The 140817-nt window shown below is 47.2% G+C and overlaps 10 protein-coding genes across 20 annotated transcripts in view; 6 read left to right on the top strand and 4 right to left on the bottom strand.

The window, feature by feature from the left end:
• The first annotated feature begins 6970 nt into the window (after positions 1-6970).
• On the top strand, positions 6971-22803 carry kcnv1 (potassium voltage-gated channel modifier subfamily V member 1). Its single transcript, XM_085472528.1, has 4 exons — positions 6971-7129; positions 12132-12458; positions 14949-15616; positions 21868-22803. Exons 2-4 carry the CDS (start codon positions 12145-12147, stop codon positions 22377-22379), a joined length of 1494 nt encoding a protein of 497 aa, XP_085328654.1. The 5' UTR covers positions 6971-7129; positions 12132-12144; the 3' UTR covers positions 22380-22803.
• Positions 22804-43247: 20444 nt separating this feature from the next.
• Positions 43248-44086, bottom strand: gbp (glycogen synthase kinase binding protein). Its single transcript, XM_085472527.1, has one exon. The coding sequence runs from the start codon at positions 43712-43714 to the stop codon at positions 43262-43264; it is 453 nt and encodes a 150-aa protein (XP_085328653.1). The 5' UTR covers positions 43715-44086; the 3' UTR covers positions 43248-43261.
• A 10982-nt stretch (positions 44087-55068) lies between these two features.
• Positions 55069-59410, bottom strand: LOC146699544 (uncharacterized). Its single transcript, XM_085472526.1, has 5 exons — positions 59346-59410; positions 59145-59262; positions 58465-58639; positions 58285-58344; positions 55069-55631 (listed from the first exon to the last, which is right to left on the bottom strand). The coding sequence occupies exons 1-5, from the start codon at positions 59408-59410 to the stop codon at positions 55384-55386; spliced, it is 666 nt and encodes a 221-aa protein (XP_085328652.1). The 3' UTR covers positions 55069-55383.
• A 34-nt stretch (positions 59411-59444) lies between these two features.
• LOC146699543 (SMAD family member 4-like) lies at positions 59445-81030 on the top strand. Of its 2 annotated transcripts, XM_085472522.1 has the most exons (12): positions 59445-59505; positions 62537-62732; positions 63338-63586; positions 67349-67523; positions 77706-77834; positions 77911-78126; positions 78208-78336; positions 78434-78487; positions 78802-78985; positions 79067-79235; positions 79881-80019; positions 80302-81030. In XM_085472522.1, exons 2-12 carry the CDS (start codon positions 62637-62639, stop codon positions 80505-80507), a joined length of 1746 nt encoding a protein of 581 aa, XP_085328648.1. In that variant the 5' UTR covers positions 59445-59505; positions 62537-62636; the 3' UTR covers positions 80508-81030. The 2 variants fall into 2 exon arrangements, with proteins under 2 accessions (XP_085328648.1, XP_085328649.1); XM_085472523.1 differs by lacking the exon at positions 63338-63586.
• Positions 81031-83263: 2233 nt separating this feature from the next.
• LOC146699542 (acidic leucine-rich nuclear phosphoprotein 32 family member D-like) lies at positions 83264-89903 on the top strand. Of its 2 annotated transcripts, none has more exons than XM_085472525.1 (7): positions 83264-83478; positions 86621-86770; positions 87344-87466; positions 87623-87782; positions 87997-88115; positions 88235-88301; positions 88711-89903. In XM_085472525.1, the coding sequence occupies exons 1-7, from the start codon at positions 83425-83427 to the stop codon at positions 88788-88790; spliced, it is 753 nt and encodes a 250-aa protein (XP_085328651.1). In that variant the 5' UTR covers positions 83264-83424; the 3' UTR covers positions 88791-89903. The 2 variants fall into 2 exon arrangements, with proteins under 2 accessions (XP_085328651.1, XP_085328650.1); XM_085472524.1 differs by lacking the exon at positions 83264-83478 and adding an exon at positions 86265-86523.
• Positions 89904-92436: 2533 nt separating this feature from the next.
• LOC146699541 (pleckstrin homology domain-containing family O member 1-like) lies at positions 92437-109376 on the bottom strand. Its single transcript, XM_085472516.1, has 6 exons — positions 107674-109376; positions 106865-107011; positions 99454-99594; positions 96317-96421; positions 95188-95286; positions 92437-94671 (listed from the first exon to the last, which is right to left on the bottom strand). The coding sequence occupies exons 1-6, from the start codon at positions 107698-107700 to the stop codon at positions 94018-94020; spliced, it is 1173 nt and encodes a 390-aa protein (XP_085328642.1). The 5' UTR covers positions 107701-109376; the 3' UTR covers positions 92437-94017.
• Positions 109377-109893: 517 nt separating this feature from the next.
• Positions 109894-125334, bottom strand: creb3l4 (cAMP responsive element binding protein 3-like 4). Of its 5 annotated transcripts, XM_085472511.1 has the most exons (12): positions 125061-125334; positions 117794-117831; positions 117199-117693; positions 115963-116106; positions 115569-115833; positions 114726-114835; positions 114550-114639; positions 114361-114467; positions 112125-112193; positions 111631-111715; positions 111155-111245; positions 109894-110830 (listed from the first exon to the last, which is right to left on the bottom strand). In XM_085472511.1, the coding sequence occupies exons 4-12, from the start codon at positions 116101-116103 to the stop codon at positions 110520-110522; spliced, it is 1269 nt and encodes a 422-aa protein (XP_085328637.1). In that variant the 5' UTR covers positions 116104-116106; positions 117199-117693; positions 117794-117831; positions 125061-125334; the 3' UTR covers positions 109894-110519. The 5 variants fall into 5 exon arrangements, with proteins under 5 accessions (XP_085328637.1, XP_085328638.1, XP_085328639.1 ...); XM_085472512.1 differs by lacking the exon at positions 125061-125334 and having other exon boundaries at positions 117194-117693; positions 117794-117815; XM_085472513.1 differs by lacking the exon at positions 125061-125334 and having other exon boundaries at positions 117461-117693; positions 117794-117815.
• On the top strand, positions 119042-122548 carry LOC146699540 (histidine N-acetyltransferase-like). The gene is made up of 4 exons (XM_085472521.1): positions 119042-119332; positions 120088-120207; positions 120304-120528; positions 121261-122548. Exons 1-4 carry the CDS (start codon positions 119267-119269, stop codon positions 121813-121815), a joined length of 966 nt encoding a protein of 321 aa, XP_085328647.1. The 5' UTR covers positions 119042-119266; the 3' UTR covers positions 121816-122548.
• Positions 124299-130034, top strand: slc39a3 (solute carrier family 39 member 3). 3 transcript variants are annotated; one of them, XM_085472517.1, is made up of 4 exons: positions 124299-124574; positions 126374-126627; positions 127755-127885; positions 129299-130034. In XM_085472517.1, the coding sequence occupies exons 2-4, from the start codon at positions 126426-126428 to the stop codon at positions 129962-129964; spliced, it is 999 nt and encodes a 332-aa protein (XP_085328643.1). In that variant the 5' UTR covers positions 124299-124574; positions 126374-126425; the 3' UTR covers positions 129965-130034. The 3 variants fall into 3 exon arrangements, with proteins under 3 accessions (XP_085328643.1, XP_085328645.1, XP_085328644.1); XM_085472519.1 differs by lacking the exon at positions 124299-124574 and adding an exon at positions 125458-126239; XM_085472518.1 differs by lacking the exon at positions 124299-124574 and adding an exon at positions 126227-126272.
• A 4501-nt stretch (positions 130035-134535) lies between these two features.
• LOC146699537 (CREB-regulated transcription coactivator 2) overlaps positions 134536-140817 on the top strand; it is a 27641-nt gene continuing 21359 nt past the window's right edge. For all 3 annotated transcript variants that reach the window (XM_085472510.1, XM_085472509.1, XM_085472508.1), the window contains exon 1: positions 134536-134759. In XM_085472510.1, the coding sequence (XP_085328636.1) occupies positions 134592-134759 (168 nt within the window). In that variant the 5' untranslated portion in view covers positions 134536-134591. The remainder of the gene's footprint in view (positions 134760-140817) is intronic.

Here is a 140817-nt window from a genome sequence, read left to right as displayed (position 1 = left end):
GCAGGCAGATTTGTTACTGACGGAAGCCTCGTGGTGTCAGAGTGAAGCACACCGAGAATGATTAAGAAATAAAACTTTATGTAAATGCCACTTTGACTTATAAAGCCAGCAAACGCGTGTGAGCCCAGCCGAGTGTTTTACACCTGAAACGGTGAGTACACATTCTTTATGCTTCGTGTTCGAGGTAGACTGTTTTTACCTATAATAATTATTTTAACACTGAATATATGAGCTGAATGCGCGAATCTAGTCTATAAACAACAAAGAGTTTCAGGGCCAAATTAAGAAAAACATAATAATGAGTCAGTGCAACAAACCGATCAGCCGTCCTGCGATACAACACCCTCTTACTGCTCCAGGCCCTCGATGACCTCACAGCTGTTCAAATCCACTGTTCCACGATTTCCTGTGTGAGCAACTTCTGCAGTGTCTGTGCAGCGTTCTCACGCTGATCACCATCCTGCGTCTTTGAGCTGAAACACAAATCACGTTCTTCCTTTAACCATCCTGAAGTACGACCTCACAGTTTGTCCTGAAACAACAGCTGTAATCTGCACAGATCATTTGTTTTCTTCATGTTTCCATGATACTCAGTCCTGATACTCAGTCCTGATACTCAGCCATGATACTCAATCCTGATACTCAGTCCTGATACTCAGCGACGATACTCAGTCCTGATACTCGGCCATGATACTCAGCCACGATACTCAGTCCTGATACTCAGCCATGATACTCAGCCATGATATTCAGGCATGATACTCTATCCTGATACTCAGTCCTTATACTCAGCCACGATACTCAGTCCTGATACTCAGCCATGATACTCAGCCACGATACTCAGCCATGATACTCAGTCCTGATACTCAGCCATGATACTCAGCCACGATACTCAGCCATGATACTCAGCCATGATACTCAGCCACGATACTCAGCCATGATACTCAGTCCTGATACTCAGTCCTGATACTCAGCCACGATACTCAGTCCTGATACTCAGCCATGATACTCAGCCACGATACTCAGCCATGATACTCAGTCCTGATACTCAGCCACGATACTCAGCCATGATACTCAATCCTGATACTCAGTCCTGATACTCAGCCATGATACTCAGTCCTGATACTCAGCCATGATACTCAGCCACGATACTCAGCCATGATACTCAGTCCTGATACTCAGTCCTGATACTCAGCCACGATACTCATCCATGATACTCAGTCCTGATACTCAGCCATGATACTCAGCCATGATACTCAATCCTGATACTTAGTCCTGATACTCAGCCACGATACTCAGTCCTGATACTCAGCCATGATACTCAGCCACGATACTCAGCCATGATACTCAGTCCTGATACTCAGTCCTGATACTCAGCCATGATATTCAGGCATGATACTCAGTCCTGATACTCAGTCCTGATACTCAGCCACGATACTCAGTCCTGATACTCAGCCATGATACTCAGCCACGATACTCAGCCATGATACTCAGTCCTGATACTCAGTCCTGATACTCAGCCATGATATTCAGGCATGATACTCTATCCTGATACTCAGTCCTTATACTCAGCCACGATACTCAGTCCTGATACTCAGCCATGATACTCAGCCACGATACTCAGCCATGATACTCAGTCCTGATACTCAGCCACGATACTCAGCCATGATACTCAATCCTGATACTCAGTCCTGATACTCAGCCACGATACTCAGTCCTGATACTCAGCCATGATACTCAGCGACGATACTCAGCCATGATACTCAGTCCTGATACTCAGTCCTGATACTCAGCCATGATACTCAGTCCTGATACTCAGTCCTGATACTCAGCCACGATACTCAGTCCTGATACTCAGTCCTTATACTCAGCCACGATACTCATCCATGATACTCAGTCCTGATACTCAGTCCTGATACTCAGCCATGATACTCAGCCATGATACTCAGTCCTGATACTCAGTCATGATACTCAGCCATGATACTCATCCATGATACTCAGCCATGATACTCATCCATGATACTCAGCCACGATATTCAGCCATGATACTCAGTCCTGATATTCAGCCATGATACTCAGTCCTGATACTCAGTCCTGATACTCAGCGACGATACTCAGTCCTGATACTCAGTCCTGATACTCAGCCACGATACTCAGTCCTGATACTCAGCCACGATATTCAGCCATGATACTCAGTCCTGATATTCAGCCATGATACTCAGTCCTGATACTCAGTCCTGATACTCAGCCACGATACTCAGTCCTGATACTCAGTCCTTATACTCAGCCACGATACTCATCCATGATACTCAGTCCTGATACTCAGTCCTGATACTCAGCCATGATACTCAGCCATGATACTCAGTCCTGATACTCAGTCATGATACTCATCCATGATACTCAGCCATGATACTCATCCATGATACTCAGCCATGATACTCAGCCATGATATTCAGCCATGATACTCAGTCCTGATACTCAGTCCTGATACTCAGCCATGATACTCAGCCATGATACTCAGTCCTGATACTCAGTCATGATACTCAGCCATGATACTCAGTCCTGATACTCAGTCCTGATACTCGGCCATGATACTCAGCCATGATACTCAGTCCTGATATTCAGCCATGATACTCAGTCCTGATACTCAGTCCTGATACTCAGCCACGATACTCAGTCCTGATACTCAGTCCTTATACTCAGCCACGATACTCATCCATGATACTCAGTCCTGATACTCAGTCCTGATACTCAGCCATGATACTCAGCCATGATACTCAGTCCTGATACTCAGTCATGATACTCATCCATGATACTCAGCCATGATACTCATCCATGATACTCAGCCATGATACTCAGCCATGATATTCAGCCATGATACTCAGTCCTGATACTCAGTCCTGATACTCAGCCATGATACTCAGCCATGATACTCAGTCCTGATACTCAGTCATGATACTCAGCCATGATACTCATCCATGATACTCAGTCCTGATACTCAGTCCTGATACTCGGCCATGATACTCAGCCATGATACTCAGTCCTGATACTCAGCCATGATACTCAATCCTGATACTCAGTCCTGATACTCAGCCACGATACTCAGTCCTGATACTCAGCCATGATACTCAGCCACGATACTCAGCCATGATACTCAGTCCTGATACTCAGTCCTGATACTCAGCCATGATATTCAGGCATGATACTCAGTCCTGATACTCAGTCCTGATACTCAGCCACGATACTCAGTCCTGATACTCAGCCATGATACTCAGCCACGATACTCAGCCATGATACTCAGTCCTGATACTCAGTCCTGATACTCAGCCATGATATTCAGGCATGATACTCTATCCTGATACTCAGTCCTTATACTCAGCCACGATACTCAGTCCTGATACTCAGCCATGATACTCAGCCACGATACTCAGCCATGATACTCAGTCCTGATACTCAGCCACGATACTCAGCCATGATACTCAATCCTGATACTCAGTCCTGATACTCAGCCACGATACTCAGTCCTGATACTCAGCCATGATACTCAGCGACGATACTCAGCCATGATACTCAGTCCTGATACTCAGTCCTGATACTCAGCCATGATACTCAGTCCTGATACTCAGTCCTGATACTCAGCCACGATACTCAGTCCTGATACTCAGTCCTTATACTCAGCCACGATACTCATCCATGATACTCAGTCCTGATACTCAGTCCTGATACTCAGCCATGATACTCAGCCATGATACTCAGTCCTGATACTCAGTCATGATACTCAGCCATGATACTCATCCATGATACTCAGCCATGATACTCATCCATGATACTCAGCCACGATATTCAGCCATGATACTCAGTCCTGATATTCAGCCATGATACTCAGTCCTGATACTCAGTCCTGATACTCAGCGACGATACTCAGTCCTGATACTCAGTCCTGATACTCAGCCACGATACTCAGTCCTGATACTCAGCCACGATATTCAGCCATGATACTCAGTCCTGATATTCAGCCATGATACTCAGTCCTGATACTCAGTCCTGATACTCAGCCACGATACTCAGTCCTGATACTCAGTCCTTATACTCAGCCACGATACTCATCCATGATACTCAGTCCTGATACTCAGTCCTGATACTCAGCCATGATACTCAGCCATGATACTCAGTCCTGATACTCAGTCATGATACTCATCCATGATACTCAGCCATGATACTCATCCATGATACTCAGCCATGATACTCAGCCATGATATTCAGCCATGATACTCAGTCCTGATACTCAGTCCTGATACTCAGCCATGATACTCAGCCATGATACTCAGTCCTGATACTCAGTCATGATACTCAGCCATGATACTCATCCATGATACTCAGTCCTGATACTCAGTCCTGATACTCGGCCATGATACTCAGCCATGATACTCAGTCCTGATACTCAGCCATGATACTCAATCCTGATACTCAGTCCTGATACTCAGCCACGATACTCAGTCCTGATACTCATCCATGATACTCAGTCCTGATACTCATCCATGATACTCATCCATGATACTCAGTCCTGATACTCAGCCATGATACTCATCCATGATACTCAGTCCTGATACTCAGTCCTGATACTCGGCCATGATACTCAGCCATGATACTCAATCCTGATACTCAGTCCTGATACTCAGCCACGATACTCAGTCCTGATACTCATCCATGATACTCAGCCACGATATTCAGCCATGATACTCAGTCCTGATACTCAGTCCTTATACTCAGCCACGATACTCAGTCCTGATACTCAGCCATGATACTCAGCCACGATACTCAGCCATGATACTCAGTCCTGATACTCAGCCACGATACTCAGCCATGATACTCAGTCCTGATACTCAGCCACGATACTCAGCCACGATACTCAGCCATGATACTCAGTCCTGATACTCAGCCACGATACTCAGCCATGATACTCAATCCTGATACTTAGTCCTGATACTCAGCCACGATACTCAGTCCTGATACTCAGTCATGATACTCAGCCACGATACTCAGCCATGATACTCAGTCCTGATACTCAGCCACGATACTCAGCCATGATACTCAGTCCTGATACTCAGTCCTGATACTCAGCCATGATACTCAGCCACGATACTCAGCCATGATACTCAGTCCTGATACTCAGCCATGATACTCAGCCATGATACTCAATCCTGATACTTAGTCCTGATACTCAGCCACGATACTCAGTCCTGATACTCAGTCATGATACTCAGCCATGATACTCATCCATGATACTCAGTCCTGATACTCAGTCCTGATACTCGGCCATGATACTCAGCCATGATACTCAGTCCTGATACTCAGCCATGATACTCAATCCTGATACTCAGTCCTGATACTCAGCCATGATACTCAGCCATGATACTCAGTCCTGATACTCAGCCATGATACTCAGCCACGATACTCAGCCATGATACTCAGTCCTGATACTCAGTCCTGATACTCAGCCATGATACTCAGCCACGATACTCAGCCATGATACTCAGTCCTGATACTCAGTCCTGATACTCAGCCATGATACTCAGCCATGATATTCAGCCATGATACTCAGCCATGATATTCAGCCACGATACTCAGCCATGATACTCAGTCCTGATACTCAGTCCTGATACTCAGCCATGATACTCAGTCCTGATACTCAGCCACGATACTCAGTCCTGATACTCAGTCCTGATACTCAGCCATGATACTCAGCCATGATACTCAGTCCTGATACTCAGCCATGATACTCAGCCATGATACTCAGCCATGATATTCAGCCATGATACTCAGCCATGATACTCAGCCATGATATTCAGCCATGATACTCAGTCCTGATACTCAGTCATGATACTCGGCCATGATACTCATCCATGATACTCAGTCCTGATACTCAGTCCTGATACTCAGCCATGATACTCAGCCATGATACTCAGTCCTGATACTCAGTCATGATACTCAGCCATGATACTCAGCCATGATACTCAGTCATGATACTCGGCCACGATACTCAGCCATGATACTCAGTCCTGATACTCAGTCCTGATACTCAGCCATGATACTCAGCCATGATATTCAGCCATGATACTCAGCCATGATATTCAGCCACGATACTCAGCCATGATACTCAGTCCTGATACTCAGTCCTGATACTCAGCCATGATACTCAGTCCTGATACTCAGCCACGATACTCAGTCCTGATACTCAGTCCTGATACTCAGTCCTGATACTCGGCCATGATACTCAGCCATGATACTCAGTCCTGATACTCAGTCCTGATACTCAGCCATGATACTCAGCCATGATACTCAGTCCTGATACTCAGCCATGATACTCAGCCATGATATTCAGCCATGATACTCAGCCATGATACTCAGCCATGATATTCAGCCATGATACTCAGTCCTGATACTCAGCCATGATACTCAGCCATGATATTCAGCCATGATACTCAGCCATGATACTCAGCCATGATATTCAGCCATGATACTCAGTCCTGATACTCAGTCATGATACTCGGCCATGATACTCATCCATGATACTCAGTCCTGATACTCAGTCCTGATACTCAGCCATGATACTCAGTCCTGATATTCAACCATGATACTCAGTCCTGATACATAGTCCTGATACTCAGCCATGATACTCAGTCCTGATACTCAGTCCTGATACTCAGCCATGATACTCAGCCATGATACTCAGTCCTGATACTCAGCCATGATACTCAGTCCTGATACTCACAGCTGTGATGACCAACATCACTTTAACACTGATGCTGAAGATGTGATATCAGTCATGACTGGAATATCAGTACTTGCTTTATTCATCTTCATGCACGCTCACACGTCTGCACCGCTGCTCTCAGGGTGCTGCTTGTTTGCCACCTCATACTGCAGTGTGTCACTAAGCGGCCTCCATACCTACAGCCTCAGTTTTAAAAGCACACCGCGAATCAGAGAGAGCAGAGAGCTGGAGGGAGCGCCAGGTCCTCCTGCTACAGACCTCCTCTCTGAACACCTCCTCGTCTCTGACACCAGCTGGACTTTCTCTCTGCTGTCAGCATGTGAGGACGTGGAGCTATCGCCTCTTCATTTGGAGCAGGTGAGTCCGTCAGCTGAGGTGTTTTCACTGAAGCAGCTCTCAGGTGGTCTGAAAACTGTGACCTGTCATTTCTGTGCATGTGTTTTAGGACACGTCTGTAATCTGCAGCTGATGCAAAGACTCTCTCCAAACGGAGTCATCGACTCTTTGCTTAAACGAAGATTTTAAGCTTTTAATAAAAGACCCAAACTGTCACTTTAACCTGGGGGGTGGGGGTGGGGGGTGTAAACTGAGGTGTGTTTGTGTTCTCCTCAAGTCCTGGAGGGAAATGTTTCATGTTCTGCTGCTGGTTTGATCATCTTCATCATCACCGTCATCGTCTTCCTGTAAACAGGTCAGGGGCGATTCAAGCATTAGAGCTTTGGGGGTGAGAGCTGCCCAGCCAGGCAAGATAAATCATAAGATTCTTAAATTCATCAAGTCCCTCTGTGCCTGGGTCCTCGTCACAAAACATGACATCACTGTTTTGTACATTTGAACACAATTTAATCCCACATCTGTGAAAGAAAAGCAAAACACTTTTTTGAAAAGTCTGTAACAAAACCATCAAATCTGATAAAGGTTATTTAAATGCTGCTAAAGAAGAATGGATTGGAATAGAAAACATACATATGCTAACCTTAATTACTGGGGGAGAATAATGAATGATGCTCATAGTAAAAAGTAAACTGACTGCGTTTTTTGGACAGAGATTCACTTTTAATGTGTGTGTGTAATATAATACAGATACATAAAAAACGCTCCCAAAACAGAATAAATTATTACAAATAAAAATCTTTACTGCAGATACTAATTTTACTAATTTAATAAGACTAATTTTGTGTTGTAAGAATTATGACTTTCATGCTTTCATGGTGGTGCTTGGGAGAGCTTGACCTTTTCTCAGGTGGTCCACACTGTAACAAGTGTGAGAAACACTGATAAGTGTGTGTGTGCTTTTGGAAAACATTTAAAGCTGCTGTACAGAATCTTTGAAACAAGCTTAAAACACTTTTAGAAACAGAGCATCTGCTTCTCTTTACAGCTGCTCGCTCCACCAGGGCTGTTTGGCTCTTTCTGATAGTGAACACATGTGATGCACGTACTGCAGCAGTCATACAGACAACTGGACGGTCCAAAGGTTGGCCGACCTGTTACTGGCTGAGGTTTTAGCAGAGCTGTGGCTGAACCACATACAAATATATCATGAATTTCAATCTCCCCGATCAATGATAATGTTATGTTGGAATGTTGTTAAAGAGGCTCAAAGTGTTTCAGCCCAGTTTGTTTAGCAGATTCTGTTTAGCAGCTTTAATACAGGGAGGACACAACTTCCAGACTGTGAGCAAAATCAGGTTTTTTCTCTTTGTCAGTTTCACAGTTTCTGCCTGTCACTGCTCCCTGTCTGTTTGCTTACCTGGTTCTTCCTGACCTTGTACTTTCTCCTCACGTTCCCTCTTTCCTCTCTCCCTCTTTGGACTGACAATCGAACACAAATAGATTCAACTAGATGAAAAATTACATTAATATGAAAAAATACTAAAAATACTCCTCTCTCAGTTTAGTTTCAACCAAAAGGAAAATAACCAAACCACATGAACATCTAATAAAAGATATAAATATTGAAACTGATCCAACATTATTCTTGATTGAGGGATCATTTGATTTTACACTTTTACCTGAATGTGGCTCTTTTTTTTGAAAAACAACTTCCTTATATCCATTATGAACCTGGCTGTCTGCACAAAAACAATGGTAAATGGCCTGTATTTGTATAGCGCTTTAGTAGTCATCCACACATTCATACACTGATGCTGGCAAGCTACATTGTAGCCACAGCCACCCTGGGGCGCACTGACATGTGTGCGCCCCAGGGTGGCCCCAAAACACACACACACACACACACACACACACACACACACACACACACACACACACACACACAACAGGAGTTATAAGGTTAATGGGCATCCAGTCAGTTAGTACCCATTTCAAACAGGACAGTGGTAACAACAGCAGGCTGCAGACAATTTTAAGTTTTAGGTTTTAAACAGGCTGTATACATTTCAATGGGAGCAACAGGGCGGTCGAATGTCGCTGATTTTACTACAGAGCAGGTCGGATTGTAGGGCAGCAAACATTGTAAGAAAACATGTTTCCAACACTGCAGGTTACCTGTTTTTCAGCTAAAAAGAAACATGTTCTGACTCCTACCAACTATATAAAGAGCAACTGAAGGTTAAATGCAGCTAATATGTCCTGTTTTAACCCTTGGATGCACAACCTACCAGTACTCTACCTCTGTGGGTGGGAAACTCCCACTAGGTTTATATCTGGGACTCTCCACCATTTGACCTTAGAACTGAAGAAGCTTCTCGGATGAGAGGTGAAACGTCTTCAAGCAACTTAAAGAAGTCCAGACGCTTTTCTTTGCAAGCTCCTTTGACCACGATGACCTGGATGACTGAGAACCTTCACAGACATCCTACCAGTACCTACACTCTTCCACGAGTGGGGTCAAAAATGACCCCAAATAGAAACAATGCATTTTGCTATAAACGCAGTTGTTATTCTTCCAAATCTTTAAAACAAAGAGTTGTAATATTTTCATATTTGAGGTGTTCCTCATAAAACATGTTTGTGACATGAGGCACTTTGCATTTTTATTTATTTTTTCATTAATTTTAAGAAATTGCAGTTTTTGTATCACTTGTACCACTTTTGTATGCTTGCTCTGCATATACTGCAGGAGCTCGGTCTTCCCTCTGAAAGGCACAAGTTGTTCATCCACTGTAACACAGTCACTGAGGATGAATTTCTGCCTGCAGTTGACCAGGAACAGGCCCCATATGTAGCTGAAAGCTGCCACGTGGTTTGTTTTCAGTCGGTAGGCTCTGGTCCTCTTGTCATCAAAGTGCAAGACGGGCGAATATCTTTAAATCTTTGAATTGACATAGTGGCCTTGTACAATGGGTTATGCAGAGGACTCCCAAAAAGCACACCGACTGGTACATCCCAGTTCGTCTCACTTCCTGCAAGGATGGTCAATCAAATGAAGGCCAGGAGCTTATGTTTGATTACATTTTTCCACTCTTTTCCCCTGTCTGTGGCGACTCTTCGTGCCTCCATGTTTGTGCATGTCAGCACCTCTTCTATTATATTATCAGACATGAACATCTTCCATGCATTTACTGGGGAGACAGTAGTAGACCCAGGTGCAAGCCCTGGCTGACTAATTCAGAATATTGTGGCTAGAGCAGTAAGAGGGGCTCATTCTGTGTCTGACTGGCTTGTTCAGTGGGGAAGGGGGGGGGGGGGGGGACAATACTCTGGGTCCTCTATATCTTAGATGTCAGATTCTGAGTCAATGCCTCTGACGGGCTCTTCATCCCATCCGTCCTGGATCATTTGTAGGGCCACAGGGATCCTAGCTGGCCTCATAGCGGCCGTGTTACTTTAGATATTAAAAAAAAAACATCAGAAAGGACAATGTTTGAAATGCACAGGAAACTATAAACAGGGCTGCACATAAATGGTCCACAGGTGCACATTCGCTGTCAAAATAAAAGACACGCACCAGATAAGAAATTGGGATGCTCGTTTGCGTACATTAGATGTTCTGGAGGAGGACAGACATTTGTTCAGAACTCTTAAAGATGTCGAAGAAGCAAGCTCCGTAAGCAATTACTTTGGTGTTCCTCCACCGCAAAAGAAGCGCGTATTCTCTGAATACTTTTATTTTGACAGCGAATGTGCACCTGCAGACCACTTATGTGCAGCCCTGACTATAAATCATGTATGTTACTGTGTAAAAATTAATTCTTGATCCATCAGAAGTGTAAGTGGGTCAGTCAGAGATGCTAGGAATGAAAGTTTCATAGAAGATTCCAGAGGAACTGCTTGGGGTCATTTCTGACCCCACTTGTGGAAGAGTGGGGTAGTGATACAAAAACTGCATTTTTTATAAATTAATGAAAAAAAAATGCAAATGGCCTCATGTTACACACATATTTTATGAGGAATACCTGGAATATGGATATATTACAACTTTACATTTTAAAGATTTCGAAGAAAAACAACCTGTGGGGTCATTTTTGACCCCACATGTGCATCTAAGGGTTGAGGCAGGCACTAACACCTCTGCTCCGCTGCGTCTCAGCCACCATCGCTCTGGCAGCAACGGTGCTGGAGCCAGAGCAGGGGAGAGCTGGAACAAACCATTTTAGGAGGGGGGGGGGGGTTATCTATACATTTGTTGTTAAAATGTGTCGACACTCGACCCCCTGCTGTTCTCAGGCTTCACAGCCAATACTGTCAAACAGGAAGTGAGTTTACGTCCACACATCAGAGAGTCCACTGGGACGCTTCATTAGTGATTCACACGTCTGAGCCAACCACACCCAGCAGCGCTTTCAGGTGGTGGACAGCACCTCGCTCTCTCCTCGTGGAACATTCAGAGTAAGAATGACAAATTTGGACAGAGACACCACAGAAAAAGGAATGAATGGTGACAGGAAGAGATTCATCAGATTACTTAGGACTGCTCGCTGCGATATTTCCATACAGCGCAGATCTGCTTCATGCTTTCAGCCTGATTCTCTTCTCTCTGATTCGTCCATGCTGCCGGCGCACGTACTTAGCATCCTCCCCTCAACACATAACAGAGTCTCATCTGCATACAGCGACACGTCTCGTTCCTTTCTTCCAGCTCCTGCTCTCCGTTCTTAGTAACAAAAGAGTAATCGGGTGTTTACGGGTACAGAGAAAGGTTTTTGGGGACTGACTCGCTGCTTTCTTTAACAATCACATCCTCTCTCGATGCTCCAGCAGCAGGATTAAAGTCGCTCATGTTTATTCAGCAGTTTCTACTCATAAACACGTCAATGCTTCCTGACAGGAGCCGATTCCACCAGTCAGCAGTGTTGTTGAGGATTTAAGCGTAAACAACAACCAGGCCGCTGTATGCATGTCAGTGTGCCCCCTGTTGGCCAAATGCTGTCTTCTCACCCCTGTGCTCCTCCAGCTCCTCCTCCACCATGAGCGTCTTCTCCAGTTCGATGGCTGGTCTGGGGTCGGAGGTGTGTGGCGACACCGCCTCCCTGGTCTCTTTGGAGTCAAGCGTTTTCCTCAGCGAGCGGACGGCGTCCTGCGTCAGCGACACACTCAACTTCTTCATCATCAACGTTGGCGGGAGTCGCTACATGCTGTCGCAGGATCTGCTGGCGTCCTACCCGGAGACCCGGCTGGGGAAACTGGCCTGCTGCAGCCGAGACTCGGCGCTGGAGCTCTGCGACGATGCCGACTTCCTGGAGAACGAATTCTTCTTTGACAGGAACTCCCAGGCTTTCCAGTAGGTGGCGCTCTTTCTCCTTGCAGAGACAACGAGTTTAAAGTTAAAGTTTAAAGTTAATGTGCTTGTGCTGGCCTGCCTGTAGCTGCTGTAGACACGGCGCTGATGACTCGTAAAATTAAAAACTAAATGTAAGAGCACTCAGAGCTGCAGACTTTATAGGTTTCTATTTTTTATTAGTTTTTATTTAAATAAATTATTTGAGGGTTTTTTAGCTTCCAGAGTTGGTTTGAGTTCAGCGTTTTTGTTTTCATCATGTGGCCGGGATTTCAGATTACCATGACAACACCATCAACACACAGGCAGATTTTTAGGTGTTGTTGTCTGTTTTTATATTTTTATGACATCTGATTTAAAATTCGATCGCATTTCTTCCCTTTTATCTTTGCCATTGCTCAGAGGAAGCTTCACTTCACACCTGGCGGTCTATGTTCAGGTGACCTCTGTTCAGATTAGTAAGGGTGAAGAAGTGAAAAGTGAGCATGCTCAGTCGGCTCAGTTTTCTGCAGTAAAATAGCAGGGTCACGTCTGGCACGCTGACGGCAAGCATCGTGCCTTGATCGGGCGCGCTCAGACGGTGACGGGCTCTGAACACGGGAAAATAAAGTTTCCTTCTGTCTTTTCTTCTTCTTGTTTCATGACATCTGATTTAAAGTAGAGATGGCACGATACCACTTTTTTATGTCCGATACCGATACCGATATCATAAATTTGGATATCGGCTGATACCGATATGAATCCGATATAGTGTTTTTAATCAATAAAACTGTTTTTTTAATATCTTACTGCATTTTGTATAAGTTCATACTCAAGTTTAAATAAACAAAACACTAAAGCTATTCTGTTATACTGTATGCAAAAAATACACTGCACCCAAAATATTTCACAGTTCAGCAAAACTGATCAATCTAATAAACTTAAACCTGCTCCATCCTCCCTGTTTGATGCAGGGTGGAAAAAAATGCACAGAAATCAATTCTTTTTCAAGAATAATTAAATAGATTCAACATCTTTCTTCAACAAAACTGCAGACTGCACAGATGGTTCCCAAAGGAAAAAGTACTACAGCTTACTAGGGTATATTAGACTTAATAGTTACTATATACAGTAATGGACTTCTATATATTTTACATCAGATTCAAACTTTGGTTGTAAGATTCAGATAATTATTTATTAAAAGCCGACATTTTAAATGAGAATAAGAAAGAAAAGTATGTCTTTGTGCCCCCTTTTCCCTGTTCATGCCCTATCGGCCCCCCTGGCTAAACTTTGCTAGATCCGCCCCTGCACAGTTACAGCCGTCAGCTGCGTAGAAAAGGATCCTGGTGTAGAAAGTAATATTAAATAAATTCTAACAACAGCTGATCAAGCTTAAACGTGCTGCTGTTGTTCAGCTGCTGGTTTCCTCTTTCTGGTGCAAAGTGGGCCAAAAACAAACAAGAGAGATGATCAGCTGATCATTGATCATGATTGAAGCAGCAACAGGAGAGGGAGGGGGAGGCAGTCGCTCCATATATATCAGTTGTTAAGCTTAACGCTGGAATGCTTTACAAACATTCAGAGATGAACTTACTTCTCTCGGGGATGAAATGCTGGTTTGGTAGCGAGGCTACAAATACACAAAGCCGCTCGATCACGTGACCACACTGCTCCCACGTGCTACGGTTATGAGCTGAGTTACGCTGTATTGCAAGTTTTGTGAGGTGCTTTTCTGATATTTAATGGATCGAATTACATTTTTTATTTCTCTCCGTTATCCGATCCAGTAATTTAGGTCAGTATCGGACCGATACTGATAGGTAATATCGGATCAGTCCATCTCTAATTTAAACCAAATAAATTTGAAGGTTTATGAACATATACTGTGATATCCAGCAGGGGGCGGCTCCTCTGATTGGACAGAAGTCTCTGACGAGGTGTTCCTCCTGCTCAGCTGATCTCTGAGCTCAGTCCTTCCGTCCTGATGGGTTTCTGGTCTCAGTCTGACTGAAGTCCCTTTAGCGGGACTTCCTGTCTACTTCTGCGGTCGCTACCACATGACTCTGTCCTGGTTTTTAGTTTAATCCACCTTTCGTTCATCACGCCAATATGGTGAGATTTCACTAACATAAGAGACATGGCGGCGGTCGTGTTCACCTTATAAATTTTATTTTGGCTCCATGAACAGGTGACGATTAGAGGACTTTGGTTTATCTCAGATGAAGGACGCCAAGGCTCTTTCAAGCCACAAGGACGGACGTCACTGAGCCCAGAGATCGGCTAAGCAGGGGGATCACCTCCTCGTAGACTTCTGTCCAATCAGGCTTCAGAGGAGTCGCCCCCTGCTGGACTTTAGAAGGATGCAGGAGAACAGCACTGAAGCCTGGCAGGTCTCTGCTTGGACCGTCACCCTGAACTGCTCTGATCCAGACTCTGGATGTTTGTTTGGACTGTTTCTTCAGTCAGAGTCGTGCAGACTGAGCTCACCTGTGTCTTTGTGTTTGTCCACAGGTACGTGATGAACTACTACCAGACGGGTCACCTGCACGTCATGGAGGAGCTGTGTGAGATCTCCTTCCTGCAGGAGATCGAGTACTGGGGCATCGACGAGCTCTGCATCAACCCCTGCTGCCGTGAGCGCTACTACCGCCGCAAGGAGCAGAAGGAAAGCCTCGAGGTACAACGGGAGCTCGATGCCGACGATGGGGATGAGGACTTTGCGGGCATCGCCTGCCCAGGCACTCGCCGCCGCCTCTGGGACGTCCTTGAGAAACCCGAGTCATCGCGCGCTGCTCGGACCTTTGGCTCGCTCTCGATGTTCTTCGTGGTGTTGTCGGTCATCAACATGGTGCTCATCTCGCTGGACTTAGGTGAGGACTTTGGAGTGGGCGGCCTCGGCATCGGCGCTCCGCTGCTCTTCGACACCCTGGAATACGTGTGTGTCGTGTGGTTCACGATCGAGCTGGTGCTTCGGTTCCTCTGCGTTAGGGACAAGTGCCGATTCAGTCGGAGCATTCCCAACGTGATCGATCTGCTCGCCATCCTCCCGTTCTACGTGACACTGGCGGTGGAGAACCTCCACGGAGGATCCACTGAGCTGGAGAACATGGGCCGTGTGGTGCAGGTGCTCCGCCTCCTGAGGTCGCTCCGCATGCTGAAGCTGGGCCGGCACTTGACAGGTAAAAACTCCTCATACCTGTTATTAACCTCTGTCTCTCTTCCACAGCATGTCTTTATCCTGTCTTCCTTCTCTCACCCCAACCAATCACAGCAGATGGCCCCGCCCCTCCCTGAGCCTGGTTCTGCTGGAGGTTTCTTCCTGTTAAAAGGGAGTTTTTCCTTCCCACTGTCGCCAAAGTGCTGCTCAATCAGGGTCATATAATTGCTGGGTTTTCTTCAGACACCTTTCAGATTCAAATACTCTAAGAAAGGATCAGTCTCACTGACTCTTATCACATTTCCAGCTGCTCTGTCTTTTCTTTAAACTCAAATATCTTAACAAAGGAGAAATGAAACGTGTTGGATGTATTCCAGCCGGTCAATGATAATTGTTAATGAGTTACTTTAAAGGCTTTCCTGCTCTGCATGTGCATCGCAGCAGCACTAGTTATCTTTAGGTTTTAGCACAAAATACCACATCAGCACCTGAAAGCCTTCATTTGCACTGTTTATGAGACAGTGGTGAGGGTGCGTATGAGTGACAGCTGGGATAAAGGTGGAGGTGGGAGTACATCAGGGATCTGCTCTGAGGCCCTTCCTGTTTGCAGATGATGTCAGGCAGGAGTCTTTATGATCTCCAGTGAGAGCTTAGAGCAGGTGGAGGTCTGCTCTGCAGAGGTGGAGGTGAGCCTGGAGAGAAAAGGAATGAAAGTTGTAGAAGATGAAACAATCCATGTGTGCGAATGAGAGAGAGGCAGGTGAACATGCTGGAGCAGAGGATGAGTTTAAATACCTGGGCTCAACCGTCTACAGAGAGGTGACGAAGAGAGTGCAGGCAGGTGGAGCGGGTGGAGGCAAGTGTGACAGAAGGACACCGTGAAAAGGGAAGGTCAAAGGATGGAGGTGAGACCTGCTGTGATGGGTGGAGCCGAGCTGAAGGTGTTCAGGTGTTCAGTGAGCAGGCTGGACGTGAGGGACGGCTCAGAGTCAGAGAGGCTGAGATGGTCTGAGCTGCAGGCAGGTGGAGGTTCATGGATGTAGTGAAGGAGGATGTGCAGAGGGTTGGAGTGTGAAATCAGTTCCTGTAAAAGTAGGTGTGAGATCAGACTCGCCTGAAATGGCAGTTTTATTAGAGCGCTGCATGTGACGGATTTAAGGCATGATGCAAAGATCCGGGGAGAGAAGAAGAAATGGAAATCCTGTCAGAGCGAAGCCGCTGCTGTGAGATTACAGCCGGGAGGTTCTCCGAGGACAACAAAGACCAGAATATATATAGATTCTCATCCTGGCGAATGAGCGAGGAAGTATGATTACGTGAGCCCGAGTGTGTCAGGCTGACGTACGAGCGCTTTGATCTGAGTGATTTGGGGAAGGCTGATCATCCCTGGACTCAGCTCATGAATAATAAAAGGAAAAGGCAGAGGGAGGAACTTTAATCATCTTAAACTATTGAAATAAATAATACAGAGAAAAGGCAAAGACTGAAGTCGGGCTGTAAAACTGAGAGAAAAATAGGTTACAAGTGTAATCTGCAGGTATAACAGCTGAGGGTGACTAACGGTCTGCTGCACAAACACACTCACTGAGCACATCACACGCCAGAGTCCTGAAGAGGCTTCATCTCCTGTGACCTAAAAACGATCGGGAACCACCGAGGGAACTAAAGATCAGGACTGAAGATCCAACAATATCACCAGGATCTCCAAACCCTGACGTTGTGAAATGAACATTCCAGAAAGCTTTTTATATATATATATATTTTTACCATATATGTGTATATATACATATATATGGTAAAAATATATATACATACATATATATATATATATTTTTTTACCATATATATATATATATATATATATATATATAGGTATGTATACGTAAATATATATATATATATATATATATATAAACACCCAGCACGCCCCTGCGGGCGGTTTATCCTTCAAGCTCGGGTCCTCTACCAGAGGCCTGGGAGCTTGAGGGTCCTGCGCAGTATCTTAGCTGTTCCCAGGACTGCGCTCTTCTGGACAGAGATCTCCGATGTTGTTCCCGGGATCTGCTGGAGCCACTCGCCTATCTTGGGAGTCACCGCACCTAGTGCTCCGATTACCACGGGGACCACTGTTACCTTCACCCTCCACATCCTCTCGAGCTCTTCTCTGAGCCCTTGGTATTTCTCCAGCTTCTCGTGTTCCTTCTTCCTGATATTGCTGTCATTCGGAACCGCTACATCGATCACTACGGCCATCTTCTTCTGTTTGTCTACCACCACTATGTCCGGTTGGTTAGTCACCACCATTTTGTCCGTCTGTATCTGGAAGTCCCACAGGATCTTAGCTCGGTCATTCTCCACCACCCTTGGGGGCATCTCCCATTTTGACCTCGGGACTTCCAGGTTATACTCCGCACAGATGTTCCTGTACACTATGCCGGCCACTTGGTTATGGCGTTCCATGTATGCCTTGCCTGCTAGCATCTTGCACCCTGCTGTTATGTGCTGGATTGTCTCTGGGGCATCTTTACACAGCCTGCACCTGGGGTCTTGCCTGGTGTGATAGACCCCAGCCTCTATGGATCTTGTACTCAGAGCTTGTTCTTGTGCTGCCATGATTAGTGCCTCTGTGCTGTCTTTCAGTCCAGCTTTGTCCAGCCACTGGTAGGATTTCTGGATATCAGCCACCTCCTCTATCTGCCGGTGGTACATACCGTGCAGGGGCCTGTCCTTCCATGATGGTTCCTCGTCTCCCTCCTCTTTCTTGGGTTTCTGCTGCCTGAGGTATTCACTGAGCACTCGGTCAGTTGGGGCCATCTTCCCAATGTATTCTTGGATGTTCGTTGTCTCATCCTGGACTGTGGTGCTGACACTCACCAGTCCCCGGCCCCCTTCCTTCCGCTTAGCGTACAGCCTCAGGGTGCTGGACTTGGGGTGAAACCCTCCATGCATGGTAAGGAGCTTTCTTGTCTTTATGTCAGTGGCTTCTATCTCCTCCTTTGGCCAGCCTATTACCCCAGCAGGGTACCTGATCACGGGCAGGGCGTACGTGTTGATGGCCCGGATCTTGTTCTTACCATTCAGCTGACTCCTCAGGACTTGCCTGACCCTCTGCAGGTACTTGGTGGTTGCAGCTTTTCTTGCGGCCTCTTCATGGTTCCCATTCGCCTGCGGGATCCCCAAGTACTTGTAACTGTCCTCTATGTCTGCAATGTTGCCTTCTGGTAGTTCAATCCCCTCAGTTCTGACTACCTTCCCTCTCTTTGTTACCATCCGACTACACTTCTCCAGTCCGAACGACATTCCAATGTCATTGCTGTATAGCCTGGTAGTGTGGATCAGTGAATCGATGTCTCGTTCACTCTTGGCATACAGCTTGATGTCATCCATGTACAGGAGGTGGCTGACAACTGCTCCGTTCCGTAGTCGGTATCCGTAGCCAGTCTTGTTAATGATCTCACTGAGGGGGTTCAGGCCTATGCAGAACAGCAGTGGGGACAGAGCATCTCCTTGGTAGATCCCGCACTTGATGGTGACTTGTGCTATGGGCTTGGAGTTGGCCTCTAGTGTTGTACGCCACATCCCCATTGAGTTCCTGATGAAGGCTCTTAGGGTCCCATTGATCTTGTACAATTCTAGGCATTCCAGTATCCAGCTGTGGGGCATTGAGTCATAGGCCTTCTTGTAATCAATCCAGGCAGTGCACAGGTTGGTCAGTCTGGTCTTGCAGTCTCGGCTGATTGTTCTGTCTACCAGTAGCTGGTGTTTTGCGCCTCTGGTATTCTTGCCAATTCCTTTCTGTGTCCCGCTCATGTATTGACCCATGTGCCTGTTCATCTTAGCCGATATGATGCCTGACAGGAGCTTCCATGTAGTACTGAGGCAGGTTATTGGTCGGTAGTTGGAGGGGACCGGTCCCTTCTTTGGGTCCTTGGGGATCAGGACCGTCCGGCCTTCAGTTAGCCATTCCGGGTGTCTCTCGTTAACTAGCAGCTGGTTCATTTGTGCTGCCAGACGCTCGTGGAGTGCAGTTAGCTTCTTCAGCCAGTAGGCGTGAACCATGTCGGGCCCTGGTGCTGTCCAACTCTTCATACTGGAGACCCTTTCTTGGATATCTGCCACTGTGATGGTTACTGGACCCTGTTCAGGGAGGTCGCTGTGGTCTGCCCTCAGATCCTCTAGCCACTGAGCATTGCCGTTATGGGTTGCATCCTTCTCCCATATGCTCTTCCAGTATTGCTCCGTCTCCAGCCTTGGTGGTGCTGTTCTCTTATTGTTCCCTTGCCACTGAGAGTACACCTTTGCTGGTTCTGTGGAGAACAGCTGGTTTATTCTCCTGCCTTCTATCTCTCTGGTGTACCTCCTCAAGCGGCTGGCCAAGGCTGTGAGTCTTTGCTTGGCAGTTTCCAAGGCCTCAGGTATGGACAGCTTGCTGTATTTCTTAGGCACCTTATTCGTCGCACCTTTCTGCAACTCCGTTAGTTGGCTAACCTCTCTCCGTGCTACTTTGATCTTGCCCTCTAGCCTCCTTCTCCATGGAGGGTACTGCCCCTTGTGGCTGTTCAACTTGTAGCCAAGCATCTCACTGATCACTGCTGCCGTATTGTAGATCAGCTTGTTAGTGTCGGTAATCGTGGTTGTAGGTATTGCCCGTAGTGCTATATATATATATATATATATATATATATATATATATATATATATATATATATATATATATGGTATGTATACGTAAATATATATATATATACACGAACGAACGAACATCCAAGAATACATTGGGAAGATGGCCCCAACTGACCGAGTGCTCAGTGAATACCTCAGGCAGCAGAAACCCAAGAAAGAGGAGGGAAACGAGGAACCATCATGGAAGGACAGGCCCCTGCACGGTATGTACCACCGGCAGATAGAGGAGGCTGATATCCAGAAATCCTACCAGTGGCTGGACAAAGCTGGACTGAAAGACAGCACAGAGGCACTAATCATGGCAGCACAAGAACAAGCTCTGAGCACAAGATCCATAGAGGCTGGGGTCTATCACACCAGGCAAGACCCCAGGTGCAGGCTGTGTAAAGATGCCCCAGAGACAATCCAGCACATAACAGCAGGGTGCAAGATGCTAGCAGGCAAGGCATACATGGAACGCCATAACCAAGTGGCCGGCATAGTGTACAGGAACATCTGTGCCGAGTATAACCTGGAAGTCCCGAGGTCAAAATGGGAGATGCCCCCAAGGGTGGTGGAGAATGACCGAGCTAAGATCCTGTGGGACTTCCAGATACAGACGGACAAAATGGTGGTGGCTAACCAACCGGACATAGTGGTGGTAGACAAACAGAAGAAGACGGCCGTAGTGATCGATGTAGCGGTTCCAAATGACAGCAATATCAGGAAGAAGGAACACGAGAAGCTGGAGAAATACCAAGGGCTCAGAGAAGAGCTCGAGAGGATGTGGAGGGTGAAGGTAACGGTGGTCCCCGTGGTAATCGGAGCACTAGGTGCGGTGACTCCCAAGCTAGGCGAGTGGCTCCAGCAGATCCCGGGAACAACATCGGAGATCTCTGTCCAGAAGAGCGCAGTCCTGGGAACAGCTAAGATACTGCGCAGGACCCTCAAGCTCCCAGGCCTCTGGTAGAGGACCCGAGCTTGAAGGATAAACCGCCCGCAGGGGCGTGCTGGGTGTTTTTTTTATACCTATATATATATATATATATGTATATATACATACATATATATATATAGGAGGAGTTTGCACATTCTTCCCGTGTTTGCGTGGGTTCTCCAGTTTCGTCCCACAGTCCAAAGACATGCTCTTTGTGGGGACAGGTGAATTGAAAAATCTAAATTGCCCATAGGTGTGAATGTGGGAGTGAATGGTTGTCTGTCACTGTGACAGACTGGCGACCTGTCCAGGGTGGACCCCGCCTCTCACCCTATGACAGCTGGGATAGGCTCCAGCACCCCCCGCGACCCTGAAAAGGATAAGCGGGAGCGAATGGATGGATGAATTGTCACATTACATATATATTCAAAGAACCATAACAACTTGCCTTGAGGATCTTTATATTGTGAGGTAGGCCCTCCAATAATCCAGAGAATCAGACTTTGGCGACAGCGGGAAGGAAAAACTCGCTTGGAACAGGAAGAAACGTGCAGCAGAACCAAGCTCAGGAAGGGAGCTGTTGGGTTAGGGGGAGGAAGTCGTGAGAAAACAGGATCAATAATAGTAAGAGGTGTATAAACGCCGTCTGTGACCTCCGTCTCTCTTCCTTCCAGGTTTGAAGTCTCTCGGTATGACCATCGCGCAGTGCTACGAGGAGGTCGGCCTTCTGCTCCTCTTCCTCGGTGTGGGCATCTCCATCTTCGCGACCGCAGTCTTCGCCCTGGAACACGACCTTCCTGCCACCACCTTCACCAGCGTTCCCACCGCCTGGTGGTGGGCGACCACGTCTATGACCACGGTGGGCTACGGGGACGTGCGGCCCGACACGGCGGTGGGTAAGGTGCTCGCCTTCCTCTGCATCCTGTCTGGGATCCTAATCCTGGCGCTCCCCATCGCCATCATCAACGACCGCTTCTCTGCCTGCTACTTCACCCTGAAGGTGAAGGAGGCGGCGATACGACACGGCGAGATGCTGAAGCGGCTGGCCCGTGGCTCGGTGGGGGAGGCGGGGCCGGGCGTGAACCTGAGGGACGCCTATGCCCGGAGTGTGCTGGAGATGATGAGGCTGCACGGGCGGGAGAGGGCGAGCACTAGAAGCAGCGGGGGTGACGAGCTATGGTGGTAGCAAGAACAGCCCCGCCCCTATGACCTCTGACCCCTCTGAGAAACGCACACACGATGACCCCAGCAGCAGCACGCTGTACATTCGGTGTGTCACGTATGTGTCCAGCAGCAGCGTGTTCCCGTTTAACTCATGAATTTATTTACAAAACACATTTTCTCTCTGAACATTAGTCCCGCCCCCAAAATAAAGCAGGTGGCGCAGATGTCTTCCTGATGCGCAGTGGGTGTAACTCTGCAAGTCTGAACAATACTCAGATGAGCGCACTCAGGCTTGTTCTGATTGGCTGTTGGGTTTGTCTTACACGTCTCAGATGTCTAACATTAAATCTGTGCTTTGATCTTAAGCTACATTCACACGTTTCCCTCAGAGGCAATGAACCTTGTGTTCAATCATCATCGTCACGATCAATAAAGCTTTATTCAAGGATGGTTTGTGATTCATTTCTGTCATGGTGTCGATGTGGAAGGTAAATAAAATACAGACTCGGGGGGAGGAGATTAACTGAAAGCTAGCCATCATTATAAAATTACTCATTACTAACGAACATTAGTATATCATCATCATCATCATTATTATTATGTCATCAGCTGTTATTATAATGTTATTACACTAATATTATTATGTCATTCAATTCAGCCATCTTCAGCAAACACTTCTGCTTCTACACCTCTTTTCAGCTCATCTTTTTGCTTCTTTACCTCTTTTCAGAAGAAATTCTTCTGATTCACCTCTTTTCTGCCAAATGTTTAGCCTTTTCACCTCTTATCAGCACAATTCTCAGCCTCTTCTGCTCATTTGCCATCACCAGTGTGTGAATGTGTGTGTGAATGGGTGGATGACTGGATATGTAAAGCGCTTTGGGGTCCTTAGGGACTAGTAAAGCGCTATATAAATACAGGCCATTTACCAGGGAGATGAGAACCTGCCTTGCGTACCAGAAGGGCCGGGTTCGAATCCTGCTCAGGGCAACATTTTTTTGCTTTTTTTTTTTCAACTTTTTCAGCTTTTTTCAGCCCTTAAGGCATCCACACAGCATTTTCGCAGGAAATGCAAATTTTTCTAGTTGTGTGGATGCCTTAATAGGCATCCACACTATTGAGTTCCTGTTTCTCTTTATTCTTTATTATTCCGGGTGTTTCCGTACACTTTTCGCCGTGGATCTACTTCCACAATTTTTGTGCTATTTTCACCATTCAAACTCTAAACTGTTCTGCTCTTTCTGCTAATGCCGGCTATGACTTTTGGTGTTTATTACTATTATACTTTTTAAAATATTACACTTTTTTCCTTTAATTTGTCCCATTGAAATGAATGGGAAACTTCCACAATTCTGCTAAAACTTTCTTGTCTTTGAAACTTAACTACTGCCTCATACTTTCACCTAGAAACTCCATTCAAACTTTAAAACGTTCTCAAATTATTGGGCTATTCCTGTGTGATTCAGCTTTTTCAGATCTTCTACCGTTTTCATCTTATCTCTCTTTAAGTCTTTAGTGGCAAAATTGTGATTTTTCAGAAAATACATGCGTTGCTATGGTTGCTATGCAATTAACTCAGAGGGGACAGTGAAACTGTTTGAATTTTCTCTTCATGTCCAAACAACTTCTTGCTACTCGCTCAATTTCCACTCAAGCCCCACAAATTATACATCAAAACGTAGGTATTTTTGCTGGCTTTCAGAAAATGCCCCTATCATTGTTGTGGGACTCATAGATATTTTGCAAATCTCCTCAGAGTAACACAAAGTGTGAAAACTCTCCATATAAACTCAATGGAGAGTTTGTTCAAAATCACCGCTGGATTTCTGTAATGAGAGGCATTTTCAAATTGTCATATCTCCTTAACGAAGCGAAGTTAAGACATAAGGCTTGTCCCTGTATATCTTCAGACACTCCTGATGCTCACAATTCAAGAATTATTTTCTCACCTATTACCGTTCTGAGATGAGTTAGACTTGATTGAGGGGTGGAAATTTGTCCCTCGCTCAGATTTCATCAGATTTCAAATTCTGGAAATGAGGCACTTTTTTCTCTCATCATATCTTTTCGATGGATTTCCACAGAGCCCTGAAAATTTCCATGACTGTTCACCAAAGCCTGCTGTTTCTTACGGTGAAAGAATGATTTTGATGCTCCATATAGATTTAGAGTTACCAAAGGTTGTTTGAGAGCAAGTCAAGGCAGTTTTTGCTTCGCCTCTACACAGTTACAGTGTATTACAAGTCATATATCTTTAATAATTTATATTTTATCTCTGAATTAAGAAGACCTGAAGATTCCCCCATCTCTTCTGAACAAAACGATGTCTGAATGACCGTTCTAGCCTCTACGGTTAGGAAATTATGGCCATTTGTTCGAGGGGAATCCTGAATGTCAGAAATACACTGAAGAAAACTCACACCTCTCTCTGTGTCTGTGTGTGTAAGGGCTGACTACAGCAGGTGCAGCTAATTTAACTGACCTACATATACCAAGCCCAGACTCAACAGCTCCTGTTCCCTTTACTGTCTGTGTATGTGTGTCTGTGTATCAGTATTTCTCCTATGTTTAAGTATTACTCCTCAATCATAGTATTTCTGCTAAAGCAAAGTACTTCTACTACATCTTAGTACTTGTGCCAAATCATAGTATTTGTACTAAATCATAGTACTTGTGCCAAATCACAGCATTTGTGCCAAATCATGGTATTTGTGCAAAAACATAGTATGTCTGCAAAACCATAGTATATCTCTTATGTTATAGTATTACTACTAAGGCATAGTATTTATGCCAAATCATAGTATTTATGCCAAATTACAGTATTTATGCTAAAACGCAGAAATACTACCTTTTAGCAGGAATTTCTACCAAAAGATAGTACTTCTGCTAAATCAGAGTATTTCTGCCAAATCATAGTATTTGTACTAAATCATAGTACTTGTGCCAAATCATAGTATTTGTTGCACATCATAGTATTGGAACCAAAACATAGTATTTGTCCCAAAGCATCGCATTTGTATGGAGTCATAGTATTTCTTCTAAATCATAGTATTTCAATCAAATCTCAGTAGTTGTGTTAAAATGCAGTATTATTGCCAAATCATAGTATTTGTACCCAATCATAGTATTTTTGCCATGTCATCATATTTGTGCTGAATCATGGCATTTTTGCCAAATCGTGGTATTTGTGCCCAAATAATAATTCTGTTATGTTATAGTATTACTACTAAGTTGTAGAATATCTGTTATGTTATAGTGTATCTGCGGAATATAGTATGTGTGCCAAATCATAGTATTTATACCAAATCACAGTATTTGTGCTAAAACATAGTATTTCTGCCATATTGTGGTATTTGTGCAAGAACATTGAACTGTTATGTTATAGTATTACTACTCAGTCATAGTATTTCTGCGTTGTTATAGTATTTGTGCTAAAACGTAGTATCTCTGCCAATTCATAGAATTACTGCAATTTCATAGTTTTTTTAGGAAATCTGTTATGTTATAGTATTACTACTAAGTCATAGTATTTCTGCCAAATCATAGTATTTGTGTGAATTTGTATACTGTAATATCACTGTATTATGTAGTGGCTAAGTAGGGGCTGTTTACTAAGTGCATCAGTGCAAATAGGTCATCTCTTGTGTTGGAGTGCCCTCTTGTGGTGCCTTTTGGGTAGTGCCTTAGTAAATGGGAACCCTGTAAAAAGTGGCATCAGACTGATTTGTAGTGGAGGAATTTGTTGCCAGTTTTCTTAATCTTTAATCTGTATGCATGTTGTAATGCATACCCTGTTCTTAATCATAGAAACCACACCATATCACCTCTCCACATCCTCCTACTGTATGCCATACCTCCCTGTACCATCCATCTGACCGCAATAAACTCCACCTGTGGTAATCTAATCCCTGGATGTCAGCCTCTCCTTCTGACCGAGGATAGTTATAGTATTTGAGCCAAATCATAGTATTTGTGCTAAAACATAGTATTTCTTCCAAATCATAGTATTTGTGCCAAAGTATAGTATTTCTTCCAAATCATAGTATAACTGCACAATAAAGATTCTTGAGCCACATCAGTGTTTGTGCCAAATCTTAGTATTTCTTCTAAATCCTAGTAATTCTGCTCAATGATAGAATTTCTGCTATGCTGTAGTACTTTTTTCCTAGATTGTAGTACTTCTGCTAAGTCAAAGTATTTCATGTAAATCATAGTATTTCTACCAAGTCCCAGTGTTTCTGCTAAATCATAAATAAGGTTTTAGTACAAATTGTATGATTTGGCAGAACTTCCTGTGTTCCAGCACAAATGCTATGATTTGGCAGGAAAAAAATATTATTTAGTAAAAATACTAAGTTTTAGCAGAAATACTATGTTTAAACTTTAAAAAATTCTGCTATTTCTGCTGATGTGTGTTATGACTTTTGACCATTGAAATGAATGGAACACATTATCAATGTGGTCACTGATTTTGCATGATGGGCTGAGCTGTGTTTTAGCTCAGTGAGATAAGCATCCGTTCTCAGACTGGGAGGCCTGGGTTCAAATCCAGCTTATGGCAACATTTCTTTCACTTAACAGTTAAACTTTTTTTAAACTTTTTTCAACACAAATTTCATCTTTTTCACCCCTTTTCAGCAAAAATTTCAGTTTTTTTAACCCCTTTTCAGCACAAATCCAAACTTTTTCAGCTCTTTTTCAGCAAAAACCTCTTTTCAGCAAAATTCTGCTCATTCAACTCTTTTCAGCAAAATTTTCAGTTTTTTCTGCTGTTTTCAGAAAAAAACTCTTTTCAGCAGAATTCTGCTCATTCACCTCTTTTCAGCAGAAATTCTGCTGATTGAACTCTTTTCAGCAGAATTTTCACCTCTTTTATTGCCCAAATTCTGCTTATTCAGCTCTTCTGAAACATTTTCAGCCTTTCCACCTCTTATCAGCACAATTCTCAGCAGCTTCTGCTCATTTCAGCACAATTGTCAATCTCTCCACCTTTTCTTTGTGAGAAAGTGTTTGGCTCAGTGAGCTAAATAGCTGCCCTTTGACCAGGAGGGCCAGGTTCGAATCCTGCTCAGAGCAGCTTTTTTTTTTTTTTTTTTCCAACTTTTTCAGCTTTTTTCAGCAGACATCTTCAGCGTTAAGGCATCCACACTGCATTTTCGCAGGAAATGCAAATTTTTCTAGTTATTATTCCTGTCGCTTCCGTACGTTTTTTGAGTCGCAACTACTCCCACAGTTTTTGCGCTATTTATACCGTTCAAACTTTAAAAAAATTCTGCTATTTCTGCTAATGACGGCTATATCTTTTGGTGCTCATAACTTCTATACTTTTTGAGATATTGAATTTTTTTTTGCAATATTTTTTGCCCATTTCTGCCATATTATCAGTGGCCTCACTGATTTTCCTTGCCGGGTTGACCTGTGTTTTAGCTCAGTGAGATAAAAATCCGTTCTCAGACTGGGAGGCCGGGGTTCAAATCCCGCTTATGGCAAAATTTATTTCAGTTAACAGTAAAACTTTTTTTTTAACTCTCTTCAACACAAATTTCATCTTTTTCACCCCTTTTCAGCAGAATTTTCAGTTTTTTCACCACTTTTCAGTACAAATCCAAGCTTTTTCAGCTTTTTTCAGCAAAAACCTCTTTTCAGCAGAATTCTGCTCATTGAACTCTTTTCAGCACAAATACCAGCTTTTCAGCTCTTTTCAGCAAAAACCTCTTTTCAGCAGAAATTCTGCTAATTGAACTCTTTTCAGCAGAAATTCTGCTGATTCACCTCTTTTCTGTAAACTTTTTAGCCTTTTCACCTCTTATCAGCACAATTCTCAGCAACTTCTGCTCATTTCAGCAAATTGTCAGTCTCTCCACCTCTTCTTTGTGAGAGTGACATTGGAGCAGTGAGATCAGTAGCTGCCTTGAGACCAGAAGGGCCAGGTTCGAATCCTGCTCAGGGCACCCTTTTTTTTCGACTTTCAACCTTTTCAGCTTTTTTCAGCAGAAATCTTCAGCGTAAGGCATCCACACAGCATTTTCGCAGGAAATGCAAATTTTTCTAGTTTACATTGTTGTATTTTGCACAACTCTGTTGCTTGTGAAGCTCGCACACAAGAATTTCACTCACATGTGCTGTACCAATGTACCTGCACATGTGATGTGACAATAAAAGTGATTTGATTTGATTTGAAATCCCCACAACAGTCACCTCGGGGCACTTTGTATTGTAAGGTAAACCCCAAAGAGAAAACCCCAACAATCACATGACCCCCTATGAGCAGCACTTTGGCAACAGCAGGAAGGAAAAACTCCCTTTTAACAGGAAGAAACCTCCAACAGAACCAGGCTCAGGGAGCCTAATCTTAAAAGTAGAGATAGTGTCTGTCTCACACTCAGGATAAACTTAACGTGTCTGGACTATCGTCTGCTGGAGGTCAGAGGTGAGGGTGGACTTTCTCCTCGTGCGCTTCCTCCAGCTGAGAACGTGTTTCATGATTGTTGACAGGAAGCCTAACAGGAGCACTCGGGTGATGCTGTTAATTTGGACACATGATCTGAGTTGTGTCAGCTGACAGTTGTTCATCATGGAAATGTTTCCTGGGATGGTCTGCAGATGAGGAGACGTCCAGGAACACGTGAGCTCAGCTCTCATTGGACAGATTTATTGTTTGTTTGAATTAACGAGCTCTCAGCAGTTTTCTGCTGAAGAATAAAAACTTTCCTGTTCACAGGTGGGACTCATTGACTGAGCCAGGTTTCTTCCTGTTAAAAGGAAGTTTTTCCTTCCCACTGTCACCAAGGTGCTGCTCATAGAGGGTTGTCAGATTGTCGGGGTTTCCCTCTATTATTGTAGGATCTTTACCTTACGATTTAAAGCACCTTGAGGTGACTGTTGTTGTGATCTGGTGCTGTATAAATACAATAGAAATGAACTGAGATGATTGGTGGAGGCTGTGAGGTCAGCACGGTGAAGGTCTGAGTGAGACGTGAGATGTTCACGCACCTCCGTGATGGCTCTGACCTTCCTGTGGCATCATCTCACAGTGGACGCACGCCTCAGCGGCTGCAGCAGGAGGACCCCCGCGGTGTTTCTGGTATCCTGCTGCTTCCTGTTTCCAGGCCACCGCTCTGCTGAGGTCACAGAGGTCGCCTCAAATACCACGGTAACGCCTGAAGTCGTGAATCCAACCGCTGGGTGTTTAAAGCAGCTCTCATTTCTCTGATCTCTGCAGATGGTCAGCATCCTCTGTCAGTGTGACCCACCATCATCATCTCCTTCACCGCCATCAGCCCGCCCTCACTGTCTGTTAGATCAGGGTAAGTCTCTACATTTTTCTTACCTGACTTTATTTTCCCACCTAAAAACCTCCAAACAGTCTCTCAGTGTGACCCAAGTCTGTGCCACAGATGCATGCTTCGCTCCCAGTGTCTCTAATTTGATCTAATTTCATTCCAACTCGCCTGAAGCTGCAGGAAGCCTGCTGTGACTGGTTGAATGCATGCCGTAGGCCGAGAACACCGCAGCATGAGCGTTCAGAAAGCTCGCCACGTGGAAGGTAAACATGACAGTCTGAACACGTGAACATGTCTGTGTGCAGGTGTCTCAGAGGACATGTGAAGCTGCTGCGTTGTTGAGGACACGCTGATGCTGACGGAGGGTTGTTTCTGCAGCACAGGTACAGATCACATGACCTCCTGCTGGCTGCATTCATGGCTGACCTGGATTCTCGGTTTGATGCCAGCAGCAGTGCAGTGACACAGAAACTGGAACATCACATTTGCATTTCAGGCATTTAAGGAGGAAGATCGCAGACATCCACAGAGAGCGGGAGAGACTGCAAAGGGAGAGCAGAGAGACACGGGGTCCAGGAGGGCAGAGGTCACAGCGTTGGGGTTCATCTGAAAGTCTGAGAATTCAGAATTCAGAGAAGAAAATATCCACCCTGCCCTGATCTCGCTGTGACTTAAAAGTTCATCAGTAGCTGAAGTCACGTGGGAAACGAACGAGTGGTAATGAGGCTAAAAGCAGACAAGACCTGACCTGCAGCTCACAAAGGAATCTCTGCTGATGTGATCTGACTCCATGAAGCACCTGAACACCTTCTCCGTGTCATCACAGCACCCCGGGTACTCTGCCTGGAAATGTCCAAGGCTAACCAGGCTCAGGGAGGGGCGGGCCATCTGCTGAGAAGGAAGACAGGACAAAGACATGCTGTGGAAGAGAGACAGAGATTAATAACAGATATGATTCAATGCAGAGAGGTCTGTGAACACATAGTGAGTGAAGAAGAAACACCCAGTGCATCATGGGAATCCCCCGGCAGCCTACACCTACTGCAGCATAATTAAGGGAGGATTCAGGGTCACCTGGTTCAGCCCTAACTATATGCTAAAGTTTGAAGCCTAATCTTAAAACAATCCACGCTGATGATGGTGGTGATGATGATGGTATTGTTATTGGTTACCGAAAGGCTCATTTTTGTTCCTTCATGCATTCAGCTCGCCTTCTCACACAAAACGTGTGAATAACGTGTCGGAGTCGGTTTAATCTGGTGTGATTAAAATCATGAGCATGGATAAAACCTCAGTGTTGTCTCTGAGTTCAGCTTCAGATCATGGCTGTTCTTCAGAAACTCTCCTGCTGACGGTTGGGGGAGGAGCCTGAAGCGAAGCACAGCAAAGCTGCTGAACCTCGGAGCCAGAGGAACGCTGACGCTGTGCAGCTGCACTCCAAACACTGAGGCCGCTGGATGAAAAACAGGAGCAGTTAAATCATTTCAGCCAACAGGATGAAGGTCCTCGCATCTGGAAACACTTTCAGGAAGTCGCAGGCTCTGTTGTCAGAGGCGCTCCGAGTGTTTCTTCGGCTCTCCTGATGATCGGAGTGTCACAGCGGTCGACCTTTGAGCTGTTTTATGTCCCACTGTAATGAAGCACAGACAGTCTTGCAGTGAGGACACGGAGGCCCATTTACAGGAACATGAAGTGTATTCGCCTAAAAACCACAACCAAACTCCAGAAGCTGAGAGCTGAGGGTGAATCTGATGCTGTGTTTGCTCTTCCTCTGCTCAGGTGCAGGCTAATTAAATGCACAGACTCCAGGACGTAGATGGTGACGGACAAGCTTCCCTTCAAAGAGCCGAACAGAATCAGAATCAGCATACTTATTAATCCCTAAGGAAAGGATGTGGGTTACAGTTGCTCCAGCACAGTAACAGAAGCAGACTAAACTATTTAACAGTACAGTATGTTACAGATTTACAGATTTAATAGCACAATATATACGAATCACTCAGTAATAAATATCAGAGACTGACGGCAACATTACTGAGTAGAACAGAGTGCGTGCAAACAGCGTTTACAGTGTGTTACATGGAGGAGTTATACAGGGAGCCACAGGCAGGAATCACTGCCTGTGTCGTTCAGTGGTGCATTATGGGTAATCTCAGTCTCTCACTGAGCGTGCTCCTGTGACTGCCCAGCATGCCATGAAGTGGGTGGGAGGTGTTATCCAGCATCGTCCTTATCTTGGACAACATCTGCCTCTCAGACACCACCCGAATAGGGTCCAGCTCCATCCCTACAGGCTTGTGATCAGTTTATTGAGTCTGTTGGCATCTGTGACCCTCAACCTGCTGTCCCAGCATGCAACAGCACAGAGGATCGCACTGACCACAACAGACTCACAGAAAATCCTGAGCGTTGTCCGACAGACGTTGAAGGACCTCAGAGACGACTCTGGCCCTTCCTGTAAAGCGCAGTGGTGTTTCTAACCCAGTCCAGTTTATAGTCTGTATGTACTCTGAGGTACTTATAGTCCTCCACAACGTCCATGTTGACCCCATGGATTGAAACAGGGGTCACAGGTTTTCCTGGTCTTCCAAAAATCCACAGTCAATTCCTTGGTCTTTGCCACGTTGAGCTGCAGATCATTCTGCTCGCGCCGCGTGACAAAGGAGTCGACCACAGCCCGGTACTCTGACTCATCACCCTCACTAATGCAGGCCACCACAGAGTCATCAGAGAAAAACACCATGCAGGCAACATCCTGGAGTCTTCAGGAGTACGTCCTGACCCTCTGCAGGTGAGGAAACACCTGAGCTGACCCAGAGCAGGCTGGAGCGACGCAGCAGACGCTGATGTCATGTTTCTTGGACCTGTGTTTGTTCCGCCTCACCATCAGCACGTTCACATGTACACGCTGTGACTGCTGGAAGCTTCTTCTGTATCTGACCTGCTGTAGTTCTGTTCCTTCGCTCAGTAATGGGTTTGTGTTGGTCCCACCGAGGATGTGGGACCACTCTGCGGTGTTTCAGGTGGTGTGAGCTGGATTCAGGTGTGTCCTGAAGGGTGATCCGGGCTGTTGGTCGGACCCTCCTCATCTGTCTGCTCTCTCTCTGCCCCCCGAATTAGCCCCGGAGCAACGAGTGAACAGGCCTCACACGGACATCCTTCCCACTGTCGTCAAAGTGCTGCTCATAGGGGTCATATGATTGTTGGGTTTTCTCTGTATGTATTATTGTAGGGTCGACCTTACAATAAAGTTTTAAAGTGTGTGTGTGTATCAGGATGATGTCACATCCTGTCAGAGGTGTTTATCGAACAGCAAAGGAAGCATTCGCTCGTATCTGAACTTTACTGAGGCATATTTTTTATTCTCACCGACATAAAATGAAAACCATCACTGACTCGCTGTCCTCTGATAACACCCTTCCACCTTATGGTCACTTCCTGAACCAAATCCAACATGGCGGCAGCAAGGACTGAAATTGACCTTTGTCTGTATGTTTATCAGTTCAATATACCTGTGTGTGCGTATATATATATATATATATATATATATACATATATATGGTGCAACGATACTCGTATGGATATTGAACCGTTCGATACAGTGCTTTCGGTTCGGTACGCATATGTATCGAACAATACAACATTTTTAATTTATTTTATCAACTTTCCTTCTGACGATGCTGTCTGTGTTGAGCGCTCAGTGGATCTGCGCTCGACAGTGCAGCCTAGGCGGAGTAGTCGAACGCAGATTCACTGAGCACAGCGCAAGCTAGCAGACAGAAGCTAAGCTCTCCTTGCAACATGGCAAACTGAACCTCCCCCACCCTCATTCAGATCTGGCGTTTGGAACTATTTTGGTTTTCATGTGACGTATGACCCTGAAGGTAAGCGCGTCATGGACTAAAGTAAAACAGTATGTTGGATGTGCCATGCAATGCTCAATTACATGGGTGGGAGCTAGTGTGTTAGCGCAGTTAGCTCGTTAACGTGTTGGCCGTCCAGCCCCACGCACGGGGCGATCTGCGGTAACTCGTTAACGGAGATTTGCCGTGTTGTGGCGTTAACGTCATTTCAACGAGATTAACCTGAAAGCACTAGTGGGAACACAACGAATATGACTGCACATTTACGCCGACATCATCCTCGTGCAAAGACAAAAACAACAAGCAGCATGCTACTAACTTTACCTGAGTCATTTAGACAGCCGTTAGCACAGGATTCTCCTTATGGGGACCTGATATGTTTAATATGCTGCTGAGAATATAGCCCAGAAGAAGCGTATAGTAGAGCTTTTATTTTGAAAGAGCCATTTCTCTGTAATAAACTCTCTTTTCCAAAGATGAGTGATTTCTCCATCAGATAGATTTATTTATTTTTATTATTTTGTTGTTTCAGCAACATTAAATTTAAAAACTGTACTTTTGAGTTAAAATATATATTTATAATTTTAATAAATGACAAATTAAAAAAGCATGCGACAGTACAGCCTAGGCTGCACTGTCGAGCGCAGATCCACTGAGCACTCAACACAGACAGCATCGTCAGAAGAAAAGTTGATCAAATAAATTAAAAATGTTGTATTGTTCGATACATATGCGTACCGAACCGAAAGCACTGTATCGAACGAGTATTGTTGCAACCCTAATAAATAAATATATATATATATATATATATATATATATATACACTGAACAAAAATATAAACGCAACACTTTTGTTTTTGCTCCCATTCCCCATGGGATGGACGTAGAGACCTAAAATTCATTCCGGATACACAATATAACCATCCCTCCCAAACAGTGGTCACAAATCAGTCCAAATGTGTGGTAGTGGGCACATCTGCTATATTGAGATAATCCATCCCACCTCACAGGTGTGCCACATCAGGATGCTGATCTGACTTCATGAGTAGTGCACAGGTGTACCTCAGACTGCCCACAACAAAAGGCCACCCTGGAATGTGCAGTTTTGTCTCACAGCAAAATGCCACAGATGCCACAAGCAATGAGGGAGCGTGCAATTGGCATGCTGACAGCAGGAATGTCAACCAGATCTGTCGCCCGTGCATTGAATGTTCATTTCTCAACCATAAGCCGTCTCCACAGGCGTTTCAGAGAATATGGCAGCACATCCAACCGGCCTCACAACCACAGACCTCGTGTAACCACACCAGCCCAGGACCTCCACATCCAGCAGGTTCACCTCCAAGATCGTCTGAGACCAGCCACCCAGACAGCTGCTGGAACAATTGGTTTGCACAACCAAACAATTTCTGCACAAACTGTCAGAAACCGTCTCAGGGACGCTCAACTGCATGCCCGTCGTCCTCATCGGGGTCTTGACCTGACTCCAGCTCGTCGCCGTAACAGACTTGTGTGGGCAAATGCTCACATTCGATGGCGTCTGGCACGTTGGAGAGGTGTGCGCTTCACGGATGAATCATGGTTCACATTGTTCAGGGCAGATGGCAGCTGAGAATGTCCCAGTTCTTGCATGGCCAGCATACTCACCGGACATGTCACCCATTGAGCATGTTCGGGATGTGCTTGACCGGCGTATACGACAGCGTGTACCAGTTCCCACGAATATCCAACAACCTCGCACAGCCATTGAAGTGGAGTGGACCAACATTCCACAGGCCACAATTGACAATCTGATAGACTCCATGCGACGATGTGTTGCACTGCATGAGGCAAATGGTGGTCACACCAGATACTGACCGGTTCTGGGTCCCCAGACCCCCAATAGCGCAAAAAACTGCACATTCCAGGGTGGCCTTTTGTTGTGGGCAGTCTGAGGTACACCTGTGCACTACTCATGATGTCAGATCAGCATCCTGATGTGGCACACCTGTGAGGTGGGATGGATTATCTCAATATGGCAGATGTGCCCACTACCACACATTTGGACTGATTTGTGACCACTGTTTGGGAGGGATGGTTATATTGTGTATCTGGAATGAATTTGAGGTCTCTACGTCCATCCCATGGGGAATGGGAGCAGAAACAAAGGTGTTGCGTTTATATTTTTGTTCAGTGTATATATAAACACAGGTTTAAAGCTCAGTGTTTAAACCTCACGATGTAACTCCAGCCCAGCAGCAGTATATTAATGACTAACCTCGTATTGTGGATGAATAATCTCAGCTGTTCTCCTGACTGAAGTTTGGTCCGTTTACAGCATCCTGCTATGCGATTGCATTTGTCCCGAACAATCAGGAACCCTCACGTTAAGTTTTATCGAGTGGGAAAAAGTTAGCGTTCATCCTCCAGCTTCACTGTGTTTGTAATGCTAACATAGCTGTGTCGCTAGCATTCGTATATCATTATATAGCAGCTAGCCCAACTTCAGTAACCCTACAAACGTCACTGCTGTTTAGTTTTCTGTCTTCATTTATGTTGGAAGTGACAGCAGAGCTGTACGCTTGAATGCTTCAGAAATCTCTCAGTCAGAACATGCTACATCATGTTTATGTGGAAGCTAGCGAGCTAACTTCCTGCTAACTTCTAACTCTGTTAAATGTAATAAATCCTGTTTTCATGGATGTTAAATGCAATTGTTACACCTGGTAAAGCAGCAACGCTGATCATTTTATTAAAGATGAAAGACTTTAGACAGTTTTTAACTCTCAGTGATGCTGCAGTGTTTGTTTGACTTTGGGATAGGGCAGGGATAGCTCAGTAGGTAGAGTGGTGGCCCCATGATCGGAAGGTCGGGGGTCCGACTCCACTGAACGGCTACCCTGAGGTACCCCTGAGCAAGGTACCGTCCCTACACACTGCTCCCCGGGCGCTGCATTGGTGGCTGCCCACTGCTTCACTGGGTGAATGGGTTAAATGCAGAGGAACTATTTCCCTATGGGGACTAACACGCACACTTTACACACTTTTCTTTACTTTACCTGAAGCAGAGTTTGGGCCCAGGCCCAGCTAATGATGTCAGACTTAGAGACCCTTTCTCAATATGCGTACTTGTGCGTACTTGCGTTCTCGTGTACTCGTGATATGTCATCAGTCGGAGACCAAGTACTGTTCCAATTCGAAGTACGCATCAAGCTGAGAATGCGAAAAAGTCCCGGATGTGTTCTCGCTCCACCCGTTTTATCGATCATGCATCGGTGGTGACTTGTGTGGACTTGGTACAACTAAATATCCCAGAATGCATTTCGTCCAAAACTCAAACGCGGCAATGGCAGACGAGCAGGGCTTTTAAATATTACTCTTTCTGGGTCACAAAATAAACTTTGAAGTTATTTTCAAGCGAGAATGTAGCTGTGTAAACTTCAAATATCTGCTCGATTTATCAAGATATCATATATTTCCAAAAGCGCTCCGACTTTTCGGAGAGGTTGAGGATCATTAGAGCCGGCGAGAACGGCGGACTCCCGGCACATCGTTTTCAACCACCCCCCCCACCACGGTCTTTTCGCTACTCAGGTTAAACAAACCCCAGCAGCTGTCTATTGTATTGAGTGTCCACTACAATAAAAATAAAAGCGTTCTAACATCTCACCTGCTTGTTTTTATTAAGGTATGTACACGTATGTACATGTACACTATTTTTATTAATAGAGATTTCACTACTGAGGTTAAACATGATATATAAGTCACTTAGATCACTTCTAAATGTTAATGTTTGTTTATTTCAGAGTTTAATTTGTTCCTGAGTAAACCGGTTTGGCTGTGATTAAAGTGAAGCTTCATAACATATTACTCACAGTTAAATTAAGAGGGGACGGCAGTAAAAACTCCAGACCTGTGACATCATCAAGTACACTGGCGTTCCAATTGTACAAATCACGAGTCCGTGCTCGCGTTCTCGGCAAGTCCGGTCTCGCCGAGAACGTGAGAAGGGCCAAAGACTGGATAGACTGCTGGGGGATTCCCATGATGCACTGGGTGTTTCCTTTCTCACTCACTATGTATTAACAGACCTCTCTGCATTGAATCATATCTGTTATTAACCTCTGTCTCTCTTCCACAGCATGTCTTTATCCTGTCTTCCTTCTCTCACCCCAACCAATCACAGCAGATGGCCCCGCCCCTCCCTGAGCCTGGTTCTGCTGGAGGTTTCTTCCTGTTAAAAGGGAGTTTTTCCTTCCCACTGTCGCCAAAGTGCTGCTCATAGGGGGTCATATGATTGTTGGGTTTTTCTCTGTATGTATTATTGTAGGGTCAACCTTACTATATCAAGCGCGCTGAGGCGACTGTTGTTGTGATTTGGCGCTGTATAGATAAATAAGGACATGCTGGTGGTGATTCAAGCTGTCAGCCTGATGACGGAGGTCGGGCCAGAGGTGTCCTGAAGCAGCAAACAGAAACAAAAACTTGGAGGCAGAACGAGGTCAGGAAGGTCACACACAGAGAGAGAGTCGTGATTGGCTTGTTCAGAGAGGCGAGCAGCAACCCTCTCTGAGGTAGGAGGCTTCACCGGTGAGACAAGCAGAGGATGGAGACGAGGACGAGGGCTCGTCACTTTGTGGGTCATCCTGCTGTTTGACGCTCTGATGAGCACTTTGGGAAGAAAAACAGTAATTCTTAAACTAAAGGATGGAACAGCGTTAATATTTCAGGGCTGAAAGCAGATCTGCTATCAGGGAATGTCACTCCCAGAATTCCCAGTGTTCCCAGAATTCCCAGAGTGGGATGCCTTATTAGCCCCGTTCTGTGAAAGGTGTAAAGCGTTCCGTGGAGCTGTGAGACAGCTGAAGCAGAAGTGTCTCAGACTGGACGGAAACATTCTGTTTCCTGTCCGCGTGGCGCTTTCAGGAGGTGGCCGTGACCACGCGCTCTGAGAACATCAGCTCTTTGTTTCTGCGTCCTGACGACACTCCGGAACTCTGATGACAGACGCCAGCATCTGAGCCGCTGCAGCAGGAAGTCCTGCGGTGTTTAATGTCAGCCTGTGGCAGGAATAAACATCCTGGAGTGCATCATCACAGAGTGAGCGCGGGGAGCAGCGAGCTCCGCCTCCGCCTTGCAGCTGGAGCTGATGGAGAGCCAACAGCAATGGAATCTGTTCACCGTCAGCCCGACAGACGCTGGTCTGCACGCGCTCACGGGTCGACGCGACACAGGATACCTGAACTGGTCCTGGACGCTGCACGGCAAGCAGGAGGCACCATGCTCCGCCCCCGGCTCCGCCCTCCTAGTGCAGGACACTGAAGGACTCAAAGATTTATACCTGGACACAAATCCACAGAGCGAAAAACACTAGAGGCAGTGAGGAGCTCCTGCAAGCCGTGAACTGAACATCCCTCTGATGCTGCTGCTTACATCACTTCCTGTCATCTCTAGTAAACGCCGCCTGTCAGCAGCTGCCGGCTTCACTGTGAGTGTCCAATCGGCACTGTGCCACACCTGAAGCAGCAGGTAAAGGCAGAGGGTCATGCTGGATGTCCTCAGCATCATCTGGAGCTCCGCCTCTTGGCCGACACGCAGACGCCATCGAAGTGGAACCAATCGCTTCTCTGCTGACAGCGATGCAATTAAAGTCCAGCACAGAGCTTCTGTTTGTGCAGCAGCGCCCACAAAGATGCCGACGTGTCAGAGCCGAGCCGTCGAGTGATGGCAAGGTGCCCCCCCCATCTTTGATATACAGGCTGTGGTTGAGACACAGCACGTTTTATATTTAAACGTGAGGGGTGGGCTAGGTCTGAGGTCAGAGCCGAAGCTGTTCTGTGCTCTGAATCATCCTCACTGCGATCGGGTCAGAGTGGCGGAGCATCGTCAGAGCTTCATCGGACGCTGACGGAGGCTTAGCGAGGCGCAGAAGAAGAAAGCTGTAAATATTTGATGGCGCTCGTCTCAGAGAGGAAACTGACTCCTCTCCTTCCTTCATCACAGCTTCTCCTCAGCAGAGCAGCTCAAAACCTTCGTCCTGGAAAGTTGTTAAATGTCCTTGATTTCCACTGAACATTAAAGGGCCCAGGCAGCAGGGTTGGCAGTTTGATTCTCAGCCTCTGCCTGAGATGAAGGGTGTTTGGGTAAGACGCTGGCAGGTTCAAGCTGCTGAAAGGTCTAATTTTCTGTACTTTGATATTTTTCAGAGGATCAGCATGTGTCAGAGACGCTGACGCCACATCAGAGGCACAAAGCACCGTTTCAAGCTCCCAGCATCCTTTGCATGATATTTGCATCGTCTGCTTCATGCTTACATTGTTAGAGTTCCCTGCTAGTGTACTTGTGCATACAAGTACATACATTAATATAGTGTACTGACGTCTTGCGGACTCTGTTTTCATTATTTCAAACATGCTGCTGATTCTTTTAACTCTTTAAAGCCAGCAGGCTTGAACAGGTGCAGCTTTTACTCTGAAGGTCTGTCTGCTTACATCCTGTCTGTTCAGGGGTCATGTCTCTCGTCACAGAGTAAACAGTGTTTCGTGTCCCAAACATTAAAGTAAACACGAGCCCAGCCGGCAGCCAAACTCTGAGTGACTCACGCCGCACATCAAAGTGAAATTAGTGCTGCTCATCCCTGCGGAGCTCTCTCTGCTTCAGTCCTAAAATATCTGCTGCGATACGCGCCGGCGCTCACAGGCAGAACTTCGTTTCATCATTCGCTGCATCCTGACGAGCACCGGCTGCTTCGACACCACGAAACAGAAGAAGAAAATCAACAACCAATAAAAGTAAGGGTTCAGCCTCCAGTCGTAGCGACATGCTTTCAGTGCCTGGCATTAATGCTGCTTCCAGCCATGTTCACCTTTGCAAACCTAAATCAGCTGGTTGGACGACCCACTGCTAAGAATGAGTCAGTCAATAATTTTCAACATAACTGATCTGTTTTTAATGATGGACGCTCGATCAAACCTGAGGCAGAGGATCGGTCATGCCGACCACGAGTTTACAAAGTAAGCGAAGAACAAGCCCTCTTTTCTCTGTCCACTCTCCAACAGAGAGGAACCTGTTCCTTCAGTGTGCTGGCGGCAGCAGGGCACAGCGTTGGTTCAGCACTCCTTCACAGTCAGTGACTACAGCAGTGTGTGCTCCGGCCCGGCTCTACTTTCTCATCATTTAACTGTTTCCATTCTAAAATACATCTTGATATTCTATCTCGTGTGTTCATGACTTGATTCTTGATGTCAGTCAGCTGATGACTCACCACCATCCGCCTCAGCTCTACTTCTGACCCTGCAGTGACCTTTAGCACAGTTTAATCATGTGACCTGTGCCTGCTCACCTGTAGCAGATCAGGTGTTCAGAGGCGTTAGGACAGAAGCTTCGTGGTGTCGTGCTGCCCTCTGGTGCGTGCATGCAGTCATTGCACTGCAGAGCCTCTACATTACATTTCATTGGTTGGATTCAGTCTGAACTCCATTAGAATAAAAACTCTGACCTCAGGTGATGAAGTCTTCGTCTGATGAACCATTATCATCATTTTTGTGCTTCATCAGCTGCTGGCAAACTTCACGTGGAGACAGCTGTGTACCACTGCAAAGCCTCCGGACCACCGGTCCCACAGCCCGTCAGCTCCTCATGCCCTCGGACTCATGTCCACACTCACCACATAAACATCCTGCATGTCTGCACGATCAGAGTCCACGGGTTTGGTACGGTGGGAGTCACAGCCAGAGGGTCAGAGCATCGAGCAGGACGCCTCCTGCACTCTCCACAGGCATGTGTTCTGGGAGGAGAGCTGTGCGGCCATCATCACCATGATGACCACAGAGTTACTGTAATGTGATCTGTGAATTGTGGAACGTCCTGAGATTTGATTTTCACCCAGGTGTCATCCACATGTCTGAACCAATGGCTTGGTGCTGTTCCAGGGTAGGACAGCAAAGCCCACTTTTCCACTTCTTCCGTGTACAAATTGGCCACGATGGGTGAAACTGGGGAGCCCACGGCACACCCATGTTTCTGCCTGTAGAACTGACCCTTATATGAAACAGGTGGAATGAGACACAGTTCAAACACACTAGGTCGATGCTGAGAGCGGTCCTGTTGCTGCGGTTGGGGTCATCATGCAAGTGAAAAGAGATGTAACATTGTACGAGATCATGGTTTCACCTGCCTGTTCATCTGTCTCTCACCTTCTCAACACAATCCAACATGTTCTGGATGTGGTGTTCAGAGCTGCCCACCAGCGGGTTGAGGTTGAGCCAGAAACTTGGAGATGTTGTAGGTGACCGAGTTGATCATACAGACAATCGGTCTTAGAGGTGCACCGTTTATGTAAACCATACACAGCATTGTTAGTCAGTCCGCTGGTTTCAGTCATTGTGCAGATGTCCTGTTTATAAGGTTGGAAACCTGCAGTCAGCTGAGACTGAAGAACTCACCTGAAGATGATGAACACGCTATGTCACATGCCCAGAATCAACTTTTTCATTCCCAGTTTACTCAGAGGATCATTTAACTTCTCACTCTGCTTTTTTACTTAAAGATTCTTTATCAAATTTTTTATTTTATTGTAATGTTTTGGGTTTTTTTCTAATATTTATTCTTTTCAGCCTTTAACATTTTACTGTGTATTATTGATCTTTATTTTATCTTTTATTCTAGTTAATTGGCCATTTTTTCTTTGTTTGACATCCTACTTTTATTATTTAAAGTTGGATTGCTCCTCCTGGCCTCTGTAAAACAGAAAATTTGTGATAAATAAAGTAACTTTCTTGAATTTCTTCTCCATGAGTCTGTTGGACCTGCTCCTATGAGGACTCCATGAAGTAACAGAGCAGGTACAACAGGGGGCGCCACAGCCCGCAGGACCCACAGCCCACCACAGGTAAACATGTTTTTCTGCAGGAGTCACCCTGCTGTGACACAGGGGTGGGGGTGGGGTGGGTATTTAAAGGCTGATAATGAGCGTGTGGCCTCTAAGACCACGTCGTCCACAGGAAGAGGAGGGGGGGGGGGCGTGTGTGCGTGCACGCAGGCTCATTACTGAGCTTTAAACCATCAGACTTGTGCAGTTAGAATCAAACCTCTCTATTGACTCATCTGGACAATGTGGCAGGTTAAACCAGCAGGTGTTTCCAGGTTATTTCCTGATGTGAGATCAGCTGATTTCACATCAGTAACACCTGTCTGAAGCTACCTATGCTAATCAGCTGATCGGTCTTATGGATCTGTCCAATCAGTGTATTCGTCCAGGTGTGATTCAGTAACAGCACTGCCGGTGCTCTGACAAAGACACTCTGCACAGGTGTGAAAAAAAAAAACAGGTGAGTTTATTAAGACAACAAAAGCCTGAATACTCAGGAATGGCAGGTACTCCGGTACGGAGCAGAGGCATTCTTCACACAACAAAAAGTACAACAACACAAGTCCTGCTGGGAGTTCCCACAGGTGAGAGCACCTGAGCCCACACAGGCCCAAGGGGCAGCCCGGCCCCCTACCTGTGCAGGTAAAACCCCACCATGAGACTGTAAACAAACCCAGCTGCTCATTTCCTCGTGAAGCAGAGAGCAGCCACATGTGTGCCTGGCAGCAACCTCACCTTTACCTGGCCTCAAGGTGAGCACCCCCCCCCCCCCAGTCAAACATAAACATCATTAGCATAGCTCAGCTAGCTGCCGGCCTCGCGACCAAACGGAGAAATTAGAAAAAGTCCGAGCGGAGTTTCCGGTGAGTGGCTCAGGTGTGAGTCCGTGCCCGGTGTCCGGTGTCCGGGCTCAGTCTCCGCAGTCCGCGGACAGCTGCAACCGCCTCACGGCCTCCTTGATCAGATTCCCGGAGAGCAGCAGCTCCTGTAGCAGCCGGTGCGGGTCGTCCTCCGTCCCGCCGAGCCGCTTTCGGTTCCAGGGGCGGATCCGGTCCCAGTCCGAGTCTCCGGAGCCGGGCACGCCGTACGGGCTCGGCCTGCCGCCGGCCCGCGGCCCGCGGCGGCTCCGGAGCCGCATGCAGCAGCCGGTCCGCGCCTGCGCTGGAGCCCCTGCACCGCCGGCCGCCGGTTTGGTCCCGGGGCCGCCGGCGAGGCCGTGCAGACGGCTCACCGACACCGGCGTTTGGGCGGAGCCGTGCAGCTGCAGCGCCTCTCCGATCCGCGTCACCAGTGCGTCCACCTCCGCTGAGTCCACGGTCACCGACTGCTCCAGCAGCAGGTAGTCATGCTTCCGGCACGGCATGGCGGCTGTCCTCCGTCTGGTCCTTCGTTGTGTTGGTGCGGGTCGGTGCTGTGTGGGTGCTCGGTGTCCTCGCTGCTCTCTCAGTTCATTTGTAAACAATGGCTGACGCGCTGCGGACTGTACCAAGTGCCCGAAGAGGCGGGGGAGCAGGGCGAACCCAAACACAGAGCCGATCCCGACAGCGCGGCACCGAGGCTCCGGTTTACTCTTAATCCACTCAGGCGCGCTCTTGCTGCTCCGGTGCCAGAGCTCCGGACGAGAGCACCGGAGCCCCGCGAATCGGGGCCTTCCCGTCCCGCCCCCCCGGCCCCGCGCGCATTGGGCCGCTCCGCCGTCGCGGACGTTACATAACGGCGCGTGTGCAGGCAAAACAAACAAAGGCCCGAGTCCGTGTGACACTCACAGAGGAGCATGCGCACACGCTACCCCCTGCTGTCTGCTAGCCCATGCGCGTTCACGAGTCCACTGAACTGTGGGAGCCTTCAGGTGAAGGTGGCACGCGCTTCTGCACCCGTATAAAATCATCCCGGAGTGTTTCCGGTTTGTCTTCCTGTCCCCCATTCAATAAACTTTATTAACATGGCAGGAAACTCAAATCACTGTTGTTATGGTGGAGGTCCCGTGTGTGTGTGCGCGCGCGCGCGGGAACACGGTGTACGTTTGTTTCTGAGAAGTAGCAGCCGGTCTGAACCTGATGCTCCGTCGCCAACGAGCCTCACCACCGTAAAAGGAGCTACTATCACTGCAGACACGTGGTGCAGCAGCCAATCAGAGCGCTCGGCTGAGGTTTCCTCCGTGTGTGTGTGTAAAAACAGTCACCACTTCCTGAAACAGCAGCACATTCTTTGGCTCTGAGTGTCTTTGGACCATGTTTAAATAAAGCGCGAGCTGTAAAGGAACCGTTTCAGGCTGTGAACAATAAAGTTTATTTGAAACGTGTAATCAGCAGAGCAATGATGAAGTCACTCTCAGTTCAGGTGAGCAGGTGAAACACGGGTACTCTTCACCTGTCTGCCGTCCTCTGATGAACGCGCTCAACTTATCACAATCCCGCTGTCCTCACTCACACCTGAGCTTGGCAGCGGGCGTCCATCTTGTAATATACACGTTCTAACATACATGTTCTAGAACATTCTCAAGGTTTCGTTCGGGCCAAGCAGCGATGACCTCACAGTGAGGCGTTGTGAATGATGTTTGAAGATTTTAGTCGTGTCCAAATTCATGGGCTGCATCCTCCTGAGGACCCGGCCTTCGCAGCCGTGCAGCTGCAGCGCCTCTCCGCGTCACCAGTGCGTCCACCTCCGCTGAGTCCACGGTCACCGACTGCTCCAGCAGCAGGTAGTCATGCTTCCGGCACGGCATGGCGGCTGTCCTCAGAAGGTCGGGTAGGCTGGAAGTAAACGGCTGTGAAATTGGACGGTCTAGCCTTCAGATCTGTGTCACCGCTGTCTCTGTGGAGTTTAATAAACTCGGCCGTCTGCTCCTTGCTATCTAAAATATAACAGGACACTGGAGTAAACTCTCGACCGTCTCACACTTCTGTTTAATCAGCTTTCTGTTTGACGTTTATTCAGCTGTGTGAAAATCACCCGATGGATTAATAACGTTTAATCTAATCTAATAACTTTAATCTCAGCCAAACTGATTTACTCACGAACAAATAAAACACTGAGAAAAGCCCAACAATAACATTTTTAGGTTGTCTAAGTGACTCATATATCACGTTTAACCTGAGAAGCGAAAGTCCGCGGTGATCTGAACATGATGTGCCGGGAGTTGTGCCGTTCTCTGCGGCTCCAGTGACCCTCGAGCTCCCGGCTAGCTATCGAGCTGGTGGGTAGAAGACGTCTCTGAAAACGTCGAAGCACTTTTGCAAATATGTGGTGTCTTGATACACCGAGCAGATAGTTGATGTTTACACTGCTACTTTCTCATCTGAAAATGTGTTAAAAGTTTATTTTGTGACCCAGAAAGAATAATAAGAGTAATTTTAAAACTTAGTAGCGGCCGCCATCGCCGGAAACTAGAGTATGGCTGGGCCGCGCTATGAGTTCTGGGATATGGTAGGCCACGAAGGACACACCCAACCCATCCTTCAAATTCGGGGAAAAGGAGGACGCATTTGTCGGCTGCATTCGGAGGAGTCTACGAATTCGGACAGCCCTCGGCGCGTCGCTGTGACGTAATCGGCCTACAAACCCGTCCTCAGGAGGATGCAGCCCATGAATTTAGACACCCCCTTTGACACAGCACACTCTGCCACCTGTTCCACCTGTGTCCCGTCCGATGATCTGATTGGTCAGGGTTAGGTTTTGACGTTGGAGTGGTTGGGTCCTGCTAGCACCACTGCACTACATCAGTCCCGATGCCTTCATGTTTTCATGCTTACTGCTGACCAATCATAGTTCTCCCACAGATATCCAAGCACCTCCTTCCTGTGCGTCACAGTCACCTGGGGACTGCCCCCAAACTCTGACGTGCTCAAACAATGACGTCACCAACGACAGACTGGCAGGATGAAACATGGACGCTCTGGAAACTGAAGGCAGTGCAGAAACATCTGAAGTCTTCATTCTTATGAGAGACCTGTCAATCACAAGGCCTCACCAGTGAGGTTTCACAGCCAGCTCCGCCCCTTGCTTATTACGTCCGATTTGTAAACACAGACACATGATACGTTACAAGCGTTGTTTGTAACGTGTCAGGTCAGACTGGCTGAAGCCAGATTTGTGTGTAACGCTGGATTTTCAGAGTAAAGGTCGAACCTTCAGAGTGAATCAGTTAGCTCAGCCTGCTGTCAGGTATAACATGTCTATTACATGTTTATAAAAACCAGGTCAGACTGAAAATGAGAGCTCGCTGTGATGAAAGCACGTCCTCGCAGGTGAAAGTTTCACATGGAGCCATGTTCATGCCGACAGCAGAACCTCACACTGTTAATGTGAACCGTGCAATAAAGCGGCGCACCGAGTGCTTCCTGTCTGCACGTCAACACCTGAGCGAGGCTGTTTCAGAGGTCGCCCCCTCTGCTGCAGCCAGCGAGGGTTTGGCTGTGCGCTCCTGTGTTTGTGTAGGATCAGCAGGGCCATCTCAGAGCCAGCTGACATCATTAAAACACCCAGAGACCAAAGCAGCGGCTGCTTCACATCATGAACATGCCAACGGTGACACGGGAGTCTGTGGGGACTGGCTCACTGCTGCATCTGCTGGGCACCAGAGGAACTGCGGGACTGGTGGTTTATTCCAGGCTGGTTTCCTGGAAACTAAAATAATCTTTGTTTTAGCCGTTGAGCTTGAGAAACATGCCAGAGCGCCCCCTAGGTGAACTGCAAGGTTACTGACAGGAAGCCCTGCGGTGTTAAACGCAGTGGTTTCTGGGTGCTGATTGGAGGATTCATTTCAGTGAATTTGTTTTTGAATCCCAGGTTTGGACTCAGTCAGCTCCTGGTTCACAGTGTGTGTTGTGTTTGGTTCCCTCCTGCTGGCTGTGGTCATCGGCTCCCCCCGCCCCCCTGTCCCCGCCCCCCTGTCCCCAGAGGATCAACTTTGATAGCAGTGGGAGCGCCGCCAGCAGCTCGGGTTCTCCGAGTTTGTTTCCTCATTCAGAGAGAGGGGGAAGCTCCCCCGCTCCACGAGGAATGTGAGGCGGCTGCACATGGCAGGAAGTGATATCACAGGATTTATGAGTCCCTGCAGTTGTAAACACAGAGAAGGCGAGGCGAGCAGAAAGCAAACAAGCCTCCTTCAGCTTTACTCGGCCGGCCAAAAGTCTATAGACACTCCTCTCTGTTTCAACGTGCACTGAGCCCCCAGATCAGCCGACTCCACCCCACTCGCACTCTGGGGCGGTGAGGTCAGAGCCCAGATGGAGACGGCAGATGATATCTGCTTCCTGTCAGTCAGACCGAAAACAAACATGTCACATGACTCCCATTAAATCCTCTCATTACAGCAGATTAGCAGCTCGCCCGCTCCTCGCTCTGAGCGACAAACATCGCATCATACACACAGAGACCTGCTAATCAGCACCATCCAATCAAAAGCCTCGAATTTCACTCATTAAAACCAGAGCTCAGCTTTCTCAGGCGCTCTGTTAATACAGTACCCTCACAGCAGCCGTGTCATTGGTCAGAGGAGGCTCCAGCAGCACAAACAGGGTCCAGACGGCTAACAGCTACAGCTGCCTGTCAGTCAAAGAGACCACGCCTCTAATAATGCACACAGGTGAGTTTTAGAAACCTCTTCCCCCGCACAGGTGTTATGAAGGTGGAAATCATCCAGAGAAAGGCGCAGCGTCTGCTTCAGACTGTAAACATGTTTATTGAACAATGTCTGTGGGGTCTGACTCACTGCTGCCTCTGCTGGACACCAGAGGAACTGCAGTGAGCTGCGGTCACGCTGAGGTGAAGCCTCTGAGTAAACTCTGTCATTGTGTACGGTGGACGTTTAATGACTGTCATTAAATCGCCGTCGGCCCCGCCCTCCTGCTGGTTCCGCCATGTTTGTACTGAAGTCAGCATTTCCATCAGGCTGAAGCTGAACCCTGTGCTCTGCCACAAGTAAAAACATGGATTACATAACAGTGCATGAAACCGCCACACACACCACGTGCTTTGTGTGTGAGCGTGGATGTACGTGAGCGGTGAGGGGTTCTCCTCAGCAGCCCCGGGGCATTGTGGGATTGATAAACAGAGCTGATATGACTGATGGGGCGACACCTCTACAGTTATATAACACACCCCGGGTATGTATGCATACGTGTGTGAACACACCCTGCACGTTGAGCTTTCCCAGTGACACACACGGTGTCAGATGGAGGGTCTGAGAGGGTGTTCCTCACCTGCTCTCAACGGTTTTTAAGGTGGACTTTAAGGTGGACTGCTCATTTTGTTGTCAAACCCTATCAGAGCAGCTTTGTATGAGTCACAGTTCACAATAATGCTTCTTTATTTGACACTGCTGCTCTATCCAGCCCCTCAGTTCCTGCTCTGTCTGAAACCAGAAACGTACCCGCAGGTTGAGCTGACGACGACTGTGATTGGACGCTTGCTCAGTGCATTTCCACCTGAGGAACGCAGCAGCTCTGAGGAAAGACGCTGGCTGCACGCCGCCACGCAACGCAGTGCCAACAGGTGACCTCACACCTGCACAGGTGGGAACAAGAACAGAGGAAGGAAGTAAAAACACATAATCTGGTCTTCAAAATAAAACAGGAAGTGAACTGAAGACAGAGGAAAAGAAAGACTCAAAGAAACACAAAGCCCTCAAAACAAATACACTGATGAGCACGCGGCGAGCAGCTGTGTTAAAGCGTCACGCTGCACACAAACTGAAGGCCGAGGCCAGCTGTTATCCGCCGGCCTGTTCCTCTGGACACCGACTCGCTTCAGTCTCAGTTTCTGAGAACACGCCACTGCCCCACCTCCCTCTCTTGCAGCCAAAACGGTTGAAGTTGTTTTTGTTATTGTTGAGACTGAGGCGGAGCACATGGGCCAGAGAGAGCGCTGCAGGACCAATCGTCTGCTCGCTGCCAAATAAGGAATCACAACTTTATACAGACAAGTGAAGCCCTGCTTTCAAAGGTCAGAGGGCAAGAAACCAGAGAGACGACAGACAAAAAGTCATCTCATCATAAAAACAAGAAGAACTCAAACTGTGTAATCAGGTTTTTACAGTCATGTTGATCAAACAGCTGCAGGAGCATCTCCCAGCCCGAATTGAACTAATTCATTTTAAGTTATCCAGAAACCAGCAGAAACCAGCAGAAACCAGCAGCACCTGCAGCTCCAGTTCCCACCAACCAACAGGCTAAAGACAGAAGCGCCACCTGCTGGCCACAGGGACACAGTGTAGGTCCAGCATCTGAGACTGCGAGAACAACAGTAACAGAATCATCATCATCATCATCATCAGTGTCGTGGTCACGATGATGATGAAGGCTTGGAGCAGCACACGGAGAGCAGCTGCACGAGTGGGCGTCGATTCCCCGAGTCCAGCCCACAGCACCAGCCACTGAAACATCTGCAGCAGCTGGAGTTCAAACAATCTTTAATTCACACCGTTTGATTCTGACCAACATTTCGTGTTGTTTAAACGTTTTCTCTCAGCTTCACCAACATGTCCCGAGAAGAACGTTTTGGCAGCGGTCTCGTTAGAGACCGCCTGTTTCTGGCTAGGGAACAGGAAGTTGAACTTCTGTAACCCCACCTCCTCAGCTCTGATTGGTCACCCATGCAGGTGCAGAGCAGCAGAGGAATCTGCAGCGTCATGCCGTGGATGTGCTCAGCGTCTAAATCCAGACACTCCAGCTGCCAGCTTCCTAGAAGGACTGCAGACAGCGTGCGGGACAGAAATAACCTGCTGCTGAGGCTCCTGATATCATGTGACCCACGCCGAGTGTTTCTAAACACATGTTGTTGTGTGTGAGCGATCAGATGTGTGAGTATCCTGACGTCAGGGATCAAGGAGGCGGAGCCGCTCTCAGGTCAGCTCTTGGTCCGAAAACGTCTTCTGAGCGTGAACTCAAACGTGAGCTGCCATCGTCACACCCATTTCATCACCTTCATCCATCACTTCATCTTTGCTTCCAGATCTTTCCTTCAGGTCAGAACAGACTCTACGTGTCTCCTGACAGGGAGCCCGCTGTCCTGCCTGGGAGCGTCTCGTGACCTCGCCGCTGCGCCCATCGTGTGCAGCGCTCGGTTCAAGGTTCAAGGTTCTTTATTTGTCACATGCATAGTTATACAAGTATAACACAGTGAAATGTAGTCTGACACGCTCCTCGACATGTGCAAAAATTGGGGGGGGGGGGGGGGTGTAGAGGAAGAAATATATATATATATATATATATACACACACACACACACACACACATATAGTATATACACTGGGTGAATGTGCAGTAGTAGCAGCAAGCAGGTGAATTCTGTACATTAATATGAATAGACATCTGACTATTTTACAGGATAGACAATATAAACATATTTAAAATTAAAGGAATTGAAATGTACATTGTGCCTTGGTTTAGTGTCTGGAAGAGTCCTGTCTCAGTCAGTTATAGATGATGTGAGAGGGCGGGTGTGTGTGTTTAGGGCACGGATGGCTTGGGGATAGAAGCTCCTCTTGAGTCTCTCTGTCCTTGCCCGGAAGATGCGGAACCTTCTACCAGATTGCAGAAGTTGGAACAGTTTGTTGCCTGGATGGGACGGGTCCTTCAGTATCTGCTCTAGTCCGGCATCTCCTGGTGTAGGTGTCCTGAAGCGGGGGGAGAGCAATCCTGCAGCAGCGTTCAGGCGCTCTTGGAGATACGAAAGAGTCCTGGATGGTTTCAGAGCACACAGGCACGCTTGGTGAAGGTGACGGGAGCGGGGATGGAGGCGTTTTTTGAATCCACGAAAAATAAAAGTAGCCGTGAGCGGATGACACGCAGAGGACGTCGTCGCTGCTCGAGTTTCAGTGCTGTCACATCCCGTGTGAGGCGGCAGTGGCGGGGGGGGGGGGGGGGGATCTGAGGCCAGCTGGCACCCGGAGACTGGGTCAGGTGTCAGAGTTGAGCGGGTTCGCCGCTCTGGTCGGGGTCAACCCAGGACACGTGATCCACTCCTCACACGGGGCCCACGGTTCTATTTTAATCCATTTAAATGTCACATTTGTTTTTAGCTCAAGGCCTTAAACAAACAAACGAGAAACCAGTCATGGTGACGATGATGATGATGGTGTTTAAAGTCCAGCCTGATTATTTTCTGCTGATAATTCTAATAAATAATAACTTTTTATTGATATCATTGGTTAAATATAAACATTTCTATTTCACGTCCACTGTGGAGCGACTCCAGCTGAACAGACGCCATCGTGCACATGGCTCTGAGCTTTACCGTTGATAAACGGCGCCCCCTTCAGTGAGGAGGTGACCTTTACCCTGATTACGGTTGCTTCGTTTTGAAGGTACGAGCTGTGACGATGCCTCTGTGCAAAGAAACAGCAACAAAACAAAACTGTCGCCATCCAACGACAGGCGAGTTCTGGAAACAGGTGATATTCTCCTGCCCGTCAGCTCAGACATGCTACACAAATACTGTAATACCTGAAGAGGTACCGCCTCTTCAGGCGAGTCATCAGTGATGTTTCTGTAATTCTTCTACATGAGGAAAAGATTAAGTGTTTCAGGAGGCAGATTAACCGTTTAGTGACAGAGTCACACCTGAAACACCCAACAGGTGGCCTCACCTGAAAAATTAAGTGAGAATCACGTGAAGGCTCAGCGTGTCAGGGTCTAGCAGGTAAGATCAGAGCCCGCCTACAGACACACACCAAACCGCCAACAGCTTCACTTCCTCCGATGTCCACAAACAAGCCATCTTTTATATACAGTCTGTGGTCTCCAGTTGCGCTGAGGTGAAGACGCAGCAAAGAATGTCCATAGACCCTCCCCCTGGTGTGGCGTTTAAGATGATGTCACAGGTAAAGTCCTGGCTGTGTGGGCGTGGCGTGAGGAATGAACGCGAGGGTCGGAGGAAATCTGTCCAATCCGATTAAAGCCGCCGTGTTTCCTCCTCGACGCTCGGTTACTTAAGTAGGTGAACTGAGCGTCACACCTGAGCTGCACTCAGCTCCGGTACCTGTTTCTCCCTCAGCGTCCGTCTCAAGCTCCTTCTCTGCTGTCCTGCAGGACGAGGTGAGGGCGGGAGGACAGAGAGCTGGTCAGTGCTCTTGTTTACAGATGTAGAACATCTGTCGCTGCAGGGTCAGGGGTCAGAGGTCAGAGCAGCACTCACAGTTTCAGTTCGGCGGTCCTTCGTGGTCAGAGCAAGGCTGGTACCCGAGCATCAAGTGACAGCGGCAGCATGTAATGATCACCGTGACGCAGACCGTACATTTGATCTGAGCTAAAAGTTTAAATCACCGTCAGTTTCAGTCTTTTATGTGGGAAGTAGATTCAGAGTTTGCTGACATTCCTTCATGCAGAGCTCTGCTGGCTGAGTGGGGATAAAAGTTCTCAATAGAGTTTTTGAGCTCAGCAAGGAAACCTGTCAGTTCATGGACATGTATGATGCAGTGAAGCTGTCACTAATGCACCAGTGCAGCCTGCCTCACTTTCCCTGTTGCCAAGTCATGTTGAACCAAGTCAGCGCACTTTGCTGAGCTGCACCTGTGCAGATTCAGATGCAGCTGCAGTGTAATGATGCACTCAGGGAAAGACACTGAATGGCCGCACAGTTTATTAGCTCCACTCCTGCAGCTCCGTCTGCATGCGGCTCCAACCTTGTGTTTGCTCTCATTTACTTTTCCTTAGGTTTTGGCAGCATGTCCTTATTTCTAACTTGCATAATTTTGACAGGATATATTTTTATGAAGAGCAAAATATTTAAAGATAAAGTTTATTTTTTTAAGTTTATTTAATCTGGAATAATATTCCTGTCTGTTTTATTCATATTTATGTTTAAAAAACAGTTTGTGTTCAGTGAATGTTTATCTTGTTTGGCCCGCGACCTGACGTGTGCCTTGAGTTTGACGCCCCTGCTCTAAACTGTGCGTGCACGTCAGCTGACTTGCCGCACACGTTGCTCCTTACAGGACATCAGTGTGTTTGAGTCTACTGGTCTCAACTGGAAATAACCAACACGTCTCTTGATACTGGCTCAGCTCCCAGCTTCTGTAGTTGAACCAACGTTTTGGAGAAAAACGATGTTCTGGACATTTTCCAGTCTGGTTCCCACAAACTGCACTGAAACAGCTTTACTTAAAGTGTGTGGTGACATGTTGATGGCAGCAGACTCTGGAGAGTACACCGTACTGGTTATACTGGATCAAAGGCCTGTTCGGGATTACTGGTGTTTTAAATATCGTATCTATCAGAGACATCTTTTACCGTCTGTGTGAATCAAGTGTTGTCATCAGCTCTGCCACCTCAAGGATGTGGCGAGGTCCAGTTCTGCCTCCAGGACAAATGATGAGACCACAGCATCTCCTGTCATCTCTGTGCTGATGGCATCAGGTGTTCTGCTCTTTCAAAGCTTCTGAGTTCTATAAATTGTCTTGTTTGAATAATTGTCAGAAATCAAACAGTGGTTGAACCACAGCTTCCTCCAGCTAAATACAGATAAGACAGGAACTTTTGCTCCTGATCACATGATCTCAGCTTTTAAGGCTCTTCTGTTCAATCGCGTGTCAGAAATGTGTGCGTCCTATCTGACGCTTCAGTCTGAGAATCTGCGCACGGCTCGTTCGAGCTGCTTCTTTCAGCTGCACACTTTCTATCTGCTCATGTAAAGCTAAACAGTTTCATTATGGGTCAATGTGGCTACACTGTTTATCTGTACATGACAAGAAAACCTCATCTGTGTCAAACGAGACAGTTTAGCTCCTCCCACTAACCAGCAGGAAGGTGAAGACCTTTGAAAACGTCCTGCCTGACATCATGCACATGCAGGAGAAGCCTGAGCTCATCATCAGAAACCCTGTTTAACACGAACGTCCAGCACCAGAGGAGTCACATGACAGGAGTCACATGACAGGAAGGGTAAAACGGTCTCGAGGGTTCAGTCTCCTGAGGCTACGTCCACACTGGCCCGGATAGATTTGAAAATGGCGTTTCCGCCTGAAAACGCCGTTTTCAAATCTATCAATGTGGAGGAAAAGCAGCGAGTTTGTTAAATGGACTCAGTGAGGTGGAGTCGTTGCTGCGAGTAACACAAAAGTACAAAGTTGCAAAAGCGAGTGAGAGTTAAAGAATTTGAGGAAAAGCTTTTTGGAGCGCGTGCAGACTGATGTTCATCTTTAACAGGGCTGTCAAACAGAACAGCTGCTGTGTAACGCCCTCCGCTACCTTTGTTTAATTGGCCACATGACTGCATCACATGACTAACATGCGTCATCGTTTTAGAAAGTTTGCGTTTTTGCTGTCCACACTGCGACGCGAAGCACTGTTTTCAAATCTTTTTGTTTTCGACAGCGTTTTGAAAACGCCGCCTCAGTGTGGACGGGACGCCAAAACGGAGAGAAAATGTTTTCAAAAAACGAAAACGCATTACTGTGGACGTAGCCTGGAAGTCGGTGATGCATCTGTAGCGACCTCGCCTCCTTCAGCCCATTTAAATGCGAAGCACTTCAAACCTACCAGCAGGGGCGACTCCTCATCAGCTGACCTGAGCTCAGTGAGGAGTGGCGCCCAGCTCGCGGCCTCGTCGACGCCGCTTCTGCATTTTGGTTTTTGGAGCTCAAAGTGGATTTGTAACCTGAAGTGCACACGTGCAGCTCGTGACCGAACGGTCGCCGATGCCTCGTCTCTGGAGAGATGATGATTGGCCGAGAGGACAGACACATCGATGAACTGCTCTGAGGACTCGGCGAAGGCGTACAGACAAGAGCGAACAAACGTCTTTTATTCTTTTAAATGTTGGGAACAAAAACTTCAGAATTACAAACGACCCATTAAAAATTCCAACACACAGAGGGTCAGTGAAGGACACACAACCACTTCAGGAACACATACAAACCAACAGAAAACTGAACGCTCTGGTTTGAAAACAAAGAAATGCTTAATGCACCTGAGAGCAGGAGCCAATCAGCAGCCTGAGAGCTGCGGCCTTCAGTCACCAAATAAAACTCGTGTACACTTGGAGAGGCGGTTCCAAAGTAAGGACAAACCTTTGGTCCCGCCCGTCACAGTTTCAGTCCCACAGCGGCTGCGGCTGTCCCGCCATCGACATGTACTCGTCCAGCTCGGCGTCCAATCGGCTCCGGGAGGTGGACATGTAGTCGTCCAGCTGTTTGTCCAGTCGGCTCCGGGACATGGACATGTAGTCGTCCAGCTCAGCGTCCAGCTGCTTCTTCGTTGGCACCACCTTTCTGCTGCCACCACGCCCCTTTGAAATGGTGGCCCCGCCTATCCGCAGCTTTACCCCGCGCCGTCTTCGTCCTGCCAGAAATAAAATTGATAGATTTACACAAACAGGAGTCAGCAGGTCAAAGGTCAGCAATGTAATGCCACTCCCTCTTTGGTTTGTTTCCATGGAGACATGATTCACTTTTAGTTTTCCTGCTGTTGGTTCTTGTGCGTTTGTGTCCTGAGAGACACCGTGAAGTTTCTTCATCTCTTTATTATCTGACCCTTTAGGCCCCTCCCTCATTCGGCCCCTCCCTCCTGGGCGGATAAAGGCCCGCATGGTCATTTCCTGTTGGGTGTCAAAGCCAAGCCAGAACAAAGTCATGAGCCTGTAAATATAACCATGCAATGTTCTGTGGAAGCCCCTCCCCCTCTGTACTAGGTACAGGTAACCCCGAGCTCCAGCCATAGAGGCGGTGTCCCGATTCAGGGTCTGCAGCCTTAAAGGCCGCATTTTAAGGCCGATTACGTCACAGCGGCACAACGAAGGCTGTCCCAATTCAAAGGCTGCTCCAAATGCGGCCCTCAAATGCGTCCTTCATTTCCCTGAATTTTAAGGCTGTGGCGGTGTAGACTTCGTGGCCCAACATATCCCAGAATGCATAGCGCAGCAGTGGGTGTGGATAATTTTGCCGGAAAACACGGCGGAAGCGGAGCAGCTGAAGAGTAAACTTTAAGTAAGTACTGAATATGATGTCACTTATTTATGTGCGAATGTTTAATAACGAAGAACATTAAAACATGACTGTTGGTCACATGTCGGCAGAGTTATGTGACATTAGCGACGTTTGTACTAACTTGGTTTTAAAGCCTTTAAATATGCGCCGTTCAATAGCTGAGCTTAATCTGACAGAGAATGTGATGATTTTATGGATAATTAAAGTCGGTCATATATCCACAAACACAACAAGCTGAAAGTCAGTGATGCTGCTCGGTTTGCAGTCCTGTATTATCAGTCTGTATTATAAGTCACTATATTATCCAATATTGGATAATATAGTGTAATATAATAAATCTACCCTACCGCCTACTGGTGTTGGCCAGAGGGGCCGATGGCGCGATATGGCAGCCTGGCTTCTGTCAGTCTGCCGCAGGGCAGCTGTGGCTACACCTGTAGCTGCCTCCACCAGTGTGTGAATGTGAGAGTGAATGAATAGTGGCATTGTAAAGCACTTTGGGTGCCTTGAAAAGCGCTATATAAATCCACTCCATTATTATTGTTATTATTAAATCACTTACGAGTTTGATTTGTCAGCAACTTCCTGCCAGCCCTCTCTCCTTGCTTCTGCAGCCTTTGCAGTGTTCCCTTGCATTTTAATTAAACTCTGAAACTCCTGAAATCCCTCACTCAAGAGTTCTTGCTCTGCTGCCGAAAAATACTGAGCGCGCTCCTTCGACATTTTCGCCGACCAATCAGAGGGTTGCCGATCAATGTTTCTACTATCGATGCGTAGCCCCTTTTACGACACCCAGTGATGTCACATTACTTCATCCAGCTGTACTGATCGTCAACAACAAGTGTGTTCGGAGAACCGGATTAGCGAGCTCACGGTTAGCGCGATGATTTGGTCTTGGATGTAGTAAGCGAGGTACGAAGAACGGACCCCTGAACATCACGGCACAAGCAGGATTCACTGCACTGTTAATGTTAGCTATGTTATATTGCTGCCTCTGTTCGGTGGTGTCGAGCCAAACGGACTTTAACGTGTGTCTGTGAAGGTTCTCAGTCATCCAGGTCATCGTAGTCTAAGGAGCTTGCAAAGAAAAGCGTCTGGACTTCTTTGAGTTGCTTGAAGACGTTTCACCTCTCATCCGAGAAGCTTCTTCAGTTCTAAGGTCAAATGGCGGAGAGTCCCAGATATAAACCTAGTGGGAGTTTCCCCCCACAGAGGGACAAAAGGACCCCTGACTGTCATGCTTGACTGTCTTTGAGTGAAGATTTAAGGTGATTGGAAATGTAAATAACTGCAACTTGAATCTTTACTCAAAGTAGAGTTCAAGCTCACTGCTGTAATGAATCATAATATAATAATAACTATAATATTGGCCATATTATATTTAATTACCACAGTGAGATGACTTTAGTCTCATGAACAACATCAGCTCATTGTTATTTTCTAGCTAATCTTAAATGACTGTTCAGCACAGGAATGAAGCCCAACAATCATGTTTCAGTCCCGTGGTCTCAGATACTCAGCTAATCAAACACAGCTCATGTAAAAACAAACACATGAACAAAAGATTTTCTCCTTTCTTTCTTTCAAATAAAGCTGTCTGAAATGCTTCCAGCAGTTGGTGTCATGGTTGCATTTCACAGGCCTCGCACTTCTTAGTGGTGCTTGAGCACCGTCAAGGCTGCAGACCCTGAATTGGGACACAGCCAGTGCACCAGAGCAACCGTTAGCCTCTGGCAAAGGGCCTTTGACCTCTAAACATTTAACCTTTGAGGAGGGGAGATTTCAAAGCTCTGACTCAGTAGGGGTCAGCTTAGTCGAGCTACTGGGACACGCCCCCCTGGCGGTCAGCCCTCCAGCTGTATTTAAACGTCTTTGAATTTAACTGGCAGACAGTAGCTGTGCCATCAGATGCACGAATCAGAGCGCAGCTCTCCTAACCCCGCCTAACAGGCCAAATCGCACCAACCTTTTCTCCACAGCTCAGCATGAAGCTGTGCTGAGAAACTCACCTGAGGTCAGCGGTCTCAGCTGGCTCCGCCTCCCGAGTCGACCGCTCAGACCTACTGCTCCTGCAGAGGAAACGCACGCACAGGTGGAGCACAGGTGAGAATTCTACTGCAGCTTCAGTCTAGCGAAGAAGGCCACACACTGCTGCCCCGCCCACTGCGCGCCGTGTTTCAGATACTCACGCCTGCAGGTGGAGGTGACCCGCGCTCTCCACCTGTATTTGTTCATGAAGCTCCAGAAGCCTTGATGCGCAGAGGCTGACGGGCGGCGAGTTACCCGCTGCCAGCCGAGTCGAGTCCAGACGCTCCTCTTCCTCCTCAGGTGACGATGCTCCGCCCTCTCAGAGCTCCCGGCAGCCTGCAACACAGAGACACAGCAGCTCGCTTTTACGGTGCAGTAGCTCGCCATCCACTTGTAAAATCGGACGAGTGTGCACATGCTGAGAACCCTTATGATGACGCAGCGGTGACCCGTGTGGGCGATATAACGAATGCACTCGATGCACCGCGGGTTTTTCACGTACGATGGCAAAAATGACTTTATCGTAACTATCCAGTACAGGTTGCCATGGAATTCTGCACCAAATGCATCATTAACCCCGCCCATGTTTATACCAAAGAGGGAAGAAGATTGCGACAGAGTTTCAGACTCGCTGTCGTTTGATTTCACGAGGATGTCGAACAAAACCTCACACTGGTTTGGTCCCACAAACACCTCACGACCCCATCGCGCCAGGGATGGTTTCACTATTTTCAACTCCACGTGGCGGCTGCAGCGTGTCAGACGAGCAGGCCGGTGGTCCTCCGATGAACACCTGGGCCGCCCTTCTTCACAGGTGACCTGTGACCCCTCTGGGACTCACCTGTGGAAGAAGCAGCGATAAGGGAGCTGACTTCATCAGCAGGACCACGGGCAGGGCAGCGGATGCCCTCTGATGCAACCTGGAGCAGGTCTGCTGTTCCACCAGGACTCTGGAGAAGCTGCCGGCAGAGAGAGGAGGGAACGTCAGCACAGTGTGCCTGACCTTTAACTTTGCAGGACGCAGGAAGTCATGGTAACTCACCGCTCGTGCAGGGACACCGTCGATGTTCCTCTGGGGCGAAACGAACCTGGCTCTGATGACTCCATCTGCCTCTGGATGCCGGACCCTGTTCACCTGCCGCCTGATTCAAAAGGATAAAAAGCTTCATTCAGCACGGAAAGCGGAAAAAGCAGCAGCTCCGGTAAAACTGCCACTTCTTGATGTCTGCCTTCATATCGGCATTCTTCAAAGAGCCCACACGCGACCCTGTTCATTTACACAGCTGTTTAACTCACACAGATATCTCCCGTCTTTGAGCCGGAAACGCAGATAAAAATTTAATTAATCTCGCTTCGTGGTTCAAAGGTCAGCCGAATTTAAGAGGAGGCCTCAGTGGCCTCGTGGTGTTCAACACAGTCTGTGAGCGCTCTCAGTTTCCGCAGGTAACACGGAAATTTCCAATTTCGCTCTGTGCTAAAGCGGCGCTGGCCCGCCATTTTGTGTCCGCGCAAAAAAAGCAGCGCTCACAGCTAACGTTAGCTTCCACAGTTCACCTGTTCAGTTATAATACGTCACCCACGCTTACCTGTATCTGAACGTCCTACCGGGAGAAGCTCACGGCTTAAAACAGACACACCTGTTACTAACTGTAAGGTCACCTCCGCTTGCTAACACTCGTGCTAATTAAGCGCAATGCTAACCCACAAGCTGTTGTTAGCATTAGTTTTACAAAGTTTAGTTTTTACAGATCAGCTAATTCCTCTCCACAGGTTTTAGGTGAGCTCCGGTGAGGCGAGCAACAGCACCTGGTGTTTCTCTCACAGCTCAGCCGCTAAATGTAGAGGCCAAACCGCCGTTAAAGTCACGCTCTGTCCGGGTTAACCGCAGCTAACGGCCCGCTCTGGGGTCAAGTTCACATCTATAAGTCAGCAGCACACACACCTGTGTCAGACTCACAAACACAGAAGCCCACACAGGTGAATGTGTGTAGAAACATGTTTGATCCGCAGGCAGAACTTTAAGGCTCCAGCAGTTCCGAAGGCGATTTCTGCCAATAATTATTATTATTTTGTTTAACCAGGAAGATCCCATTGAGATTAAAAACCTATTTTTCAAGGGAGACCTGGCGACGACAGGCAACAGCAAGTGTCTCACATTTACAAAAATTACTCAGTTAAACTCAGGCAGCAAAAACACGCATGCAAAAATAAATAACATTTACAAAAAAATAATATAATTCAATAAAATTCAGTTAAAATGACAAACTAATTGAAACAGTTGCATGTTGTGGACTTGGCCTCAAGGATTCTTAGTTTAGATTTCAAACCACTTGATGAGAGTCGTTTCCTGCAGTCCGTTCCAAGCCGAGGGGGCTATGGTCAAAATCTCTTTTGCCAAGTTCAGTTCAGGCGGACGAAGAGGATACGACCAGCATGTTTCACTGCAAGCAGGGAACATATGAAGGCAGCAATCCGATTATTGCCTTATATGTAAAACTGTATAAATGAGAGTTCCTCCTAATGGCCAAAGCAGGCCGTAGAACTCTCAGTGGTGAGTCTGAGATTTACTGTTAGTGATGAACCTCAGAGAAGCACGACACACAGTATCAACACGAAGCATTCATATATAGAATAGACATTTCTATCTGTCTCCAGCACAGATAAAAACGTTGCAGCAACAAACTGCTTCTTTGTATTCATGAAAAACGCGACTTATTTTGAAAATAAAATCGCAGTATTAACTTCAGTGTTTTTACGAGATTCTCTTCATGTGGTTTGAAGGTGAGCGAGTCATCCAGATATTTCTACGTGTGAACCAAAACATCGAGTCGTGGTTTAAAGGAGAAAACACAGTTAAAGAAAAATCTACAAATCAAAGGTTAAAAACAAACATCCTAATTAAATTAAAGACTGGAAAGGTGGTCATGAGTAAAACATCAGGCTTGGTGGGTGGGGTGGGTTTTTCAAAATTGCCTTCATATTCTTTTTTCTTTTTACTATATAAATAAAACATTAGAAAATATGAGACATTTGAGGCTGGGACTTTGGTTTTCTATTAAAGCGGCATCACTGACCGCTCATGGCTTCAGTTGTGGATGCTGGTCCCCAAAGACGTCCACAGACTGGAGGCCTCGGCCTGCTCGGTGAGGGCGTTCTCCCTGTGGGAGCTTGACAGAGCTGCCGTCCTCGGTGCAGGACCAGTCAGTCTGGGACTGAAACCGCAGAGGTTTCCATGGCAGACGGTCGGAAAGCCAAGAGTTGGCCTGAAAGAGGAAGAGGACGTTTTATTGTGAAAGAGTGTGTGCAGCAGCTGCAGAGTTTTAGAGGAACACACTCTTGTTTTTGTGTCTTTATTTATTGTAGGGCCTGAGTGCAGACAAATGTCACTCTGTCCCTTTTTGTTTCATCATAAAGGTCAGCTGTTTTTATTCTGCAGCTTCAATGTTTCTGTCAAACACGAGAAATGTGTTTCCTCGACTTTCGCCACCAGATGGCGCCAAACACACACACACAGACACACACACACACACAGGAGGGCTGTGATTGGCTCTCTCACGGCTGAAGTCACGCGCACAAACTTTCTGACAAGGCAAAGCGTGTTTCCGGCAGTATCACAAAATAAAAGCAGCAGTAACTGATGCGGGAAAATGAGTGAAAGGAGAGTTTTTGAAGCTGCATTTTGGAAATATTTTAGTTGAGTTGAGTTTTAAAACGTTTCTTTAACCCAGGAAACATCTCTAATAAGTGTTAATATATTTCTGTTAATCATTTTAATCGTTTTTAACCCTTAATGAGTAAGCTTGCCCTAACGAGATTTGATGCTTTTCTTTGTGACGTGAGAATGAATTTAGGTTCACAATGAAGTAAAACTAGGTCAACTAAAAGAAAGGAAAACTTTAGAACGGGACAAATAACTAAAACTAGACAGCGAAAGCACGATTACAGGTGAATAACCGAATAGCCACTTTTCAATAACATGAAAAATAAAATAACATAAATTTTAAAAAGAACAAAAATCAAACCAGGCAGAAAAATAAGGCAAACTGTAATTATCATTGTATAAAACTTAAATTGACTGTGCAGTGAACTCAGACAACGCACACAGGCAACATTACAGTGACATCGATGACAGGTGGCAGGTGTGCAGGCAGGAAGCACAAACAGGTAAACCGCAGGTAAACGCTCCACATCTTAACAACGCTCAGTTTTGTCTCTGTGCTCTTATTTTGGAAGGCCCCAGAGGTCGCCAGACTTCCTGTTATGTCTGGCCGTCGGGGGAGCATGACATAGCCCCCACCTCCTCCTCCCCCCGGTGAGCGTGCAGACAGTCTGGATGCAGACGGAGTCGCAAGCGGACGCTCCGACGGACGAACCTCCGGCCTCACGGACCCGGCAGCGGATCATAGCCGAGCGGAGAGCGCCGAGCCCGGTGAGTGCGCCGCAGGAGCCCGCTGAGAGCTTTTGTAATTCTTCTGTGAACAACTGTTGATGCAGCAGTCGGGTCAGCCAGTGAGCGTCAGGCATCGTCAGCATCTGATGACGTCATAGAGCCACGGTCACGACGTCATGTTGCTTACAGTTTGATGAAAAAATGAAAGCAATCAGTAGTGAGACGAGGATGTGCATGTGTGGTGATCCTGTCTCCTCCTCACCTCTCTGTCTGTCTCAGAGGGAAGTGACGTGTGTGGGGGGACAGGAGTACTTCTGATCACTGACAATACGATCAATATCAGCCCCTGCTCTGTATCTGTGCTCAGGGACCGTATGAGGTCACCTGTGGATCAGCTATAGGATCTGTTCCTGGCCCACGGGCACACCTGAGCGTCCCACCTGTCTGTGTGTTCCTGTCATGTATTTCCTGTTCCTCTGGCTGGTGGGTTCACGTGAAACCTGACAACGACCTCAGCGTTTATCACGGGTCTGTGTGATGTCACCGAGGGCACACAAGCCCCACCCACATAGATCTGTCCGGGGAAGTCTTTTTATGGATCTGATTGTTGAGCCGTCTGAGCAGATTCTGTTTTACTTTATCAGGTGACCATGTCGGTGCTCGGCCCCGCCCCCAGCAGCGCAGACGCTTGCCTCAGCATCGTCCACAGTCTGATGTGCCACCGGCAGGGCGGCGAGAACGAGGGCTTTGCCAAGCGCGCCATCGAGAGTCTGGTGAAAAAGCTGAAGGAGAAGAAGGACGAACTGGACTCGCTCATCACCGCCGTCACCACCAACGGCGTGCACCCCAGCAAGTGTGTCACCATCCAGAGGACGCTGGACGGCCGGCTGCAGGTACGGCGGTGAAAACCCGACAGAGGGCCCACAGGAAGGCTTGAGGCTCAGAGAGGAAGTAGTCACCTTATTTTATTCTGACAGAGTTAGAAAGATAACAGGACTTCAAAGAAAAAGTCTTTAAAGTCTTCAGGCTCCGCCCCTCACCTGGTCTGCACCTGATCCTGTCCTTCCTGTGTCCTCTGTCGGCGCTCCAGGAGCTCCTCACCGCTGATATAATAATAATGATGATGATGATGATGGAGCTGTGAGCAGCAGCCTGGGTGTGTCCCCCAGTCTCTCAGTAATTATGAGACCAGAGGACAGAGCACACCTCAGTCTGCTGAGCAGGTTCACACCAGGAACAGCTGATCCGGCCCACAGCGCACCCCTCCCCCCACAGTCCCACTAAAACATGCGACACCTTCTCAGGAACTTCTGAAACATTCACAGACCCTTTAAACCAAAACGTCCCCACCCCACGAACCGTAAAAGGAGACGTGGTTCACCTGAGGACATTGTCTCCATCCCCACTCCGTCATCCTGTGTATGCTGCTGTTAAAATGTTTCTGTGATAAGTTCAGGTTGGTGGGAATATGCTTTAAGGATGCAGGGCTGGGCGGGGCACACAGGTGAGCCGCACACCTGTAGCAGGCTCCTGTCACGGAGCGCTGCTTCATTAAACCTCAGCCTCCATTCGCCGCAGCGTCGCCTGATGAGCGAGCTCTGGAGCGCGTGCCTGTGCGAGGGCGGTGGGCCTGAGCTGACGCCGTTTCAGTCTGAGGGTCGGCATGTGAGCGAGGAAGACCCGAGAGATCAAACCTCGAAGGCATAACCAATAAAACGGAAGCGGTTAGAACCACGTTACAGCGTCGGTGTGACTGCAGGATCCTGCAGAACGTCGCAGGTCTCACATCCAAACAGCAGCAGGAGGAGGAGGAGGAAGGGCAGGCTGGCTTGTTTTGTCTGAAACACAGGAAAGGGGCCGGGTTAACTTAAGCCAGACAGTCTGGTGTGTGTGTGTGTGTGTGTGTGTGTGTGTGTGTACAGCTGTCTTTGTGAGCACCTTGTTAGACTCAGGACCCGTTTGTGGCCCTCGCTTCAGAGCCGGTTTCAGGGCTCAGGTTTGGGTTCAGGGTCGTGTGTGTGTGTGTGTGTGTGTGTGTGTGTGTAAGCATGCAGAGGACGGGAATGTGGACTCGTCTGGGACTCTGGTGGATTTCATACCGCAGAGTTTCCACACTGTAAGAAATGACGTGCTGCTGCAGACATTGACCCAGAGAGGACGAGATGATTTTGTCTCCCATTAAAAAATCGAGAAGCTCAGCCTGTGGCCAAAAGCAGAGCTTTGTCTTGACTTTTACATCAAATATTTCTGTTTCTGTTTGGTTTCTGTCGGCTCTTTGAGTTCTTTTCTCCTCGTTTCCTAGTTTTGCTCTAACAGGTTTACCTTTTAGAGGTTAAAATCCCAGCTTCATGTGTCAGAGTGTAAATGTTTCAGTCAGTGTTTCGCTCTCACTCTTGTCTTAAACATGAAACTTTTACTTCTTGTCTCATAGTTTTAGTTCAGCGAGTCGACGTTTTCGTCATCCTATAGTTTTGTTATTTGATTGGTTTAGTTTTGGATTTTGAAATCAAACCTTTTGCGTCTGAATTTTTTAATCTATTTTTGTCTTAGTTTTGAATTATAAGCAGTGTTAGTGTAATATCTCACATATTTATGTCACAATCTTTTCCTCAGATATTTGACTTTATCTGATTTTTTTCTTGAATTTCTCCCTTTCAGTCGTAGATTTGCATGAATAACAATAAGATGTCCTTTTATAATTTTCTTGTGCTTTTTGTTTGGTGATTTTTCTACCCGGGCCTCCGTGTAAACCCCTGATTCTCCGTCACCTCGTCAGTTATGTTTCTAAATGATGTCCAACTCGGTCTTTAACGTGTTCGTATTTGAAGGAAAAGTGCGATGTGTGTTTCTTCTCTGATGAGCAGTTTGTGTTTTCACTTTTCGTAGTCAGGAACAAACCGGAGACGTTCCTTCTGAATGTGTCATCATGTGAAAGCTCTCCAGATCAAACAAACAAACCCTGGTATATTTGGTATCTTTGGAAAGTTTTGCTAAAATCTTTCTGTGTTGCTGTTTGCTTGTTTTGGGGTTTGGATGTTGTTTTTGCAGCATGCCTGCTTCTCATAGCTCAGAGAGGTGAACACGGCGACACCTTTGGAAAAAACCCAGAAAACAGGAACAAACATTAGTTTGAACTTAACACTTAAAGTTTAAGAAACAGAGTAAAGACACGAGGAGAGTCTGAACGAGCAGGCGGTCGTTCAAAATGTGGATAAAAGGTGATTTAAAAGAAAGTGCTGTTTCAGTTTACGTTCAGTGTGGGGACCTGGCCCTTTGAGCAGGTTTATGAGGACATTTTTTGCAGCGTGTGTGTGTGAGATTGTTTTGTCTGCAGTCTTATCCCTGCCCTTCACCTGTGCACACAGAACAGACCTCGTCCATCAGATTTAAAGCAGCACATTCACAAACCTGTGGCTTTGAGACGTTTACAGCCTGCGGGGATTTTCTGAGTTTAAAGTTTGTTTAGTGAACGCATCGGTGAGAATAAACATCCTCATTAGGGTTTTCCTACAATTAAGGGACCCGGTTAACACACAGCAACATTCATCATCAAACGTTTTATCGAACAACTTCTAAATACTCGGGACCCGCCTCTCTGTGGACTTCCTGCTCCATAGGGGGCGCTGTCGAGCTCAGCAGAAATGGTTCCACCTTTAGACGTTTCACAGGTTTTCTCCTGCAGTAAACGCTTTTTGTTAGAGACGTCACAGCACTGCGAGGTGCTTTACAGCGTCCTCCATTTTGGTTTGGGGCGTGAAGCGAGCAGCCTCCTGACAGCGTCGCCTTCACCCCGCTGCTCCTGTCCTGCACACCTGGAGCTCCTGCTGGGCTTTAACTGTGGAAACAGGCACCTGTCCTAAAACCTTAGCAGCACAATCAGCAAGCGTTAGCAGCATGCTAGTGTTTTATGGTCAGAATTAGCTTCACTGAGAGGAACTGAAGGAGGAAGAGTGCTTTTATCCAGGCTGGATTCATGGACACTAAAATCCAAAGTCTCTGTTTAGCTCCGCTCACTTTGATCTCACAGCGCCCCCTAGGTGAACTGCAGCTAATGTTTGTCTGAAATAGGACATTCAGGTGTGCCCACACTCAGCTGGGGACAGAATACAGAGAAACGCCCCCTGCAGGCTGGAGCTATGTTGGCTCTGTGTTGGGATCTCACTGGGGCGACCGTGGCTCAGGGGGTTGGGAAGCGTATCTGTAACCGGAAGGTCGCCGGTTCGATCCCCGGGCTCTCTGTCCTGGTCGTTGTGTCCTTGGGCAAGACACTTTACCCTACCGCCTACTGGTGATGGCCAGAGGGGCCGATGGCGCGATATGGCAGCCTCGCTTCTATCAATCTGCCCCAGGGCAGCTGTGGCTACACCTGTAGCCTCCACCAGTGTGTGAATGTGAGAGTGAATGAATAGTGGCATTGTAAAGCGCTTTGGGTGCCTTGAAAAGCGCTATATAAATGCAATCCATTATTATTATGTCTGACCTGAACTTTTTGCAGCGTTCTGAGGCTGAGGTCAGACGTGATGTCATGCTTGTGGTTTGGCATAATCACCTGACACACACGCACAGTGTTTGTGCTCAGCATGACTCAGTCTGCTGTCACAGAGTTTATTTAAGCTTACATGTTTCCTCGCTGACTGTCTGTCTCACCTGTGCAGGTAGCGGGTAGAAAAGGCTTCCCTCATGTGATCTACGCCCGCCTGTGGCGGTGGCCAGACCTCCACAAGAACGAGCTGAAGCACGTCAAGTTCTGTCAGTTTGCCTTCGACCTGAAGTACGACAGCGTGTGTGTGAACCCCTACCACTACGAGAGGGTAGCGTCCCCCGCCACAGGTAACCCTGCACACCTGCTGCCCTCTGTGATTGGTCTGATTGGGCCGTGAGTCATCGGGCTGCAGCAGCGTTTGGTTTTAGGTGTCTTTGCTGCTTTGATGGAAACACGGTCACAGCTTTAAACACTGTGTGTGTCTGTATGTGTGTTTCTGTGTCTGTGTGTGTGTCTGTTTCTGTCTCTGTGTGTGTGTTTCTGTGTGTCTGTGTGTGTGTCTGTTTCTGTCTCTGTGTGTGTGTTTCTGTGTGTGTGTGTGTGTGTGTGTGTGTGTGGTCGCTCCTGTTGGGCTCTGAAGGTTTTGGAGCGTCTCTGTTATCTGCCCTCGTGTCTGAGCAGAAGTCAGACTAAACACCGTGGTGACCGTTTCTATTTCCGAAGACACTCTGGAGCCCACACAGACACACACACAGAGACAGAAACAGACACACACACACAGAAATGCCAGTTAATTAACTAACATCCAATCAAAACCATCCAATTTCTCTCATCGAACTCGCTCCACCTTCTTCTCGGTCTGTTACTATGGTAACTTCACAGCAGCCATGTTATTGGTCAGATGATGTCATTAAATTCTCCAAAAGGCTCCAACAGCACAAACACAGTTGAAATGTCCAGAACAATGACTGTAGAAAACATGGATGACGCGACAGCTCCCCAAAAATGAAGCCAAAACGTCTCTTTCGCCCCCTGGTGTCTGGCTGCAGTATAGGTCATAAACCCCGCCTCCTCCATGTTAGCGGATGGGACTAAATAAATTTATTCTCCTCAGATAATTTTTTCCCAAAGATTCTTTCCTTTGTTATCAATAGTTCTCATCATGCTGATTGATGTCCAAGGGGTCTCCTCTCCCATAAGTCTGATTCTAATTCCTACCGTGGTGATGTTAAATTGGGGTGAAACGTCATCATAACAGCTTTGACTGGCAGCTGCAGTCACGGAGAAACTTGCGTATCTCTGTTCGGGAATAGAAGATAGAGCGTAAGCTCTGAGAGGAGGGCCAGCGTTTACGCTTCGAAAACACGACCGAGTGTTTTAACCTGACAGCCTGAGGTGTTCTTCAGTAAACTGGACTACCCGACAGAAGGACCCGAGGCCCCGCTGCACTTTTTCGGTAAGTTAAACGTGTTTGTCAGCTAATCCGTAACTACCGTCCTTAGCTAGCTCCTGAGACCTAGCTAGCTAAGATGAGGACTCGGCTGTCAGGGTTCGTTTAGCTAATCTGTGCAGGTGAATGAATTTACACCGACTGAAGAAATCAAGAGAAACGCCCCGGGCTGCTCAGTCACTAATTACTGTTACTGTACTTTTATTACAAGTATTTTACTGTAAAAGCAACAGGCTGCATCCTGCTTCAGCTCCTGTGCAGAGCTGATTATTAAATATGTCCAAGCAACAGCATGTTTTCAGTCTCCACATGTGTAAAGACAATAACACCATTTTATTTTTATTTTTTTTAAGCTTGTGCTTCAGTAACTCCTCATTAATAAGTAACTATGGATTAAACTGTAGAAGTGAAAAAAATGTAAGAGAAGAGCTTCAGATCCTGAGTGTGAGGACAGAAGGATCAGCTTTATTTCAGATTTAAGTGATAAACTTTATAATTCAGTTTGTGATGATTCTGATCTCTTTGTGATTACAGGAGCTGCCCTCAGATTCAGACCTCAGCACCACCCAGTGACAGCACAGATCATCCAACATGTTCACATGTTAACTGCAAAATGAACTGATGAAAACAGTGCAAAGGTTAAAGTGCCACACGTGCTGTAGTCAAAGCTGCAGCTTTATTGATAAAGTTAAAGACAAAAAACAAAAGGATTAATCGCTCATGTAACTGTGTCACTGTATATCAGCATTAACAGGACCTCAGTTTGATGTTTCATAAAGCTGCTGATCTCAGACCTGCACAGCTTCCAGTTTAAACACTTGATGTACTCAGCTGCATGAAGAGCACGTTTGAGTTTCTCTGACACAATTAAATAAAACCTGATGAAGGTCAAAGGTCGTCACTTGTATGTTAAACTACAAACTGGTGATCTGGAATTCTTTCACAGTTTTTTGCAGATAGTGTGAATCACTTTATGGTAAATAACATAGTTATTCATACCCAAGTAACCAGAGAGGATCATATATTTTTAAATATTAAGCCCGGAGCCTCTTGGGAGTATCTGACTATTTATAACATTACACAAACCAAAGGTCTCATCACAGTGTTGATGAAATGCTGGGTGTATCCATCTCCTGGGGCGGGCCTACGTACGTACAAACTCCAAAACACTTGCAAACTAAAAAACACATGCAAACTCCAAAACAGTACAAACTAAAAAACACATGCAAACTCCAAAACACTTGCAAAATCCAAAACACTTGCAAACTCAAAAACACGTACAAACTCCAAAACACGTACAAACTCCAAAACACGTACAAACTAAAAAACACATGCAAACTCCAAAACACTTGCAAACTCAAAAACACGTACAAACTCCAAAACACATGCAAACTCCAAAACACTTGCAAACTCAAAAACACGTACAAACTCCAAAACACGTACAAACTCCAAAACACGTACAAACTAAAAAACACATGCAAACTCCAAAACACTTGCAAACTCAAAAACACGTACAAACTCCAAAACACATGCAAACTCCAAAACACTTGCAAACTCAAAAACACGTACAAACTCCAAAACACTTGCAAAATCCAAAACACTTGCAAACTCAAAAACACGTACAAACTCCAAAACACATGCAAACTCCAAAACACTTGCAAACTCAAAAACACGTACAAACTCCAAAACACTTGCAAAATCCAAAACACTTGCAAACTCAAAAACACGTACAAACTCCAAAACACGTACAAACTCCAAAACACGTACAAACTAAAAAACACATGCAAACTCCAAAACACTTGCAAAATCCAAAACACTTGCAAACTCCAAAACACGTACAAACTCCAAAACACTTGCAAACTCCAAAACACTTACAAACTCCAAAACACGTACAAACTAAAAAACACATGCAAACTCCAAAACACTTGCAAAATCCAAAACACTTGCAAACTCAAAAACACGTACAAACTCCAAAACACTTGCAAACTCCAAAACACGTACAAACTCCAAAACACATGCAAACTCCAAAACACGTACAAACTCCAAAACACGTACAAACTAAAAAACACATGCAAACTCCAAAACACTTGCAAAATCCAAAACACTTGCAAACTCAAAAACACGTACAAACTCCAAAACACATGCAAACTCCAAAACACGTACAAACTCCAAAACACATGCAAACTCCAAAACACGTACAAACTCCAAAACACATGCAAACTCCAAAACACGTACAAACTCCAAAACACATGCAAACTCCAAAACACGTACAAACTCCAAAACACTTGCAAACTAAAAAACACGTACAAACTCCAAAACACATGCAAACTCCAAAACACGTACCAACTCCAAAACACTTGCAAACTCCAAAACACGTACAAACTCCAAAACACATGCAAACTCCAAAACACGTACAAACTCCAAAACACGTACAAACTCCAAAACACGTACAAACTCCAAAACACGTACAAACTCCAAAACACATGCAAACTCCAAAACACGTACAAACTCCAAAACACTTGCAAACTAAAAAACACTTGCAAACTCCAAAACACATGCAAACTCCAAAACACTTGCAAACTAAAAAACACGTACAAACTCCAAAACACATGCAAACTCCAAAACACGTACAAACTCCAAAACACTTGCAAACTAAAAAACACGTACAAACTCCAAAACACATGCAAACTAAAAAACACGTACAAACTCCAAAACACTTGCAAACTCCAAAACACTTGCAAAATCCAAAACACTTGCAAACTCCAAAACACGTACAAACTCCAAAACACTTGCAAACTCCAAAACACGTACAAACTCCAAAACACATGCAAACTCCAAAACACGTACAAACTCCAAAACACATGCAAACTCCAAAACACGTACAAACTCCAAAACACATGCAAACTCCAAAACACGTACAAACTCCAAAACACTTGCAAACTAAAAAACACGTACAAACTCCAAAACACATGCAAACTCCAAAACACGTACAAACTCCAAAACACTTGCAAACTAAAAAAAACGTACAAACTCCAAAACACTTGCAAACTCCAAAACACTTGCAAACTCCAAAACACTTGTAAACTAAAAAACACGTACAAACTCCAAAACACTTGCAAACTAAAAAACACGTACAAACTCCAAAACACGTACAAACTCCAAAACACATGCAAACTCCAAAACACGTACAAACTCCAAAACACGTACAAACTCCAAAACACTTGCAAACTCAAAAACACAATGGAAGTGCTCCAGGACACTAGGGGCAGTGTTGAGCTTTTGTTACCTAGTAACTACACAAGCCAGGAAGTACCAATGACCGGATTTGGGGTTTGCAGCCTTAAAGGCCGCATTTTAAGGCCGATTACCTCACAGCGACAAGAGAAGGCTTTCCGAATTCAAAGGCTGCCCGAAATGCGGCCCTGAAATGCGTCCTTAATTTCCCTGAATTTTAAGGATGGGTCGGTGTAGCCTTCATGGCCCAACATATCCCAGACTTCATAGTGCGGTGGTGGTGTGGATAATTTTGCCGAAAAAAAAACAGTGGAAGCGGAGCAGAGGAAGAGTAAACTTTCAGAAGTAAGTACTGAATATTATGTCACTTATTTATGCGCAAATATTTTTTTAATGAAGAACATGAAACCATTATTGTTGGCCACATGTCGGGAAAGTTGACATTAGCGATGTTTGTACTTTCAGAATTAACTTGGTTTTAAAGCCTTTACTTTAATAAATATATATATAGTCGACCTTAATCTTACAGAGATTGTGATGATTTTGTGGATAATTAAAGTCAGTCATATATCCACAAACACAACAAGCTGAAAGTCAGTGATGCTGCTCGGTTTCCTGAACATCACGGCACAAGCAGGATTCACTGCACTGTTAATGTGAGCTGTGTTATATTGCTGCCTCTGTTCGGTGGTGTCGAGCCAAACGGACTTTAACGTGTGTTTGAACGAGCTGACGGTTCACTCGTTAAGCTGAAAGAAAGATGCTTTAATCACAGCAGTCACACATGTGTCCACTGCACCATCTGGAACTCTTCTTGTTTACACTCGTAATAACACAAACACTAAATCCTGCTTCTCTGGTGCTGTTGTGTAGCAGTGTGTACACCTGAGACTGTCACCTGTCTGTCTGTCCTGCACTCTCTCTCTGTTTCTTTCTCTCTGATTGTGGAATAAAAGTATGAACATGTGTTTATAAGTTACACTTGTGTTTGAATCCTGCAGCTTATCACACATTTGATTTCCATGTGTGACGACTGCAAGTGTCCAGAGTGAGGACAGACTGAGGGACCCACTGCTGCACATCATCTGTGAGGCTTTGCACCCCTGATGATCCACCAGGACAAACTCAGCAGTGTGTGAGGAAGAGGAGGAGGAAGAGCCAGCAGCAGCTGACAGATGGAGAGAATAGACAGACTGTTCCCTGTTTGTGAAGGACTGCTAGGAAAGTTTAACATAACTGTCTGTGCTGAATCAGTCTTATTAGGTAATGTTCAAATAATGTGATCATCCCAGTGTTTCCAGTGTGGGAGAAAGTACTCAGAGTACTCAGGGCCTTCAAGTTACACACTATGAAAGGCAGCAACAAGTTTAATGTTCAGAAACCTAAAGTATGTATCTGCAGCAGAATGGAGCTAAAAGTAAATGTTTGTTCCAGTTCTATGAAGCTTTGAGTATTTTGGATTAGTAGCACTGCTGTGTTTGTTGCATCATATTGCTGTAATTGTTTATATGCTTTATATATTCTGAGGTAAGTTGATCTATAGTGTTACATCATATTCTATAAGGATGTTATGTTGTCAATGGAAAATTGTATTTAGTAGTCAGTATAATCTTTTAGTGATATAAGTTTGCATATGGTAGAATACTGCATGTAGTTATTTGTATTAGGAAATATTCAACCATGTATACTTAGAGGCATATAATTAATTGTGTGTGATCTCTAACAGGCTGCAGGCTTGGGGTGCATCCCAGGAATGCACCCCCACGTCTGGGAGCATGAGAGCTCATACCTTGTTTTATTGTTTTACGGCAGGATTAACGTAGCTATGTCTGTTTTAGTTTAAGTGCTTCTTTACATATAGATGAACTGCTGGACTTCCTCACCATGTTATCTAGGGTGGGGGAGACTACCCCCTTTCTTGACCAAGGATGTACCTTTTGTGCTCTCATGACCCTTTGATCAGCAGGACACACACACACACACACACACACACACACACACACACACACACACCTACTGAAGTATAAATAAAGATTGGGGCAGTTTCTTAGTGCGAGTCTCAGTCTGGAGGCTGCCCTTGCTAGCAAGAAGTTCTGTGTGTTTTTCTTCTCTGAGTCTTTACTGAAGAAGTGTTTTAGAATATTTTCCCTAACATATGTGTTTGTAGACTTTCTGCCCAGTTTGACCCATTTAGCAGAAGCCAGCCTGTTTAAGGCTCTGATATCTATTCTGTATGACTTAAAGCAGTTATGACATGGTCTGATTTTCTCACCCAATAAAGGAATATTTCATATATCAGTCTACCCTTCATTCTATCAGAAACAGTTATCACAGCTTGTACATTTTCTTTTTATAAATATATGTAAGCAATGAGCCAAATTTAGTAATGGCAACATACTGAAGTAACAACATTTGTCTCTGATATATGATACACCTATATATACACTGTCAAAGATACTTGTCTTTGAGTGAAGATTTAAGGTGATAAGACATAACTGCAACTTGAATCTGTACTGAGGCTCAGTATTTGACACAGAGTTCATGTTCACTGCTGTAATAGCTAATAATGATTAATATAATAACTATAATATTGGCCATATTATATTTACATTACCAAAGTGATATGACTTTAGTCTCATGAACAACATTAGCTAATTCTTATTTACTAACTAATCTTAAATAACTGTTCAGTACAGAAATGAAGCCCAAAAATCCTGTTTTACTGTCCTGTGGTCTCAGCCTCAGATACTTATCAAATCACACAAAGCTCTTGTAGAAACAAACAAATGAACAAAATATGTTCTCCCTCATTTCTGTCAAACCAAGTTGTATGACACGTTTCCAGCGGTTAGTATCATGGTTGCTAGGCAACCTGGGAAGCGCGACAGAGACTAGACCGTCCCATACAGACAAACTTGCCGTTTATTTTGCAAATAGAGCTCAACACTGCCCCTAGCGTCCTGGAGCACTTCCGTTGTGTTTTTGAGTTTGCAAGTGTTTTGGATTTTGCAAGTGTTTTGGAGTTTGTACGTGTTTTGGAGTTTGCATGTGCTTTTTAGTTTGCAAGTGTTTTTTAGTTTGCAAGTGTTTTGGATTTTGCAAGCGTTTTGGAGTTTGTACGTGTTTTGGAGTTTGCATGTGCTTTTTAGTTTGCAAGTGTTTTTTAGTTTGCATGTGTTTTGGAATTTGCATGTGTTTTGGAGTTTGCAAGTGTTTTGGAGTTTGTACGTGCTTTGTCTCTAGGGGCCACCGTAGTAGATGGCTCTGAAGATTTAAACAGTTTTAGATCCATTACACTCACAGTTTTATGTTAAAATCTCAAAGGACAGCATTATATTTTTGATATTAACAGTAACTCTGGGCTTCTGTAGAGTGTGCAGATGATCTCATCACTGTCTAAAAATGGATAACAAAACCTAAGCAGTGCTGAATCATTCAATAATACAGACTATTAGAGTAACGGATGTGTAGCATCGCTAACTAGCTAACAACAAGCCTCAAACACATTGCGTATTCTAGCGGCTAATCTAGCGCCTTGCTAATCTATGTGTCTTTTTCATAACAGTGACATGGTTGTATTTACCTTAATTAAACAAGTCGTCAGTCGCGGTAAACCCATCAGCAAATAAACTGGAGCAGCCGGGCTACGTAAAAAGTGTAGGGGGCGTGTTTGCGGTCACGTCCAGCAGGTGTGTCGGCGGGAGCGTAACACAGTCGCTCCACCTTAAGTCCCTACTGCGCAGACTCTGGCAAGATGGCAGCTTCCAGAGGCGGGATATTTTGGCTTCATTTTTGTAGAATGGGAGGAGGTGCTGTCACGTTGTCCATGTTTTCTACAGTCATTGGGTCCAGATCAGGTGAAGCTAACAGACAGTTAGAAGCTACAGTTGCCTGTGTCACCATCCACCTGTCAGTCAAAGAGGCCACGCCCCTAATATTGCAAACAGGTGAAAAGGATACTGTACTCAGAAATACATGTACATTAGTGGGTAATTATGTCTTCCAACCACCTGAAGCATTCTTATAAACGTATAATTAAAGTATTAAAACAACAGAGGAGCGTGCGTCCGACTAATGGTGTGTTAAACATGTGGCTACAGACAGCTGCATATGTAGGCAGACGAGGGAAGAAGTCATAGGACTTCTTATGTGTTCAGACTCAAAATATGAAGGCTGATACTAGTGTTTTCTCTTCAGTGAACAGGGCCTCTTCACCAAAGATAAAGAAAGAGACAACGCCACCGCCATCTTAACAAACACTCATCTTCTTCCTCCTGACCTCCAGCTTCATCTCCTGAACTGAAGTCAGGGCTCTAACTCTTGAAAATGTGCATAAACATGCTTATTTATTCCCGATATTGTCACAGATAATTATTTTCAGCAGTTTAGACCTGCCGTCTCCAGATAGCTAAACAACAGCTTGTTGTAAGCTAACATCATGGCAAACTAATGTCAGGCTCCAGTGTCCTAAAATCATACTTTCCCTCTGATAAACAGTTTAACTACATTCTCAGACTGTATGAGAGTTTATTCACCAAGCGTCCGTGTCCTGCGACGAACAGCCACTTCAAATAAAGTATTACTAACAGTCATTAACAAGAGTTAACAGTCATTAACAGGAGCTAACGGTCAGCAACAGGAGCTAACAGTCATTAACAGGGGCTAACAGTCATCAACAGGAGCTGACGGTCATTAACAGGGGCTAACAGTCATTAACAGGGGCTGACAGTCATCTACAGGAGCTGACGGTCATCAATAGGAGCTGACAGTCATTAACAGGGGCTAACAGTCATCAACAGGAGCTAACAGTCATTAACAGGGGCTAACAGTCATCAACAGGAGCTGACGGTCATCAATAGGAGCTGACAGTCAACAACAGGGGCTAACAGTCATTAACACGGGCTAACAGTCATCAACAGGAGCTGACGGTCATCAATAGGAGCTGACAGTCAACAACAGGGGCTAACAGTCAACAACAGGGGCTAACAGTCATCAACAGGAGCTGACGGTCATCAATAGGAGCTGACAGTCAACAACAGGGGCTAACAGTCATTAACACGGGCTAACAGTCATCAACAGGAGCTGACGGTCATCAATAGGAGCTGACAGTCATTAACAGGAGCTAACAGTCATCAACAGGAGCTAACAGTCATCAACAGGAGCTAACGGTCATCAACAGGAGCTAACAGTCATTAACACGGGCTAACAGTCATCAACAGGAGCTGACGGTCATCAATAGGAGCTAACAGTCATTAACACGGGCTAACAGTCATCAACAGGAGCTGACGGTCATCAATAGGCGCTGACAGTCAACAACAGGGGCTGACAGTCATCAACAGGAGCTAACAGTCATCAACAGGAGCTAACAGTCATTAACAGGGGCTAACAGTCATCAACAGGGGCTATCAGTCATTAACAGGAGCTGACAGTCATTAACAGGAGCTGACAGTCATTAACAGGAGCTGACAGTCATCAACAGGAGCTGACGGTCATCAATAGGCGCTGACAGTCAACAACAGGGGCTGACAGTCAACAACAGGGGCTAACAGTCATCAACAGGAGCTAACAGTCATCAACAGGAGCTAACAGTCATTAACAGGGGCTAACAGTCATCAACAGGGGCTATCAGTCATTAACAGGAGCTGACAGTCATTAACAGGAGCTGACAGTCATTAACAGGAGCTGACAGTCATCAATAGGAGCTGACAGTCATCAACAGGGGCTAACAGTCTTTAACAGGGGCAAACAGTCATCACCAGGACTCGGATTGCTACAGTTGAGTGACTGGGGTACAAACGTCAAACCTGGGGTACAGTCTAAATGTTTGTAATGTCTGCTTTGACAGGTCCTCAGTCTCTCATAAAAGAGGAGTTCATGCAGGAGTGTCTGCAGATCGACCTGCCCCCCCACACCAACCCCTATGGCCACCCACGGCCTGTCGGCATGTATCCCAGCATGCCTTTGTCTCCCCCAGGTCAGTGTGCTGCTCCTTGCTGTCAGCGCGTGCGAGACGCCGTGACGCTGTTGTAACACAGTCGTGTTTCCTGCAGGCAGCAGCTCCATGGTGCCCGCAGCTCTGACTGCCAGGGGGGTCGGCGGCGGTTTGGACGGACCTGGCCTCCTTCAGATCGCTCCGCCTCCTAACCACGGCGGCCAGGCTTCACCGCCTCACTCAAATCCACCTCACACTCCCCAGCCCCCCCATCCCCCGACCCCAGCCTCCCCACATCAGCAGAGCCCAGAGTACAGTGGCCCCCACAAACCTGGTACTGTACCCTAAGTACTATGTACTACCTGTGCTTAGTACTACTTCTGTAGTATAATGAGTGTCCTGTGTGTCTCCACAGCCAACTGGGCAGGTAACAGCCCTGCCCCCTACACCTCTGCGCATAGTGGGCGGGGCAACCAGCCACATCCACCATTGCATCATCATCCTCATCATCATCAACAACACCACGCCCCCAACACTCACTTCTGTAAGACAGCATGTTAAATGTTACTGCTCTATTCAGTACCGTAGTACTGCGAGTACTGCATTATTGCTGAGTACTGGGTCTGTGTTTGTTTCTGCAGGGTCACAGCATCACAGCACCGCTCCGTATCCACAGCCAGTATCCAACCACCCAGGTACCACACCTGTCCACAAACCCCGCCCCCTCACTCTGACCTCACTTTATTAATAAAGATTCAAAACATAGTGGCCGACGTCCCCAAAATACAAAATGTCCCTTCTTAGTGAAGCAGGTCCAAAAAATGTTAATGTAAAAATAAAGTGCCCTGATACTCACACCTATCTGTCTGAATTCCCTGAAACAAAGATGTCCTCACTTACAGAAGTAAAAGCTCAGGTAATAAAAGGTTGAGAAGCACTTTTGTCTCCAGTTTGTCAGGATGTTTGGGGAGCAGGTCCGCCATGTCCTGATCTGTGTCTCGATCCTCAGGTCCAGAGTTCTGGTGCTCCATCTCCTACTTTGAGCTGGACGTTCAGGTTGGTGAGATGTTTAAGGTCCAGTCCAGCTGTCCCCTGGTGACCGTGGACGGGTACGTGGATCCTTCGGGAGGAGATCGATTCTGTTTGGGACAGCTGAGCAATGTCCACCGTACAGCCGCCAGCCACCGCGCCAGGTGAGCGGTCGTTTAGTGGGTGGCACCATGAGAATTATTGCAGTGTTAGTATTTAATGTTGCTGATGTTGTTGCCCTGCAGGCTCCACATCGGCCGGGGGGTTCAGCTGGAGTGTCGGGGGGAGGGTGACATCTGGATGCGTTGCCTTAGCGACCACTCTGTGTTTGTCCAGAGTTTCTATCTGGACCGGGAGGCGGGCAGAGCACCAGGCGATGGCGTTCATAAGATCTACCCTGGAGCATACATCAAGGTGAGCGGTAGACGCCGCGAATGACCATCTGAGCCCAGACGGGCTCGGATTCACTAAGGTCCAAACAGACGTAAAACAGACAGACAAAGACATGTTTGGGGATCGCAGGAAGTAAAGCAGCGAGTCCATCTTCCTTTTACAGATTTGATATTCTTGATTTGTGAAGAGATCCGAGTTTCTCTGAGAGGTTTGTTTGGGCCGTGTTTCTCGATACTTGGACAGCTTTGTTGTAACTTCTTCAGCAGCTTGTTGACAGTTTTATAGGACATAGATTTGTGCATGATTGGACATAAAAGTGTGAATTGGCTACGGTTTCTATCAGGTGGTTTTGGCTCTGCTGGCAGTTTTGCTCTTTGTTAACCCTAGCTCATTATGGCGTGTTCAGTATGTGGCCGTTTTTGCCCACCATGTTCACGCACATTTACACCTGGATGGATCCATCACAGAGAAACGTGCGGTAGGTTCTTCCCCAAGGATATTTGGCATGCAGACTGGCATCGAATGACCACCTCTACCACCTGAGCTACAGCCAACCCGGTGTCTCACCCGTGTACCTGTCTCACCCGTCTGCGTGCCTCACCCGTCTGCCTGTCTCACCCGTCTGCGTGCCTCACCCGTCTGCCTGTCTCACCCGTCTGTGTTCAGGTGTTCGACCTGCGGCAGTGTCACCGGCAGATGCAGCAGCAGGCGGCAGCGGCTCAGGCAGCTGTGGAGACTCAGGCAGCCGCGGTGGTCGGTGCAATTCCCGGTCCGAACAGTGTGGGAGGAATCGCGCCTGCTGTCAGTGAGTATCACCTGCCCAACACAGCCAGTGACAGACAGGCACAGGTGTCAATAAATTATAACATGAACCAGACGCAGGGCTTAAAAGACTTACCTGCAGAGTGAATCGAGTCAGATTCGCGTTGGACATTTTTGGGCCTCAGTGCGACTTCCTGCTTTTTCATGCATTTAATGTTATTTCACTTCCTTTTTACGGTGGGCGGCCTCGGCCCTCGGTGTAAGCCTCGTGGTTTTAATTTCACATGTTTTAGTTTCTGTGTCTCACCTGTGCTTCCTCCCGCAGGTGTGCGCTCAGCGGCCGGTCTGGGCGTGGACGACCTCCGCAGGCTGTGCATCGTGCGGCTGAGCTTCGTCAAAGGGTGGGGGTGTGACTACCCACGGCAGAGCATCAAGGACACCCCCTGCTGGCTGGAGGTGCACCTGCACCGAGCGCTGCAGCTGCTCGACCAGGTGCTGCACATGCTGCCGCCGCGAGAGCACGCACTCTAGGACCTCCGCGCTCTGCCCACAAACGCACCACAGCAGGGGTCGGTTCACACGGGTTTCAGACAATCAGCCAATCGCAGCGTCTTGTCTCTGCTGTCATTTAAGTTCGTTTCTGTGGAAACCAGCGTGACTCGTTAAAGGGTCAGTTCACGCGAGCTTGGCGTCTGCTCGAGCATCCACGCTGGCCTGCAGTTTATTAGTTCCGCCCCTCAACAGGTGAACTGACCCTTTAAGCCTGATGTCAGAAATCAGCTGATTACCAAAAAAACCTCGTCATCGTCATCTTCCTCCTTCTGTCGGTTTTTAGTTCCTTTAGCTAATTGTCGACCAAAGAGCCATTCCTGTTCCTTTGATGACATCATATCCTGTTTACGTTGCGTTTCTGCTCCGCCTGACGGTCACATTATTTATTCTGTCGTCTGCTTTTTTTCTCACGTTTAACTCATTTAAAGGCTTTTATACTGAAAGGGTGTAAAGCTCTGAATCATCAGCTGTCTCTTCAAATTAAAAGTCTGGTGGATAAAGATCTTCGTCTTTGTTCGTCTTTCACTCTGCATTCAGACACTTCAGAGGAACACTCTCCTCTCCATCCACACGCAGTGATCAGGTAGGGCGCTCCCAGGAAGTCCATCCAGTCGTCAGGACGTTTCATCACTGATCCAGGTGACTTCTGCAGTCTCAGCTGACCGGATGATTAAAGATCTGCGCTGGAAACGATCAAACGAGGAACTTCATGCACGAGAGCTGCTCCACGTAGTGCAGCAGGGAGCTGTAACAGAAAACAGGCCACGCTTGGTCCATAAAAAAGGCCACAATCAGTGAAACGAGTCAATCAGCCTGTACCTGTCCTCTTACTGTTCCAGGCCGTCGATGACCTCACAGCTGTAAAAATCCGCTCTTCCATGATTTCCCGTCTGAGCAGCTTCTGCAGCGTCCTCACGCTGATCACCACCCTGCATCTGTGAGCTGAAGCACAAATCACATCCTTAACTATTGTGAGGTATGACCTCACAGTTTGTCCTGATACAACATCTGTTATCTGCACAGATCAGTGATAATTGTTTTCTTAATGTGGCCCTGATACTCAGTCATAGCCCCCCCCCCCAAAATGTGCTTTCTAAAAGAAGTCCAAACTGAGTACCTCAAAGATGCAGAGTTCCCTGAGGTTCTTTCAGACACTGCACTGACATTTTGTCTGGTTTTGAGTGTTTTAGGTGCTTCGTGCTGCCAGCAGGACTTCAGCTCACAGCACACCCTCAGTCCCACTCAGCCACTCTCACACGCGTGTTCTCAGCCTATCAGGTCTCCATGCTCCTGTTTTATGCATATCTGTGTTTGCTCATGCACACCGGGTCAACACAGTGCAGTGAAGTTAACCATATTTGCATCATAATCTCAGAGCATTCAGCAGAGAGATCTGCTCTCTGTTCTCAGAATGCTGCTCACAGTGACCTAAAACCTCAAAATGAATAGAATAGAATAGCTTCTATTGTCACGACACACATGCACAATGAGATCCAGAACATCCGTGTTGAAGAAAACCAACCAAAATGAAAACATGGCCGCCTGTACATGCCCGTACTTACATGCATGCAGCACCCAGTGAGGAAATGGAAGTCAGATGCTAAAGAACAGCAGCACACAGAGGTCGAACACTGCCCCCTGCAGGCATGTATGAGTCCCAGTCTAAATGTGACTGGAGGAGCTGAAAGAGTCAAATCTGACCAGCGCACAGGGTTGGTGGAACCAAATGGCAACGGTGCCGAAAATGCTGATGGACAAAAAGTTTCCAACTGTTACAGAGAGTGATGCGTGAATGACTGCAGCTTGTTGGCCGCCCCTCCCTGAGCCTGGTTCTGCTGGAGGAGTCTTCCTGTTAAAAGGGAGTTTTTCCTTCCCCTTGTCACCATGTGCTTGCTCATGGGGGGTTTTCTCTGTATCATTGAAGGGTCTTTACCTTACAACATAAAGCACCTTAAGGCAACTGTTGTTCTCTGCAGACACACCTGTTACTCTGTAGACTCTCAAATTTTGACTCTTCCAAATAACTCCCACACAGGTGCTCCCGAGGAAAGACTTTGGTGGTATCTAATGTTTACCTCAGCAATCAGACAGGTGGAAGGTTAAAGGTCAGGAAAATCATGGATCATCTGATTATCTGATGAAAGCAAAGTCTAAACTTGAAAACGTGAAAATCTGTGTTTCGGTCACTTTGCTCCTTACAGAAAAAATGTTCAAGTAAATTATCTGATGTATTTGTTTCATATTTTTCTACCACGTCACCTCCCATGGCTCTTAATAACAAGAAAAAGAAGAAGGAGAATAGAACCTTTAATAAATATGAAAAGATTGAGAAAATACTTTGATTAACTATGATATGGATCATGTTTATTGTTGCAATAAATACTTGAAACAACAAACAGCTTCTGTGGTCAGATCAAAGGCACAAAGCTGGATGCTATAATGTGTGTATAAGTGATTTACTGATGTAAACACTGTGGTTATTTTGCGGTAATCAATGAAAAATGATCACGATGATCATTACAATATGGCGCCAACAAGGACAAAGAGAGGGCGCCTGTAAAGTTTAAACGTTTCGTGCTCATCCTCTCATTGGTAACACTAAAGTGACGTATTTGCATTTACAGCCACTCGCAGACGAGGTCTCTGCATACTAAGATTCTAGGGCGGGGCTTAGTGAGTTGATCGTGTTTGGACCAGTAGCAGGTTAAGCTTCTTAAAAATATGGATATTCATTAGATTGGGGCGTGGTCTAACAGTGGCGGACCGGCAACAGCGAACATGGAGGTTTAGTTGTCGCCTTGTGTCCGTTAGAGAAGGAGGGTCTCACTGACGCGCATTTTATTTTCACTTTTCCTTTGTTATACTTTGTTTTTTCGCCTTCTGTTCGGGCTTCGACATGGAGATGAAGAAGAGGATTAGTCTGGAGCTGAGGAACAGAAATCCAGCCGAGGCAAGTAACTACAACACTTTAATTTATTTATTTCCTGAAGAAACTGGTGAAGGATGCAGTGTGAAGCTATGACGACGCTGATAACATTCGGCGTGGGCGGCCGTCGACTTTTCCCAACCCGCGGACTGATCTTCTGTCGGTGTTTTTGAACGATTAGACGCGACATGTTTGTGGCTCCAACATGGAGGAAACTCCGCTTGGTCCTGGAGGAGGAATCCGCTGCGTGCAGGCTCGCTCCCTCTCCCGCGCTCACTTCTCGCGGGGCAGCCTCGCGCGAGCCTCCCACAGCTAGCACACGGGCTAACAGGCTAACCTGCCGAGTGCCCAGCCCGCATAACAGAACCGCGGCCGAGTGAGTGCGCCGAGAGCCGCCGCAGGTGCTCGGCGGTACCGAGAAAATGCAGTCGCGGACTGTGGATGGGCTCCGCTGCATTTGTTTGAACGCCCCGGGGCGACCGCTCGGCCGAGCCGGCTCCCATTTTAACCTTCACCGTTAGAGAGTTACTGATCTGCGATGGTCGTGCTGTGATGGCGTTTGCAGCCGGACTCCATTCTCATTTCAGCGTTTAAGTGCACATAGTTCTAGGTCAAGTCATTTTTTCTGCCATAACATCATTAAAGGGTCTCCACAGTTTCTTTGTCGGCACGGGTCAGCTCAACACAGGCGCAGTCTAAAATTGATACTTTGTTCACGTTAAATTGGAGTTTTAACAGTTCAGTCTGCTGTTCCCGCCCTCCTCGCTGTGTTTTCAGGCGCACGAGTGCCGCGCGCTTAAATCTCACAAAAATTGCACGAGGTTCGGTGGGAGGCGGATTTAAACGACGGAGAGGGTTTTTAAAAAGTTTCTCGCACGCACAGCTTTGGTGGGTGAGGTGTGCTCTCCCACCGGTGATCGTAACGGTGAAGCTGAGCGCCGGTTTTCTGGTCACGTACTAACCGCTATATGGATGAGATCCAACGGGAGAGGGGGAGTGCTGGCCCGGGCGAAGAGCTCTGACCGAAACGGAAGGAAAGTGACCCTCGTTTAGTTTTGTGAAACGTCTGAAACCTGGGTTTACTAGATGCCTCCTCTTCACCAATTGCTGGGCATATACAGCGTTACACCACGTGGTTATTCATGTACCTGAGAACTGCCATACCTGCTTACTTGTTCTACACATGCAGCCCCCCCCGCATGCTGGAACTGTGTTGTTGTCTTCGTTGTCATCGAAACATATAAATCATGATGAACCGCGCATGCTCAAACCCAGGGCTGGTGAAGCTTTACCTGTGTTCTTTGATATTTTTATTTCACCTTTGTACAGGTAAATCTCATTGAGATCACTATATCATAGCTAAAGCACTTCTGGATGGATGCAAACTGCATTTTGTTGCCTTGTAGCTGTGACATGAGCAATGACGATAAAGTTGAATTCTATTCTACAGGGTGGGCCATTTATATGGATACACCGCAATAACATGGGAATGGTTGGTGATACTAAAGTCCTGTTTGTGGCACATTAGTATATGTGAGGGGCAAACTCCTCAAGATGGGCGGTGACCATGGTGGCCATTTAGAAGTTGGCCATCTTTGATACAACTTTTGTTTTTTCAATAGGAAGAGGGCCATGTGACACATCAGACTTATTGGTAATGTCACAAGAACAACAATGGTGTGCTTGGTTTCAACGTAACTTTATTCTTTCATGAGTTATTTACAAGTTTCTGACCACTTATAAAATGTGTCCAATGTGCTGCACATTGTGTTGGATTGTCAGTGCAACCCTCTTCTCCCACTCTTCACACACTGATAGCAACACCGCAGGAGAAATGCCAGCACAGGCATCCAGTATCCGTAGTTTCAGGTGCTGCACATCTCGTGTCTTCACACCATAGACAATTGCCTTCAGATGACCCCAAAGATAAAAGTCTAAGGCGGTCAGATCGGGAGACCTTGGGGGCAAAATAACTGGCCCACGATGACCAATCCACTTTCCAGGAAACTGTTCATCTAGGAATGCTCGGACCTGCACCCATAATGTGGTGGTGCACCATCCTGCTGGAAAAACTCAGGGAACGTGCCAGCTTCAGCGCACAAAGAGGGAAACACATCATCATGTAGCAATTTCAAATATCCAATGGCCTCGAGGTTTCCATTGATGAAGATTGGACCCACTATCGTTGTACAGATAGTGGGTCCATTAGTTCTACCGACTAATGCCACTCTCCAGTGACATGCGGCGAGTGCTACGCTGTGGGCTCTTGCTGAATGAAGCTAGGACAGCCACTGATGTTTCTTCATTACTGACAGTTTTCTTGCGTCCACATTTTGGCAAATCCAACACTGAACCAGTTTCACGAAACTTAGCAAGCAGTTTGCTGACTGTAGCATGGGAGATGGGTGGTCTCGTAGGGTGTCTTGCATTGAAATCTGCTGCAATGACCCGGTTACTGCGTCCACCAGATATCAACACGATTTCGCTCCTCACGTGTTAACCTCTTCGACATGTCAATGGCTGTGAACAAAGAGAAACTTGTAAATAACTCATGAAAGAATAAAGTTACGTTGAAACCAAGCACACCATTGTTGTTCTTGTGACATTACCAATAAGTGTGATGTGTCACATGACCCTCTTCCTATTGAAAAAACAAAAGTTGTATCAAAGATGGCCGACTTCTAAATGGCCACCATGGTCACCGCCCATCTTGAGGAGTTTGCCCCTCACATATACTAATGTGCCACAAACAGGACTTTAATATCACCAACCATTCCCATGTTATTACGCTGTATCCATATAAATGGCCACCCTGTATTCTATATGAGGTCTCGTTTTCAAGAAGCGAGGCCCAGAGGTGTGTATGAAGTTGGGTACACACCTGTAACTGTGGGCAGGGAGATGTGTGAGTGTGTAATAGCCGGGCAAACTGTCCCCCCCCCCCCCCCCCCCCCCCCCCGGGGCTACAGTAATTTTTAAATGCGCACACGTCGGAAGATCGTTTATTTAACACATTATATTTTACGGTCACAGACTGCAGTCTGTGTGTACGCCACCAGGTGGCAACAGGTGAGTGTGAGGCATGCAAACTGAAAGTTTGAATAAACCTGTGATATATAATGTGGTGTAAATTTTACTCTTTGTCATGTGATGCGGTGGCGCTCAGGTGGCCGAGCTGGTGGTGGATAACTGTCGCTCCAGCGACGGTGAGGTGGAAGGACTCACAGACGATTACACGGGGCTGGAGATCCTCAGCATGGTGAATGTCGGCCTCAGCTCGCTCTCCAAACTGCCCTCACTGCCCAAACTACGCAAGGTCAGTTCACCCGCAGCTACGACACCTGAACACAGCACAGTCAGGATCGGCGTGTGTGCTGTGATGAACATCACATGTGACCTCTGATTGGATGTACCTTCTGAATGTGTCTTATGACCTTTGACCCCAGCACTGACCCTCACACTGAGAAGATGAACGATATTCCACTTTTATGCATCAGCTTGTTTCTGCCACAGGAAAGCAGTATTGTGCACTTTGAGATACCGAACTCAAATTTAGGGATATGGCCCACACACATCATCCATCTGCATCCGGATAATAAGGAAATGTCATCCACCGAGCTAGATCCTGGTTAGCAGTACTAACTTGAAATTTCAACTCAGAATTTGGAGTTATGTTTGACTTTGTTTGTTTTTCAGTGGTGGAAACAAAGTTTCATACTTTTGGAGATGAATGAAAATATTTGAAGTACTGCTGCAGTACTGTACTACTGTAGTACTTCTACAGAGTCGATAGATGAGGAAAGATCTGGCGGGAATGAGCTGAGTAGTTGTTGTCTGTGTGCTGCTTCCTCCTCTCAGCACGCATGATGATGCATTTCCTGTGTTTCAGTTGGAGGTGAGCGATAACACCATCTCGGGGGGTCTGGACGCGCTGGCGGAGAAATGTCCCAGCCTGACCTACCTGAACCTGAGCGGGAACAAGATCAAGGATCTGAGCACCATCGAGCCTCTGGTACGTCCATTCATTAAGCTCGTTAGGCCGATCGCTAACGAAACACCTGAACCTGTCGATGGGAGACCCTGAAACGTAGCAGCAGATTAAAGTCGGGGATTCTGGCGTTGCTGTCCATGTTTTTGAGGGTTCCTCTGCTTTGTTCTTGTACTGCAGCAAAACCTGAAGAACCTGAAGAGCCTGGACCTGTACAGCTGTGAGGTCTCAGCGCTGGACGACTACAGAGAGGGCGTCTTCGAGCTGCTGCCTCAGCTCACTTACCTGGACGGGTTTGACGAGGAAGACAATGAGGTGCCCGACTCCGAGGCCGAGAACGGTGAGCCGCTAACGCGGAGTCTCTCTGGCTTGACCGAGGGGCGGGGTCTATTTGTTTTTCATGTGCACACTTCGTTAAGCCATAAACGTTTCCGTCCAGTGAGCGCGTGCAGATCTGCTGGTCGCCTTCAGCCGCCTAATTCGGATTAAGGACAGGAAGTGGTCCACGGGGAGGACGAACGTCCTGTTTCTGATGTTAGGATGTTTTGTTCCAGATGAGGATGATGAAGCCGGCCCGCCGGGAGATGACGACGATGAAGACGACGATGAGGATGAGGAAGGCTCTGAGGGAGACGAGGTCGGTCTGTCGTACCTGATGAAGGAGGGAATCCAGGTGAGAGGTCATGACTTACAACTTCATTTATAATGAAGGTAAACAGAGAGCAGAGGAGGAGGAGCCTGCCTCACGGCGTGCTCACAGTTGAGTTTAACGTGTTTTTAACATATTTTAAGGATGAAGAGGACGATGGAGACTACGTCGAGGAGGACGAAGAGGACGAGGAGGAAGAAGAGGACGGAGGTTTGTGTCGCTGAAACGTGATTGGATTCTTTTGGGGGGAGGGGAGTTGTTGTTTTTTACAGCCCCTGTGGCGGTCGTCACGGTGACTTCGCCGTCGATGTCTGTGTTACAGTAACGATCACATCATGGCGTTTAAACTGCACGCTTAGGCCACGTTTCCCTGGTGACAGCTTTTACATGTGCGTAGTTACCCGATGATGAGTCATTGCGAGTTTCGCTGTCATGTGATTGATGTGTTCAATGAAACCCGTTCAGTGCAGCGCCACCTAGTGGTAAAAACGCTTTCTGCTCTTCTCTCGGCTGAGTGAAGGAATCGTAGTTCTGTCAGGGTTGCTTCCTCCTCAGTGTCACCATGTTATTGATTACTGATTATTGATCAGGTGATTGATGGCTGCTCTGATTTCCTCAGATGAGGACGGCGCTGCTGTTCAGGGCGAGAAGAGGAAGAGAGACGCCGATGATGAAGGTGAAGATGACGACGACGAGTAGTCCAATCACCTTCGTACGCTATATCGTCTGACAGCCCCGCCCCTCCCCACCTCCCCCTGACCCTGGCAGGATGTGGTTTTGGAGCTCCAGACAAACAGGAAACTGCGATCAGGCTCATCGCTGTCCTTCACCGCGGTGATGTCACTCCGCCAGCCAGCTGGTCAGCAGGAGGTCGATAACAGAGCTCAGAAATGCGCCGCGTTCCCTCAGACATGTCACGCACAGATATGGAATTCAAGAAAGTCACGAAGGACAAAAAAAATAGGAACACCTCAGCAGCTCCTCAGTCTGCTCCAGATTCATCACCTCCTCATCCTCATCACAGACAGCAGGGGGCGGCAACACGCCATTCCCCACTCCTGTGAACAGAATATTTAACAATCCCAGGAACGCCCTTCGTGATTGGTGTTTCTCAATTATGTCTGTGAAGGTTCTCAGTCATCCAGGTCATCGTAGTCTAAGGAGCTTGGAAAGCGTCTGGACTGCAGAGGGCAGAGCTGAAGAAGCGTCTCAGATGAGAGGTGAAACATCTTCAAGCCACTTAAAGACGTCCAGACGCTTTTCTTTCCAAGCTCTTAGACATCACAGCGCTGCCAGACTGTCTACCTAGAGAACGCGGCGTGTTCCTGTCTCTCCTTTATTGATTATTGATCAGCTGGAAGGCGGAGCTCTTCCCAGTCAACCCAGTTCTTCTGACCCTGTGACTCCACTCTACACTACCCATGATTCTCAGCAGCTGATTGCGCCAAACATGGATCCAGAGTTGCCCTCCTCTCTGCTCTCTGATTGGATGACTCCAAAGCTCTCTGTAGTTGGCTCCTCCCCTAAGCTTTTTTTCTTCATTCTTTTAAATTGACTGTTACTGTTTTAACCCCGCCCCCGTCACCTGTGGGTCTGCGGCCTCCCTTCCCACCCCCACGGGTCCCTGTGTAAATAGAAGTGAACTGGTCTCTGTAGGTTTGTGCTGTCGTCCGTTTGGCCTGATCTGTCGTGTTAAGTTTGGAAGCGTGAAGCTGGAGCGATGCTCCTCCTCCGTAATTTTATTTTTTTATTCCTGTGTTCTGATCGTGTTGCTGTAACCAGAGTGTTTTTGAATAAAATGACTGAAATCTCCACGCCTTCTCCTTTCTCGTCACATCTCTTCACGCCCTAAATTATGAAAACAATTTTATTTTTCACTTTAGAATAAAGAACAATCAGAAATGGAAAGGCTCCTCGTGTTGTTCTTCCTGATGTTGCTGTCTCTCGGTGTAGCTACATCTATCACTGCGGCGTGCGTGTCCAGTTTGTCCAACAGGAATGTCTCGGGTTTGGCTGCTGTGGCAGCGCCCAGCTCCTGGAGTGTGTTCCTGTGCCGCCATGATCAGTATCCAGTGATGAATCCTTTTTGTGGAAATCTGCTGCAGGTTTCCAACCTGTTGGTTTCCAGCTGTAGTTGCAGCTCTCTGCCTGCAGAGGGCAGAGTTGTCCCTTTGTGAGGGTCATAATGTGTCACCTGAGAACAGGCCAGATATTTGTCTAAGTTAAAATAAGTTCCCTGGTGAGCCACGCCCATTTTTCAGATGTTTTATTTTGAATATTTTGTAATAAGCACATGAATCACTTGCTGACCGATGATTGGTTCTTTCTGCTGACAGCTCATCAAATGATTTCACATCATTGCAGTCACGCTTCCTGCTGTGCGTGTGTGTCTTGACTCGATATACTCCTGTCATGAGCACTCGGTCCTCTGAAGATTTATTTTTTCCTTATATGGATGTACATCACAACGAGGGGCGGAGCCAAGCACACGCAGCTCTGATTTCTGTGATAAAAATGTTTTACTTCACTTTTTATAGAAAGGAGGAAATTAAACAGAATCTGAAGCAGTCTGTTTTTCACAGACGAGCGTTCGGGCGTCTTACAGCGTCATGGTGACGATCAGGCGGTCAAAGTTCATCGTGAGACTCATAAAGTCATAAAACTGATTTGATAAGCTTCAGGTACCAAATCATTGACCATGTTCCTCATTTTAAACCTGCTCTTCGATCTTTTACCATTATAATCCGTCTCAGAGGTCAGAGGTCACCGTACAGAAGCACGGCCTCAGTGGGCCGCGGGCTCTGTGATCGCAGGTGTTCCCCAGCTCTCTGTCTGTGATCATGAAACTGACCTCGCAGCCCATCGTTGGTCAGTCATGAAGCAGAAGTGTTTATGATGAAACCTGCAGTCAGCTGACACTGATGAGGTAACGCCGTTTAACTGAACACACACACACACACACACACACACACACACACACACACACACACACACACACACACAGATCAGTAAATCTGAGCCGATCCATCAATCTGATGTTCACCTGACATTTACTGACTTTGTTTATGGCACTTGGTGATGTTCCCACAGGGAGGCGACTAACCTGTGTGTGCCTCACCTGTGTGCTGCAGGTGTGTGTGTGTGTATGTAAATGTCTTTGATTTGTTTCAATCATCAGGCTCCACCTGATAAGCAAATGATCTGCAGTTTGCATCCAGTTTGAATGAGACTTCTGAGAGCGACCTGCACACCTGCTGATGCTGGAAAACACCTGCTTTACACTGCAGCAGGGGCGTAGCCAGAGGGTAGGTGTGTCCACCGCAGGGCGGTGACCAGCGAGGGACTTTGAAGCTCTCAGACGTCACTGATGAGTGGGCCTGCTCTTCCTCAGCTTTGTTCTCCTTTTCATGACTCTAAAGTTTTCACAGGCTGGTCACGACGCCGTCAGTGTCCCGCTCTCGTCCTTAGAGGTTTAGAATAATAAATGTGGTGCACGCTGTCTGCTGAATCTCACTGTAACCGAACCCCCTGCAGGTATCACACCTGCATCTCAGCTCAGCCTCTGCACACACCAGCCGGCTCCTCCGCAGGAGCAACCTTTAACCAGCAGAAGTCACGATGATGCTTCCTGCCTTTAGTCTGAGCTGATCCGAGCACCTGGGAGGCGTTTTTTAGCTGAGGTGCAGGAGTGCGCCCTGAAAACCGGCACGCTGAGCATTTATTAGTACAGACAGGTGAGTCTGCAGGTGTGACCTGAAGGTGTTTCTCATCTCAGCTGAGAGTCAGTTGGCAACAGCAGGTCTCTTAGCAACAAGAGCTCACACGCTTCAAGTTCAGTTTTCATCACTTCTGAGGACTTTACATTAACTCACATTTGTTTCCTGCAGATCCTCTGACGTCCAGCAGAGGCAGCAGTGAGTTTGTCTCAGAGACTCCATGTTAAAACGTTACAGCAGAAATAAACGTGTTTAACGTAATAGGGGCGTGTCGTCTTTGACCCACAGGTATCTGTAGCTGCTAACCATCTGCTAGCATCACCTGAACTGGACCTCTGGACCGTGTTTGTGCTGTCAGAGCCTTTTGTGAGTGAAATTTGAGAATTTTGATTGGATGTTCCTGATTAAATATGTCTGTGGAAGTAAACTGACAATGTAATTCATCTAAACCTTAAATCTAATCTGAATCCAACGTTCCACAGAATAAACTTAACCCGAGCCCCCCGGTGTGGTCAAACTTCAAGTTTAGTTATTACGAACCAATTTGTGTGGCCCCACATTGACTCAAAACAGGAACACACACACACTCACTCCTCATTAGCAGATCAAACAGACGGCACAGATCCAGGTTGAGTTTGCAGGTTTTATTTTAGCACATGAACTGATCAGGACTCACAGCATCACCACCTGCTTCACATCCCTTCAGGACTACATCTCCCATCATCCCCTCTGGGTTTAAGGCTACAGCAGCTGGCGAGGAGAAGTGCGAGTATAAAATGATCAAAAAAACACAGGAAGATCAGAGGAAACAGGAACAAATACAGCACGTGCAAGGACAAATAAAGATCAATAAAATCAATCACAATCAGCCGGTTCTCACACCCACCTCTGACGGATGTGCTGAATGTGAGACACAAAAATGAAGCTACCTGTTTGTTATTTATTGCTCCCACTGAACCTTGATCATCTTCCAGCTCGATACAATCTGATAAAAAAATAAACTTATGCTCCGAGGAAACTCGCTAATTGTTATTGCGGAATCGAAAAACTCCAAATAAAAACAGTTTCTGGTAAACCGTCTGAGCACGCTCATAGGTGTGCACCGCGAAGAAGCTCTCTGTGAGTGTGACGGGTTGTTTCCATGGACACGCATGATTGGAGGTCATGCTATGGCTGTTAAAGATACCCTGGAGTGTTGAACCTGCTTCATAGTGCAGACCTCAGGAGCTCTGATTGGACAGTTGGTCCAGTTCCTGATGAACTTTTACACCTGAGTTTCCAGCTAAGATTGAAGGCGGCCACATTCAGAGAAGAAGAAGAGTCCGAGGAGGACGACTCGGGAAGCAAAAGCCGGTCGCAGCGTAGATCGGTTCATCCTCGCCGGCTTCTGTGACGGCGGCTGAGACCATGACTGGTTCTGGTTGTTCTTGTGTGAACTTTTCTAACAACGTGTGAAAGTAAGCTGTTTGTTCTGATGAACCAAACATCTGATGTACCGACTTTAAATTCCTTAATAACAACTGCACAAACTGCTTTTTCCTCTGCAGAACGACTTCCTCTGCAGTCAGCAAAGAACAAAACCAGTCGCATTAACTGGTTCTGATGGAAGTCCAGAGCTCCAGAAAAAGCTGGTACTGAGCGGCGTCTGTGGGGGAAACCAACCATCAGCAGGAAGACCAGTTCGTACCGTCACTTTCAGAGTCGTCCTCCAACTCTGACCTCCACAGTAAACACCCTGCATTCGTACCGTCGACTGATTCCTCTTCAGTTTTTAAGCCTCAAACTGAAGGTTTGTCCCAGGAAGCAGAGCATAAAGGATCCACAGGTAAGGCCGTGGACCAGAATGAGATCGGGGTCCACAGTTTCCACGTCTCCAAACTCTTGTCTTGGCACATTTCCGGTCTCTCTGACACTGACGTCAGGTAAGTTTCCTTTAAAGGAACCTAAACTGAAAAACTACTCGGGTTAATCAAAGGCAGCGACGAGCCGACCAACCAGAATCAGGAACCTTCTGAGGAACAATTCCTGTTAGGTTTGGAGGTTTGAGGGGACCTGTAGGTTAGTCTCTGAGGGATCTATGCCTCAGGTATCAAGTCCTGGAAGCAGCTAAAACCTGAATTTAAAGAGTTTTAAAGTGATTCGTCCATCTTCATCGGAAGTCCATCGGACACAGCCGTTCACCCGGGCCGGGCTGAGTCGTACCGGCCGGCTCACATCAGGCTCTTGCGGTTTAGTCTGGAACTTTTAGAAGAGGTGATAGGGGAGGTGGAGTCCAGTTGTTGGTACAACTCCCTGAGCTCCTTCACCTCCTCCAGCACCTCCTGCGCCTGACTCCAGGCCGCCTTCGCCTCCTTCAGGAGTCTTTCTGCCTCGGTCGACTCCTTCCCCCACCTCACCATTCCCCGCTCACCCTCGGTGTCGCCCCGCACTTCCTTCAGCAGCCTTTCCGTCTTCTCCAACTTCTGGCTGATGAGCTCCTGCAGCTGACTGACGGGCGCCATCGCAGCGGTCGGTGCGGAGGCAGACGAACGACTCGCTGCCGCCGTTTTACTCTTATCGGCTCTAGTCTCAGAGTGGCTCAGGATCTCATCCATGGAGGCGCAGCGGTTTTTCTCTGCCGTCGTGAGGCGTTTTTCTGGCTGGGGGGTCTGCTCTGAGACCACCGTCACCTCACGGGGAAGGCTGTGAGATTTCCCAGCAGCCTCGGCAGTCCGAGCTGAGAGCGCGCCATCTGTTTTGGACCTGGCACAGTCCGGACTGAGGTGGGATGCAGAATTTTCCAAGCCGGTTCCTTGAGTGTTTGCAGCATCCTCTTCCTGGATCAAGTCCAGAGTCAGCATCCCATCCGAGGAGGAGGTGGAGGCCTGACAGACAGAGAGAGGAGGAAAATCAACAAAGACACAAAGAGTCTGACGGAAAAAAGCTTTTTCAGGCCGCTCTGACCACCAGAACGAAGAGTCCCACAGTCAGTCTGCACATACCTGACAGGTCAGAACAAATGTTTCGGTGCAAAGCAGAGGAAAAACGATTCGTGCCAAAGAAAACCCCAAAATAACAACTGTTCAATGCTTCTATTAAAACAAAGAACAACTGTGAACGGCATCGATAAACTGTTCGAAATATCCAGAAAACAATCTGCTGAAAAAACACAAAAAACTGTGGAAAAACTTACCAACCATTCAAAACGGCTCAAAGCTGCCCCAAAATCTGAATAACACTGAAAATCCCACCAACACCTCCAAAATAAGGCAAACAGCACACTGTAAAAAGTGTCCCAACAGGATGCGCCCGCTGCTAACCTGTAACCTGCCTCATCATTCACATCAGAAGTTCGAGGTTTGATGAAGAATAAAGTCCCAGAGGAAGAGGAGGATACTGACCACAGCCAGCAGGTGGCCTCTGGTTGGCAGTCGGCGGTTGTGAGGGATCTTCACTCGATCTCGAGTCAGATGAGACAGCTGCGAGTCTTCGACCATCACCTAAAAACAAACGAAGAAGGCACGTGGCCACCAATCACTGTGGGAGCTCCTCCAGGACAAACCTGACACAATCACATAAAGACACCTTAAGCAGTTACACGACCTGCAGTCATCATCATCATCATCATGGTGCTCTCACAGACGGAGCCGCGAACGCTTCCATGTAGGTAACTTAGCATTAGCCAGCACGAGCTCAGGATTGGACGTCCTGCTGACGCTGGCCGTACTTCCTGTTGACTGTTTATGAGGCGTGTTTCTACCTGGTGATTGGATGGATTCCTCACTTTTTTTTTACCACTTTGACACCCAGTCTAAGGCGTGGCCACCGCACATCATGATCTCAAGAGTTTGGATGTAACACAGCACATCATCAATAGGACATGCATGTGCCACTAGCCTGGAACACGCTGTGAAAGACTATTGATCGGGGTATCGACGTGAGTATCGAGCGGTGGAAAAGGCAGGCAGCTGCTCTGGCACATGCGCTGCTACAGAATAAACACATCAAAACAGAAAAGTCGCAGGAAACGCCAACATCGAGAGTCAGACCTGCATTAAAATCAGACGCCGCTCAGCCGTGTAACAGGAAGTGAGTGGGGGAAGCAGCCCAGTCACATGAAACACGCATGTTCAGGTTCAGTAACTTCTGCTTTCATCATGTCTACTTCCTTTATAAAAGAATCAAACCACAGAAACACATTCAGAAGCTGCCTGAGAGTCTGATTTTAGCGTCACTGACGTGTTCGACGTACGATGGCCACGGACAGTTCTGCACGTCAGACACACTCGGAAACGAAAACCTCGATTCAGTTTCATTTACAGCTCAAGGGTGAAAGGTCGTCGACTGTCCCAGACGTCCTCACCTGATCCGAACAGCTTCCATCTTTAAACCTGGAAAAACTACACAATCTGTCCAGGTGACAAACTACTAACAAGTCTGCGGCTTTCAGGCTGCTGACGAACAAAGGCGGGCCCAATCTTACTGACTAAACACAGCGGGGCTCCCTGTTTACATAATCAAAGATCACACCTCGTCCAGAACGCTGTTCTTGGCTCTGGTGATGGCGGCATTCAGGACGCTGATCCAGGATTCTTTCTCCTCTGGGCTGACAGCGAGGAAGACGAGGTTGGGAACCTGCAACAGAGCAGAGACACAACAGAGTTAGTCCACGCTCACGCCATCAGACACGCCGGTTTGTATTTTTAATGTTTCAATATTTGGTTCAGTTTTTCAGGCATTTAGAGCTTTTAATGGAGACGCCACAGACGCAGAAATGATTTTACCTCGAGCTGAAAGTATCTGTGTTTATTATTCAGAGCAGGTCTCACACAGACGTCTGTACGTTATAACAGAAGCTGCTTTACTGTGAACACTGATTGGATAGAACTGCTGACATCACACATAAGGACCCCGCCCCTGTCCCCCTTCAGCTGGATTACGAAGCCTCGGTGGGTGACACTTGCTGAGTGTGTGTGTGTGTGTGTATACATGTTTGTCTGTCAATGTGGGGACCACTATTAGTGCAAAGACCTGTAGGGTCCTCACTGTCACACTTCAAACCAACATGGAGGACATCATGTGAAGCGGTGCTGCGATGTCACCAGTAACCACAGAAAGGGATTCTACTGCACTAGAAAGCAGTAAAATAATTAAAATGGAGCTATCGTTTCGACCGTTCTGTCAAAAAAACCTTTTTGTTTATCTTGTCATTACCCAAACTGCACACCGAAGCTCTTTGTTTCTGCACATGGACATAAGGTGCAATATTCCTGCTTCTTCCTTTCACAATAAAAGTCTTGACATGCACTGTGTGACTTCTGTGGCGCCAGTGTCCGGCAGCCTCGCCTCTGTCAGTGCGCCCCAGGGTGGCTGTGGCTACAATGTAGCTGCCATCACCAGTGTGTGAATGTGTGTGTGAATGGGTGGATGACTGGATATGTAAAGCGCTTTGGGGTCCTTGGGGACTAGTAAAGCGCTATATAAATACAGGCCATTTACCATTTATTTATTTACTTCTGAACATAAACTTGCTTCGAGCAGGGTTTTTCTAGGTTGCATAAAGTAAAGGAAAAAAGGGAAACAGTCACAAAACATATTTATTCTTCAGAAAAGAACCCTTCTCAGAGTGGACATAAAGGTCAAGATCAGGACTTTTTCACCGTGAGCAGGTAACCGATTCACGACTAATGAATCATCTCAGATGTTCTGTGGACTGATGTCTACTCTGTCTTTGGCTTCTTCTTTCTGGAATACGACAGCACTGGTTTCATACTGAGAACAGTTTGATCCTCATCCTCCATCTTCCTGTGCTAATGTGTTTGTTTTAGCCTAATTATAGCTCTGTAACTAGCCACCAGCTAGCACATCATCATATGTCATCTAGGCCAACTTCACGACCCTCCAAACATCTCTGAAATTAATTTTGATAACACCCACAGTCATGGCAGAGCGGTATATTTAGAGATCCTTCACTCAGAACATGAAACACCCTCTTTAGTTGGAAACCAGTTAGCTAATTTCCTGCTAACGCTTAACTCTGCTAAAGCTCATAAAACATTTTTTTTTCAAGCACGCCTGGAGTTTAAACTTTATTGTAAGACCTCAGAGAAGAGCGCAGGGCCCTCAAGCTCCCAGGTAGAGGACCCGAGCTTGAAGATAAAGATCGCCCGCATATCTTAACAAAAAATACATAAAATACATACATATAGATGGAAAAATCCATATAAATGAAAAAGAAAAAGCCATTTCCTATAATTGTATCAATAGAAAAGTAAACTTAAAATGCCTAAAAATAAAATACCTGTGTGAAGTTTAAGAAAAAGGTTAGTTAGTAATAAACTGTATAAATAAAATAACCCTCCATAAGAGGAATAAGAGGCCGTGGCTTGACCACACAGAGACTTTGGCGGTGCAGGAGGCGGACCTTGATATCAGGTCTCCACCCCTCCGAGAATTTGTCCTGTATATGACATCACCAGGAAACCTGCAGCACAGATTCTGGCATTTCATGGCATATTTCAACTCTGGAGGGGTTTCAGGGTTCAAGACCAGGTCCCGTTCAGGTAACACACATCAGTGATGGTCCTCACAAGTACCCAAAGACAAGTATGTGTGTGTAATAGAATCTGCCACCCAGTCTGCAGGACACTTGATCCGCCCCTCCCCCTTTCCCCAAGAGCATTCTGGGTATCTGCGAACATCTGGTGTGTGTGTGTGTGTGTGTGTGTGTGTGTGTGTGTGTGTGTGCTGCTGTCGAGGAAAGCCTCTTGGAGCTGGAGCTCCACCTGTGCTCACTGACAGCCGCTGCTGAGTCGGGTCAATAACAGCTCCACCTGCTTTCCTGCACAGTTCAGACGGAGGTTTTATTCAGATTCACTCTGAGCTTCTGCACATGTGCAGACCGTGCGACACACGAGCCGCCTGGGAACATGAATAATCAATGACCTTAGGTTACAGGAGGTTTGATGAATCAGAGCTCTGCCTCTGTGCTGAGCACCGCTGCTGCTGCTCTTTATGGGACAAGTGAGGCGTGGATGGTGTTAATCACAGCGAGTCCTCCCCTGCTGGCGCTCCTTCTGGACTCTGATGGGACCAGCACGACCAACATGGACGCAGCTTTCATCAGTTTCACACTCGCCTGCTGCAACTTTTTATGGCGGTCACTCCAAACACCATGGGAAGTGTCTGTGGACGTGGACATGACAGCCGACTCAAATACAGATGAATCTCAGGCCGCCGTCAGGCGGGATTCTCGTGACACCACCAACATGTGGGAGGAGCTTACTGACACTTATCACCAGGAAAAAGGAGCCTTGATGTTCTGTAAATATGTTTCTGTGACCTAATTCCCAGTTTTACAAAGACTCCTCCTCATCCCATTGGCTGTTTGTGAATAATGATGATGATGATCATCATAATACAGATGGAGGCCCCGGGGCAGAGCCAGGATGCTGGAGACGTGACATCTCTCAGCTGGCCTGGGAACGCCTCGGTTTCCCTCGGATGAGCTGGAGGAGGAAAAAGGGCGGATGATAATGACGAGGGATCAGGTGTGGTGGCTTTTGGTCGTTTGGGACAGCAGGCTGAGAGCAGACAGGTGAGGTCCACCTGACAGTGAGCTGGCAACAGCACGGTGTGTCAGGTGTGTGCAGGTGTGTCAGGTGTACCGTGTTTCCTGGCGAGCTGCAGCGCTGCAGTCTGAACTTGCTGTGGTTCTTCTTGCTGCGGCTCTTGTTCTTCCTGAGTTCCTCGCAGCGCTCGTAGTCCGACAGGTCCAACACCTCGTCAGCTCGACCCAGCTCCTTCACCTACAGACACACAGGTATTACAGGTAAGTAACATAGGCAGGTAATACAGACAGACATCTGGAATCCTCTTTCACGGTTGCTGATTGGTTGAGGCTGTTGCCTAAGGAACAGCTAAGGCACAGGTCGTGACAGCAGGTAACGAAGGTCATTGGACAGGTGAGTCAGGTGTCCTGACCTCACCTGCTAACAGTGTTAGTCTGTGCATGAGTACGAACCTTCATCCTCCTGATCAATCAGCATCACCTCATTATTCTTTTATTTGTTATGTGTACAAACTCCTGACAACGGTCACTACTGTCATTATTACTACTAAACTCTCAACGGACGCGCTTTGACCTTTAACCTTTTAATGAAACTGCAGGATTCCTGATGTTGTCTGTGTCACCTGAGGTGACCTTATCCGTCATTATAATTACTTCTGCGATTGGTGGACGTCATCGCTCACATGACCAAAACAACATGTCTTTATTCTCCAGTAAGAGGCTGTTCGGCCACACCCACATCCAGGTGGATCCCCTTAATGGTACTCGGTGAAAGCCTCACACTCACTGAGCCTGATGGGATTTGTAGTCTGACATCAGCTGAACATCTGGAGCTCATCTTTCAGTCTGAGGGACAGATGTTGATGCTAACGCCACTGTGAGGTGCTCTGAAGCATGAAAGCTGATTGGTTGTTGCCTCGTGTTTTGCAGCAGGTGTTTGGATGTGAGCAGCACTGACCCTCCGCTATCAGCTGATCTGCTCTGTGCTTACATCCACTCTGGGTTTAGGTTTACACACACGTGCACACACACACCAGCTCTCAGCGTGTTAGCATGTGCTAAGTGAAGGTTTCTCTTGTCACATCAGCTCATCAATCTCCATGGAAACAGCATCCATTATTAACCAGCATTAAAGTGAGACTTCCTGGGAGGCAGGACTCCCCCCCCATACACACACACACAGACACTTATTTATAACGCACATCAAACTTCCTCTTCCTCAAGATGAATGTTGTTAAAATGAACATCTTACCAAAATTTTTATTTTTATTTCAGTCAATTCCCTTATTTTTGCCGAAACATTTTTTTGTTTCACTGGACAAGATTATTGGTTCTTTCATTTGGGGAGGGAAGCCACCTAGGGTCTCTAAAACTTTGCTGCAGCGATGCAGATTTAGTGGAGGACTTGCATTACCTAATTTTTTAGTCTACTACTGGGCCGCTCACATCCATAAACTTTGCTACTGGCTAAAATCTTCTGGTTCCTCGTGGTGTAAATTGGAGCTATCATCATGTAGGGGCTCTTCTTTACCGGCTTTGCTCTATTCCTCTTTACCCGTGAGACCCTCTCTGTACACTGATAATCAGGTGGTTCTTAACACACTCAAAATCTGGTTTCAGTTTAGACGTCACTTTAATTTTGTAATGCCGTCTTCCTCGGGTCCTCTAAGCGACAACCATTTGTTTCCCCCTTCACTTTTGGACTCGACATTCTCAGTGTGGTGTGGGTATAAAACAGTTCAAACATTTATATGTGGATGGTGTTTTCGATAGTTTTCCCAACTTGTCTTCTCGTTATAATCTCCCTATTACCCATTTGTTTCGCTATTTTCAAATTCGAAATTTTGTTGCCAAGTGTTTCCCAAATTTCCCCTCTTTACCTCCAGAACAGCAGTGGGAAACTACGTTATCATTTATTCCTCATCACAGAGGAACCATTTCAAAATTCTATGATGCTATTCTGTCTTTTAGTAACCACTCTAATGTTAAGCTTAAGTGTACATGGGGGGACTGGGGGGGGGGGGGGGGGGCGTTCTGGGTTTTTTTTTCATATATATGTGTGTTTATTTACTTAGGAAAATGAAGAAAGGTTGATTGTATTTTGGTAACTGCAAGTACTGTTGTTTTCTTTTTTCAATAAAAAATATTTTCAAAAAAACCCAAAAAAAACTTCCTCTTCCTCTTTGCAATGTTGTTGCAGGGGTGGGGGGGACTGCAGAGTGGGTGGGGGGTTGTAGAAACCAACAGAAATCCTCCTAAGCAGCCCCTCCTCCACCCAGCAGACCTCTTCTCATGGAGGGTGGAAGGGTGTCTGATAGATCGGGGGTAGGGGGTGGTGCACTGAGGGATTATGGGAGATGTAGTAGAGTGAGGAGAAGACAGGAAGCAGGGTGAGAGAGCAGCAGAGGGTCTCAGGTGGAAATCGAACCAGGGACGCTGCATTTGACCGTGCAGCACCAGGCCACCAGCTCAGGCACCATGGTTCTGAGTTCACTTGGCTTTGAAACCAAACAAGTCAGTCATACAGAATTGACTTATCATTCACCGTGTAGCCCCGCCCCTGGCGGTGCTCTGAGGTCACGGGGTCATCGGGATTGCGCTCGTGAATCAGGTCTGATGCTTCGGTGACTGAAACTAAAACCAGGCACGCTCTGTCAGAGCACATGACCGCTGTCCTACACCTGCAGGAGGGTCCGGTCCGAGTGAACCTCCAGAACCAAACCAGGACCGCCAGCTGCAGTCCAACATGGAGGACGAGGAGGAGGAGTCTGTCTGACCACAAGACCAGAAACTTGACTCAGGACGGCTGATCAGCTGTTTACCTGATCGCACACATGCAGACAGATGTGTGTAACACAGATGCTGCCTGAGGATTACAGCAGCTTAACACACACACACACACACACACACGCACACACACACGCACACACACACGCACACACGCACGCACACACACACACACACACACACACACACGCACGCACGCACACGCACACACACGCACACACACGCACACGCACGCACACACACACACGCACACACACACACGCACGCACACACACACACGCACACACACACACGCACACGCACGCACACACACACACACACACACACACGCACACACACACGCACACACACACACACACACACACACACACACGCACACACACACACACACACACACACGCACACGCACACACAGATGGAAATTAAAGTGTGATTCTGTTAACAGACAATAGAAAGTAGAGATGGCACGATACCACTTTTTTATGTCCGATACCGATATCATAAATTTGGATATCGGCTGATACCGATATGAATCTGATATAGTGTTTTTAATCAATAAAACTGTTTTTTTAATATCTTGCTGCATTTTGTATAAGTTCATACTCAAGTTTAAATAAACAAAACACTAAAGCTATTCTGTTATACTGTATGCAAAAAATACACTGCACCCAAAATATTTCACAGTTCAGCAAAACTGATCAATCTAATAAACTTAAACCTGCTCCATCCTCCCTGTTCTGGTATTTTAAAGAGTACTTAGCAGAAATATTAAGCAACCTAACTAATAGGGCTGCAAACTCCCAGCAAAAAAAAATAGGGAACCTCCCACCCTCCACCTCATGATGCTTAATCGATGTAATCAACTTTAATTTGATGCAGGGTGGAAAAAAATGCACAGAAATCAATTATTTTTCAAGAATAATTAAATAGATTCAACAGCTTTCTTCAACAAAACTGCAGACTGCACAGATGGTTCCCAAAGGAAAAAGTACTACAGCTTACTAGGGTATATTAGACTTAATAGTTACTATATACAGTAATGGACTTCTATACATTTTATATCAGATTAAAACTTTGGGTGTCAGATAATTATTTATTAAAAGCCGACATTTGAAATGAGAATAAGAAAGAAAAGTATGTCTTTGTGCCCCCTTTTCCCAGTTAATGCCCTATCGGCCCCCCTGGCTAAACCATGCTAGATCCGCCCCTGCACAGTTACCAGCCGTCAGCTGCGTAGAAAAAGATCCTCGAGTAGAAAGTAAGATTAAATACATTCTAACAACAGCTGATCAAGCTTAAACGTGCTGCTGTTGTTCAGCTGCTGGTTTCCTCTTTCTGCTGCAAAGTGGACCAAAAACAAACAAGAGAGACGATCAGCTGATCATTGATCATGATTGAAGCAGCAACAGGAGAGGGAGGGGGAGGCAGTCGCTCCATATATCGGTTAAGCTTTACAAACATTCAGAGATGAACTTACACACTTGCTTTACTTCTCTGTGGGATCACCTCCTCGGAGATGAAATGCTGGTTTGGTAGCGATGCTACAAACACACACAGCCGCTCGATCACGTGACCACACTGCTCCCACGTGTTACGGTTATGAGCCGAGTTACGCCATGTAGCAAGTTTTGTGAGGTGCTTTTCTGATATTTAATGGATCGAATTACATTTTTTATTTGTCTCTGATATCCGATCCAGTAATTTACGTCAGTATCGGACCGATACTGATAGGTAATATCGGATCGGTCCATCTCTAATAGAAAGCCTACTTCATTCTGATTGGCTGCTGCACCTGCCAGTTATATTTCAGTCAGTTTTCACAGGAACGTTGAGGCTGCAGGTGATTCTTGTGCTGCTGACGGTTTTATGCTGTAACAGCAGACAGGAAGTGATTGATTATGATGGATGTGACACTTGTTATGTAACTCCTCCTCCTCTGGCACCAAACTCTGAATATTGATGATTGATTACACAACTCTGTTTATTTGTGCTGAGGGTCAAAAATACCAATAAACTGACAACAAATAACCAATTAAAAAACAAATAAACCCATAAAAGAGCGGGAAAGACGCTTTCACTAAAACTTTATTGTCCCAAACTACAATGCCAACTCAGAGATGAAACCGACGAGCAGAGCGATGTGCCCACACGTGGTTCAGTCCCCACAGAGACAGGACTACAAACCTCTGTGTGTGTGGTTTCAGAGTGTATTTCAGTGTGTGTGGTTTCCCTGGTGTCACACTGGGTTTCTATTCCTGGTAGGACAGGAAGTCGAGCTGCTGACATGTTGAAGCTTCACACATGCCTAACTTAGAGCCACAGAAGCAGAAGAGAGTCTGTCGACCAACAGCAGAGACGCCGCGCACACAGACACATCCTAATTTGGTGGTGAGACAGTTTTCAGGAAGCTTCGATGTGTAACTTCACACTGACGCTGCCAAACGACGGGTGAAAAGAGGAACTGAAGAAAGGAAGCCGAGGAACCTGAATGCACCACGGAGACTGATGTGAACGCACAAACACAAACCAGAGGCCGCCTCGTTTCACAATGTCCCTGACACACACACACACACACATTAGCAAACGGAGCAAAAACATATTTCCAGCCCCATCTCACACAAAGTGGAACACTGAGCAACACGAAACAGATTTTACAACCAGCTAAAATCTTTGAATCTGAAAAAGGGTCAGGAAGTGTAATTCTGTGAACACGCTGCAAAGCAGCGCCGCTTCATGTGTTGGAACAAAGCTATTAACTCAGTGGCCACCTAACGAGCTAACCACAGTGATCAATACTGCACCGCTGCACACAGGTACCACACCCAGAACCCGAGAACATGTTAGAAAACCTTTTCACACAGAGGTTGTGTTAGGAGGGAAACTAGGCTCTGTGTGATAAGGGTTCTATGACGACGTTCCCTGAGTGATAACGGTTCTATGACGACGTTCCCTGAGTGATAACGGTTCTATGACGACGTTCCCTGTGTGATAAGGGTTCTATGACGACGTTCCCTGAGCGATAACGGTTCTATGACGACGTTCCCTGAGCGATAACGGTTCTATGACGACGTTCCCTGTGTGATAAGGGTTCTATGACGACGTTCCCTGTGTGATAAGGGTTCTATGACGACGTTCCCTGAGCGATAACGGTTCTATGACGACGTTCCCTGTGTGATAAGGGTTCTATGACGACGTTCCCTGTGTGATAAGGGTTCTATGACGACGTTCCCTGTGTGATAAGGGTTCTATGACGACGTTCCCTGAGCGATAACGGTTCTATGACGACGTTCCCTGAGTGATAAGGGTTCTATGACGACGTTCCCTGAGTGATAAGGGTTCTATGACGACGTTCCCTGAGTGATAAGGGTTCTATGACGACGTTCCCTGAGTGATAAGGGTTCTATGACGACGTTCCCTGTGTGATAAGGGTTCTATGACGACGTTCCCTGAGTGATAAGGGTTCTATGACGACGTTCCCTGAGTGATAAGGGTTCTATGACGACGTTCCCTGTGTGATAAGGGTTCTATGACGACGTTCCCTGAGTGATAAGGGTTCTATGACGACGTTCCCTGAGTGATAAGGGTTCTATGACGACGTTCCCTGTGTGATAAGGGTTCTATGACGACGTTCCCTGTGTGATAAGGGTTCTATGACGACGTTCCCTGAGTGATAACGGTTCTATGACGATGTTCCCTGTGTGATAAGGGTTCTATGACGACGTTCCCTGTGTGATAAGGGTTCTATGACGACGTTCCCTGAGTGATAACGGTTCTATGACGACGTTCCCTGTGTGATAACGGTTCTATGACGATGTTCCCTGTGTGATAAGGGTTCTATGACGACGTTCCCTGAGCGATAACGGTTCTATGACGATGTTCCCTGTGTGATAAGGGTTCTATGACGACGTTCCCTGAGTGATAAGGGTTCTATGACGACGTTCCCTGAGTGATAAGGGTTCTATGACGACGTTCCCTGAGTGATAAGGGTTCTATGACGACGTTCCCTGTGTGATAAGGGTTCTATGACGACGTTCCCTGTGTGATAAGGGTTCTATGACGACGTTCCCTGAGTGATAAGGGTTCTATGACGACGTTCCCTGTGTGATAAGGGTTCTATGACGACGTTCCCTGAGTGATAACGGTTCTATGACGACTTTCCGTTCTATGACGACGTTCCGTTCTATGACGACGTTCCCTGTGTGATAAGGGTTCTGTAAGGACACTTTTCCTGTGCTGCAGCAGTGAAACCGGAGCACTCTGTGTATCTGTAGCTCGGACTGAAACTCGACTCCTGCAGAACGCCGGCTGATGAAACCCGAGGAGAATCTTTCTGTTTGCAAACTGAACTGCAGAATTTGGAGGAAGGCTAAAAATACTACACACAATACTCTCAATGCATGTACATAGAGGTACTTTGGAGTACTCTGAGGTACTTCAGTGCTTACCAAGTTCAACATGTCAGATGTTCTCTGCAAGAGTTCTCCTGTAAAGTTCTGTAACAGTTTCATAAAAAAGCTGCGCACTCCCTTTAAATCTGTTCCTCGTTAACCTTCTTAATGACATCACAGGTGTCACCTGCCTGCTGGTTACAGGTGATCACGCTGTGAGGATCAGAGACCTTCTACCTCTGATCATGTCCACTGATCGATTGATTGATTGACTAATTGAGTGAGTGAGTGTCAGGGGTTGGTCACCTGTAGGCCCCGCCCTCTCTGACTCACCTCCTTCTCACAGATGAACAGCTGGTCTCCTCTCAGAAAGACAAAGCGGTTCTTCCAGATCTCTCTGAAGATCCCTTTGCCGCAGAACTTCCTGATCCAGCCCACTTTATCAGGCGGCGCGTTCTGTGGCGCCGACTCGGACGCGCCCTGAGACAAGAAACAGGAAGCCGACAGAGCAGGTGAGGAGCAGGGAAACCTGTCAACACGGCTCCAGAAGCTCAGCCTAAATCAACCTCATCTCCTCAGTTTGTATTTTTAGTCTTTGTTTATAATACTCTACTTGTGTTTCTATTCATGCTTCTATTGCTGTTTCTACTCTGTTTTCTGTTGTGTACAGACTGGGAGACACTGATTTCTATTACTCTGTTTCTTCATCCTCACCTGTGTGGACAGACAGGTGTGTGTAGCACCGACAGAGCCCGCCTCTAACTGCTTTCATTCTGAGTTCAGCCGGTTTGGGGTCAGATGGTTGTTATGCAAGTCCATTAAAGGCTGTAACTGAAACTGGAGCTGCTGAGCAGATTAACCATCACACCACATTCAGGTCACTTTAAAGCCTCCAGGACCGGCCTGGACCTCACAGACCGGGTCACTGTTAAAAACATCACTTCTCCGTCTGTTTGTTGGCCTTTTGGCACTTTTTAAGCATCAGCAGAGTGAGGCCTTTATTATGAAAACCGGACGTGGGTTCTTGAGAAGCCTGCGGCTCTCAGCCTTCAGAATAAAACTAATCCTCGGGCTTTTGTTCTTCGAGTTCTGCTTTAACGGAGAGAGCCCCGGGGGTCGCCCTCTGTCCCGGTATCACTCACCCGTTTCCCGGAGCTGCTCCTCTTCATGCTGCCGGTGTCCGGCGGCTGATCGCGACACTTCTCCCACTTTCACGGGAACTCCGTTATCCGCTCGATGGAGACTCGGAGAGCCGTTAAAGCAGTCAAACTCCTGCAGGGGAGACCGGAGCCTCCGCCTCAGCTCCGCCGCTCCACGGCTCTGTTGCTCGGTGTCACTGTGCTGAGCGACTCGCTGCTGTGGCTGCCGCCGGGCTCCGCCGCACTCTGACCGGCCAGCAGCCACTCCGTGCTTGGGTGTCCGGTTACTCCTCCTCCCTGTCCCCCCTCCCCGCCTGCCCGCTGGCTCAGCGGCTCATCGGCAGCCCGGAAGCGCCCCCCTCCGGCGGACAGCGGGAGTGGCCGAGAATGAGAGCTACTGAAAGCGCTGACGTCACAGGGTGGGCAGTAACGCTCGAGCCTGCAGTTCCTCTGGTGTCCAGCAGAGGCTCCGCTGCCTCCGACTGGGAGGACAGTCTCCTCCTTTTGGGCTGAACAGACCCGAGACCTGAAGCTGAGCCTGGTTCCAGCTTCAGCTTCAGGAAACACGCGGCACTCTCTGTAATCCCACAGACATCTGTGCTAATCCACAGCATGATGTAGATTATGGCGTGTTCACAGAGATAATCCACGAGGGTGAAATGTGTCACACAGACGCCGCCTGCGCCTGGCGAAGGAAACTGACCTCAGCCTGTGGACACAAGCGGGGGAGAGAGGAGGAGGGAGGTGATCTCTAAAGTACTGACAAATATCTGAAAGCCTCAAACTCCAAAAAATGAAATAACTGCTGGTGATTTATGGATGGAGGTGAGCACCATCAGCTCACAGCGAGCGCGTCATTGGTCAAGAAACCAAACGACTCAAATGTAGAGAAACTAACTTTAATCAGAATGACGATAAAACGCTTTCTCCGACCCTGCTCACCGAACCAACACGACCGCCCGTCTTTACTGTGCTCCATTACAGGATCTTTAATTAGTGCCCTCCTGTGGCCGTCGCATGAACTGCAGCTCGTGCTTGCACTGTTAGCATTGACCAAAACTGTGATGAAACGCGCATCAGGCTGCCCCAACATCCTCATCAACTCTGAAATCATGCCATGAACTGCAGACTGCAGTTTTGGTTTGCAGATGGTGTCCGCAAACTGCAGACGCCATCTGCAGACGCCGCGTCCTCACGAGTCTGCAGCTGCTCTGCCGTCCTCGTCTCTAGATCTGCATCGGGTTGATCTGACAGATGTTTCCAGGTTCGGCTCTGATCTGGAGTCAGTTTCAGTCCCAGTGTAGATCACAAACTGGGTCACAGCGAGAGGTGGCGGCTCATCTGCAGATTATCCCCGACCCCATCATTAAAGGGACAATCCGCCCAAAACAACAGCAGCAGATTAGAGCCGCAGGTTCAACCCGATCAGCTCGGACTCACCAGCAGCCGACACCCACGGCCAACAGCACTGCTCACCTATAAATAATAATAAACAGTAACAATGAAAAAATAACTTCAAAAAATAAATAAATGATTAAAAAGGAAACTCTGAAAACTCAGAAATGGTTAAATTAAATAGAAAAATATTAAAATAAGGAACTGACAAAAATCAATTCAAATCATAAAAATCGTAACAAATAAAAACACCAATTGTTAAAGTAATAATTATGAAGACAACTGGAAAAGATGTCAAAACATATAATAATAATAAAATATAAATATTAATCTAAAAATGCTTTCATGACATAAATCCAAAAATAAAAACGTATCAAAGTTTTGTGACAAGTGACCTGCAAGTTTTACGAAAGTAAAACCTGATTTTATAAACGATTTATTTTTAGTGTTTCATGAGACGCCCAATCAGATCGAAGCTGAGACTCACTGCCTTTGGTCTGTGACGCCCTCTGATGGTTTCTGGGTGAAGTGCAGCAGTGTCTGAACGATCACAAACATCAGCACAGAAACGTCATGTTATTTTTTATTCATTACAAAAAAAAAAAACAGCTGGCAGCTCCAGTCAGACCAGTCGGCCTCGCCGTGCTGCTGCACACGCTCGGTTTCCCTTTAATGAAGCAGATCCTGAAACGAAGCTGGGAGGTACGGAGGTGAAACTGAAACAGGTTCCTCTGCTCGGCCTGCAGGGACCGGCGGATCCGTGAAGTCTGACAGCGTTTAAAGGTCAAAGTTCAGACGCAGCAAAACAAACGAATCAATCCAAGAAACTGAGATCAGCAAAAACAGTTTAATTCACCCAGAAAGACATTTACACACGTTTCACTTCAGGGGGCGCTCTGCACATTCAGCGTGGCCAAAGTCTGAAATGATGAGGTCACCACGTGTCACAAAGGTGCACGAGCTCCTCGCAGCAGTTTGTAGATGATTTAGCTCCTTTATGATCAGGACACGCTACAAGAAAAAATCAAACTTGGCAATAATCACTCCAGACGTCACAACTGATTCATTTTTCATCCCAGAAAGAAAAAGAAAAGCGGTCACCGCAGCGCGCTGCTAACATCCACACGTTTACGTGGCGTGTGAGCAACGCTGCAACTCAAACAAGTAACGTTTGCTCACGTATTTGTGAAGAAAACCTTTTATTTATTAAACAAACAAAGACTTTTGGCGTACTCGTGACTTAGCATGCTAACAGGCGACGGTGAAAAGCCACGGCGAGTTTGAACCTTCACCTTCGTGCTGGATGTCCGTAGATGCTAACAGGGTTTGTTTCGGCGTGAATAATACCGTCTGGTGTTTTTGATCATTTGAAATCCACCACCATAAATCAGCACCGATCAGCTGATCGATTGGGCAGGTCGGGTTTTTTTCCTTCAAAACAGGAAGTCCGGTTTCTACATCTCATCGGCGTGTCCCGGTTTGGCCTGATCGCGCCGTCCTCCTCGGACCGTCGACTTCTGGCCGAGGGCGCCGGGTTCCGTCTGCTCGGCAGTAACCACCGAGCCGTTTCCCGACCGGCTCCCCTCCGTACCGTCTGCGGCTGCGTGTTCGTGGTTTTCTGTTGGTTCTGGGAGATTCGACGTTCCCTCAGGAGGTTTTGATTGGCTGAGAGCGGGGGACTCAGACTGCAGGGACGTCGCACCGTAGGCGTCGTCTGAGGTCGGCTGAGAGGACGACGGATCCGTCAGGATGTTTCTGGAAATCACTGGAAAGATGAAAAAATAAATCATGAGTCCAGCGGTTTGACGTGCCGAGGAGAAAACGCGACCGAAGTTATTCCTAGGATTCATTTTCCAGTCTCTGAGGCAACATTCCTGCCACACCGACAACATGAGACCAGGATTTACCGCGTTTACCTGCGTCGCCATATTTACACAGCGAGCGTCAGGAAGCGCTCGAGCGCCTGAAGAACTATTTTTATTTAAAATGTTCAATCCTACAAACTCTCAGCTTCCCCAAAAGCCTCCATCTAAACCCTGTGCTGCCATCACAGATGCTCAAACAGGAAGTGATGTCATCAGGGACCAACCTCCTGTGGGTCTGTAGTCGTCGTCTGCACGGTGGCGGCTGAACGGGCTGAAGCTCGGCAGGATGATCAGACCGAGAGAGACGAGGATGATCTGAAGACACACGAGGAGCAGGGTCAGAGTGTGTGTGTCTGTGTTCCTGTCTAGCTGTCATTGTGAGGACCGAAATCTGCATTCTACTATACTTGTGAGAACAGTCACTTGTGAGGACACACAACCCGGTCCTCACAAGTCTGAAGACATTTTTGAAGCTCAAAATGTGGTTTCAGTGTCAGGGTTACAATTCGGTTATGGTTAGGTTTAGGGTCAGCATTCATTCATGGTTAGGGTTATTAAGGTCAATGAAGGTCCTCACTAAGATAGCTGAACGGGCTTGTGTGTGTGTGTGTGTGTGTGTGTGTGTAGGAGCAGAACTAAAACAAACAAACAAAAACAAAACAGACTTCATTCCACCTTAACGGGTTTAAGGTGGTCGTACCAGTAGGCAGGTGCTGGTCTGGGCTCCTTTACTGACCGTCTGCTTGATGAGAGACTGAAGCTGCTGCAGCTGAGCCAGCAGAGAGCTGAGGAGCAGGAACACAGGGGCTGGTTAGGGCTTACCTGAGCAGGTGAACCAATCAGCAAGCAGCAAACTCAGCAGGAAGTTCAAGAAGAAACTAAAAAGTAAATCTGACTGTTTCAGACAGACTCAGGTCCTCGTGACTGAGCTGTCCGAGGTTCACATTTAAAGTGAGAGCACAGTGCCCCCTGCTGGTGGGAGTCAGAACCACAGGGAGGTCTCCCTGATGTGGATGTTTCTGATCCTGTTTGTGACAGAAGTGTCTGGAATAACATGTCTGTGGTATTCATGTCACCAAACTGTGTGAGATTACAATAAAACCTACAGAGTGTGAGCTCGACATCGTTCCCTGTGTTTATGTCACAGGAAGTGACCTCTCTGTGACCTCAATAATCAGCAAAGCGTGTTCATACTTGTTACGTTTCTCCAGCTGCTCCACCGTCCGCTGCAGCTCTTTGTTCTGCATCGAGCACGCCGCCGCCCTGTCAGCGCACACACACACACACACACAGGTGTTACCATGGGGACCTCTGTGCAGACTTGAACAGGACATGAAGCCGTACATGTAAAGGTTATTTACATCACCGCTCACACAGATGTAACTCTGCCTGTGAGGCTGAGAGCTTTAAAAACACGTTTAGCGCCGTCTTCGTTAATGACAGTTTAACGCCAGTAACCCGGCGACGCCGCTCGGTGTCAAGGCGTAACTTTCTGTCGCTCTGCGGTTTCATCACCAATACAACAGGTGGCACTGAGGTTTCTCTAAGCTGAAGAAGTCGCAGGAGGAAACACAATATGGGGCGGGGTTTGTGGTCACGACGGACCTATAGCATCGATTTAACACACAGCTGTGACTCCCTCATTACTCTGAACTAGGGCTGGGCCATATTATACCGTTCACGGTAATACCGGTATAATGTTAGGCAACGATAGGAAAATGAAATATCGCGATAGAATGGGAGTAAAACGCGCATGCGCAGTGCCTTTGTTTTCATACGCACATGGCCGATTATTGAGTGAAACAGATGAACCAGAATTGGTTTGTAAAAATGGTGCAACTTCAGTGATGTGGAACTGGTTTGGTGTTTGTCCGTCAGATACACAACAAAGCACATTTTTTTGCAGAACATGCAAGCGGCCGTCGTTATTGTCGTATTTGTCGGACTAAGATGCTCTTAAATCTGGGAGTAATCTGGGTCCTAAACTCCGTATGCTTCAGGTCAAACAACACTGCAGCATCACTTAGAGTTAAAAACTGTCTAAATTCTTTCATCTTTAATAAAACGATCAGCATTGCTGCTTTACCAGGTGTAACTATGAAGTTTAACTTCCAGGCATCCATGAAAACAAAAGTTATTACATTTAACGGAGTTAGAAGTTAGCAGGAAGCTAGCGGAAGTTAGCTCGCTAGTTTCGCTAGTTACCTAAGCATGATATAGCATGTTCTGACTGAGAGATTTCTGAAAAAATTCAAACGTACAGCTCTGCTATCACTTGCAACATAAATGAAGACAGGAAACTAAACAGCAGTGACGTTTGTAGGGTTACTGAAGTTGGGCTAGCTGGTATATAATGATGTGCTACGTGATCGCTAGCGACACAGCTATGTTAGCATAACATAAACAGTGAAGCTGGAGGACGAACACTAACACTTTTCCACTTATAAAAGTTAACGTGAAGGTTCCTCATGGTTAGAGACAAATGCAATCGCATGGCAGGATGCTGTAAACGGACCAAACTTCAGTCAGGAGAACAACTGAGATAATCCATCCACAATACGAGGTTAGTCATTAATATACTGCAACAACATGGGAATAGAGCAGCTGCCAGAGAATTCAACATTAATGAATCAATGGTACAGAAGTGGAGGAAGCAAGAAGAATGAGTTTAATAAAGTTTGATTTATCTCACTGCTTTGTTTCGCTTAATGTGCCTTATAATCCCGTGCACCTTATGGTCCGAAAAATACGTACTGCACACTGCAGTTTAATGTTGCAAAGCACCTCTTTTTAACTTCAGTGGATATTATACATGGTTATGCTCAGGATATGTCAGCCCATTTCTACTGGAAATGCCTTTTGGTTTAACTTTCAGCAAGGAATTTGCATTTGCACTGTTACATTTTTATAAAGCTTTAATGTACATAAAAACCAGCTTCTTGTTTAAGTGAAAATAAATGGAAGGTTGTCTTTTTGCGCTAGTAATGTTGTGGAGTTGTATTTTGTCTCGCATCAATTATATCGTCAGTTATATCGTTATCGCAAATTTTCAAATATATATCGTGATAAATATTTTTGGCCATATCGCCCTGCTCTAGTCTGAACCCACAACAAAAACACATCTGAGCCGCTCTGGCTGACACAGAGCGAGCCCCTCCTTCTCCTGCTCATAGCAGCCAATCTGCAGGTGAACGTGTGACAACGCCGCCCTCATCCAGCGTTAACCCTCGTGACGCGGACTGCGACACTGGAGACGGCTGAAGTTCAGCGGGGTCACGACCCCTGGAGGATGGAAGGAAGTTCAAATTGAAAGTGAGAGCAGATAAATGAAGGCGGGGGGGCGAACTATCGACTCGCTGAAAAAACCTCACAACACGTCTGGAAATGGAGTCTCTGTCAGCGACGCGGCGGCGGTCAGCTGGCCGGTTACCTGCTCTCCAGCCCGTCGATGTACTCCTTCCTCCGCCGCCGGCTGTCCTGAGCCGACTGCTTGTTGCGGATCTTCCTCCGGACCTTCTTCAGAATTCGCTCCTCGGCCTGTGAATAAAGTTCGGTTCAAAGTCAGCAGCGTGCACCTGACACAGAAACGCGGCGGCCTGAGAGCATCTGTGCACCCGACCTTGGTGAGGGGGAGGTTGCTGGGCAGCGACACGCCCTCCTGGGTCAGCAGCTTCTGCTCCTCCTCGGTCAGCTGAAGATCCAGGCACAGCTGCAACACAAGAAGAAGAATGAGTCGTTAGGGCGGAGCCTGACGAAGGACAAGGAAAAAAAAAAAAAAAGGAAACAGAGGCTCACCAGGTCGTCGTCGAGGCTGGGAGGAGGGATGGCGAGCCGCGGCGCCGAAACCACAGGTAGTTCGCTCACGACGCACGAGTCCGACAGCAGCAGCTGAGAGCTCCACTGATCTGCAGAGAGAGCGCACCACCGTTAACGACGCCACACCTTCCTGTTTCTGCCGCGCTTACATCACACTGTCGATTTTTTCTTTAAATGGGTGGAGTCATAGTTTTTGGCTTCACACCAGGTCGTTTAACAGGAAGCTGAAAGCTTCAGTCTCGTGCCGTGAACGCCACCTAAAAATATTAAACAATGATTTAAAATCATCATCGTTCCAAACTAACCATGACGTCACCAGCAGGGGGCAGTGTTTCATCCATGTGCAAAACCAGCTCGCAGTTTCACATCAGAACGAGTTCGTAATTAAATTCAATTAACTTTGTTCATGTAGCGCCAAATCAATCGCTTTATATTGTAAAGACCCTCCAAACATAGAGACAAACACTCAAGCACTTTGGCGACAGTGGGAAGGAAAAACTCCCCTTTAACAGGAAGTAACCTCCAGCAGAGCCAGGCTCGGGAGGGGCGGGACCATCTGAGGGACCACTGAGCTGGGCATCATCTGCATAGCAATGAAAATGTATGCTATAGCTTCTGTTAATACTCACACGCCCCCTGGTGGAGACACCGGTACTACACTAAAGTTGGACTTCAGCTGATTCTCAGCATGAATCATCTGCTGATGCTTTAATGAAACAAACTTCTTTAAGCTCAGTCGACACGAGCATGAAGCTAGCTGCCGCCGCTGAATGTCGCCTGATTCGTCGAATCCTGAACGGCAGAAACAAAGCGTGGCCTCACCGAGCTCAATGGAGATGATGTTCTCCTGTCCAGCTCCAGTCTTAGCACCGCCCAGCCCGCTGATGTCATAAACCAGCTGGTAAACTGTCGTTGGCGCCAGCTGGGTGCCCGCTGCAGTCACCGTGGTGACAGGACTCTCGATGGCGGGGTCCTCGGAGATCCCGCTGTCGCTCTCTGATGACGGGTCAGCCGGTGGCCCGCTGGGAAACACCTCGTTTGGATTGACGGCGTGGAGGACGTCCTCGGAGTCGCTGTCATTGAGAATCTGATGAAGGTCACATTTTACACAGTCACGAACAGCAAGGCCACATCAGACATGGAAAAACTCGCCGCCACTTCAAAGTTTCAAATAAACACTTCCTCTCTGAGTGGTCATGTGATCACAGACACTCACACACTCGGGGTCCACCGCCCAGTCCTGCAGGGGTTTCTCTGAGCCGGCCGGGATGAGCTCTGAGGAGGAGAACGGACCGTCGAGCTGCCAGCTCCCGGATGCCATGACGCCGAGAAACAGCTCCCCGCTCTCTGCATCCATCACCTGCAGACACAGGTTCACACCTGGATCAGTACCAGACAGAGTGGGGGGAGGAGGAGGAGCTAGAGGCGGACACTGTATGGGAAAGCAGAGCAGAGGTCACAGCTGAAGCTCTTCAGCTCGAGTTCCTGAATACGACACCTTCGCTGTTCTGAAAGCCTGAGAAGCTGCAGCAGTGTGCAAAAGGCATCTGTGTGGGTCACATGACCTAGCAGCAGCTGACAAACAGACAAAGCAGGTGTGTGTGTGTGTGTGTGTGTGTGTGTGTGTGTGGAGAGCAGGTAAAGCAGCTCTGAGGAGGACATCCTGGTAGGCACACACCCAAACGCACACACACCTGAGCTGAGACCTGATAGGCTGCCAAACGTGTTTCTCCGCAAACAAGCCCGACCTGTCCCACGTCTCTTAGCTTCCAAACACGACAGCGAGGAACCTGCAGACTGAGACCGCCTCCGATTTACCTGAAGTCACATGAGCTGATCAATAAAACAGCCTCACGGGTGAATCCAAGTCGTGCTTCAGAGGGAAACACTCCACCCAGCCAGCCTCAGCTGTACCCGCCACACCTATATCATCACCTGTTGTCCCAATTATGGTCTAGCAAAGGTCTTCCTGTTAGACTGTACGTAAAAGATGGACACAAGCTGCAGTCCAGCAGTGAGGTGATCTCTCAGACCCTCAGGTTAAAACTTTACAACATGTTTACAGCCCGCTACGGCAGCCTGCGAGCGCCCAAAGAAACCACAAGGACGTTTCTCCTGCAGACTGAGGGCCATTGGTTCATTGGTCGTTGGGTGGCTGCAAACAACCGATGACATCAACAATCAACGCGGGACTTCAACCAGCGGTCAGTGTCACAGCAGACGTGTCCATCTTTGATATACAGCCTTTGCAAAGTCTCAGCTTGAGACGAACGACATCACAACAACACACCAGGTGAAACGCTCCAACCCAGAGCACGCTCGCCACAGCCAGGGTGGAGCAGAGCTCATCCAACCGGGCTCATTCACTAATGAGGTCCCGGGTTGAGGCGAGACACCCAGAATGGGATTACTTTAGATTACTCAGTCAGAGATGAAGGTAAACTCACCTTACCTCCAAAACAAATGGTCCAAGCTCCTACTGTCTACCCAGGAGAGGGTCGAACTGAGCATGTGCAGACTCCCACTGGTCACACCTGCAGTGACACTTATGACTTCTCATAACCGCACAGCACACTCCTGTACTTTTACTGTAACAGAGTACTTCTAAACTCAGTACTTTTCTCACTCTTCCTCTTTGTGTGCCATTCAAAAACTTTCCAGCACTCTCCAGGCGCGGTCCCGGTCGGACCGGAGGAGCAGCAGAGGATACTCACAGCTGACACACGGAGCTCTGCTGTTGTCGTTTCCGGTACAAACGCTCCGGATCTTCATCAGCGGTGCTCCTCCTCCTCCTCTCTCTCTCTCTCACACACACACGGACCTTCGTGTCGCTTCACGGTGGAACACGGAGTCCAGCTGGCAGCTCACAGCCTCCTCCGCCTCTGCGCATGCCCGACTTCTTCTTCTCTTCCTATAATCAGGCAGACTAAACAGAGCCCTCTGCTGTCTGAGGGCCACCAACAGGAATGTTAATAATATTATTATTAATGTCATTATCATAGTAATAATAATAATAATAATAATAATAATAATAATAATAATAATACATTTTATTTGAGGGCGCCTTTCAGAAACCGAAGATCACCTACAAAAGAAAAAATGAAAAGGAAAATAGTTTTAAAACTATATAAAATAAGTTAGAATTGCAAAACAAAACTTGACAACAGATAAAATCAGCACTAAAGCGAATTAGCCAGTTTGAACAGTGAGTTCAAATCTGCAGCAGGTTGTTAAAGGTTAAGAGTTGATAAAAATGACTCCGGTCTGACGTGATTTACAGCGTCATGGAATATCCAATGACCGTGCATCCGGTGCAGGAGCCCACCCTGGACAAAGATGGAGGGATCGCTTCCATCTGCAGCATGCAGATGTTCCACGTGTCCCTGGACCTGCTCTCCTGCCTCTGGGCTCTGGAGGTTTGAGGCTCTGCTGAAGACGGCTCCTCTGACGGTTCCCGTGTTATCAGCCATCATATGACTCTGTGTCATATGGGGGGGGGGGGGGGGGGGGGGGCTAAGGTGTTCCTCTGTAGAGATGCTGAGAGGAGAACCGACTGATTTGGACCTAAGAGGCCTGACCCCACACTTCACCCACATGCCCATCCTGACGGCCACGAGAAGCATTTTCTCAAAGTTAATCTCACAGCAGCTCAATTCACTCTGACCACTACCTGTTGAACCTGAGCAGCAGGTCAGAGGTCAGAGGTTGCTCAGCAGAGGATGTAGAAGCACGAGTGTGATGTGTGCCTCAGGCTGAAGCAGCAGAAAACCTGAACATCTGTAATTACGAGCACACTGTTCTCTGCGAGTTGGTCAGCACCTGTGCCGACATGTTTGCTTCTCCAACATGAGGCTCCTCCCCTTTGTTTTTCTGTTCATTTTTATTAGTATTTACAAGTCTAAACCAGCAAACCCAACCAGAGCCCTGCTCCTAAACACCTGCCCCGTCACCGTGACTGCAGCGCTGGCACTTCACCACCAGGTGTGACTGTTTGGTCTCTGAAGGTTTCCTCTTACAGGTAACTCTTTAAATCTCACACCTCCACCATCTGATTGGATGCTGATGGATCCTCTCCTGGTGAAATCCTCGGCAGAGGGCGTGGCTTCAGAAGCTGCATTCACAGTCACCCGAAGTTCTGCAGAAGTGGAGTTTGAACAGTTTGAACTTTACGCACCTGCAGAAAGAATTTTACATGTTTTTAATGCTGAAACAAAGCTTTTATTCTGAAAATCTGAATCAGTTTTACCACTAAAGCACTCAGAGACACAAACGATGATAATCTGACAGATGAAACTATCGCTGTGAGAGGCGAACGCTGTCAGCACTCCAGCCCCAGCTGCAGGGGTGTGGATGCTGAACGCAGCCCTGAGCGTTGGCTGAGCAGACAGCTTTCTGACCTCTGGACTCTCCAGAAGCTTCGCAGAGGAACCGTCGACCGCTCTCTGCAGGTGCAAAGTGCTTCAGAGGTTCTGGAGACCGAAGCGTGCAGGAAACACCTCAGGGGCTGAAACAGGACCAGGATGTCTGCAGGAGGGGAAGCAGCTGATGTGGTGTACTGCCTGGCCCAGGAGCAGGACTTCCAGCAGGTCCCAACATTTTTCCATTAATAGTCACATGACTCTCTAAAGATCACAGGTCAGAGTGCGAGATGTGAACTCAGGCTGAATGCACAGGCTGAAGCCACTGATAGGACGACTGACCGCGGCTGCTCGAGCGGTTCTCTTCGCCTTTATGGCGTTTGCTCCATAAAACATATGAGGTGAAGGAGTGCACACCGCTGCAGCACGCCGCTGAACAGCTTTAAAAAACTTTGAACATCACATAATTTACTGCTGTGACTAACTAAAAAAACCTCATGGCCTCATTTCCTGTTTGCTTCGGCGCTTTGTCATTTCTCACAGGGACAAAGGACACACATGAATTGCAGGAGTCACAAGTTAGAATCGATACCTGAAGAAAATCTGAGCAGTCAAATAAAATCACAGTGATAAACTCTGAGCACCTCAGACAGACGACGCGTTCAGAGCTGATTTAAAGGTCTAAAGGGGTCTCCGTGGGGACAGACAGAGGCGTGGACCCTTTAGTTTCAGGCGAGGGAGGTTGCTGGGAGCAGCGACGACCTCTGACCTGTGGTTAACCTGGGAGATGTCGTGGAGGTGATTGATGGAAGGCTTTAACAGCCAAACTTAAAATCAGTGCTGAGCGTCACGGACCCGTGTGTCGTCGTTTGCTCTGCGCCAATTAGAAGTTGTCTGTATTCTGACGTCTGTTTGAGGCGGAGTCAGGAACGCCCAGGTGTCCTCAGAGCGTCGTTCCTAACAGAGCCCGTGTTGTCCCGCAGGTCCTGAACATCTGCACGCCTGATGACTACAACGGGCTCGATTACATGGCCGCCTTCTTTCACCGCTGGCTGCAGGAGCCTGGACGCGTCGTCTTCATCGCCCGGATCGACGGCAGAGTGGTGAGGCGTGAAGGCGAGCCCTGAGGAAGCAGACCGCAGTTTTCATTTCACGGCTCTGTTTTTCTACACTGAGCTGCATTCTCCATCTCCCTGCAGGTGGCGCTGGAGTCTGCGCTCCTGGTGGATGGCGGTCAGACGGCAGTACTTCAGGGGCGCAGGGTGGTGTCCGATCTGAGGGGCAGCGGCATCGCCAGCGCCCTCCAGACGCATGTGACCAACTACGTCCGCCGCTACTACCCAGAAATCTCTGCTGTGAGGCTGAGCCGAGGAGACAATCCTTCAGTGAAGACGCTCGCCAAGTACAGGCTCATCGCAAAGGAGGTGTGTCACAGTCCACCGGTTTGTGATTGTGACCAAAGTTGGTGATAATTCTTCATCACAGCGACGTCGCGCAGCTGTTTGCAGAAGCTGATGCGTCTGTTCGAGCGGCGCCGTTCCCTTTATTCTGACCGTGCTGTGCAGAAATGCCGCGTCCTCCTGAAGCACGTAGACTTTCAGTTCATGAACGTCGTGGTTGAGAAGTAAAGCTAATGTGTCGATATTCATAGGAAATGAATCAAAGGGTTTTTAAAAATAAATAACGACTTGAATTAATTTATAATTACTCTCCTGTTAGGACTGCAGGACCGGCACAGTGTCATCACACTGACGTTTGGTCAGAGATCACCGCTGGCTTCTAGTTATTGCAAGGTGGCCTTTGTTGTCGTGGTTACCGTGATGCTGCAGACACATCCTAAGACTGAGCGTGCTCTGAGCACTTACAGTTGAAGAGTCCGCCTGGTTTTTCAGCCTGGACTGTAAACGATCCCTCCGTGTCCACTGAATGGAAACTACAGATGTGCGGTTCTTAGTTTGGCCTCAGACTCGTGACGGGGGTGAAGAGCACACATGCCACGTGATTGGATGATGGACTGGATCACAGCATGAATAGTCCGGTTGCATGTTGTGACCAAGCCTGAACTTGGACTTGTTTCCCGAGCGACTGCGATGAGTCGAACCAGAACAGGTAAGTAAACCACAGACTCACCCCGTCCTCTCTGTCGCCCCCTGCAGGCCATCTTGTCTTTGTGCTGTGAGGCGGTCAACCTGGGCTCCTTCATCACTGAGCTTCGATCCAAACATCCGCTCCACGCCGACTCCTCCTGTGGTCCGGTCACGCTGAGCTGGCGGCAGGCTGAGACGCTGGTCCTGTCCGACCACGTGGTTTCCAACCTGCTGCCCGGCAAAACCATCATCAACGACTGGGAGCCCTTGAAGCCGGTGGAGGCCAACCTAGAGGTGCTGCAGCGCAGAGGCCTAACGTGGATCGTAGACCGTGAGTTCGAGCCCGCTGCCCTCAGTCTGGGCACGCCACCGTATGCCGTACCCTACCGCCACAATGCCATGCGCCTCAACATCAACATCTTTGGCCGCAGTCTGACATCGGTGTGCGCCGTGTTTCTGGCACAACTGGAAGCTTTCCTGCCGAGTCTTAAAGGTTACCTGGTCTGCCACACCTACGTGGATCCTGGGCTGTGGGCGGGCTTACGTCAGTTCTGTCAGAACGATGCAAACGTGTCATTTTTTAAGGACTACTGGGAGGAAGTCATACTGGAGACAGACCTCTGACTGGCCTCGGTGTGACAGCTTGAATGCTGGCGGATATTTTGACCTCTGCCAGGATTCCTTCAAACACTTCCAAACCTTTTGTCCTGGATTCCCAGGATCCCGTGAGGTTCCACATGCAGGTTTAATTAAATGTTATAAGTTTGTTTAGAAGCACTAGTGTGAGTTTTAACAATTCAATAGGAAATCATCATCGTCACTCAGAGGTAACCGCTAGCAGCTGAGAGAACCTCGGTTCTAGGTCAGCTGCTAGAGGTTGTTGTGGAGTTTCAGCACGTTTCAGATATTTTCCATTCTTCCAAACGTTCATAAGTCACGTGTGACAATCGGGAAGGTTTCTCTGTTCTTGGAGGATTGAATTGGCTTTGTGAGGACTGTCTTCATCCTTGAACGGTTAACAGCGGTGCCTCAAATGGCTCCTCGCACTGACGCGTACCTACGAGAAGAGTTTTCTCTGCTAAACAAAGCTTCGTGTTTAAATCTAAGACACCGTCTGACGGACATAAAGTGATTTTTACTGTCTGCGTGTGACAGACGCAGCAGTGTTGACAGGCTTGTCTTTGTGTGGAAGATAAGGTTTGTTTATGATCTCATGTGATGCACCTTTACCTGACACACACCTTTATGTTCACCTGCTGACCCACGCATGAAACGTTCTTAAAATTCTGACTGTCGATATGTAATCACCAGGTTGTTGCTGCTTGAATATAAATAAAATCAGATATTTGAATCTTGATCTGGCTCTGTGGTCTTTCTGAGTGCCTCGCCCTGTAAATCCACCGAATCAGGCGGGAAACCCATCAGCTGACCTCGCCTCTGGGGGCAAAGGTCAGTTTCTGGAATCGTCCGAGTGAAGTGAGAAGATATTTCTGTTTCTGTCCTCCAGCCACTTTTTACACATGCACACTTTACAAGGTGAACTAAAAGCTAAATGTTTGTCGATTGAGTCTCGATGTTCCTGCAGGGAGCCAAAGACGGCTCGGACTGGACGGAAACGACAAACCTTCAGATTCCCAGAATCACACTGTTCTTTCCCACATTATAAAAACCTTTCAGACGCTGTGTTGGATTTCTACAGCGTTATCGGAGAGCTTTAAAGGTGGTGAACTTTGAGTGTGGGCTTCTTTGTGCTTCTTGGATTGTGGTGTGTGTTTTTGTGTTTCCCTGGTGTCCACTGTGGAGTTTACTCGGTGTTGTGAAGGTTCCTGTTTGGGTTCTGACCGAGTAGAAAAGTCCAGAAAAGCATCATGTTGTAATCAGCCACACCTGCCACTCATTAGAGATCACAGAGGAGTCGCCCCCTGATGGACAGAAGAGGCAATGCAGGTTTAAGGAGCTCTGTCCATCTTTGTTTACAGTCTGTGGTTTAGTACTTTGGCTATTTCGTGTGTTTCAGTCTCTTTCTGTGTTTCTGCATCTAAATGAAGTTGATAGTTGGACGTCTGGATTTTTTCATAGTATCTGTCTATCCTTGTGTATAATTTAATTTTTTCACTGTGATTGGTCCTAAATTTGAGGTCATCTGCTTTGTTTTTTATGGTTTTTCATGTAAATGAAGTAGATTTTTAGTCATTTTGAAGTTTTGTGGTGTGGTTTCTGGTATCTGTGTCTCAGTAATGATTTTGGATCATGAGGCATTGCTTCCAAAGGCCAGGACGACTTTTGTTTGTGCTTACTGTGACCTTTGAGCCCGAAGTTTTCACAGCTGCTCTAACCACAAACAGCTTAACAGACGTTTTACTGCTGCCAGAGTGCTGACTGCAGCATTGTGTGATTTATGTACCAGTGAAGCTTCCACAGTGTCACGCACACAGTCACTAACAGGCAGTGGCGTTTGACCTCTGACCTCCTGTGATTAATGAGTGATGGAAAGTGACACTAACATGGACTCTTGGGATTCCTGTTAAGCTACAAAGTCAGCAGCTGGAAGGATCCGCCTCCCGCTCCAGCTGAGTGAAGTCAGAAAACGACAGGGGATTTCGGCCTTCAAAATAAAAGCCTCACGTTTAGTTTTTGAGAAAAGAATCAGTAAATGCCTTTGTGTAGGCTGAGAATTAAAAATAAAGATGAACATGAGCTTCTGACAGTTTTCACTGCAGCAAAATAAAACCACAGCAACTTTTTTTAAACAACAATTTATTAATTGAATAAATTAAAGCGCATCAGGAAAATAAAGCTGAAGACGAACGTTCACTTCAGAGGAGAGGAAGGCTCTGCTCCCCCACCAATCAGCAGTCAAACGTTTGGATCAATAGGATCAGGTGTGACAGAGCACCTGTGCTGCGAACCCACGCACAGATCCATAAATATTACAGATCAATGATTAAAAACGTAAGACGTGGCTCGTAAAAGGCTGAGATGAACTCAATTACCCTTTTCTGATTGACTTACCTGATTGACTGTTATTGATGACTGATCATCGAGGGTAAACATGAAGAAAATCTGTGATTTTTCAACATAAATGAAAACTTTAGCGTTATGACGTCACATACATGAGGGACAGGAAGCGTTTGATGGTCCGGGGTCTCCTCCTGCTGGACCCAGGACCGAACCGGAAACCAAACACTGACGGGCTTTTATTTTGTAAAGAGGAAATGCGGTGTTTTATTGCGGAGCGCTTCACAGCAGCTCCCTCACGAGGCGGGATCAGCTGGTGGGAACTGAGTCACCACTTCCCGGAGAGCAGCACCGAGAGAAGCTCACGCCGCCGATCAGCTCTGATACCGAGAGCCTCACCTGAGCGCGAGCCCGCGGCTGAACAGGTAAGGGTGTTTGGACACCTGAGCGGAGTCTGTGCGCGGGACCGTGATCTGCTCCGGAGTAAAAATATTCCGTTACCTCGGGATCATCAGCGGGAAACACACGATGGTTACCACGGTTACGCCTCCATGACTCACAGACTGCGCGTGCGCACTAACTAAAACCCCTTTAACGTCTGATTAGTTGCGCGAGGAAGAGTCGGTGCACATCTTTATGACGTAGCAGATGTTACAGCTGTGGTAAATCTGCGCAGCTGCTTAATATTCGGTTATTCGACTCACCAGCAGTCGGATACAAACTGATCTGACCTCTGACCCCGTGCCTCAGTCTGTAAACATGTTTGTTTCTGCCTGACTCGCTGCTGCCCCTGCGGCACAGCAGAGGAACTGCAGGGGGACCGCCCACTCCGATTTCAGACACGTCCTGAAATAACGTGGAAATCCCCCCCAATCAGATCAGACCCGCCCCTCCGTCTGAGCCACTCACACCTGCTTTCAGTTAATCCGCCTTCTTCACCGCACTTCCTGTCAGCGCGCCGCTGCCTCTGTTTGCTGCTCTTATCGATTCCTGGGGTCACATGACTCATGGCGCTCTGCACATCACAAACATCTCTGTTTGCTGCATGAGCTAAACATCACACAGGAAGTTCACCCCAACGCGAAGCTTCTTGAAGCTTCATTTGCTCTAGCAGGACACCTACTGGACGTAAAAATAATAGCTGGCATGAATTTGAAGAGTGTGGCATTTTGCACACAGCCTGTAAATGTCAACAACAAAAGGAGTGTGTAACACATGTATATTGTAGTGATGGCAGTATACTGTGTATATTTATAGTGGCAGTATGGAAAGACAATAAAGACAAAGCACAGATATAAATATCACACACGTAACTTATTACAGCTGTATAATATTGTTATATCATTTAGTAACATTACTGCATGCTATATTATCATTGCATTTGATGGCTCACCTGGTCTTGCTCCACAATCGGTGTTCCTCTTATTCTCATGCAAAGCTCTGTAGTGCCTAAGCATGGATGAGGTGTTGTTGTTATATCCCAGCTCCCTGGCACATAGCAAACACTTCACCTTGTACAAAAGTAACGACAGCTCAACATAAATTGTATTGCACCATCAGTATCATGAAAATACATCTTCTGTAGAAATTTACATACCTTGTTGGGAGGAATAAGATCAAAATGTTCCCACACAGGGGAGGACATCCTCCTCTTCTTAGCTGGCTCCATTCTCTCCTGACTTTCTCTCCTCACTCTCATAAACCTCCAAACGGTCTCTAACTCTCACTAACCGCAACTCTCCATCAAACACCCACATTTTGAATGAAGTCTGAGGGTTTATATCGCTGTCATAGCTCGCGGCAAAGTTCGAACCACTTCATGAACCAGTCACGTGGTACAGCCGGGCAGCGAGGCTTCGGACGTCATCATTTTCAGCTCCTCCCATAAATGAAGCAAGCCTCGATACGCGCTTCGCGGAAACGCCCCCTCCATTACTCGACACACGCTCCGAAGCCTCGATACAGAACGTCACATCACTAGGTTAAACTTTAAGAGCACCGTCCTCATGCTGACTGATTGTGTGTGTGTGTCTGGCTCAGAGCAGCCTGTGAACATCGCATACGTCAGGTTTCATCGTCAGCTGCTAGGAGTACGTAATGCGTTAGTCTTTGCAGACTCACAGGTGTGATCCAGGCGCAGCGCCGCAGTTCGCCCGTACCTGCAGGAAACCATCATTCAAATGAAACATGTGTCTCACTGTGTTGTTCTTCCTCTGTCTGACAGACTCTCGTCCTCAGAGCGAGTCCACGGTTGCGGTCCGGTCCAGAGAGCTGACATGGCTGTCGCAGGCGGAGCATCCTCCTCTGTCCTCGTGTCTTCAGCAAAGGAAACGGCGGCGCTGAAGGTGAACCCGGCTGACGTCCCTGCCCTGGAGATCAAACTAGGAGCGCTGGCGGTCCTGCTGTCAGTCACGCTGCTGTTCGGATTTGCCCCGCTCTGCATCGTCCGAGGGGCGGGGCGCTTCAGCGTGCAGCCAGGTAAACTGAGCAGATAAACGTTTCCAACATCGGTTTCTGTGTGAGGAGGTCAGAACGTCAGAAAGAAAATATTTGGACTGGGTGGCTGAAATCAGCCGTGCTCATGCTGGCTTTGCATGGACAATTCTTCTTTTGAGCATGGTGTTCTGCAGGTCAGAAACACGCTCCTCCCACTTTCAGCCAACGGTTTTCCAATTGGCCATGCCTCCTAAAGGCAGGTGGGTGGGGCTTCACATGCTCTGGTAGTAAAATACATGAGAGGAAGTGGGGAGACGCAGGATAACGGGTTTAGGTTTAGATCCCGCTGAGCCCGAAGCCACGCTCGGAGCTCCAGGATTAGTCTGCAGTGTTTTCATCTCACAGCTCGACTTCCTGTTTTCTCCTAACCAGCTGATTAGATGTGACGTCGTGTGATCTCTGTGCAGTCACTCGATCAGCTGCAGCAGGAGAACATGAATCCATGAGCGCTGCTCTGCAGGGCTGTTACACGACGCCTTTCAGGAGTCTGACTTTCTGTTTGCTTTCAGTTTCAACCTCTGGCTCTGCAGCAGTGTGATTGATCCGTGCGATTGATCCGTGTGATTGACCTGTGCGATTGATCCGTGTTATTGATCCGTGTGATTGACCTGTGCGATTGATCCGTGTGATTGATCCGTGTGATTGACCTGTGCGATTGATCCGTGTGATTGATCCGTGTGATTGACCTGTGCGATTGATCCGTGTGATTGACCTGTGTGATTGATCCGTGTGATTGACCTGTGTGATTGACCTGTGTGATTGATCCGTGCGATTGACCTGTGTGATTGATCCGTGTGATTGATCCGTGCGATTGACCTGTGTGATTGACCTGTGTGATTGATCCGTGTGATTGACCTGTGTGATTGATCCGTGCGATTTATCCGTGTGATTGATCCGTGTTATTGATCCGTGTGATTGACCTGTGTGATTGATCCGTGTGATTGACCCGTGTGATTGACCTGTGTGATTGACCTGTGTGATTGATCCGTGCGATTGACCTGTGTGATTGATCCGTGTGATTGATCCGTGCGATTGACCCGTGTGATTGATCCGTGTGATTGATCCGTGCGATTGATCCGTGTGATTGACCTGTGCTGTCCGTGTTGCAGATTTAAGGCGCCTGCTGCTGAGCTTGATCAGCTGTTTTGCTGGAGGCGTGTTCTTCGCCACCTGCCTGCTGGACCTGCTGCCCGACTACCTGCAGAGCATCAACGAGGCCTTCAGCAGCGCCGGGATTAAGGTAGGAGAGCGCACACGCTCACCTGAGCACACGTTAAAGAGGCCTGAAGAGAAACCGCAGGTAAAGCCTCACCGTCACGCTCAGAGATGCTTTAACGTCTGAGCTGGCTGAGCCCACCGATCCTGCTCTCAGACAGTGATGTAACTCTGGATTTAATAAAAAACAGCTTAAAGTCAAAGTTTCAAAATCCTGTTTAGCGCCATCTTATGTCCGCACGACTGTGACGTCATGTGGTTGGTTGTTAGCTAACTCGTGACAGGATCGATAACTCTGAGTAAAAGCTTCAATGCTGCAACAATGAGCTGATGTTAGAGCGAGGCCTGTCTGTGGCAGGAAGTGACTGTTTGACTCGCTGCACTCGAACAGACAATGTTGGTGTTTGTAAAGCACAACCTCCGACACTCCAGCTGTTCAGGCCGGCTGCACCGAGCCTGCAGTCAGCGGCCACGCAGATGTTGGCGAGTGTTTTTGTTTCCCCACCACAAACAGTTTACTGCACGCGTGTCGCACCACAAACATCCATTAGCACGTCTGCAGGAAACCCCTCTGGGAAAAAAAGGAAATCTGCAATAAGCACAAAAATAAGTACTTTTAAATAAATAATAAATATTTAATATTATTTCTCACAATTGTTGAATGAAGTTTATTTATAGATTTGGTCATGTCGGGCCTCCGTAGAGCTCGTTGCTGGAAATTCAGTTTGTCAGCGTTGAAATGCTTTTATTTTGAAGCAGCAGCTGGTTTATTTCCTGTCCTCAGAGTTCGCCACAGCGCTCACAGGAAACTGAGCGAGAGGGAAGTGAAAACGTTCAAACTCAGAGAGGAAGAGACACAGACGCTGAGCCGTCCGTCACTCCTCTGCTGTCTTAATTATTCAACATTAACATTTGTTTTCTGAATGTTTGGAGCTAATAAAGTCCGACAGATGCTTTTAATTTTGAGGACAAACGTAACAAATTTGAGTTTTTTTGACATTTTATTGACGATGTTGGTTTTTTGTTTTTAGAATATTCACATTTTTGGGACATATTTGTAGTTTTATTTTTATGTATTTATTTAAACTTGGAGGATTTAAAAAAACCTCTACAAATTTGGACATTTTAATGAATTCTTATGGTTTAATGTCATAAATAAATCTGGCATATAAAAATCATATTTGGAGATTTAAATGTAATCCGGTTGAAGCTGCATCTCTGATCATGTATGTCATGTGTTATTGATCGTGTCCATGGCGATGAGAACGTTCTGGAGTTTCTACTCTTAACGTTTTATTAAATATTGACGTTTTTTCGATGATTTATTCGGACATTCAGATCTGTGAACATTTAGGTCTTAGTTTTGGACCCTGGAGATAAATCCAGATGTAGGTATCTCAAGCTGACTCTTCTTCTCCTCCTCCTCTTCCTCCCTCAGCTGCAGTTCCCCCTGCCCGAGTTCATCGTGGCTATGGGCTTCTTCCTGGTCCTGGTCCTGGAGCAAATCGTCCTGGCCTTCAAGGACCAGACGTCGCCGTCCCCGGAGGAACGGCGCTCTCTGCTGGTGGACTCCAGCATTCAATCCAACGATCACCGCCGCCGGGGCTCAGCGGACTCGGACGGTCACTTCCACGTGGACTTTGGTTCTCAGTCCGCCCTGCGCGCCTTCATCCTGGTCTTCTCGCTGTCGCTGCACTCGGTGTTCGAGGGCCTGGCGGTGGGGCTGCTGGAGGAGGGGCAGGAGGTGCTGGAGATCTGCCTCGCCCTGATGATCCACAAGAGCATCATCTCCTTCAGCCTAACCGTGAAGCTGTGTCAGGCCCGGCTGCGTCGCTCCGTGGTGGTCGGCTGCCTGCTGCTGTTCGCCGTCATGTCGCCGCTGGGCGTCGGCCTGGGCGTCGGCCTCACCGAGACCAAGACATCGCCGGGGCACCAGCTGGCCCGCTGCACGCTGGAGGGGCTGGCGGCGGGAACCTTCATCTACATCACCTTCATGGAGATCCTACCGCACGAGCTCGCCGCCGGCAGGAACCGCATCACCAAGGTGGCCATGCTGCTGGTGGGCTTTGCCATGGTGACCGCCGTGCTGTTCATCAAACTGTAGAGGCAGACGGCGAGAGGGCGAGCTCCGTGTGCGACTTCAGAGACGTCGCATGGTTCAGAGCTTCATTAGGAACACGTGTTTAATTTTTGTGACGTTAACGAGAGACGAAGACTTAAGCCAAAGAGAGACGGCGCGAGAGCGCCAGGGGGAGGAGCAGAACAACCCCGCAAACCTGATCCGTTAAAGTTTCGTGCCCTCCTTCGAGGTCTCCTCTGACCGCCTGCAGGGTTTGACAGAAACCCACCAATCAAACCCCCTCATGAGCCGCACCTGGTGACAGCGGGGAGCGAAAACTCCCTTTTAACAGGAGGAAACCTCTGGCAGGCTCAGGGAGGCGGGATGAAGCTAAGGAGCCGCAGCAGGCGATCGAACACCCAGGGAGGGAAGAAGTGCATCATGGGAAGCAGGCTGGCCTGCTGCAGCGCTATCTCAGAGTTCAGGGTGCAGCGGGAGAGCAGCCATATTTGATGGCTAATAGAGGCGTAACGGCAGGTCGTCGAGCTGTTCGAACTTCCTGTTTGGCAGCTTTTATTGGAGGTTCCAGGTGGAGACGCTTTGGCTGTTTAGTTACATCGAAGAAACGACCGACGGAGCAAAGACCCTGATCACATGACCGATACTCCGACCTCCTCGTGAACAAAGTCCCAAGGAAGGCCTGAAGTGATCGCCCAACCACAAACCTCCAATGTGCTCGCCTCAGAGGAGCGTCCCAGAGGAGCGTCCCAGAGCTGCGCCCCAGAGCTGCGTCCCAGAGCTGCGCCCCAGAGCTGCGCGAGATTTCAGCTTTTAGAACGAACGCGTTGCTAAACAAGGAAAACCTTCAGAAATCTGACTGGAATGTTTGGAGGCGTCGGAGCCGGAGGAGAGCATGTTTTCGTGGAGAGCTCTATTTTAACTGACAGCAGGATTCAAACACTTGTTTTTTGTAATAAAAGTATTTTTAAACATGTAAATTTACTGTAATCAAGTTTGTATAAAATCATGCAGAAAATAAACACGTGTGTTTGAATGTTTATTTCATGAGACGGCGTCCTGCAGCCGCACAGCCACGGGTCAGACGGACGCAGCACTGAGCCGAAACGACAGGAAGCAGAAACGCAGAAACATAAAGCGCATCTGTACTGAAGTAAAAGTACTCGATTACATTAAGACTCAAGTATTTTCAGAGACGTGAGGTCAAATCTCTGCTGCGTGACGCTTTCTCAGCTCCTGTAATCTGATTACTCGGCAAAGATAAACTGATTACTGATCTGTGGATCGGCAGCACTGATCCAGGACGAAGTCTGACAGCTCGACAGTCACATGACCGCCTCGGTACGCGTGACAACAGTCTGAGCAGCGATGACGCGTCGTGACGGATTTTTGTCCTCAGCTTTAGCCGCCGACCGTCCATCGTATCCAAACACGTCGGGCGCTCGAGCCGACGGAAAACGGTTTTATTCTCATTTTATCTGAGAAACAAAAAAGTGTTTTTATGCAAACTGCAGGCGGAAAACCAACATGGCGCCAGTGACTGTGCTAGTCCATCTTTTACATACAGTCTGTGTTCCCGTGGAACAGGAAACAAGCGTTTTCTGTTTGTAAAGCTAAATCAGAGCTGCCCTGGAAACAAGTTTGTACCATGTGGCCTCGGATCGCGGCGAAAAATAAATCACCATGACGACGACCACGTGGCACGGGCCTGCAGACTGAACGGTGACGCCTGGGGGAAATGTCAACTCTGCTGTCGCTGCAGGTTTCTGGGTCGCTGACAGACGCCCCATTTTTCCCTAGTAACCTGTGGTTGCCATGGTTACAGGCCATTTCCTTGGCAGCTGCTCTTCAGCGATGACCTCGCTGATGTCAGGATGTGAGGCGTGTCCTTGTTCAGGTGAAGAAGCAGTCGGAGCGCCGCTGAGCGTTCCTCTTTCACTTCAGTCCGAGCCGCCTGCGGTCGGTCTGCAAGCAGCTTTCAGCTCTCCCACCGCAGCCCCGACACGGTGTGTGTGTGTGAGAGATCACCTCGTTCATGTCACAGTTTCACTGATGAGCCACAACAGTTCAGCGACACAGCGACACCTGTGTGACCTCATCAGTGCACCTGAGAGGACAGCAGCAGAGCGATCGCAGCTGAACAATCACCGCAAACGTGACAGGAGCTGAATTTCAGGGCTGTGTCCCAGTTCAGGGTCTGCAGCCTCAACGGTCCTCAAGGGCCGCGTACTCAAAGACCGCTGAGGCCGGAAGTGCGAGGCTTGTGAAATGGGTGGTCTAGCCTCCGTCGCGCTGCCCGGGTTGCCTAGCAAATCAAATCAGATCACTTTTATTGTCACATCACATGTGCAGGTACATTGGCACAGCACATGTGAGTGAAATTCTTGTGTGTGAGCTTCACAAGCAACAGAGTTGTGCAAAACACAATAATGTAAACAAGCAAAATACAAGAATGGCTACATCTGAAACTAATAAATATATGTACAATATATAATAGTGTATGCATTTCTGGATGTGTATACTAAATATTTTTCTACGTGTGTGTGTGTGTGTGTGTGTATAGACATTTTACAAATTAAATAGAGTAAACAATAAATAAAATATATAAAATATACAGAGTTGAATATGTGCAAAACAGTGGCATTTATATACAGTGTGGAGTGCATAATGTTGAAGTTCCAGTAGTGAAGCTGAGGTGTCTATGACGTGTTCAGCAGTCTGATGGCCTGATGGAAGAAGCTGTCTCTCAGTCTGCTGGTACGGGACCGGATGCTGCAGAACCTCCTTCCTGATGGAAGCAGTCTGAACAGTTTATGGCTGGGGTGACTGGAGTCCTTGATGATCCTCCCCGCTTTCCTCAGGCAGCGCTTCCTGTAGATGTCTTGGAGGGAGGGAAGCTCACCTCCAATTAACCATAATAGCTGGAAACGCGTGTTTGGCAGAAATGAAGGAACATGTTTTGTTCGTTTGTTTGTTTCTACACGAGCTTTGTGTGATTTAAGTATCTGAGGCTGAGACCACGGGACTGTAAACATGATTGTTGGGCTTCATTTCTGTGCTAAACAGTCATTTTAAGATTAGCTAGTAAATAACAATTAGCTGATGTTGTTCATGAGACTAAAGTCAGTGTAAATATGAGATGGCCAATATTATAGTTATTATACTAATCATTATTAGTTATTACAGCAGTGAGTTTGAACTCTCAAATCAAATCACTTCTATTGTCACATCACATGTGCAGGTACACTGGTGCAGCACATGTGAGTGAACTCTGTCAAACACTGAGCTTCCGTAAAGATTCAAGTTGCAGCTATTTATATGTCCTATCACCTTAAATCTTCACTCAAAGACTCGAGTACCTTTGACAGTGTGTATACAGATGTATTACATATAAGAGACAAATATTGTTCCTTCAGTATGTTGGCATTATTACATTTGTCTCAATGCTTACATATATGTGTAAAAAGCAAATGTACGAGCTGTGATAACCGTGTCTGATAGAATGAAGAGTAGACTGATATATGAAATATTCCTTTAATGGGTGAGAAAATGTCCAAATGTCTTCAAAATGAAGGACGCATTTGAGGGCTGCATTTGGATCAGCCTTTGAATTGGGACAGCCTTCGTCGCGCCGCTGTGACGTAATCGGCCTTAAAATGCGGCCTTTAAGGCTGTAGACCCTGACTCGGGATACAGCTCAGGACGCGCCTGAAGGTGCTGGACGAGCACAGGTGAGAGCAGCAATCACAGAGCGTGTTTACAACAAAACTTTATTGGCAAACAATGAAAAGGCCAAAGTGATCGGCTGACCTCATCGTTACATCAGAAATAAAACAAGAAACCCGCTGCTGACGATAAAAAGAAAATAAAAGTAATGGACCAAATGAAGAGATGTCAGGGTCAAGAACTTTGACCCTAAATCACAGTGAAGACTCAAAAACGAGGAGACGCGACTGAACTACAGGTGGTCTGAAGGTTTCTTCTTCTGCACTCTGTCTTCCACAGACTCGGATTAACTTTATACTCACACAGTGAGGAAGAATAGGATCCCCACCTTGACCTTTGATCTCTAATCTCTGCAGCTGGAGGGAAATGGAGGAGCAGCCTGCAGCGGCTGAACTCTGCCGGCAGGGGGCGCCAACACACCTCAGCCGAGCCATCTTAGCTGGTCTGTGAGCCAGAGGTTACACTCCCCACGAAGAAACGCTGAACTCTGTCCACGTGACCTCCCCCCCCCCCCACACACACTTTTTTAATACAACTTTGAATTGTTTAAGTCGACAGAAATAGGTTCGATTATTTAAATCTAATACATTAATTTTGATTTTGTAAATATCTTTAATTCTTAGCAAGATGAACACAAAAAGACTGAACATGCTTTCTTGTTTGTTCAGGATTGAAAAAATAATTAAAAGAAAAACCAACAACAGAGCTGCTGCCTCGTCAGCTCCTGGCTGTGAACCCGGTCCCGGTCTTCCGGCGGCTGTGAACACGGTTCCCCGGCGGGGTGTTTTCGGCCGGGTTTCGGTTGGTCCCGCTGCGAGACTCGCTGCTGGTTTTGGTGCTCAGAAAAAGCGGGGGAGTGATTCCTCTTCACCCCGCCCCTCTCTGAAATCGTTCCACTACGTCAGCTCGTCCCGTCCGCTCGGTGAAGATGTCTGCGACGGGCTCAGGCGGCTGTGGACCCGGGCCCGCCTCGGGCGCCGGCTCCGGGGCGTCCAACCCGCGAAAGTTCAGCGAGAAGATAGCACTGCACACCCAGCGGCAGGCCGAGGAGACGGCCGCCTTCCAGGAGGTCATGATGGACATCACTTCGACCAGGGTGAGTGAGAGGCGGCGGCAGGAGGAGAGCTGCCGGAGGAAGCGAGGCCTTGTCCGGGCTCGTCGGGCTCCGGATAAGCGCTGTGCGGTGTCTCTGCGCGGCGCTTTGCTGAGATTTGGCGCTGTTTTAGCGGCAATCACCTCGTGGGGACGCAGTGTGTGGGTTTTGTTGGGTGTTTGTCTCTCCGGGACGCACTGCTCTTCATTTCCGATACATCGTTAGCGCTCGAAGCTAACGCGGCTAACTTGTCTTGTTTACTATGTTACGTGAACGTCGCTGTCAGCCTCGCAGTGCCCCGCAGAACTCCGGCCAAAAACCGGATATTTTAACGCGACGTCACCTCACGTCACACACACATATCCAACACCTTCGACTTAATTAATTCGGGGTGTTTATTTCATCCCTTTGGCAACTTCGGCGTTAATGTCAGCCATTGACAGGCTTTGCTTTCATGTAGATGAAGCTCCCATTACTCGCGTTTTGTGCCTCCTAAGGAAAATAGTGTGATTTTATTTTTGATTTGTTTCTTTGACTTGTGGAACAAATATGTGCGTTTTACAGATCTGACGTGGTGATTTTATCTTTGTCCACCCTGCCCGGGAAAGATTACCTTAAATCGTGCATACTTTACACGGACTCTGGCCTGGCGGCGCCGTTTTAATGTCAGGGTGGGCGATTGGTTCGGATGTGTTAACGTCACCTTGTCATTGGTGATGTGTGGGTGTCACTGTGATCTGAAACACGCCCTCAGGTGTGAAGCAGGTGAGAGGGTCGGAGTGTGGAGGCAGGTGGTCTCTGCTGGTGTGTTTACTGTCGTGGGAAAATGTGGGAGTCTGGCTGTCAGTTTATTTTTGATGGTTTGAGGTCATTTCTGAAAATTTTTTACAAGTTTAAAGGTGTGTGTTTCTGAAGCTGGTGTTTTTGTTCTGTGAGTCCAGCCCGTGATGCTGCCGTGGGGTTTGGAGTTTTTAGGTGCGTTTGTGTAATTTTATTAGAACACACAGAAATGGTACTGAAATAATCACACAGTGGTAAAAGTTCATCCTTCAATACTTATTTTGGGTCAAAGTCAGCAAACCTTTATTTTGAAATAAATGCTTCAAAGTAAACCTTTATTCATTTTAGTTTCACATCAGATGTGACAGTGAATGCACATAGACCACAAAATTAAAGGTAGTTCAGGAGATGCCTGAAGGTGGCTGCTGAGTGGTGGGACTTGCGTATGGACCACGGTAGGCCACAGCTTCTCCTGGACTCAAACCAAAGAGCCGTGGGCCCGACGGCTGAACAGAAACACGAATGCTTCAGGCTGACATCCAGTCACGTCTTTCATAAACGTGTTTATTTCATACACGAGTGAATGAGAAAAGCTCACTGTTTATGAACGTGGTGGGCTGTGGAGGCATCTTTATACTCTTATTCTGAACGTTCAGCTGCTCTGTTCTTCCTGTCTGGAAGCTGTGAGTTGCTCTGGACGCTGCTGCAGGTCAGACAGTCTTCTTCCCCTCTCTGTTGAATTGCAGCTCCTGCTGATGGTCCTGGTTTGGTTCTGGAGGGTCACTCTGACCAGAACCTGCAGCAGATGCTGCACAGAGCAGGTCCAGGACCAGCAGCTGCAGCTTCTTATCATTATGAGGTGCTGTTTAGTTTCCTTGTGGGGTCGAGTTGGTCCTGAGAAAGGCCCTGGTTCTGTGCTGGTTCTGTGTAGCTCAGATGGATTTAGTCAGGCATGTGGATCCGGACTGATTGTTTAGGTCTTGTGTAAAGATTTTGTCCTCCAGGGTTTGTGAAAGCGTGATAAAACAGAAAATATCCTGAGGTTTGATGGTCTGACCCTCTGGTTTCATGATCCGCATCATTATTGGCTTGACCTCACTGACAGGTGACTGGTGTCAGAGCTGCTCAGTCACACGTCGGGTAGAAAGCTGCAGGTCTGTAGCAGATCCAGGAGTTTAACCCGAGGACATGATCGAGCTCTCTCTGAACTCATACAGTCATGTGAAGGAGGAGGATCTCACTGGACCCTCTGCAGTGTGAGACAAACGGAGTCCACCCCATGATTCAGCAGCTCGTTGATCCTCCCTCAGCAGTGACAGTTCCTGTGTGACTTTATCAGCCTGTCAGATCTCTGAGGAGGAGTTTGACTCCACTCTTCTTCACAGCGTTGCTGAAGTTTGCTCCATTCGTTTATGCACAGCTCTCTGAGCTCTGCACTCTGGACCGCTGCAGCAGCTCCGTCTGCGCTCGCTTCAGCGTCCTGCCGATTGGTCCGAGCTTCAGCTGCGGGACACATGGCCTCACTCTGACTCTGGAATACTCTGATGTACGGGGAGTTCACGGTCCACTCGGATCGTCATCCCTCCTCCACGGCGCTCACAGCGAGCCGTTTGCTGCTGTGCACTTTACTCTCGTCTGTTGCTGAAGTCTGCTGCGGCTTTACAAACCTCAGCTGGCTGTCGTGACCTTTAACCTTCTAAATGAGGCCTGTGGAGTCTGAGATCTGTGGGTTTTTCAGGATGAATGTGTTGGGATGTTCACTCCTGGGAAGATTGTGGCATCCTGTTAGCACACCTGAGTGCTGCAACACTTCTGCTTTTACACAGGTGCTCACACCTGCTGCTGAGTCAATCAGTGGGCAGCAGCTAGTTGCTCCTCTTGAGCTCCTCTGTAAGGATGGACGGGTTTCAGTGAGACTGGTGCTGTGAATCGTTTTTCTGCCTGTGACATGAATGAATGCAGAATAATCCAACCCTGAACATAGAGCTGGGCGATAGAACGATAACGATATGTATCGCGATATAACTTTTACTCGATAGAGAAATTAAGCTATCGCGATAGACCTCGCCGCTCTTGTCCTCTTTAAAAAAAAAAAAAAAAAAAGGTCAGCCAATCCAAATTAAGTAGCGCAGAGCCGAACCAATCACAGCCGCAGCGTCACGTCGCGTGACCTGTTACGTGCAGCACAAGTGCCAAACCGCACGTGTGTTTGTTTGGGAAGCAGCCAGCGGGTAATGGAGGAAATGAGTGTGCCGACTAGAAAAATCAACCGAGCGTGACCGAAGAGAAAACAGATGATGGTTCCAACGCCGGAGAGATTGTCGAACGGAAGAGCCATAGAAGTTCCGTAGTGTGAAGGTATTTCGGCTATTTCAAGTCTGACAAAAAACAGAGTAGCGTGCACTGTAAATTGTGCCGAAAGCAAGTCTGGAAATACAATAAACTGGTGCATGCGTCACACTGTGCGCCACGTTATTGTTTCGGTGAATGAATTTCTACAATACTGTTAATTCTACTCTCTGCAGTGTTTAAATGCTTACATATACACACAGTTACTGTCCCTCCACACATACGACTCGGTTCTGCTTCTATGCCCCAGCTTTGTTTACTTTTTCCCACCGAGGCTTCTAGACTTCTGATTGGCCAACATTTCTGCACGGTTAGGAATCTAGCGCCACCTGCTGCTTTGGCATGTTCATAGCAGCGTTTTCCTTCATTTCTGCCTTTATGTGTGGACGGGATTATTTTTTAAAACGAAAACGGAAAATCTCCGTTTTCAAAAATACCCGTGTACGTGTGGACGTAGCCTCAGTCTCTGACTGGAAGCGCTAATTCGTCATTCGGCTTTTGTCAGACTAAAGTAACTGTTAAAACTGTTTGAAAAGCTCAGCTATACAACAAGGAGAGATTGAGAATTTCCTTTTAGTTCTCAGTTTATTTGATACTGACAAAAGTTAGTCAGTTTTGTCTGTTCTTCTGTAAAACAAACTAAGATTTATTTTTAGAATTAATATTTTGTTTCTAAGTGGAATTGACAGTTTAGTCTGTTTCGTTTGTTCTATTTTGAAACTTAAACGCTTTAGCGGCTGCCTTTTGTGTAGTTTGCAATATTTGCCTTTATTTATCTGAAAAAGTCTCATGTTCCTTAAGTACATCTACCCTGTTGAACTTATTATGGGAAATAAATATTTAAAAACAAGCTGCTGATTATTTCACATTTTACTTGTGAGCAACGGCACATTTAAATCTTACAAATATAGTTATTTGGCTGATATCGTGATAGATATCGTTATCGCCTGAAATGAAAAGAACATATCGTGATATGAAAAAATCTCATATCGCCCAGCTCTACCTGAACATGAATAGTGTTTGGTGCTCGCTCTCTGCGGGTCAGCGGTGCTGGTGTTGGTTGTTTAGAGGTGGGTAAACCTGCCGTCTGACATGCTGTGCCTCCTGTTTCACTTCACTGCTTTTCTTTCTGAACGAGGCCAGGTAAGAACACCTTTCGTGCAGGGCCAATACCTTCCTGTGTCTGCAGGCCACAACACGTAGCGTGGTTTTTCTTCTTTAGATTGCAGCTCGTCGGCAGTTTGACGTTCTTGCGAGAGGAAACGAGGCTGAGCTTATCTGATCTGAGAGCAGGTGATGGACATTCAGGTTTCCCCCCTTAGACCTGAGTTTGTAGCTCTGAGCGTGTTTCAGGTGTTTAATGAACTGAAGCCACAGCACGGAGATGTTCCCGAAGATGTCTCCGGTTTGGCGAGTTCGCTGCTTTCAGGGCTTCAGAGGGCGACGCCTCCAAAGGACAGCAGGCTACATAGACGTTCCCAGCAGCCTCTGAAGAGGAACGGCCCCTCTGCTTTTTGATCGCCGTCCATATGACTCTGTTTCTGCAAAGTCTTCCATATCTGAAGTAGGAAAAATGGCCAAACTCAGGGCTTGTTGAAAATCAGCCATTTGAAGCTGTAACCAAACGACTCCCAAAGAATTCAGCGATGAGTCAGTTTGTAAGGAAACGTGTACGGGTCACTGACTCAGGGCTGCGAGGAGGTGATCGCATGTGCAGTAAATCACCGTCACGCTCTCACAGGAAGGATGTCGGCTTTCAAGCGTTAAAATTAGAGCAGGATGTACTCTTCAAATGAATGTAGATCTGTGGCAGTGCAGATGAAGAAGTAAGGATAAACCCCCCACCCCCACCCCCGTGGGTTTTTCAGATCATAAACCTTATCAGCAGTCTGAGTGGGACGTCCTCGCACTGCAGGTGGAGCGTCACGTGGACACAGGACGGCGTTGTCGGCATAGAGGAGGATTCTTACAAAATAAAACGGGTCCATGTTGGAGTTAGCTCAGGCGTCCACAAACACATGGATGGAATATTTCTGAGCTAACGGTTTGCTGTGATTACACTGCCTCATTAGCGACGGGGAGCCATCTTTAATTATAACATTAGCGGTTTTCCAAATTTTGGGTTCAGAATTACAGGAAATCGGCTTTAGTTCGTTAAAAAGTTGCATTTCTGAACATGAAACTCTCATCCTGTGACAGCATGACGAGAAAATAGTCGCACGAACAGGGGCTTTTGTTTGGGTGTTGCTAAAGGTCGTTTTTGTGGGCGTGGCCTCCTGACGTTTTGTCCTGACTGAGAGGCAGACAGACGAGCTCACGCTGGTCACGCCGTCTCTGCGCTGATGTATACCGCAGCGTGTACGGCGCCTGCAGCCTGAAGCGATGGACACGGGTTGTGATCCTCATCAGCCTCGGCAGAGACGACGTCTCGGGCAGCGAGGAGGTCCTTCACAGCCTGAGGAGACACTGTGGGTGGAGCTAGAGCTGGGCGATGTCTTTGTGAGGGAGGTCATCTCATTATGGAGGGAAAGCGTTTCAGTCCAGTTTGTGTTCTTCCAGCTGAGCTCTGTGCTCGGCACAGGAAGTCTGAGTTTATTTTCAGAGGCCTGCCCCTTCTCACGATGGAGATGATGGCAGCGGCGGGCAGAGTCCTAAGGCGGGAACAGATGTGTGGTTCGTGGCTGATGTCTCTGAATTCCCCAAACTTCACGGACAAAAAAGGAAATTGTTTGTTGTGATGAGTAAGTTTAGAAGTGGGGAACAGATGACAGCCTCGTGGCGTCACAGCAGGCGCTGATGGCGCCGTGCGAGCGCTCCGAGCTGCTGGTGGTTTCTGTGCAGGTCTTTGGAATGACATCATCAGCTTCCTCTGCAGAGGCCTCCTCCTCCTCGACGTTGTGCCGCTCGCGGTCCTGGCTCTGGTCTGTGGGAC

This window comes from Copadichromis virginalis, linkage group LG11, assembly GCF_057382275.1.
Source record: "Copadichromis virginalis isolate Kocher_CV1m ecotype Utaka linkage group LG11, C_Virginalis_male_GT1.1, whole genome shotgun sequence".
Classification (NCBI taxonomy): domain Eukaryota; kingdom Metazoa; phylum Chordata; class Actinopteri; order Cichliformes; family Cichlidae; genus Copadichromis; species Copadichromis virginalis.
The sequence above is the reverse complement of the archived record's forward strand: the minus strand, read 5'-3'. Positions and strand labels throughout refer to the sequence as shown.

Bases quoted from the DNA above. Each gene is read 5' to 3' on its own strand.
- creb3l4 (XM_085472511.1), bottom strand. From the start codon at position 116,103: ATGGATGCAGAGAGCGGGGAGCTGTTTCTCGGCGTCATGGCATCCGGG. The intron at 112,194-114,360 runs GTAACCGGCCAG...GTGCGCTGACAG, and splicing joins ATCGACGGGCTGGAGAGCAG to GGCGGCGGCGTGCTCGATGC. The intron at 111,246-111,630 runs GTACGACCACCT...GTGTGTCTTCAG, and splicing joins AGACCAGCACCTGCCTACTG to ATCATCCTCGTCTCTCTCGG.
- slc39a3 (XM_085472517.1), top strand. From the start codon at position 126,426: ATGGCTGTCGCAGGCGGAGCATCCTCCTCTGTCCTCGTGTCTTCAGCA. The intron at 126,628-127,754 runs GTAAACTGAGCA...TCCGTGTTGCAG, and splicing joins GCGCTTCAGCGTGCAGCCAG to ATTTAAGGCGCCTGCTGCTG. The intron at 127,886-129,298 runs GTAGGAGAGCGC...TTCCTCCCTCAG, and splicing joins TCAGCAGCGCCGGGATTAAG to CTGCAGTTCCCCCTGCCCGA.
- gbp (XM_085472527.1), bottom strand. From the start codon at position 43,714: ATGCCGTGCCGGAAGCATGACTACCTGCTGCTGGAGCAGTCGGTGACC.
- kcnv1 (XM_085472528.1), top strand. From the start codon at position 12,145: ATGAGCGTCTTCTCCAGTTCGATGGCTGGTCTGGGGTCGGAGGTGTGT. The intron at 12,459-14,948 runs GTAGGTGGCGCT...GTTTGTCCACAG, and splicing joins AGGAACTCCCAGGCTTTCCA to GTACGTGATGAACTACTACC. The intron at 15,617-21,867 runs GTAAAAACTCCT...TCTTCCTTCCAG, and splicing joins GCTGGGCCGGCACTTGACAG to GTTTGAAGTCTCTCGGTATG.
- LOC146699544 (XM_085472526.1), bottom strand. From the start codon at position 59,410: ATGGAGTCATCAGAGCCAGGTTCGTTTCGCCCCAGAGGAACATCGACG. The intron at 58,345-58,464 runs GTGAGTATCTGA...TTTCCTCTGCAG, and splicing joins GGTCACCTCCACCTGCAGGC to GAGCAGTAGGTCTGAGCGGT. The intron at 55,632-58,284 runs GTGAGTTTCTCA...TATTTCTGGCAG, and splicing joins GCTGAGACCGCTGACCTCAG to GACGAAGACGGCGCGGGGTA.
- LOC146699540 (XM_085472521.1), top strand. From the start codon at position 119,267: ATGTCTGCAGGAGGGGAAGCAGCTGATGTGGTGTACTGCCTGGCCCAG. The intron at 120,208-120,303 runs GTGAGGCGTGAA...ATCTCCCTGCAG, and splicing joins CCCGGATCGACGGCAGAGTG to GTGGCGCTGGAGTCTGCGCT. The intron at 120,529-121,260 runs GTGTGTCACAGT...CGCCCCCTGCAG, and splicing joins ACAGGCTCATCGCAAAGGAG to GCCATCTTGTCTTTGTGCTG.
- LOC146699541 (XM_085472516.1), bottom strand. From the start codon at position 107,700: ATGAAGAGGAGCAGCTCCGGGAAACGG. The intron at 107,012-107,673 runs GTGAGTGATACC...TTCTTGTCTCAG, and splicing joins GGAGCAGCTCCGGGAAACGG to GGCGCGTCCGAGTCGGCGCC. The intron at 96,422-99,453 runs GTACACCTGACA...GCTCTGTTGCAG, and splicing joins GCAGCTCGCCAGGAAACACG to GTTCCCAACCTCGTCTTCCT.
- LOC146699542 (XM_085472524.1), top strand. From the start codon at position 86,434: ATGCGCACACGTCGGAAGATCGTTTATTTAACACATTATATTTTACGG. The intron at 87,467-87,622 runs GTACGTCCATTC...CTTGTACTGCAG, and splicing joins TGAGCACCATCGAGCCTCTG to CAAAACCTGAAGAACCTGAA. The intron at 87,783-87,996 runs GTGAGCCGCTAA...GTTTTGTTCCAG, and splicing joins CGACTCCGAGGCCGAGAACG to ATGAGGATGATGAAGCCGGC.
- LOC146699543 (XM_085472522.1), top strand. From the start codon at position 62,637: ATGCAGACGGAGTCGCAAGCGGACGCTCCGACGGACGAACCTCCGGCC. The intron at 77,835-77,910 runs GTCAGTGTGCTG...TGTTTCCTGCAG, and splicing joins CATGCCTTTGTCTCCCCCAG to GCAGCAGCTCCATGGTGCCC. The intron at 78,986-79,066 runs GTGAGCGGTCGT...GTTGCCCTGCAG, and splicing joins GCCGCCAGCCACCGCGCCAG to GCTCCACATCGGCCGGGGGG.